The 144,179-nt window shown below is 41.0% G+C and overlaps 1 protein-coding gene and 1 pseudogene across 3 annotated transcripts; both read right to left on the minus strand.

The window, feature by feature from the left end:
- Positions 1-6,413: 6,413 nt before the first annotated feature.
- Positions 6,414-61,256, minus strand: FERMT1 (FERM domain containing kindlin 1). 2 transcript variants are annotated; one of them, XM_081255320.1, is made up of 15 exons: positions 61,159-61,256; positions 55,966-56,134; positions 53,650-53,883; positions 43,066-43,212; positions 41,416-41,629; positions 39,295-39,397; positions 31,101-31,208; positions 30,552-30,683; positions 28,394-28,443; positions 16,723-16,847; positions 15,856-15,962; positions 14,168-14,389; positions 13,437-13,561; positions 12,236-12,377; positions 6,414-8,843 (listed from the first exon to the last, which is right to left on the minus strand). In XM_081255320.1, the coding sequence occupies exons 2-15, from the start codon at positions 56,114-56,116 to the stop codon at positions 8,670-8,672; spliced, it is 2,034 nt and encodes a 677-aa protein (XP_081111446.1). In that variant the 5' UTR covers positions 56,117-56,134; positions 61,159-61,256; the 3' UTR covers positions 6,414-8,669. The 2 variants fall into 2 exon arrangements, with proteins under 2 accessions (XP_081111446.1, XP_081111445.1); XM_081255319.1 differs by lacking the exon at positions 61,159-61,256 and adding an exon at positions 60,417-60,427.
- A 23,088-nt stretch (positions 61,257-84,344) lies between these two features.
- On the minus strand, positions 84,345-89,681 carry LOC308628363 (pyridoxal kinase-like; annotated as a pseudogene). The gene is made up of 3 exons: positions 89,567-89,681; positions 88,720-88,891; positions 84,345-85,400 (listed from the first exon to the last, which is right to left on the minus strand). The product of its transcript is annotated as a pyridoxal kinase-like (transcript).
- Between the last annotated feature and the right edge of the window lie 54,498 nt (positions 89,682-144,179).

Genomic DNA, 144,179 nt, shown 5'->3' on the forward strand with positions numbered 1-144,179 from the left:
CTTGCCCATGGAGTTATTAAAAATTTACCAGGACTCCACTGCACTTTCCAGATCTGTACAATGGAGCTGATAATACCTATCTCACCGAGAGGATGAATTGAAAGACCTGGGGGAAGCACAAGTGATAGCCCTTAATACGTGTTAGCTTCCTAAGTCTTTTAGCTGTGGCCTGTTAGCTATATTATTGTTGAGACTGTTCTTTGGGGAGCCAGGAGCTGACTTCAGCGGCTTTAAAATGGCACAACCATTTAACCCCTCGGTATCCCTTTTGCCCCTGGGGCATATTTGACTGCCATGGCAGGCTGTCTACCTGTCCTGATATTTGAGTCATCTATGTGGCCTGACACAGACAACAGGGTCCTGTTGGCAGAGTGATGCCAGAGTTTTGAGAGAAAAGCAAATGAGTGATAGAAAGGCCTGGAGTATTACAGCAGAGTAGGGGACGCAACTTGGCCTGATTTGGGGGCGGAGGGGGAGGAATGGACTGTAGTCACTGAATGCTGGGACGTAAGGGGCTACAAGAAACCACACAGTGCCAAACCCTTGCCTTACAGCTGAGGAGACAGACACTCTCAGACTGAGGCTTGATCTTCCTTTACTGTTGTTTTTCCAGTTTCATTTTTGACCAGGCTGATGCTCTTAGCTTTTGATTATGGTGAAAACCAGATCAAGTTCAGAATCTGTAAGAGAATTTTCTGAATGGGATCAGAAAAGCAAGCGAGAAAATATCTTAAAATGGGAATGTAAATTGGTGCAGCCACTGTGGAAAACAGTATGGAGGTTCCTCAAAAAATTAAAAATAGAGTTACCATATATGATCCAGCAATTCCACTTCTGGGTATTTATCTGAAGGAAATGAAATCACTATCTTGAAGAGGTATCTGTACCCCCATGTTCACTGCAGCATTATTCACAATAGCCAAGATGTGGAAAAAACTCAAGTGTCCATTGACAGATGAATGGGTAAAAAAAAATGTCGTACATCCACACAATGGAGTATTATTTAATCATAGAAAAGAAGGAAATGCTGCCATTTGTAACAACATGGATGGACCTGGAGGGTTTTATGCTAAGTGAAGTAAGTCAGACAGAAAAAGACAAATACTGTATAATCTCACTTATATGTGGATCTAAAAAAACTGAACTCACAGAAGCAGAGAACAAATTGGTGGCTGCCAGAGGTGGGGAGTGGAAGGTGGGAGAAATTGGTGAAGGTGGGAAAAAAAAACAAAAAACAAAGATAATGTCTTAAAAGATGAAGCATTATGTTTCCACATCAGAAGTTGTAAGCTGCCTTAGGAAAGGATCATAGCCCCACAATGTGCATTCAGACAGCACTCAAATAGCTACATTTTTTCCCCTAATGAATTTCTTATCAGTTAATTAACCAATTTCCATGAGTCTGTAATACCTTAACAGATACTATATTGAAATACAAAAAAACAAAAACAAAAGCAAAAACAAACCAGGGTACAGGATAGTATAAAGACTGGAAAGACACTCAAAAATGCCAACAGAGTATGTCTTTGGATAGTGTTAGTGTGGATAGATAGAGGGTGGATTGATTTCTTTCTTTTTTTTTTGGGGGGGGGTGGGTACGGGGGCCTCTTACTGTTGTGGCCTCTCCCATTGTGGAGCACAGGCTCCGGACGCGCAGGCTCAGCGACCATGGCTCACGGGCCCAGCTGCTCCATGGCATGTGGGATCTTCCCAGACCGGGGCACGAACCCGCATCCCCTGCATCGGCAGGCAGACTCTCAACCACTGCACCACCAGGGAAGCCCTGGATCGATTTCTTTTTCTACTCTTCGTGAGACTTTATTCTGTGTTAGCTATTCCACAATAATGCTGCTTAACACATGACCCCAAAACTCAGTTTCAATAGCAAGAATTGATTCCTGTACTAATAGTCTGAGGGTCAGCTGATCTAGCCAGGCTTGGGTCCAACTTGTGGATTAGGTTCTGACCTGCTGCATGTGTCTCATTCTGTGGCCCAGGTGATTACCTAGGGAGCCTGTTCTCACAGCGGGTGACAGGAGTGCAAGAGGCCAGTCAGATTGTACAAGCACATGGAGGCCTGTACTCACATCAACCACTAATATCCCATTGGCCAGAGGAAGTGATATGGCCAAGCCCATACAATGGGGTAGGAGGTATGCACGACCCACACTGGGAGGGGGGCAAGTATCCAAATTATCACGTGAACTTCTTTGAAAATAAGTACGTAAATACTTTTATAACTGAAAGTATGTCCTCATTAAAAATAACAATACTTTACCTTTGTATTGCATTTTATAGTTTTTAAAACAGCTTTGCCATCATCCTGTCCTATATTCTTTCCAGTAGCCCAGTGATATGAGGGGGAAAGCAGCAACCCCATTTTTAAAGATGTGAAAATTCTGGCTACGTTATTTTCCTTGAGCTGCCATAAAAAATTATCATAGGCCTGGTGGCTTCAAACAGAAATTTGTTCTCTCACAGTTCTGGAATATAAAAATCTAAAACTAAGTTGTCAGCTGGACTGTGATCTCTCTGAAGATTCTTGGGAAGAGCACTTCCTTGCTCTGGTGGTTGCCAGCATTCCTTGGCTTGCAGCTACGCCACTCTAACGTCTGCCTCTGTCATCACATGGCCTTCTTTCTCCTTGTCTCTGTGTGACTCTTTTTATAAGGACACTGGATTTAGGGTCCACCCTAATTTAGTACACCTCATCCTAACTTGATGACATCTGCAAAGACTATTTCCAATCCAGGTCACATTCACGGGCTCTGGGTGAACATGAAGTTTTGGGAGACACTAGTCAACCCACACACTGGCATGCAGAGTTTATGGCATTTATGCTCGTAATTCCTCCAGTGTTTGGTGTCCTCCCCACCAAATCCACACCACGTGTCTTGGGCCAGAGCTTCTCAAACTTAATTGTGTACACAAAGCACCTGAGTGTCTTGTTAAAATGCAGAGTCTGATTCAGAAGGTTGGGTGGGCCTCGGAGCTGGGACTAGGGTGAAGTAAGGAGGCCCTGACGGTGGGATCTCCTTAAATGTTGTGCCCTGGGTAACTTGCTGGTCCCGGCCCTGTGAGATTCGGCATTTCTGACCAATGCTGTTCATTCAAGCAACACACTTAGAGTAGCAAGGTCTCAAACTGCAGTCTATGTGGGTTTAATGCTCGGTATCCGACCCTCAGTAGTGAAGAGGATGCTTTCCATTTTGAAGCTGGGTGCGTGGGCTTTGTAAGTCCTAGAAAAGAACACTGGTTCTGCTATGTTTTTAATGCTGGGTCTTGTGGGCTGACCTGGCTGCCAATATTGGTGCTTTGGGAACATTGCAGGGAGTTAAGTGGTAGCATGGATATCTAGGGCCCCTTTGGAAGCCCCTCATCAGACCTCCATCCCAAAGCCTGACCGGTTCCTGAGATACCTGACTATTCCAGAACTGGCTACCCCATTTTCCATCGTGTTGCCTGCAAGAGCATCCTTGTTCTCTCCCAATAGCCACAGTGGGCACAAGTGGGGGCTTCCTTTACCAGCCAGGTGGTGAGCTCAAACCAGCCATCCCATCACCAACCCCTACTGTTGAGCCCGGGCCCCCCAGGCTCTGTTGCATTCCCCACCCCCTCTTTTCTCAAGGAGATATATGTGTGTGTGTATATATATATATATATATATATATATATATATATATATATATATATATATATATACATACATAATTTTTTTCCCTTCTGGAACCTCATTTGCCTTCCCTGCTTCCCTGTCATGGGCCCTGCTTGGGGTCAACAAGGACCCTGATGACACATCCTTTGAGTCAGAGGACACAGGCTTGGGCTTTCGACCCTCCTCTCCCCTGAGGCCCTGGGTCACCTCACAAAGGGCTCCGCCTCTTCCCTGGGCAGTTCCCGCATCCCAGGGGTCTCAGAGAGCAGCCAGGGGCCCCACCTCCCAACTCACTGGCCCAAGAAGAGACACAACATCCTGCTGGGTTCCCGGACAGGAAATCACCATCAGTGGGGGTCCCCTGAGAAGGAGAGGCTGTGGGATTTTTCCTCTGTAATGACTGGAGAAACTGAGGCCTGCTGGGGAATTATGGGTCTTCAAGGTCTCATGACGAGTCAGAAGGAAGTAAATTCATTTAGTTGAAAATCTCTTCAACAGTTGTTAGTGAGGAGCATTCGTGAGCCTGAAGAGAAACCTCACATTCCCATTCTGCTTACGTGCGTTCATAGGGGCTCTTCTGAGGGAACTGGGTCTTCATGCAACACGGATGTTTGGGCAGATGTCGGGAGGCTCCGGAGGCTGTTTCTAAATCGTCCGATCTGTTGTTATGTGAACTGGCTTCCATGGAACTCTGCGCTCACGGGTGGCTTAATTCATTGGGATCTGACCTTTTACTCAGCAAAAGGGTTCAGCTCTGAAGAAGTCTGAGAACACATCACCCCAAGGCCGGTGGGAGCTCCAGGGGAGCGCAGGCATTTGTGAAGAGGGAGAATGCGCAGGCTGGTTTTGTTCTCTTTGATGGAGCTCAGTAACTCCACTCGGCTTCGGGAAGGTACCTGCTGTTGAGAAAGGGGACAGGGAAACTTGAACACAAGGAAGGACCACGTGCTGACCTTCAGATTTTCCAGGGTTCAATGGCTCTTGAAGGAAGGGGAAAAAAGGGGTGAAACAGAAAAGGAGGCGGCTCCCTCCCATCCCTGCCATCCAGAGAGATTCTCGGGTGGTAGTGGGGCGGCGGGGAGAGGAGGAAGCAGGAAAACCACATGTTTGTGTGGGAAAATAATGAAAAAAATTAATATATATATAGCATTATTTCACATGGTCATATCCCCTGTGATTTCATAAAAATCATGTGTTCCTGTGGGAAAATCATGAAAGAATATAGTTCGAATGTATTTCATTATCTCACATGATTTTCCTGCCTTTTTCTCTTCCTCCTGTCACCTCAGAATCTCTCAGGGAGGTTGGAGGCGTGGAAGGGAGCCTCCCTTTCTATTTTACTCTTTGCTGAATGTACTGAAGTGAAAAAGAAGTCTTTACTTACAAGTGAATTACATTTTTTTTTTTAGCAATTTCAGAAAATAAATATTGCAGGATGTCTTGGCTTCAAATACCTACAACTCAAAGATGAGTTTTGAAATGAAAGACTCATTTGTTTACTTTTTCGACCGTGGGACTGAAAATGAAACTTTCCCGGAATCAAAATACTCACTTCTCTGTCTCCCAGACCTTTTTTTTTAAATTAATTAATTCATTTTTGGCTGCGTTGTGTCTTCATTGCTGCAAGTGGGCTTTCTCTAGTTGTGGCAAGCAGGCGCTACTCTTCGTTGCAGAGCACGGGCTCTAGGCACGTGGGCATCAGTAGTTGTGGCTCACGGGCTCAGTAGTTGTGGCTCACGGGCTCTAGAGTGCAGGCTCAGTAGTTGTGGCGCACAGACTTGGTTGCTCCACGGCATGTGGGATCTTCCCGGACCAGGGCTTGGACCCGTGTCCCCTGCATTGGCAGGCGGATTCTTAACCACTGTGCCACAAGGGAAGTCCCTCCCAGACCTTTTTGATCCACCTGAACCTCCCCAGCTCCTCTGGGGCAGCCAATCCTCTGACTTCCCTGGCCCTCCCCCATTGGTGTGTGACATGGGGACACTGAGCTCAGGAGAGGCCTGCCTTGGTGCTGGGGGTGGGGCAGGCAGTTCAAGGCTGAGCAGGGCTAGAAATGGAGGGGTGGGTTTTGCTGGGTTAAGCTCAGGGGTCTCTGGAGTTAAGACCTGGCTCTGAATCTTGGTTCTACTGCTTACTCTTGGTGTGACCTTGGGCAAGTTACTTCACCTTCGGAGCCTGGTTTCTCCTTTGTGAAATGAGAAGGCAAGCCGTTTCTGCTCCCTGTGGGTTGATGTGAGAATTGCACAAAGGGTTATATAGCACATGGAACTATATTCAATGTCTTGTACTAACCTATAATGGATAAGAATCTGTATACCTGAAACTAATACAATATTGTAAATCAACTGCAGTTAAATTAAAAAAAAAGAATTGCATGAAGGGATATCTAAAAACTACACATTCCTAACCCTTTTGGACCATCTATCACTAAATCAAAGATGTGCCCGTGACATTTGGTCATCAAATCAGAGGCCCTCTGATGCCCCTCTGCCTCTGGCTATTTTTTTGCTTTTTCCAAAAGGTAGACCCGGATAAAAAGAGCTCACGATATGTAAGGAAATCTAGTGACAGTCAGTGAGAAAAGAGTTGAAACCAATGGTTAAATGAGGTTTCTAAGTCAGTCTCACTGCAGAGAATAGCTCAGATATTGGAATTGTGAGGAAAAGCACATGCTAAACCTGAAAGTTGCACTCTTTTTTCATAATGGAGAAAATATTCACCTTTTTAGAGGCAACAGACTGGAGGGGACGCAATTAGACCATATTCAAATCCATATAAACCTTTTAATTTAAAAAGTCATATAAAATAACACACACAAAAAATGCAGACTTCCCCAGGTACTGTAGATAAGAAATCAAACAGGGATGAAAGGCACACATTAATTTCAAATTTCATCATAGGAAGTCAGGTGACCTTTGCACCCAATGTAAAAAAGAGTCCTTAAGTTGCTCTTTGGAATAGCAGTGTTTAAGGTTTTCCTACCATGCTTGTTTATTCCTCTGGGATGTGGCTGTGGAGTTGTGGAAGAAATGCTCCCCTGAAAGTCTGGTTAAACTGGTCAACTCTTTTGAGTGTTTTCATGGAAATGTCAGACAACAAGGAAAAGCTAAGGAAGAAGGTTGAACCAAAGGTTTCTCTTTGGTAAATTAGGCAGAGCTGCGTTTGACAGCAGACAGGGAAACTGTGACATCAAGGAGCATTACTTTAATGTTGGGCCCAGCTAGGCTCTAAAATAATGGAGCCCAGGACTATGGAGAAATGACCACCAAGTTCAACGCAGTTCACTTGGCACTGGTTTCTGTACAAAACGTTTCAAACTCAGTTCTTTTTGACATGGACCAGATTTTCCAAGTGCCGGAGCCACATCTAGGCTTTAAGCTAGGCCTCAGAAGTTCAGGTGTTGCCTGAAGATTCGTCACTAACATTCACCTCTAAGGAGAGGCTGAAAGAGGAATTTCCAGTGACAGCTTCTGGCTCAGGGCCCAAGGGTCCCCAGCCAAGGATGTCTCGGGGTGGCCCCCAGAATTGCAGAGATCTCTCTTCTCAAACAGTTTTGTTAGAAAATAAAGCAACAGTCAATGTTTTTGGGCATCTGAAGTCCAGCCAGGCCCCCTGAGGTTTGCATCCTAAAAGAACTTCAAAATGGAAACAGAGTCTCAGTCTTACCCTTGCAACCCACATCCCTGTGTGACAGGAGAATATTTATAAAAACATAATAAAATACATCTGATATTTCCCTCTAACCCCAGTACTGCTTTTTACCTTCTTAAAACTCACTCCTCCCAACACTGATGAACCCAAACAGAAAATGACAATTGAGGCAGCTGTTAATTGGCCCACATTCATGTCTCAAGGTAGAGACAACAGAGCAAAAAGTAGAGAAAAAAAAAAAGTCCATTATCAGCTTTTGATTTACAAAGCCAAAGGCCTTCAGGGGAAAGGCCGTGAGTCATATAAACAGACACAAATCCAGAACACTGGGTAGTGATAAGAGCAAGGCTTCCCTACCCCACAGACCAGCCAGAGGCCCTAAGTAGACAGAAGCCCCTGGGGAAGCTGAGAGCCATTAAGTTGGTGGTCTTTGGGTACGGGGCTCCCCTGTGTCCTATTCTTCTCTCCCTGACTGGCTGGGGTGGAGACCTCACTGGAAGCCTTGATGCTGGGAGGTGGTTTTTATGAAGAGAGAACTGAGCCCATCTTCCTGAGCCCCAACCCAGAGTAGAAGCTGTTGAGACATGGAGTGGGTTTGAGGAATGGGTTTCCCTGAACCCTTGTGTCACTGTGTCTTTAGAAGGACTTAAGGGATCCCCTTTAATCCTGGCTGAAGGCTCCCCAGGAATGGAATGGGACTTGCAGGTGGGGCAGTAACCAATGTCCAAGACCAGATGGGTCAATGGTCACCTTGGCAGATGTCACTCGGGACTGATGACACTGAGGGCCACTACTCTGACCCCTTGTCACTAACTGGTACCAGGTAACCCCACCTTTCCCCAGACCTTCACCCCCAGACTTTGACCTACGGGACAAAGGTGTATGCGGGGGCTCCCTCTGCCATTTTCACAAGATGGTAGTTAAAGGCACTTCTGTTAGGGAAAGACATATTTCTTTTCATACCTGAGTTTGGGGAATAAGATTTGTCCTTGCTACATGTGCTTTTAACCTGTCTTTCCTTTGACTTAGCAACAAAGCAGAGAAGCACACGGACAGCTTCTAGCCATGCACTTGCAGGTTCTGCAGGTCATAGCTACACGTGGAGCCTTAGAGTAAGGCCGAGCAGTGTCCTCTCTCCTGCCCCACATTACAGAACAGGTTAACTGAGGCCCCTTCCACAGCGGGTAGCAGAGGGCAGCGTGAGGAGAGGGATGTGCTAGGCAGGGTGCTGGAAATGAGGCGAGGGTCCGGGTGTCCGGTGGTGAATATATGCTGTCAGTCTGGAATGTACACATGGTGCAGGCTGTTGACCCAACGTCCGGGTAGGCCCGCCCTCTGTGTAGGCCCAGCAGGCCTGCTTTGCTCACTCCTGGCCGCCGGTCAACTTGTGGAACAGGTCCTCGTCGAGCGTTTCATTCTGGTCCTTGGAGCGGGTGGACAGGAAAATGTAGCCCCCGATGTACTCATGCACGACTTTGCAATCTGCACTCAGGCAGGTGAATGCGATGGAGACGTTCTGGTCAAATTCGATCGCCACCTGGAAGAGGAAGGCACAGGTATGCTTAAGCTCTGACAAGGACGAATGAGAAGGAAGCCGCTTGGCTGGAGATGGTCCCAGAGCTGAGGACTGCGGAGGTGCTGACAGATGGGTTTCCCCAAACCCTGCAAAACCCACCGCTTGCATCAAAGCTTACAGAAAACGTCTCTGCTCTCTGGCGCCCTCTTGTGGTGTCAGTTTTGCTGCACACCTGGCAAAACATTCTAACGCTCAACACAAAAGATATTTCCTGTCTGGCTCTTGTTTAGATGAAAGAACTGTCTAAGCACTCCCTGTGTGGAGGGGCAGAGCGCTCTGCAGATGTTTTAGTGGAGAGGAAAAGGCCCACGTGAATTTTCCTGCAGCCACGGCCCTCACTCCTTCCCAGCTGGAAGTCATAAACTCTAACACTGGAGGAAACTGAAGCTTCACCCATTCTCAACCTTGGCTGCCCACTGGAATCAGCTGGGGACCTTTAAGAATCACTGATCTACACAGAAACATTCTAGTCTAGAACCCTTCATTTCTCCCAATGACTTTTTTCCATCATCCAACAGTGGGTGAGTACAGGCATATGTGTCCCTTCGATGTGATTTACAATTTCATTTCCAAAGGTCCTTTTCAAAAGACGGCCTTTCAATGAATTTTAACACAAAGGTACAAAATGTGTTAGTTTACTAACTCTACTTTTGTCCTACATTGGCAACCCCTTTAATATCTAGAGACTAGATATTATAAAATTAGGATCCATTTGTCCAGTATGTACATAATATATACAGTAAAGTTAAACCAAAGGCATGTAACATATAGAGCAATGGATAAGTTGAAATGTTCACTAGTACACACCAGCAAAAGTCTTTTGCAGGGCTCATTCTTTATTTTGCAACATCTAAGCTTTTAGATATCCTGAGGTGACAATGTATGATTAAAAGTAGAGCTAGTGAATTAACCAATTGGTAAATATCTTTGTGACAACTGATAAAAAAGCAGCATCTTGGATATGGTATTGTTAAACCGTCTCTGAGAAATGTACGTCAGGACTAGTTCATTAGGTTAGCAGCAGAGGGCAGAAGGAAGTATAAAGGGAGGCATGTATGTGGATGTGTTCGTATTTATATTTTGCTTTCTGTCTCAGTTTTAATGGAACATTAAGGAAATGTAGTATTTTAACCATAACTCTACCAATATCTTTATCTAGAGGCCTATTGCCATTTTTGTCTTTTATGAAATTTTTGTTGCCAAGAAAGGCAGGATTACATTTTCTTCCTTGTAGATTGAGTTGGTGTAGCGTATTCTTGGTTATCAAAATACTCAAATAGCTTTGGGACGTTGAAATGGTAAATATTCCTGATGTCTGAAAAAGCACAGTACATAACTGTATGATCTTACTTATATGAAAATGGATGCTTAGTTGTATAGATACACAAATGAGACCTAGAAGGACACATCAAACGGTAAACTGCTTATGATTATGGGTGACTATGTTTTTTGCTTCTTGTGTTTTTCGGTTTCCTATTATGCACATGTTAACTTTTAAAAAATAAATGTTATTTTAAAAACAAAAAAACAAAAAAAGAATCACTGATCTCAGTAATTCCCAGAATCAGATTTTTTTTTCCAAACAGCGTTATTGAGGTATAACAGATGTATAATAAACAGACCTATTTAAGGTGCACAGTTGGATGATTTTTTAAAAAAAATTGTAGTTGATTTACAATGTTGTGTTAACTTCTGCTGTACAGCAAAGTGATTCAGTTATACATACATACATTCTTTTTAAAATATTCTTTTCCATTATGGTTTACCATAAGATATTGAATATAGTTCTCTATATCCTATACAGTAGGACCTTGTTTATCCATTCTCTATATAAAAGCTTACATCTGCTAACCCCAACCTCCCACTCCATCCCTCCCCCAATCCTCTCCCTCTTGGCAACCACCAGTCTGTTCTCTATGTTCGTGAGTCTGTTTCTGTTTTGTAGATAGGTTCATTTGTGTCATATTTTAGATTCCTCATATAAGTGATATCATATGGTATTTGTTTTTCTCTTTCTGACTTACTTCACTTAGTATGATAATCTCAGGCTGCATCCATGTTGCTGCAAAAGGCATTATTTTGTTCTTTTTTATAGCTGAGTAGTATTCCATTGTACCTATGTACCACATCTTCTTTGTGCATTCAGCTGTTGATGGACATTTAGGTTGTTTCCATGTCTTGGCTATTGTGAATAGTGCTGCTATGAACATAGGGGTGCATATATCTTTTTGAATTAAGAGTTTTGTCAGGATATATGCTCAGGAGTGGGATTGCTGGATCATATGGTAATTCTATTTTTAGTTTTCTGAGGAACCTCCATACTGTTTTCCATAGTGGCTGTATCAACTTACATTCCCACTAACAGTGTAGGAGGGTTCCCTTTTCTCCACATCCTCTCCTGCATTTGTTATTTATAGAGTTTTTAATGATGGCCATTCTGACTGGTGTGAGGTGGTACCTCATTGTAGTTTTGATTTGCATTTCCAGAGTCAGATTTACACGACCTTGAGGGTACAACAAGGTTTTCGAGTCACTGCCTTAGAGGCCACCTAATCTCAGAACATTGTTCTGCAAATGAGTCCAGATGGTCAACAGCCCTGCTGAGAGGAATCCATGGTTATTAAAAAAAGAAAAATGTGAGTCTCTTATTCTCGCTCTACATTGACAGCTTTATACTGGAAAAATGGGAATGCCAAAGGAATGCAGTAAAGATCCTATATCAGCAACAGCAGAATGTTTTAAATCATCAGGACACTCAGGTGTGTCTGACTTGGTCTAGCACGTCCTGTGATGCAGGCATAGCCTGACCTGGTTCCTAGGGTGGAGATGATGGGGGCTGAGGGCTCCCGAACTCAGAGGCTAAGTTTCTTCCATGACCCCTGTGTACCTGGCTGGCTTCTCTGATATTTTTCCCCTTTGGGACTCCAGCTGGGCCGTTGAGACTCTGAGTTCTCAACCAGTTACACCTCTTGGCAGCCAGTCAGATGACGCCTGTTTTGTATTTATTTTGTATGATATTTACATCTCAGGTAGTTTCAGCTAAGTAATTATCAGCCTAAATCTTACATAATCATACATTGAGTTGAAGGAAATTAATCAAACTGCTCAGCAATTTTAGAGTCTGTCTGTATGGAGACTAAGCCAACTTGTGTTAATTCAAAAGCATCTGGTCTGTGCTTGCTAGGAAACTGCCCAGAACTGCATGTGATTATTTTAGCAGACAATTACCACATATGTGTGGTTTCTGAGTTCTAAGTATAATAACACCTTCTTAAAATCAAAATACGCTGCAGTTCTGAGGGAACACATATTTATAGGCTCAGTGCTGAATGTACCAAAAACCTTCACTTTACCTGCCGGATTTCCCAGTTTACATTCCACTGTTTCATATTTGTAAATCTCCATGTTGTAACTGGAATCCCAGTGGCTGCATCGATTCTAATCAACCTATTATATGAAACTCCCAGAATGTCATCTTTCTTGCTTCCTTTAAATCTGAAAAAAATAATTAAAATATGTAACGGCTTTCTGTAACATGATGTTCATTCACATACAACTTCTTAAAGATAATACCAACATTTCCAATCATTTCTGAAGAACAGACAATGAGGGATGAACTTTCTATAGAAGGGTGTTTTTATTAGGATAGAATATGAAGGCTGAAGAGTAGGTTGTCCTGCAGACATTATTTAAGTGAAATTGACATCAGAGGAAAGCAAAATAAGAGGCAGTCAAGTCAATTAATTCAAATTAGCACCACCTGTGTATGCTAGGTACCCTTCCAGGCACTGGGAATACAGCAGTGACCTAAACAGACAGAAGATTCCTGACCTCATGCAGCTTGTGTTCTAGTTGGGGGAGAGGGTCATGAAGAAGTGAAATATACATGCCAGATAAGGTCATAAAGGAGGATAAGGCACAGAGGTGGGACAGGGAATACTGGCAATGAGGTTGTTACAATTTTAAATCGAGAGGGAAGATCTCAGTGAGAAGGGAGATTTGATCAAAGAACTAATGTCTGTGAGGGAGTGAACCATGTGGATATCTGGGGAAAAAGTATCTTAGGCAGAGGGCACAGCCAGTGCGAAAGCCAGAGGTTTTTTTTTTTCCTCAGGCTCAAGGCCCTGCTAGGAGGCCAGTGTGGCTGGGCACAGTGAAGGAGAGGAGAGGATGTGAAATTCCAGCACTAAGGTCTTGTAGGGCCACTGTAAGGATTTGGCTCTTACTCTGAATGTGACACAATGCCTTCAGATGGTGGTGAGCAGAGGCCTGACGTGGTTTGACTGAGATCTTAAAAGGATCACTCTTGCTGCTAAGTTGAAAACTTAGGGGACCCAGGAGAAGCAGAGAGATCTGGTAGGCACTGTGAACAGAGGTATGGAAGACTGTCACGAGCAGTCAAAAGTGTTTGGGCCATTTGTGAAAGGACAGTATTCTAAAATTAAAAAAAAAAAAAGAGATCTACCTTCTAGACCAAATGAGAATAAACTGGGCTCCATGAAACCACTTAAAATTGAACAGAAAGTGAGAGAGGCAAGTGAGCATTGTAATCACCTGACAAGGTAGTAGGTGAGGCCGAATTCAGGTAGAGACTGCCATGCCTGAATGAACTGCATCTTGGCTTCGACCAGGGGCATCTGGGCCACGTTCTGATGGGCCTCCAGGATGCGGGCTGCCAGCTAAGCAGAAGTGGGAGATGTCAAATTCTCCTTAGCAGGCACTGACCCTCTACAGCAATCATCCCATTAGCCCCGGGTCCGCAATGAGAAGAATGAATGCAAGGCCAAACTACAGCTCCACAAAGACAATTCCTCCCATTCATTCATTCACTCTCTCTCTCTCTTTCTATAATACATGCAAATCACTGTGGAGAAACAGGAAGATGGACCAACACATAAGTATCTAAGCTTTATGTAGATGAAGAGTCCTGAGTTCTTCTTTCTGGGGTCTGTGGTCTCCATGGACAATGATTCTACTTGAATCAGTTTATCTGTGTAACTTTCAACCCACTCTTATGGAAGCATAACTTACAATTTTAACTTGTGGGGACTAAATCATTATTTTAAAATTAGGTTTATTCTGAGAATATTGCCATGTTCCGTTAGCAGTATAGTCACTGCTAACAAAATTCACAATAACTTCTTAATATCATCTAATACCCAGTTCATAGTCAAATTTCCCCATCAGCTGATTTTTCATGATGATGATCTCAGTCATTTTAATTATTTATTTTATTTCAGAAAATACAGAATTTTCTGCAATCACCCCAACCAGATTAGCAGTACCTGTTTAGACTTGTGCTTTTTTGCACACCTAGGTGACACAAAACATTCCGGGTTCATATCCATGTTTTCGAGACTGGAAGCCACCTGAGATGCTGAGCTCCGGTTTTTCATCCTCAGAAATGAAAGGATGTTAAGGACCTCTGGCTGGTAGGAGCTGTCCGCCATGGTTTTGCCCTTTGATGCCAAGATGCAGGCAGCCATCCACTGGGCATACTGACTCTCCTGCAGCAAACACCAGAGAGCTGAGAAGTAAGTTCAAATGCAAAGCAGCCATGCTGGGAACAGAGCAGGACCTGGGCTTTCATCTCTATGATACAAAACCGTCACCTTCCCAGCAAGGGAAGGTACGAAGTGGCACACATTCAGACTGGCTGTTAACCACATAATTTAAAGTCCAATGAGAGCTTCTGAGTCCTGTGTTGAATTTCTAGGTACCACGGGGCTAGAGAATACGAATGTCAACTTTAAGAAATTCCGTGTGGAGAACTTTGCATTTAAAGACGAACCAAGGAGGGACTTCCCTGGTGGTGCAGTGGATAAAACTCCATGCTCCCTATGCAGGGACCCAGGTTCGAACCCTGGTCAGGGAACTAGATCCCACATGCATGCTGCAACTAAGAGTTTGCATGCTGCAACTTAGGAGCCTGCGAGCCACAGCTAAAAAGCCCGTGTGCTGTAACTAAGGAGCTGATGAGCTGCAACTAAGGAGCCCGCCTGCCGCAACTAAGACCTGATGCAACCAAATAAATTAAAAAAAAAAAAAGATGAACCAAGGACACAAAGGAGCTCCATGGGGCACAGACAGGTGAAAACCCAAACTATCCGATAGCGTCCTTGACACATATTTCCATTTTCATATCACATCTTATCTCTATGACAGAAAAAAATGAGGAAAAATCATTAACGGACTTCTCATATTATTTCTCCCCTGGCCTATCCTTAGTAAAGATTCTAATCCCATGGTAGGAATCAGGTCCATTGGTGGTGCTGAACCAGTTAGTGGTAGCCTCTATTGTTCTTTAATGTCTGTGCTCATTTGTTACCTCAGGGAGCTAAGGAGAGTGGTCCCAGAAGCCGAGGGGATGCAGGTGAAGAATTGAATTAATTCTCCAGGACAACGGTAGGTGTGGTTCACTGAATCACTGGCCTCAATCTTCACCCTCCTAGCATCCACACCTCTTGCCACGTAATTTTACATTCCCTCCCACCAGAGTCAGAGTGTAATTTCCCATTTCTTGACTTTGGGCCTGGCCATGGATGTGCTTTAGTCAATGGAGCATGGGTGGAAATGACAGTGTACCTACCGATTGACTGCAAGCTTAAGATTTAGGAGGTCTCACACATTCCCAGTTCCCCTCTGGCACTTCTGCCATCCCTATGAGAAGAGCCTCCTCCCCAGGCAGTCTGGGACGCAGAATAAATCCCATGAGCTCAGCCTGCAATAAGGAGCCAGCCGAGCCAGGTGGATGGCTTGAAGAAGATCTGCCCAGATGCCCTCAGCCTGGATCACTCAATCTCCAGCCCACCTGCAGAACGTTTATTGGTATGTGTCTTTGTGAGTTTTGTGATTGTTTGTTACACAGCAATAGCTGACTGATGAGTGCTCTCATTTGAGAAAACACCTGAGATGGTTTGTCCTGAGGCTTAATAAAAGTGAAGTGACTTACCATTTTTGTGGTTTTACTTACGTGGTCACATCTCAGATATACTTCATTCATACCATCAGCAACTGGGATTAATAACTTGATTCCAAATTTTCTCCCTGCTACATTTACATCTGGCACAACTTCACAGCCTGAATGATAAAAGTCAAGGACAGAACTGAGTTCTGAGAGATCGCTTAGACAAATATCAGATGTGCATCTAAAATAAAGACTTTGAACATAAGCTCCTCAGATTTGGTTCTCTTCTGAAAAACTGAGGAGCAGGCTGGTAACATTAATTAAAGGATAACTAGATAAGTTATGAACATAACATGGATAAATAAAAATATTTCTCTTATGGATTTCTTAAATAATCATCAGTTGAATTCATTTTTCAGGTTGGTTTGGCCATTCTAACTCATATAATCAATGATTGAATATAAGCTTTGAAATGAATTAAAGCAGAGGGAATCCTCTGATTGTCACAATGATAAGGGAATTGAGTGAACTAGTTAATTAAATTTTTAGTTAATGGAGTTACAGTACACTCACAGCCACTTTCAGAAATCAGACACAAAAGTGATACTGAATTAGACATAACTGTTTTGGAATTCAGAGCGCTTTTCAGGATCCAACAGTGTCTCCTGTACTATGTTTATGACACCAATTACCACCACTTCCGAGACTTGGGCACACTGGGAAAGAAGGGACAGCATAACATAAATAACCATTCACTGGTTTGCATTTCAGGTCCATGTTTCACAGGGAGGAGGAGCTGCAGGCAGGCGGTCACTGACAACCTGTGACATAAGAGATTCCTCTGGGAGTGAACCTGCTTCACTGGTGGGAGTCTTGGCTTTCATCCACTTGCTGGGCCATGACAAGCCATACCAAGATATTGGACCCTCTTACCTCTAAGATTTAGTTTTTCTACTGGTTCTCCTTGTTCAAGTTCCTTATTTTTAAAGTAGGTCATAGACGTGTCTTTAAAGACGAACCAATATTGTTTGAAAGCTTTTAATATTAGCTTCTTGGGCCTGCAAATTAAAGTACAGTAAGCATTTGAAAAAGCATCCAGAAATGTAGGACACATTGCAAATTCAAGTGAATCAAGATGCTCTAGGGACCCTTTGCAACAGCATCCTCTGTATTTTTTAAAAATAATTTTCAAATTGCTAACTCATTTCTAAAAACTGAAAATGGGGTTTTGATATGAGATGCAGAAGTTAATGCAAAATCTCAGGAGCTAGACCACCTAGGGCTACAATCTGGCTGTGCTACTGTATAAATTTGTGACCCTGGGAAAGACACTTCATCTGTCTGGGCCACATGTACTGCTTCTGTGTGATGGGAGAGTATCAGCCTCCAGTTCACAGGGCTTTTGTGAGGATGGAAAGAGGTAATCTCTATAAGGTACCTGGCAAACTGAAGTGCTCAACAAATTATTATTATTATTACTATGATGATGATGATGATGTGAGAAACATCCATGAATCTGGTGACATCTAAAATTTCAGTTTACTTCTTGAATCTGAAAAAGCTGTCTATACGGACAACACAATCTTCAGATTATCGGACATAAAAATCAGATATAAAAGTACTTTTCTGTACTTTCGTCTTAACCCTTAAGAGAAACCATGAAAAAATTCCTAGTGAGCCATGGAAATCACCAAAATCTACAGTTAATCTACATAGACTCTACTCTTATTAAAAAATATTTTGGCACAACATTGTAAATCAACTATACTTCAATTAAAAAAATATTTTGGGGGAAGATCTCCAACCATGATATCCATTGGGGCCAGAAAACTTTGTACTCTGGGCTAGACAAGGTTGGTGGTGCCAATGGCAGGCCTCAGCTGGATCATTCGAAATAGAAAACAAGAGATCGAGCTGGGGAGTAGGGAAGGGGTTACAGATGGACAGAGAAAAGGTAATAGGAATTGTATGTGGTTCAGTGGAGAAATCCTAGCCTTGGGGGTGCATCAGCATATCTCATGTTTGAGGGGTAGATCTCTGCATTCAAGAACAGAGGAAGAGAGGAAGCTTGGGTTTAACTACACTCATATATAATTTGGGGTAAGTCTTTTAACATGTTAGTACTAGTTTTTCATTAGCTAAAAATGTGCTATCCTTAACACCAGGATAAGGGAGAAGATGTTCATTTAAAAAACAATGTATTACAGGAGATTATTATCTAACAATCACACAATAAAACTGGAAAACCTTATACGGAGTTAATATCTCTAGGATTTAGAAAATCACTACATTAAAATAGTATTTATCATGTTGAGAGTTGTAGGTAGTATAATTCTAAGGAACATATTTAAAAGATTACTTGTCTAAGAATCAGATTCTCCAAAGTTAATATTTTCAAAATAAAATCTAAAGACACAGCCTACAACCAAAAGACAGTGAAGTCTCAGTTTAGTCCTAGGCATCTAAATATTTCTATTCAGAATTAAGAATGAAACTCTGTTTCTCTATTTTAACTGGACTTTAAGAGTATGAAAAGATCTTAAATTCCCTCTACTATTTTCTTCCAGGTTGGCTCACCCTCCATCTGCTTTTGCATATCCCCAAAACTAATGATGTTCCAGAGGCTGAGGCAGGGCAGGGAAGGAGGAGTGGAGAAGGTGGCTGGGTGGGGAATGGTGCACACAAGAATGAGATAGCTTTTTTGTACACTGAAAACTAGATGACACTGTTGAAAGAAATTGGAGAAGACACAAATAAATGGAAAGATATTCCATGCTCATGAATTGGAAGAATTAACATTGTTAAAATGTCCATATTACTTAAAGCAATCTACAGATTATATGCAATCCCTGACAAAATCCCAAAGACATTTTTCACAGAAATAGAATAAAAAATTCTAAAGTCTATATGGAACCACAAAAGACTCTGAATAGCAAAAGCAATCTTAAAGGGGAAAACAAAACAAAATGAAACAAAATGAAACAAAACAAAAAACAAATAAATGAAAAACAAAGCTGGAGGTATCACACGCCCTGATTTTAAACTAAATCACAGAGCCATAGTAATCAAAATAGCATGGTATTGGTAGAAAAACCCATGCGGTTATGGACAATTAATTTATGACAAACGTGCAAAGTACATACAATGGAGAAAGAATAGTCTCTTCAATAAATGGTGTTGGAAAAACTGGACTGCTACAGGCAAAAAATAAAACAAGATCACCATCTCACACCATACACAAAAAACAACTCAAAATGGATTAAAGACTTGAATGTAAGTCTTAACCATACCTAAAACCATAAACTACTAGAAGAAAACATAGGCAGTATGCCTATGTTTGCTAACATTGCTAAGATATTGGTCTTAGCAATATCTTTCTAGATAAATCTCCTCAGGCAAGGGAAACAAAAGCAAACATTTAAAAATTGGATAACATAAAACTGAGAAGCTTCTGCACAGCAAAGTAAACCATCAACAAAATGAACTGATAACCTACTGAATGGGAGAAGATATTTCCAAATGGTATATCCAATAAGGCATTAATATCCAAAATATATAAAGAGCTCATACAACTCAACAACAACAAAAAACAAACAACCCAATTAAAAACCGGGCAGAGTAGCTGAATAGACATTTTTCCAAAGACATACAGGTGGACAACAGGTACATGAAAAGATGTTCAACATCACGAATTATTAGGTAAATGCAAATCAAAACTACAAGGTTAAAATCATCTCATGCCTGTTAGATTGGCTATTATAAAAAATACAAGAAATAAAAAGTATTGGTGAGGTTGTGGAGAAAAGGGAACCCTCATACGCTGTTGGTAGGAATGCAAACCAGTGTAGCCACCATGGAAAACAATATAGAGATTCCTCAAAAAATTAAGAATAGAACCACCATATAACCCAGAAATGAAATTTCTGGGTATTTATCCATAGAATATGAGAACACTAATTTGAAAAGATATATACGCCTTTATGTTCACTGTGGCGTTATTTACTGCCAAGATATGGAAACAAACAAAGCGTCCATCGATAAATGAACAGATAAAGAAGATGTGGTATGTATATGTATATGAATATATACATATATATTCACAATGGAATATTAGTCACAAAATAGAATGAAATCTTGCCATTTGTGGCCACATGGATGGACTTTGAGGGTATTATGTTAAGTGAAATAAGTCAGATAGAGAAAGACAAATACCATATGATTTCACTCATGTGTGGAAACAAAGAACTAATAAAAAAACAAAAGACAAAATAAATGAACAAACCAAAACAAACCAAAACAAACATCTAGATAACAGAGATCAGAGTAGTAGTTACTAGAGGGGGAGGGGTGGGGCAGGGATGGCGAAATGGGTAAAGGGGATCAGCTGTATGGTGATGGATAGAAACTAAATTTTTGGTGGTGAGCACACTGTAGGGTATACAGGAGTAGAAATATAATGTTGTACATATGAAACATATAATGTTATAAATCAATGTTATCTCAATAAAAATAAATTTCAGAAAAGCAAAAAGCAAAACAAGCAATCAATAAATGTTACCTGAAGAATGACCAAAAAAAAAAAAAGAAAAGAGACAGTGTCAAATACTCATGGAGCTTGTAATTAAAAGAGGGAAATGTATAAGTAAATAAATATAATAAAATGAGGTAAGTCATACAACAAGGACATAGGAGTGGTGAGTAACAGAGTACACAACATTTAAACATAGAATGAAGGATCAATAAGAATTTGATGGGAGGAACAGGGAGAAGAAATTTCAAAAAGAAAAGTTGAGGGACTTCCCTGGTGGTGCAGTGGTTAAGAATCTGCCTGCCAATGCAGGGGACATGGGTTTGATCCCTGGTCTGGGAAGATCCCACATATCATGGAGCAACTAAGCCCACGTGCCACAACTACTGAGCCTGCATGCTGCAACTACTGAAGCCCATGTGCCTAGAACCCATGTTCCACAACAAGAGAAGCCACTGCAATGAGAAGCCCACATACTGCAATGAAGTGTAGCCCCTGCTCACCACACCTAGAGAAAGCTCACATGCAGCAACAAAAATCCAACACAGCCAAAAATAAATAAAATTAAAAAAAAAAAAAAAGAGTTCATGCAACTGCATGTGTGAAATGCAGAGACGTGTCAGAGCCTGGCACCTTGCTTGTAGGAGTTGGGTCAACACTTCTTGATCTGCCTCATGCTGGGTGCCGGGCTGAGCCATGGAAATGGGCAAAGAGGCAGTTTCTGAGGCTACAGCATTTCCATGTGTGGGGCTGATGGAGACCAGAACAGCAAGCAGACCACGGCCATGGTGGGACTCTGAATGTCCACCTAAGGAGCTGGGCTTTATTTTCTAGAAAAATGGTTCTCAAATTCTGGTGTTCATCAGAATTGGAAGGGAACTTGTTGAAGATATACAAGCCTGGGCCCAGTCCTAGAGAGTCCTTCCTATTCAGCAGGTCCAGGTTAGGGCCCAGGCATCTTCATTTTAAGTAACCTTTCCTAAACTGGTTACCTCGTTTGAGAAACACAACTCCAGACCAGTGATCTCCAAACTTAAACGTGGCACACCCAATCCTTAAAATATTTTGAGTACATACCCCCTAACATACTTATGATTATTTATTTGTAATATTTGTAATATATTACAATATATACATTACAAAACTTATATAAACCAAAATTAAAAATAAATATATATGAAAAGTTTTGTTTGTTTCAAGAAGGGAGGTTATTGCTCAGTTATACAAACCTCAGTGGAGGAAGCACACAGTTGGCCGTGTTTACTAAATCACACTATTCATATTTTAATGCCGTCTACCTGTTTGAAGGTTTTTGTTGAAACAAGGCTGCTAATTTCCATCTTCCCTGATGTCAATCACTCACTTATGCAAATTGATCAGGATATGTGGCACTTTAATATTTTTAATAAGTGGGTTTAAAATACACTATCACTCTTAATTTGGATGCTTTAACACAGAAAAATTCTGTTTCCAGGTTTTAAAGGTGAGCAGATAATATTGTTTTAATAGGCAGTATCATTATTGGCAACACTGTTGCAATGGAAACATTTCCAAATAATTGTTTCAAAATGTTCTCTTCATCAGTGTCTTATAATTTTCTGCGTACAGGTCTTTTGTCTCCTTAGGTAGGTTTATTCCTAGATATTTTATTCTTTCTGTTGCAATGGTAAATGGGAGTGTTTTCTTAATTTCACTTTCAGATTTTTCATCATTAGTGTATAGGAATGCCAGAGATTTCTGTGCATTAATTTTGTATCCTGCTACTTTACCAAATTCACTGATTATCTCTAGTAGTTTTCTGGCAACATCTTTAGGATTCTCTATGTAGAGTATCATGTCATCTGCAAACAGTGACAGCTTTACTTCTTCTTTTCTGATTTGGATTCCTTTTATTTCTTTTTCTTCTCTGATTGCTGTGGCTAAAACTTCCAGAACTATGTTGAATAATAGTGGTGACGCTGGGCAACCTTGTCTTGTTCCTGATCATAGTGGAAATGGTTTCAGTTTTTCACCATTGAGGACAATGTTGGCTGTGGGTTTGTCATATATGACCTTCATTATGTTGAGGAAAGTTCCCTCTGTGCCTACTTTCTACAGGGTTTTCATCATAAATGCGTGTTGGATTTTGTGGGAAGATTTCTCTGCATCTATTGAGATGATCATGTGGTTTTTCTCCTTCAATTTGTTAATATGGTGTATCACGTTGACTGATTTGTGTATATTGAAGAATCCTTGCATTCCTGGAATAAACCCCACTTGATCATGGTGTATGATCCTTTTAATGTGCTTTTGGGTTCTGTGTGCTAGTATTTTGTTGAGGATTTTTGCATCTATGTTCATCAGTGATATTGGCCTGTAGTTTTCTTTCTTTGTGACATCTTTGTCTGGTTTTGGTATCAAGGTGATGGTGGCCTTGTGGAATGAGTTTGGGAGTATTCCTCCCTCTGCTATATTTTGGAAGAGTTTGAGAAGGATAGGTGTTAGCTCTTCTCTAAATGTTTGATAGAATTCGCCTGTGAAGCCATCTGGTCCTGGGCTTTTGTTTGTTGGAAGATTTTTAATCACAGTTTCAATTTCAGTGCTTGCGATTGGTCTGTTCATATTTTCCATTTCTTCCTGGTTCAGTCTCGGCAGGTTGTGCATTTCTAAGAATTTGTCCATTTCTTCCAGGTTGTCCATTTTATTGGCATAGAGTTGCTTGTAGTAATCTCTCATGATCCTTTGTATTTCTGCAGTGTCAGTTGTTACTTCTCCTTTTTCATTTCTAAATCTATTGATTTGAATCTTCTCCCTTTTTTTCTTGATGAGTCTGGCTAATGGTTTATCAACTTTGTTTACCTTCTCAAAGAACCAGCTTTTAGTTTTATTGATCTTTGCTATCGTTTCCTTCATTTCCTTTTCATTTATTTCTGATCTGATTTTTATGATTTCTTTCCTTCTGCTAACTTTTGGGGTTTTTTGTTCTTCTTTCTCTAATTGCTTTAGGTGCAAGGTTAGGTTGTTGATGTGAGATGTTTCCTGTTTCTTAAGGTAGGATTGTATTGCTATAAACTTCCCTCTTAGAACTGCCTTTGCTGCTTCCCATATGTTTTGGGTTGTGGTGTCTCCATTGTCATTTGTTTCTAGGTATTTTTTGATTTCCTCTTTGATTTCTTCAGTGATCACTTCGTTATTAAATAGTGTATTGTTTAGCCTCCATGTGTTTCTAGTTTTTACAGATCTTTTCCTGTAATTGATATCTAGTCTCACAGTGTTGTGGTTGGAAAACATACTTGATACGATTTCAATTTTCTTAAATTTACAAAGGCTTGATTTGTGATACAAGATATGATCTATCATGGAGAATGTTCTATGAGCACTTCAGAAAAATGTGTATTCTGTTGTTTTTGGATGGAATGTCCTATAAATATCAATTAAGTCCATCTTGTTTAATGTATCAGTTAAAGCTTGTGTTTCCTTATTTATTTTCATTTTGGATGATCTGTCCATTGGTGAAAGTGAGGTGTTAAAGTCCCCTACTATGAATGTGTTACTGTCGATTTCCCATTTTATGGCTGTTGGTTTTTGCCTTATGTATTGAGGTGCTCCTATGTTGGGTGCATAAATATTTACAATTTTTATATCTTCTTGTTGGATCGATCCCTTGATCATTATGTAGTGTTCTTCTTTGTCTCTTGTAATAGTCTTTATTTTAAAGTCTATTTTGTCTGATATGAGAATTGCTACTCCACCTTTCTTTTGATTTCCATTTGCATGGAATATCTTTTTCCATCCCCTCACTTTCAGTCTCTATGTGTCCCTAGGTCTGAAGTGGGTCGCTTGTAGACAGCACCTGCCGAGACTGAACCAGGGAGATATAGAAAATATGAACAGACCAATCGCAAGCACTGAAATTGAAACTGTGATTAAAAATCTTCCAACAAACAAAAGCCCAGGACCAGATGGCTTCACAGGCGAATTCTATCAAACATTTAGAGAAGAGCTAACACCTATCCTTCTCAAACTCTTCCAAAATATAGCAGAGGGAGGAATACTCCCAAACTCACTCTACAAGGCCACCATCACCCTGATACCAAAACCAGACAAAGATGTCACAAAGAAAGAAAACTACAGGCCAATATCACTGATGAACATAGATGCAAAAATCCTCAACAAAATACTAGCACACAGAATCCAACAGCACATTAAAAGGATCATACACCATGATCAAGTGGGGTTTATTCCAGGAATGCAAGGATTCTTCAATATACACAAATCAGTCAACGTGATACACCATATTAACAAATTGAAGGAGAAAAACCACATGATCATCTCAATAGATGCAGAGAAATCTTTCCACAAAATCCAACACGCATTTATGATAAAAACCCTGTAGAAAGTAGGCACAGAGGGAACTTCCCTCAACATAATGAAGGCCATATAAGACAAACGCACAGCCAACACTGTCCTCAATGGTGAAAACCTGAAACCATTTCCACTATGATCAGGAACAAGACAAGGTTGCCCAGGGTCACCACTATTATTCAACATAGTTCCGGAAGTTTTAGCCACAGCAATCAGAGAAGAAAAAGTAATAAAAGGAATCCAAATCAGAAAAGAGGAAGTAAAGCTGTCAATGTTTGCAGATGATATGATACTATACATAGAGAATCCCAAAGATGCCACCAGATAACTACTAGAGCTAATCAATGAATTTGGTAAAGTAGCAGGATACAAAATTAATGCACAGAAATCTCTGGCATTCTTATACACTAATGATGAAAAATCTGAAAGTGAAATTAAGAAAACACTCCCATTTACCATTGCAACAAAAAGAATAAAATATCTAGAAATAAACCTTCCTAAGGAGACAAAAGACCTGTATGCAGAAAATTATAAGACACTGATGAAAGAAATTAAAGATAATAAAAATAGATGGAAAGATATACCATGTTCTTGCATTGGAAGAATCAATGTTATGAAAATGACTCTACTACGTAAAGCAATCTACAGATTCAATGCAATTCCTATCAAACTACCACTGACATTTTTCACAGAACTAGAACCAAAAATTTCACAATTTGTGTGGAAATACAAAAGACCCCGAATAGCAAAAGCAACCTTGAGAACGTAAAATGGAACTGGAGGAATCAGGTTCCCTGACTTCAGACTATACTACAAAGCTACAGTAATCAAGACAGTATGGTACTGGCACAAAAACAGAAATATAGATCAGTGGAACAGGAGAGAAAGCCCAGAGATATACCCACGCATATATGGTCACCTTATCCTTGATAAAGGAGGCAAGAATATACAGTGGAGAAAAGACAGCCTCTTCAAATAAGTGGTGCTGGGAAAACTGGACAGGTACAAGTAAAAGTATGAGATTAGAACACTCCCAAACACCATACACAAAAATAATCTCAAAATGGATTAAAGACATAAATGTAAGGCCAGAAACTATCAAACTCTTAGAGGAAAACATAGGCACAACACTCTATGACATAAATCACAGAAAGATGCTTTTTGACCCACCTCCTAGAGAAATGGAAATAAAAACAAAAATAAACAATTGGGACCTAATGAATCTTAAAAGCTTTTGCACAGCAAAGGAAACCATAAACAAGATGAAAAGACAACCCTCAGAATGGGAGAAAATATTTGCAAATGAAGCAACTGACAAAGGATTAATCTCCAAAATTTACAAGCAGCTCATGCAGCTCAATAACAAAAATACAAACAACCCAATCCAAAAATGGGCAGAAGACCTAAATAGACATTTCTCCAAAGAAGATATACAGACTGCAAACAAACACATGAAAGAATGCTCAACATCATTAATCATTAGAGAAATGCAAATCAAAAGTACGAGATGGGCTTCCCTGGTGGCACAGTAGTTGAGGGTCCGCCTGCCGATTCAGGGGACATGGGTTCGTGCCCCAGTCTGGGAAAACCCCACATGCCACAGAGCGGCTGGACCCGTGAGCCATGGCCGCTGAGGCTGTGCGTCTGGATTCTGTGCTCCACAATGGGAGAGGCCACAGCAGTGAGAGGCCTGTGTACCAAAAAACAAAACAAAACAAAACAAACAACAACAACAACAACAAAACACTACAAGATATCATCTCACACTGGTCAGAATGGCCATCACCAAAAAATCTAGAAACAATAAATGCTGGAGAGGGTGTGGAGAAAAGGGAACACTCTTGCACTGCTGGTGGGAATGTAAATTGATACAGTCACTATGGAGAACAGTATGGAGGTTCCTTTAACAACTACAAATAGAACTACCATACAACCCAGCAATCCCACTACTGGGCATATACCCTGAGAAAATCATAATTCAAAAATAGTCATGTACCAAAATATTCATTGCAGCTCTATTTACAATAGCCAGGACATGGAAGCAACCTAAGTGTCCATCAACAGATGAATGGATAAAGAAGATGTGGCACGTATATACAATGGAATATTACTCAGCCATAAAAAGAAACGAAATTGAGTTATTTGTAGTGAGGTGCATGGGCCTAGAGTCTGTCATACAGAGTGAAGTAAGTCAGAAAGAAAAACAAATACCATATGCTAACACATATATATGGAATCTAAGAAGGAGAAAAAAAAAAGGTCATGAAAAACCTAGGGGTAAGACGGGAATAAAGACACAGACCTCTTAGAGAATGGACTTGAAGATATGGGAGGGAGAAGAGTAAGCTGTGACAAAGTGAGAGAGTGGCATGGACATATATACACTACCAAACGTAAGGTAGATAGCTAGTGGGAAGCAGCCACATAGCACAGGGAGATCAGCTAGGTGGTTTGTGACCACCTAGAGGGGTGGGATAGGGAGGATGGGAGGGAGGGAGATTCAAAAGGAAGAGATATGGGAACATATGTATATTTATAACCGATTCACTTTGTTATAAAGCAGAGACTAACACACCATTGTAAAGCAATTATACTCCAATAAAGATGTTAAAAAAATATATTAAAAAAATCTATAGGAAGAATATTGTCATCATTTGGTTTGTGAAGAGCTCAATCTGCTCTATATAGAGAAAACGGCCACTGAATTTCTTTTAAGAACAGTTATTAATAATTTATTAAGATATATTTTTGGATTCAAATTACTTTTTTCTGTAGCTCTGACTATAACAATATGCGTGGTTGCAACTATTCATGCCACAGAAGTTAAATGAATGACCCTATTGTTTGGAACCATCTGCTAAAATCACACTAAAAAAAAAAACCTTGTAGAAACCCAGTGACAAATGTTCCCTTCCTTGTTTCTCATTTATAGCTGATTCATTGTTCATTCTTTCCAAGTCTTTCTTTGCATCATATGTTAAAAAAAGCGACTTTTGTTTCTTTTCAAGCCAACTGACTCAGTGAAGTGTCAGCTTGTTAAGAAAAGTCAACAAACCATAAAGTAACTGATAGAACTTCAAAGGGACCCTACTCCTCTCATCCTAACCCACCTTGGCACCATCACAAATGTGGCAGCCCTTTCTTTCCATGAAGAAGGTAAAAAACTTCTGTGCCTTTTTATCAGTTTCAGATTGACCTGAGGTGACTGGGGAGTTTATCAGAAATACTTTAACAGGTGAAGGTAGATAAACTAAGGTGACTACTGTGTATAAGCCCAGGATCAAAGTTCTAGAGATAACTGATTTTTAAACCATGAAAGAGCTTTCAAATAGTGTGAGAGTCCTGAGCAGGTGGACCATAGAAGGAATTCCAGTCTGGCATATGTGTTCAGTATCACTGACACCAGCCGTGTTTACACCACCATTTAATGAGTCAGGCACCATGCTCAATACTTCATATGCATCATTTAACTTAATTCTCCCAACAAGCCTAAGGGGAGGTATATCACCACTTTATAGATCAGGAAACTGAGGCTCAGGGACATAAGGACAATGCCTGAGGTCACCCGGCTGGTGTGCATAGTGGAGCTAGGACTCCATCCATTGCCTGATGCCAAAGCTCATGCTCTTACCTTTGAACCATGAACCTGCCTAATGGATGTTCAATTTAAACTCCTAGACTCTTTACCTGCAAGATTTTGCATAACTTCTTTCCTCTTCAAGGGTGACTTACCTAAATAATCTGAGATTATCTGCAAGTTTAGGGATATCAGTAATGTCCTCCTGAGGAAAAGCAGATAACATTTGACAAGCAGTAATTAGATAGGTGGTGCTGATACTCTATACCTGCAGTGTCCCACACTGTAGCCACCTGCCATGTATAGCTATTTACATTAGAATTAATTAAAATTAAATAAATTGAAAAACTCAGTTCCTCAGTCACACCAGCTACATTTCCAGTTGTTACCTTGGGGGTGAGGTGGGGGAGGGTTAGGACTGGGATCAGGCACATGTGGGGCTTCTGGGGTGATTGGTAAAGTTCTAGTTCTTTTTTTTTTTTTGCGGTATGCGGGCCTCTCACTGTTGTGGCCTCTCCCGTTGCAGAGCACAGGCTCCAGATGCCCAGGCCCAGTGGCCATGGCTGATGGGCCCAGCCGCTCCACAGCATGTGGGATCTTCCCGGACCGGGGCACGAACCCGTGTCCCCTGCGTCCGCAGGTGGACTCTCAACCACTGGGCCACCAGGGAAGCCCAAAGTTCTAGTTCTTGATTTGGGTGGGGACTCGGGTGATAAATTAATACTAATTTGTTAAGCTGTATGTTTTTGTATTTTTTACTTTTCTGTGTCATATATTACACAAATGAAAAAAGATTTAAAAAACTACCACACACTATCATTCAAGTTAAAAATTTGAGTTAGAAACTACTAATTTGGGGCTTCCCTGGTGGTGCAGTGGTTAAGAATCCACCTGCCAATGCAGGGGACACGAGTTTGAGCTCTGGCTCGGGAAGATCCCACATGCCGCAGAGCAACTAAGCCCATGCACCACAACTACTGAGCCCACGTGCCATAACTACTGAAGCCCGTGCGCCTAGAGCCTGTGCTACTCAACAAGAGAAGCCACCACAATGAGAAGCCTGCATACCGCAATGAAGAGTAACCCGTGCTAGCTGCAGCTAGAGAAAGCCCGTGTGCAGCAACGAAGACCCAACACAGCCAAAAATAAATAAATAAAATAAATAAATTTATTTAAAAAATGACTACTTTTATGTATAAAAAATATTTTACAATGTTTATATCAGAGTGGATAAGTCTTGCTATATCTAGTTCACTGATTAAACTCTCAGAAGGAATCTCATTCAAAGTTCATTCTGCAGTGTAGGTTGGTGCCTTTTTTCAAACTGAAAAGACTATTGTTTGGCATCAAATAAAAATACTGAGAGATCTGAGAAGGAAATTTTTTATTTATTCTAAGAAGGATGACTTTTCCATTGTAAGTATTTAGTGGAGGATGTAGACAAAAGAGAAGTCCAATTTCATGGGGCCCATGTCTCTTATAAATGTGATTCAGGGCCTGAATCTCTACAGAATCTGGGAATTCAGTTTGTATGAAGTATTTGCTTTGGCATGATACCAATTTCCTATTTTAAGGAATTTAACCATAATAGAACACACATTAAATAGAAAACTATATAATGGCTCATTTTTATCTATTACTATTTATAGCCTATTACAATGACTCTACCTCTCTGATTCAATGTGATTAAACTAATGACTGAAGAAGTTAAACAAAAGAGTGGTTCCCAACGAATGAATCAAACAAGGAAGGGCATTGCAATTATAAAGGTGACATTCAGCCACATTTCTTGGATAAGGAGCAATAAAGATGATAAAACAGTGTTATTTCTTTATGTTTTACTGGAGAGTTTTTCTTTATTTACTAAAGTCAAAAGGTTCAGGAATTTTTACAATGTCCAACCTTGCCCAGTTGAAATGTACGACTAAGTCAACAGATCATATGGTTTCTCTACTTTCACAGCTACTTCATTCTTCTAGACTTAAGTTAAAGGGCCAATTCATGTCCCACACTAGTGAAATGGAGCCCTCAGCAGTCTTTCCCTCATACAAGCTAGCCTATCTTTAAGAAGAAATACAATACGAAAGAATTGTCATTGAGAGTGATGAAAATACCTTACTGTCTCTTACAGAGCGACCTGAGAAAAGCTAGTCAGTTCTTGCTAGGTTTAAGTTTGTCAGATGAAGAGAGTATTTTCTTTTTTTCAAAATCAGACAAAATATTCCCTTATTTATAATAATAAAAAAAACTCATCTATGTTTGTCAATCAGTCAGAGCAAAGCCACAATTCTGAGTTATCAGAAAAATTCATACCAAAGTGTTGTCTGCTTTTCCACCTTCCAGGGTCACTTCCAAATTAGAAAGTGCTGCTTCTACTTCGTCAACCTCAGACTCATTTGTAAAATCCTGTATTTCAGTAGACAACGACAGTTTGCTAATGTGATACTACAACAAAAACAGAGGTTTTAGGAATGTTATAAACACAAGGGAATCCATCGGCCATTTCTTCTTTGAAGACAATTCCCCTGTAATATTGAACATCTCCTGGAAGGAGATCTCCCAGCTATGTAGGGAAAATGAAATATAATTTAAATTATTTTGAGATTTATAGTTAGTCATGTTCCAACTCAATTATTTTCCATCACTGGTTGACCTTGTAGTGCAGAAGAGATAAGGATTGTAAGACTGATGCCTTATAAGATGTGCATGTGGACGGGTTATGAGGAATATTTTAAATTTAAATTTACTACCCTCATTTTCAGCTCTTTTTCAAAGAAAAAAATCAGTATGAAGAAAATGAAACTTTAAGGAGAAAAAATTTGCTTTGTCTCCTTTCAGAGAAAGGTACCGAGGTTCCCATACCTGTAGTGCTGCAAAGATCAACATTTCTTCCTCTGTGCAGTCAATTTCTTCTAAGAGAATGGCCCACCTGGCTTGTTCATAGAGTTGGTTTATTCGGACAGCATCGTACTAGAGAAAGAAATAGATATATGCGTGTGTATGTATGAGGGGGCATATTTACATTCCACAATACAAAAGATCTCAAATAACTGAGGCCAATCCTTGTTAATCAGATGCAATCAACTTTAGTTCAGGTAACTGAAAGAAACCCCTCTATCTTTCCACTGCCCCAGCTCATTTTACTTCTGAATTAAGAACTTTCTTTCTCAAAATATTTTCCAGAGCTTCTTCAAGGGGCCAAACTGACCCATCTTAGATTCCAGTATTTTCCCTTTCTTATCACACTTTTATTGTTCGGAAACACAGGTAATGAAATGGTTTATGTGATAAGTAGTATAAGGAGAAGGGGTCCGCAGGCTGATCTGTAGACTCTGTAAATCTAATCAGAATCTGACAGGGGTTTTTAGTGGAACTTCATGCAAGCTGATCAAGTTGAGCTGGAAGAGACAACGTTCAAATATCTCCAAGAACATTTTGAAAAAGAACAATGCTGGGGAGACACTTGTCCTCCCAGATATTAAACTATATAATAAAGTGGCAGCAACTAAAATAGTGTGGTATTGGTATAACAATGCACAAAATGTCAATAAAGCAATATCTAGCAACAGACCTATGTATGTATATAATTTAATATAAAATAAAATGGCATTTTATCAGCAGGGGAAGAAAGAATTCAGCACTATAACAGTGTTAAAAATGCCAAGCATTTGGAGAACAAAAATCGAAAATCTCAATACAATCTTACACATCCAAAATACATAAATTACAGATAGATTAAAGAATCTAAACATGCAAAACCACAATGAGATACCACTTCACATCCACTAGGATGAATCTAATCTAAAGGTCAGATAATAACAAATATTGGTGAGAATGTGGACAAATTGGAACCCCTGTGCATTGCTGGTGGGAATGTAAAATGGTGTATCCTCCATGGGAAACAGTTTGGCGGTTCCTGAAAAAGCTGAACATAGAATATGACCCAGCAATTCCACTCATAAGTATATACTGAAAAAAATGGAAAACCGGGACTCAAACAAATACTATTACACCAGTGTTCATAGTAGCACTATTCACAATTGCCAAAAGCTAGAAACAACCAAAATATCTATCAATAGATGATTGAATAAACAAAATGTAATATATATCCAATACATACAATGGAATACAATGGAGTATTATTCAGCCTTGAAAAGGAAAGGAATTCTGATACATGCTACAACATAAATGAACCTTGAAGACATTACTCTCAGTGAAATCAGACAGACACAAAAGGACAATTATTGTATGATTCCACTTACATGAAGTACCTAGACTAGGCAAATTCATACAGATGGGAGGTTACTAGGGGCTGGAGAGAGGGGAGAATGGGGAGATTTGTTTAATGGGTACAGCGTTTCTGTACAGGATGATGAAATAGTTCTGAAAATAGTGGTGATAGTTGCCCAACACTGTGAATGTACTTAGTGCCACTGAATTGTAGACCTAAAAATGGTTAAAATGGCAAATGTTATGTTTTGTATATTTTACCATAATTTTAAAAAGTCAAAAAAAAAAAAAAACGAACAACAACTCAGACTTGTACATGAATGTTCAAAGCAGTATTTTTCATAATAGCCAAAAAGTAGAAACAATCTAGATGTCCATCAGCTGACAAATGCATAAATACATATATATATATATATATATATATATATATATATATATATATATATATATATATATATATATATATATATATATAATGGAATATTATTTGGCAATGAAAAGAAATGAAATACTGATACATGCTACAATATGAATAGACCTTGAAAATACTATGCTAAGTGAAAGAAACTGTTACAAAGTACCACATAGTTTGTATATTGTATAACTCCATTTACATGAAATGTCCAGAATAAGCAAATCCATAGAGACAGAAAGTAGACTGATGGTTGCTTAGGATTAGGAGGGTTGGAAGGAAATGGGAAGAGACTCCTAACGGGTGATGGACTTCTTGGTGGGATGATGAAAATGCTCTGAAATTAGATAGTGGTGTTGGTTGCACAACTCTGTGAATATACCAAAAACCACTGATTTGTACATATTAAATGGGTGAAATGTTGGTATGTGAAATGCATGGTATTATGTGAATTATATATCTAAAAGCAGTTATAAAAAATCTAAAGATAACAATCAAAACTATTAGAAGGAAACATGAGAGAAAACTTTTTCTAATTTTTCAGCAAGGAAGCCCTTTCTAAGCAAGACAGGAAAACTTTAGGTTATGCTGCATAAGGCTGACTTGACAATCAATAACTGAACATTTTTAAGTGAAAAATACCCTGAAGAAGATGATATGTTTATAAGGTATAGATTGAAAGAAAATATCTGCAATAAGAAAGGTAATATCCATTACACACAAAGTGCTCCTATAAATAAATATGAAAAATATAAAGAGTTCAATAGAAGATGGGGCAAATATGTATATCAACAGGCAATTCACAGAAGAAACCAAAATGGCCACATAAACATTAGAAAAGATTCTCAACCTCACTAGTAATCAGAGAATTCAAATTAAAACAAGAAGACATAGGGCTTCCCTGGTGGTGCAGTGGTTAAGGATCCACCTGCCAATGCAGGGGACACAGGTTTGAGCCCTGGTCCGGGAAGATCCCACACGCTGTGGAGCAACTAAGCCTGTGCGCCACAACTACTGAGCCTACATGCTGCAGTTACTGAAGCCCGTGCGCCTAGAGCCTGTGCTCCACAACAAGAGAAGCCACTGCAATGGGAATCCTGCACACCACAACGAAGAGTAGCCCCCGCTCACCACAACTAGAGAAAGCCTGTGCACAGCAACGAAGACCCAACACAACCAAAAAAATAAAATAAAATAAATTTATTAGAAAAAACTCCAAAAACCAAGATGACATAACTTCTATTTTCTTATCAGATTTACCCAGGCTGTAAGTATTGATAATGACTGGTATTGCTGAGGATGTGGTGCAAACGGGCACTTACACATATGAGATCAGTAGGAAGAACTTTGGTGGGATATTTAAATTTTTTTTTTTTTGCCCTTTCATGAGCATGTCCACAGTTACTATTCTAAAGAAATGCAAAGCACTCATCAAAGACACTTGTACAAGAATGTTCACAGTTTTTGAAAGAGGAAAAATTTCAAGCAGGTCCTGATAAACTATAGCCTTTCCCCTGATGATTTTGTACTGGTTAAAAAAAGTGAGCCAGACACATATGCTGACATGAAAAGGTGGCCGTGATATATTATGAAGTAAAAAGAAGCGAGCTACACAGCAAATACATGATCCTATTTATGTAGGAAGAAAAGATCCTGCAAATCTGTTCAAAAATACGTTTATAAATGTATGTGAAAAAATCTGCATGCATGATTAATCATTAAGCTCTTAACTGTGGCTAGTTCTCAGGAGAAAGGTCATGGTAAAGGACTATTTTCCATTTTTACTCTAAATTATTCCTTTTTAGTTTTAGCCATTTTTTTTTTTTCGGTACGCGGGCCTCTCACTGTTGTGGCCTCTCCCGTTGCGGAGCACAGGCTCCGGAGGTGCAGGCTCAGCAGCCATAGCTCACGGGCCCAGCCGCTCCACGGCATGCGGGATCCTCCCGGACCAGGGCACGAACCCGTGTCCCCTGCATCGGCAGGTGGACTCTCAACCACTGCGCCACCAGGGAAGCCCTAGTTTTAGCCATTTTTAAGTGTATGGTTCAGTGGCATTAAGTACACTCACATTGCTGTGTAACCATTACCACCATCTGTCTCCAGAACTCATTTCATCTTGCAAAACTGGAATTCTGTACCGATTAAACAATAACTCCTATGTTTGATTTTCTTTCTTTTTTTTTTTTCATATTGAGGCCATACTTTAATGTATACTTTAAAAAAGATAAAATGTTGAAGATAACATGGGAGAGAAATAGAGAGTCAGAGTACTTAAACAGGTTTATCACGGGTTGGTTGGCATGAGTTTGTTTTTCGTTTTGCATTAACTTTGTGCGCACTAGGGAAAAAGGTGACAGGGAAGGTCAAAATCTGCAGTGAGCCAAGCCTGGCAAGTGATGCTGCTCTTGGGCCAGTGGGACCGTGACCTGTCCACAGGCTCCCTCCTTCTCAGCATTTCTAAAGCTGCTTGGAAATGAGGGCAAATGCAGATCCAGGGGTGTGGTTTTCAGGAGGCTGGAATAATAAGAATCTTAAGGAAGTGTGTCCTTGTTTTGTGAACTTTGACAGGTGTCATGGAGACCCTCAGGAGTTTGCCTCAGAATCCTCCAAAAACAAACCAAAACATGACACGCATAAAGACATTCATGGGGCTTCCCTGGTGGCGCAGTGGTTGAGAGTCCGCCTGCCGATGAAGGGGACACGGGTTCGTGCCCCGGTCCGGGAAGATCCCACATGCCACAGAGCGGCTGGGCCCGTGAGCCATGGTCATTAAGCCTGCGTGTCCGGAGCCTGTGCTCCGCAACGGGAGAGGCCACAACAGTGAGAGGCCCACATACCGAAAAAAAAAAAAAAAAGAAGACATTCATGGTAGCATCATTCATAACAGCTCCAAACTAGAAACAACCCAATGTCCCTCAACTGGAAAATGGATAAACAAGTGTATCCAAATGTGTCCATCCACACCATAGGACACCACTCTGGCAAAAACACAGATAACCTTTGAAGTCATCATGCGGAGAGTCCAGAGACAAGACTACACACTCTATGATTCCATATGTGAAATTTCTAGAAAAGGCAAAACTCAAGACAGAAAGCAGACCAGGTGCGGGCTGGGGCTGGGCACAGGGACTGACCACAAATGGGTATGAGGAAACATTTCTGGGTGACACAAGTGTTTTAAAACTAGATTGTGGTGATGGTTGCACAACTATATAAATTCACTAAAATTCACATTGTACACTTACAATGGGTAAATTTTATGACATATCAATTATACTGTAATCCAAAGACATGACAACTAAACAAACCACACACACAGCACACACCAAAACCAGGCAAGCAACCCCCAACACACTCCCCCAAAGGCCCCTGCCTGGTGTTTTCACAGCTGAAACACGAAATCTAAATAGTATGTGTGGTTGCCGAAATCTGAATTGGACTAACAAACTGTCATATTTGTCTATCATCTATCTATCTATCTATGTATCTATCTATCATCTATCTATCTATCTATCTATCTATCTATCTATCTATCTATCTATCATCTATCTATCCCTCTCTGTCTGCTGTAGGGGTTTTAGTGAGAGTAAGTTAAATCACCCTGTAAGGCTTCTCTCTCAAATGCAGTCAGTAAAGATTTAAAAAAATTTAATAAGAGCTTCCTCACCTAAAAATACTTAACTCCCCTCCACCCCAAGCCAGATTAAAAAAAACCTCTTTGACAGAATATTGGTTAAACAAGAGTTGCCTGCATTTACAGACTAACATCAAGAGAAGAGGCCGGGCCAGCCTGGCTCCTGCTGAGGAACCTGGATTCCTCTGCAGCATCCACAGAGCTCTGGATTTTCCTCTTTGGAGGCTTGTTCACATTCCCACTGAGGCTCTGGGACAGCACAAGGTCCTGGGTCTTTACAGGTTCATTCAGTAACAGGTGTCCCAAAAGCTTTTTTCCTGAGAACTCTTTCAGTGGTTTCAGCTACTCAGAAACAAATTTTTCCCTGGTGGGAACTGGCTACTGCTGCTCTCTCCTTGGCCCTCAATTTCCTTTGTCTCCTGGTTAATTGAAAATAGAAACCACCAAAGCATGTGGTTTCTGCCAACTCCACTGCTTGAATCCCTGTTTCTCCCTATCTAGTCAATTCAGTAAACCCTTCCCTCCTTCCCCCAACCAACAGTATAAAAAATAACAAAACCTACCTCCCATAGTTTTCATGCTCTCAGGAAAGGATTACTATTTGGATCTAATCACTCTTAAGTGATTCCCTAAAAACTTGGGTAGCAAGTTTTTTAAATTAATTAATGCTGACTCTCCCAGCATCCTTGCAGCACGTAGGGGTTGAGGGTAAAGGAAGTATCAGAAGTGCTCCCTAACTCCAAGGAGTCTGCAGTTTATTTGTAGAGAAACTCCATGAATGTGGTACAATTAGAGGTGTGAGTCCTGAAATTACACTCAGTTGTGGCTCAGAGAAGAGATGGGTCAGTGTGACCAAGAGTAGAGAAAACTCCTTTCTGGAAGGAATAAGACCTGAATGTGAACTTAGGGCAGGGTTTCTGAATCTGCAATTCTTGGATTTGGGAGTCTAAATCAGGTGGTCCATAAGGCTGGATTAGGAAAAACTACACCTCCATTTGCACTGGATTTTAATGGAAGTTTAGCATTTCCTTCCATGGTGAATGTAGGCCACAAACCACAGTACTACAGAGCACTTGTGACTTCATGACGACCAGAATCACAGATTTTTCATATTGCATCACAGTTACTATTTTCAAATAATGCTCACATTCATCATCACTTTGATATCAATAAATTAAACAGATATGTTACTTATATCCATTTTGAAAAAGATTTTGGTTACTATAGTTCAATATAGTTCCATTTTGTAATCCTGTGTATTTTATTTTATAAATTTGAAAACGTTATTCTAACGTCCAGCAGTTTTGGGTCCTCAACTTCTATCTTAGTTCTCGGCACACGGTAGTTGTTCGATAAATAAATGAATAAATAAAACAACAGGGGCACACGTCTGAAGAGATAAGTTGGGGCCACATTCCTGACTTAGCAATTAGAAAATGCATAAGTATGTTTTATTTATGTGTTATCTAGTTTCAGAAAAAAATTTAAGGCAGTTTATTAGAATAGATAGCATATAACAAGGTAGATTAAGTTACCTAGGAACTAGGCAAGGAAAGAGTAAAGCTGAGTCAGGAATGAGGCTAAAAAATGAGGTTACAGAAAGTGTAAAGATTTGGTTCTAGCAGGCAATGCAAAAAGGAAAACCTGAATAATTTTATAATTCACATTGCCCTTAAGAAAATCAAAACAATTGGTTAAGAGAAGCCGTAACAGTAATTTCTCCTGAAGATTTTATCAAAGAAGAGCCAAAGTTTGCTTTCTTACCATGATTCATTGGAAGTGATGTACTCCAGATGCAAGCTAGGCCCATGGGCAGTAAGTTGGATCTCAATCAAAGACTAAGCAAGAGCTCCACAGAAACAAGGAAGAGGGTTTATTTTGAAGCAGATGACAGTTAGGTAAGCAGTGGGAGTCCAGATAGGCCTCTGGAGACCAGACAAAATGAGGACCAAGGAGAAGACAGTGACACAAGAGGCGGAAACACTGCCGTGGATGAGGAAGGGACGGGTGCAGAAAAGGCGACCTGAGGCAGGCCCCTTGAACAAGTGCCCGGTGGTAATCGAAGAAGAGCAGTCAGCTCGGAACTGGGATGGGAAGGATGCAATCATGCTGTGCACTCAGAGGACTGGTGACCCAGTGTGTGTTTTCTACTTTGGGCCATTTTAAGTGCCGATTCACAATTCTACAAAAGGGAGAATTGGGACAAGGTAGGGGCAGATGTTCAGAGGAGTTATTTCACCATTCATTGGTCCTAGGAAACTTCAGGTGGGAGATGTGCACTTAAAATGAGAGTTGGCAACCAGCTGGGGTCTTTATTTATCCAGATAATCCCTCTGTCTTATCACTCAAGACTCATTCAGCACCACAGTGGGGAGCCAAGTGTGTGCTATCATGAGGTCCTGGCTTCTTCGCCAAAACCCCTTCCCTTTTAACCTGGGCCTTGACAACTCCCTCCTTCCTAAGCATGAAGGGCTCCAACTATGTGAGCCACTCTCTTTTTGTTCCTGCTTCACCGTGAATGGAGCGGGACAGCACATGCCATGAGTGAAGACCCTGAGAGACTCCCCTAATTCAGGGGTAGCCTACCATGCTCACTAGAGACAAACAGATGAAAATCCAGAGACCAGTATACATTTATTGGTCTAACCCTACGGAGCTAAACAGAAGGTTACATAAATTAATCCTAATTTTGAAAACTAAATAACTCAATTTTACACTTTCATGCATTCACATTAAAAAAAAAAAAAAAGGAGAGACAGAATAGAGAAAATGTATCTTACTTTGGGATTCAAGTCAAAGAAAGTGTAGTATTTAAATCGTAACAGCAGCTGCTCATCCTCCTGGATGCCTTGTTCCATAAGGGAACGTGAGGAGTCTAGCCAACTAGAAAACAACAGGATGAGTTTTAAAAGTCAATCAATTTTACACACATAATTATAGTATTATATAATGTGTTTATATATACATATACATGTATATCTAAATGTATACGTGTGTATATATACACCCTTGAACAAAGTCTGGGTAAGTAATATAACCAAAACTCAGTAAGGGAGATGACTTGATAATAGCTTATATCTCCATTTTATCATACAGTTTTCCAAGTGCTTTTCTGTATGCATATATTTTCTCACTGACACTTTAAAGTAACCAACTGAAGGAGCCAGCGCAGTTCTTCTTCTTATTTTTTTTTTGAGTTAATTTTTTTACAATATAATTTTATTTATTTTGGCTGTGCCAGATCTTAGTTGCGGCACGTGGGATCTTTAGTGGTGGCATGTGGACTCAGTTGCGGCTCCCTGGATCTTTAGTTGTGGCATGCGGACTCTTAGTTGCAGCATGCGGGATCTAGTTCCCTGACCAGGGATCGAACCCGGGCCCCCTGCTTTTGGAGCACAGAGTCTCACCCACTGGACCACCAGGGAAGCCCCCCAGTGCAGTTCTTATTTTCTCAGTTTTACAGATGAGGAAAATGAGCCTCAGCAACATTAAGTGATATGTTCAAGGTCACATGCCTCGTGGTGGAGCCAGAATGAGAATCTACGCCTGCTGACTGTTGCATGTACTTGTGCTGCATGTATTTGCTGACTGCTGACCACTTCTACACCGGGTGGTCCAACCCAGAACTGGCTCTATCTTACAGAAAGTTCTATGTAGAACTTTCTGTAACGATGGAAATATTCTATATTGCCCTGCCCAATTGAGTAGCCACTAGCCACATGTGGTTACTGAAGGTTTAAGTGTGGCTAGTGCCACATTTTAATTTTAATTATATTCAAACATAAATGTAAATGTCCATATGCGGCTAGTGCCTCCTGTACTGGGTAGCACAATTCTAGAGTTTGAAAGATAAGTACTGGCAATGGTGAGGGGTGATGAAAAGTTAACACAAAACAAGGTGGAAATGAGGGGCATCCAATACCACTGAAGGAAAATGGCTTGAACTTCTATCAGGTATTTTATATATGTTTATATATATTGATTATATATACTCATATATGTAATATTCTATTACATATTATATATTCCCTTTTGGGAGAGAATAACCAAGAGGCAGTCTCCAACCTACAGGAATTGACAGCCCTGTGGGGTAACCAAGCCTCATACTAAAGGAACAAGGTAACACTGGAGCCAAAGAACAGGACTCAAGGGAAGTGACTGATTTGAATGGTGACATCTGAGAAGGAGACTGTATGTGGCTGGGCTTTAAAGGACAAACAGGGACGGGCTGGTAGAGGAGGAGGGAAGGAGAAGGTTCTGGAGCAGGGAAAAGCTGGAGGTGAGGCAGTGATAGAGGCGTGAGCATGCACGTGGGGGGATGGGGTGCACGACAGCACAGCAGGATGGACAGATGGGCATCTTCAGGGCCAGATCTCACAGGGAGTGGAACGCTGTTAACAAACTTGACTTGACTTGGTGGACAACAAGGAGTGAAATAGATGGTGGTTTGAGAAATAAATTGTGTTTTCTGAGACCACTTCCAACAAAAGCCGAAGGACTCACTTGTTGGATCGCAGAATGGAGGAGTGTTCTACAAAAGACAGTGCGGCCACCTTGGGTCTCCCCTGCTGCTCCATGGGGACCAGCCCACTCGTAAGCTGTTCTACATTCCATAAAATACACTTTTCACACGTGTACGGGCAAAGAATTAGTATTCACATATGGTAAACCGTTGAATTAACCCAGTGCGTAAACGTTGTCACACTTTAAGTGTATTGAAATGATGAAAGGCTGCATTTTTCCCTTTTGTTGCTAAAATCAGCACTGACTTTTGTGAATAGTATACAATCCCTAGGCATGCTAACTTAAAAATGAAACACCCCCCTCCCCCATCCCTGCAGCATCTCTCTTACTATATCAACATCAGTTCACAGAGAAGCAAAACGAAGTCACGTCCTTACCCTGCGTTAAGCTTGGCTTTGTCAACCAGAGACCGAGGCTGGTACATGTCAGCAAGAGCTTCTGGTGACTGAGGGGGCTGGCTGAATGCGAGGATACTGCAGTTTTGTTCAGTCAAAGGGCTGTCACTGAACCAAGTCATTGTGGATGAGGCTGGCGTTCCGTTGATGGGGTCATATGTGGGGGTCATGGTTCTACTGTATAAGCCAGGACTTACTGCAAGGCAAAGGAGAGTATGAACTAGGATATGAGATTAGGGGTGGGAATCTTTAGAAAAATAATTACCAATAGTGCTTGTACTAAAATGGATTTTGAACTTAAATGTTTGTTATCATTTAAAATAATCAGATAAGTCATGAGTGATGGGGAGAGAAGTTAAACACCGGTAAAACTCCTGTCTGAATATTTAGCTCCTGGGAAGCTTGGGAACTCATAGGCTGTAAAAACTTCCAAAATCAACCCAGACAGATGTGGGACTATCTCCTTCTCAATAATTCAAAATTCTCCTATTTCAGTAGTGAGTTCTGGCACTGTTAGAAAACTGGAGCTCTCGCAGAATGCATGCATACACTATATTTTTTGGCAAATCCCCTAAACAATTCACAGTATTTACAATTTTAAGAACCCAGCTAGTTGATGGTTTATAAATCATCTGACTCTAATTTGCATAAGGAAAACATAAATAATCCTTTTCATTCTTTTCATTGGAATATACTATGTAAGAAACCCTCAGAGTTGCAAGCAAGCTAGAGATTAATTCTTATATATAGGCATATCTTATTTTATTGTGCTTCGCAGATACTGGTTTTTTGCTTTTTTAGAAACTGAAGGTTTGTGGCAACTGTGTGTTGAGCAAGTCTATTGGCGCCATTTTTCCAATGGCATTTGCTCACTTCGTGTCTCTGTGTCACATTTTGGTAATTCTCCTAATATTTAAAACTTTCCCATTATTATTATATTTGTCATGGGGGTCAGTGATCAGTGATCTTTGATGTTACTGCTATGATTTGCTGAAGGCTCAGATGATGTTAGCAGTTTTAGAAATAAAGTATTTTTTAATTAAGGTATGTACATTTTTTAAAGACATAATGCTATTGCACACTTAATAATAGTAACAGCAGAGTGTAAACTTTTATATGAGCTGGGAAACAAAAAAAATTCGTGTGACTTGCTTTATTGCTGTGGTCTGCAATATCTCTGATGTACGACTGTAAAAATAAAAGGATGATGCCTTTACAGAATTTTTACTGCCCCTCCTGTTACACGCCCAACACAAAATTTAAACTGAGTTCAGGAAAGCGTCATATGAAGGTCGGATCAGGAAGAGAAGTATATCTGAGTGATCTAACACATTTCCTTTATCCCACAAATTCATGACCAATTCTACTAAAGTTTTACATTCATCAGCAACCTAATACATACAATTAAAATAATGAGCCATACAACATACGTTGTCAAAAATTTTCTGTTAGTTCTAAAATTAATTGGATATTCTATCCTCATCACTGGAATCCTCAATTTTAGTCCTTCTTTGTTTGGGGGAGAGAAGAAAGGTGAGCAGAGGGGAGGAGAGTTCTTGGGGCTTAAACATTTAAGAAATGCTTGGATTTAAAAATGAATTATAACAACAAAACACCTATCATAAATCTTACCTGGTGGACCTGAATTTGTTGGAGAACACTCCAGGCTTAAAATATCTTCAATTATGGGCTCCTTATTATTTTTTTCTTTTCTTTTCTTCTTTTTAAAATATTCACCAGAAGGCTTTAACAAGGAAACTTCTTCTGCTCTTCTAATATCTAAAAAATAAAAAAAATATAAAAAAGAAAGAAGACATGCAAAAAGTAAAAAGAAAATTCCTTCTAAGACTCAGAGTCATATTGGGCATCTGAAACCATTTCTCAGGAAATTCCTGAGAAATAAATGGAACTAAATCGCATTCCTTTTGAAGAAATTGAAGGGGATAAGTGACTCCCAAAATGGGTGTGTGCGGTGGTCAGATAGTGGAGGGAGATTCAGTCTAGGAAAATTTCTAGTTTGTTTTTTAATCTACTGTGAAGATATTTCAAACATATCCAATGTGAAGGGAATAGTATAATGTCTCCTTCCTGTGCTCGTCACTCTGCTTAAACTGCTCTCAGCATTTCGCTTTGCTTGTGTCATCTATGTACTACGTTTTCCCCTCCCTCCTTGCTTCTTTCCTTCCTCCCTCCCTCCCTCCTTCCTTTTCTGTTTTTAGGTTTTGAAGCAACAACCAAAGACCCCACCTTTTTTCTTTATGGACCAGCGGTCTTCAGAGCCTTTCTCTGCCCAACAGATACTTTCATCCCCGAGGCAGACATGGTAGGTGCCCTGCCCACCCCTTGGCCATCACCATTTCAGTGCGCTCTGACTCCCTTCCAATGGCAGCTAGGGTGTGTCTCTCTACCCAAGGGCTTGCTCTGGATGCCAGAGTCCACACTGCTCAGATACAGATGCAACAGGCCACATGAGTTCAGAGAATTAATGCTCCCCAAGAACAGCCCTCGATGACTCAGTGAGTGATGAGAATGGTGTATTAACACCCCAGCTCCCTTGCCCCTTGGGTGGCACAGCTCCAAGACATGTCCACACTGCCTCCCAGAGGTCCCCAGTTGCCCACAGTGTGACTTGATCAGTGATACTTGCTTATTAGTGGCCTTCTCTTCCCAGTCTCAGTTTCCCACTCCCAGACAGTGTTTCCTGGTATCACTTTCCAAATAAATAATATTTGTACTTGAATTCTTATCTCAGGTCTGCTTCTGGAGTACTCAAACTAAGAGGATAGTTCCCATTTTCCTCCATTAATCAAATATATTTATAACTGCCATTTCCAATCAGAACTGACAACTTTATAAACACACTGGGCTGCTATGATCTTAGGTAAAAGCCAAGGAATGTGGATGTTAGAGTTTCTGGGCAGGTTTCCTGGAGGTAAATGCCCTGATTCCATAGGTCCTCCTACCTCTTAGTTCAAACACTGCTTGGTGCTGAGGCTGAGGCTGGCAATTGAGCTCGATTCCCTCCCAGTAACCAAGCCTGACTGTCAGGTTGCAACACACACCTGTGACCATTCCAAATGCATAATTTATACACAAAACCTGGAAATGAATCAAAATTTCCAGTGGAAGCTGTACAAACAAAACAAAACAAAACACCGATATCTCCAAGCCCAAGATTTGTGCCTTGTCTTTTCTTCAAGGGAAAAAATCATCCTATTGCTAAATTTGATTTAGTTTCAATTGGTCACATATAAAAAGTGACTATTAGGGAATTCCTTGGTGGTCCAGTGGTTAGGACTCGGCCCTTTCACTGCTGTGGCCTGCGTTCAATCTCTGGTAGGGGAACCGAGATCCCGTAAGCCATGTGGCATAGGTCAAAAAGAAAAAAAAAAGGGGGGGGTTATTAGAAATGCCAAGTTGAGCCCTTTAGAACTACCATGAAGGTGTAATCTGGAAAAGAAAAGAATGTATGAATGTTTCTGTTTATTTCAAAACTTCAAGTTTTCGGACCCAGCTAGAATGTGTGCTTCCAGTCCACTGTGGTGTGTGAAATGTAGAATTTTATTTACTCATTTACTGTGTTTTCAAATTTTCATTAGAATATTACTGAAAGCAAGGTGCCCTGTGCTTGTCATTTGCTCACCATGCATCAGGGACAATTCTGGAACTTATGTTTTGTAATGGAAGTTTCCATTCATTTGCTCAGTCAACAACCAGTTACTAGAGTTGAGGAAGGTGGTGGAAGAGTAAGACGCAGAGATCACCTTCCTCCCCACAGATACATCAGAAATACACCTACACGTGGAACTGCTCCTATAGAACACCCACTGAACACTGACAGAAGACCGCAGACCTCCCAAAAGGCAAGAAACTGCCCACGTACCTGCGTAGGGCAAAAGAAAAAAGAAAAAACAGAGACAAAAGAATAGGGACGGGATCTGCACCAGTGGGAGGGAGCCGTGAAGGAGGAAAGGTTTCCATAAACTAGAAGCCCCTTTGTGGGTGGAGACTGTGGGGGGTGGAGGGGGGAAGCTTCGGAGCCGCGGAGGAGAGCGCAGCCACAGGGGTGTGGAGGGCAAAGCAGAGAGATTCCCTCACAGAGGATCGGTGCCGACCGGCACTCACCAGCCCGAGAGGCTTGTCTGCTCACCCGCCGGGGTGGGCGGGGCTGGGAGCTGAGGCTCGGGCTTCGGTTGGATCGCAGGGAGAGGACTGGCAGGGTGAACACAGCCTGAAGGCGTTAGTGCACCACGGCTAGCCGGGAGGGAGTCTGGGGAAAAGTCTGGACCTGCCGAAGAGGCAAGAGACTTCTTCTTCCCTCTTTGTTTCCTGGTGCGCGAGGAGAAGGGATTAAGAGAGCTGCTTAAAGGAGCTCCAGAGACGGGCACGAGCCGCGGCTGAAAGCGTGGACCACAGAGACGGGCGTGGGACGCTGGGGCTGCTGCTGCCACCGCCAAGAGGCCTGTGAGCAAGCACAGGTCACTATCTACACCTCCCCTCCCGGGAGCCTGTGCAGCCCGCCACTGCCAGGGCCCTGTGATCCAGGGACAACTTCCCTGGGAGAACGTACGGCGCACCTCAGGCTGGTGTAACGTCACGCTGGCCTTTGCCGCCGCAGGCTCGCCCCGCACTCCGTGCCCCTCCCTCTCCCTGGCCTGCATGAGCCAGAGCCCCCAAATCAGCTGCTCCTTTACCCCGTCCTGTCTGAGCGAAGAACAGACGCCTTCAGGCGACCTACACGCAGAGGTGGGGCTAAATCCAAAGCTGAACCCCGGGAGCTGTGCAAACAAAGAAGAGAAAGGGAAATCTCTCTCAGCAGCCACAGGAGCAGAGGATTAAATCTCCAGAATCAACTTGACGTACCCTGCATCTGTGGAATACCTGAATAGACAATGAATCATCCCAAATTGAGGTGGACTTTGAGAGCAAGATATATTATTTTTTCCCCTTTTCCTCTTTTTGTGAGTGTGTATGTGGATGCTTCTGTGTGAGATTTTGTCTGTAAAGCTCTGCTTTCACCATTTGTCATAGGGTTCTGTCTGTCCAGTTTTTTTTTTTTTAAGTAAATTTTTTTTCTTAATAATAATAAAAAATATTATTATTATTATTTTGCAGTATGAGGGCCTCTCGCTGTTGTGGCCTCTCCTGTTGCAGAGCACAGGCTCTGGACGCTCAGGCTCAGCAGCCATGGCTCACGGGCTTACCCGCTCCACGGCATGTGGGATTTCTCCAGACCGGGGCGCAAACCCATGTCCCCTGCATCAGCAGGCAGACTCTCAACCACTGTGCCACCAGGGAAGCCCATTAATAATTATTTTTTATTTTAATAACTTTATTTTATTTTATTTTATCCCCTTCCTTCCTCCCTCCCTCCCTCCCTTTTCTTCCTTCCTTTCTTTCTTTCTTTCTTTCTTTCTTTCTTTCTTTCTTTCTTTCTACTTTTTCTCCATTTTATTCTGAGCCGTGTGGATGAAAGGCTCTCGGTGCTCCAGCCAGGTGTCAGTGCTGTGCCTCTGAGGTGGGAGAGCCAGCTTCAGGACACTGGTCCACAAGAGACCTCCCAGCTCCATGTAATATCAAATGGCGAAAATCTCCCAGAGATCTCCATCTCAACAACAAGACCCAGCTTCACTCAACGACCAGCAAGCAACAGTGTTGGACACCCTATGCCGAACATCTAGCAAGAAGGGAACATAACCACCCCCATTAGCAGAGAGGCTGCCTAAAATCATAATAAGGCCACAGACACCCCAAAACACACCACCAGACATGGACCTGCCCACCAGAAAGACAAGATACAGCCTCATCCACCAGAACACAAGCATTAGTCCCCTCCACCAGGAAGCCTACACAACCCACTGAACAACCTTAGCCACTGGGGGTAGACACCAAAAACAACAGGAACTACGAACCAGCAGCCTGCAAAAACGAGACCCCAAACACAGTAAGTTAAGCAAAGTGAGAAGACAGAAAAACACAAAGCAGATGAAGAAGCAAGGCAAAAAACCACCAGACCTAACAAATGAAGAGGAAATAGGCAGTCTACCTGAAAAGGAATTCAGAGAAATGAGAGTAAAGATGATCCAAAATCTTAGAAATAGAATGGAGAAAATACAAGAAATGTATAACAAAGACTTAGACAAACTAAAGAGGAAACAAGCAACGATGAACAACACAATAAATGAAATTAAAAATACTCTAGAAGAGATCAATAGCAGAATAACTGAGGCAGAAGAATGGATAAGTGACCTGGAAGATAAAATAGTGGAAATAACTACTACAGAGCAGAATAAAGAAAAAAGAAGGAAAAGAACTGAAGACAGTCTCAGTGACCTCTGGGACAACATTAAACACACCAACATTCGAATTATAGGTGTCCCAGAAGAAGAAGAGAAAAAGAAAGGGACTGAGAAAATATTTGAAGAGATTATAGTTGAAAATTTCCCTAATATGGGAAAGGAAATAGTTAATCAAGTCCAGGAAGAACAGAGAGTCCCATACATGATAAATCCAAGGAGAAATCACGCCAAGACACATATTAACCAAACTATCAAAAATTAAATACAAAGAAAACATATTAAAAGCAGCAAGGGAAAAACAACCTATAACCCACAAGGGAATGCCCATAAGGTTAACAGCTGATCTTTCAGCAGAAACTCTGCAAGCCAGAAGGGAGTGGCAGGGCGTATTTAAAATGATGAAGGAGAAAAACCTACAACCAAGATTACTCTACCCAGCAAGGATCTCATTCAGATTTGATGGAGAAATTAAAACCTTTACAGACAAGCAAAAGCTGAGAGAGTTCAGCACCACCAAACCAGCTTTAGAACAAATGCTAAAGGAACTTCTCTAGGCAAGAAACACAACAGAAAGAAAAGACCTACAATAACAAACCCAAAACAGTTAAGAAAATGGGAACAGCAACATAAATATCGATAACTACCTTAAAAGTAAATGGATTAAATGCTCCCACCGAAAGAAACAGAGTGGCTGAATGGATACAAAAACAAGGCCCATATATATGCTGTCTACAAGAGACCCACTTCAGACCTAGGGACACATACAGACTGAAAGTGAGGGGATGGAAAAAGGTATTTCATGCAAATGGAAATCAAAAGAAAGCTGGAGTAGCAATTCTCATATCAGACAAAATAGACTTTAAAATAAAGACTATTACAAGAGACAAAGAAGTACACTACATAATGATCAAGGGATCGATCCAACAAGAAGATATAAAAATTGTAAATATTTATGCGCCCAACATAGGAGCACCTCAATACATAAGGAAAATACTAACAGCTATAAAAGGGGAAATTGACAGTAACAAAATCATAGTAGGGGACTTTAACACCCCACTTTCACCAAAGGACACATCATCCAAAATGAAAATAAATAAGGAAACACAAGCTTTAAATGATACATTAAAAAAGATGGACTTAATTGATATTTATGGGACATTCCATCCAAAAACAACAGAATACACATTTTTCTCAAGTGCTCATGGAACTTTCTCCAGGATAGATCATACCTTGGGTCACAAATCAAGCCTTGGTAAATTTAAGAAAAATTGAAATCGTATCAAGTATCTTTTCTGACCACAACACTATGAAACTAGATATCTATTACAAGAAAAGATCTGTAATAAATACAAACACATGGAGGTGAAACAATACATTACTTAATAACCAAGTGATCACTGAAGAAATCAAAGAGGAAATCAAAAAATACCTAGAAACAAATGACAATGGAGACACAACAACCCAAAACCTATGGGATGCAGCAAAAGCAGTTCTAAGAGGGAAGTTTATAGCAATACAATCCTACCTTAAGAAACAGGAAACATCTCGAATAAACAACCTAAACTTGCACCTAAAGCAATTAGAGAAAGAAGAACAAAAAAACCCAAAAGTTAACAGAAGGAAAGAAATCATAAAAATCAGATCAGAAATAAATGAAAAGGAAATGAAGGAAACGATAGCAAAGATCAATAAAACTAAAAGCTGGTTCTTTGAGAAGGTAAACAAAGTTGATAAACCATTAGCCAGAATCATCAAGAAAAAAAGGGAGAAGACTCAGATCAATAGATTTAGAAATGAAAAAGAGGAAGTAACAACTGACACTGCAGAAATACAAAGGATCATGAGAGATTACTACAAGCAACTCTATGCCAATAAAATGGACAACCTGGAAGAAATGGACAAATTCTTAGAAATGCACAACCTGCCGAGACTGAACCAGGAAGAAATGGAAAATATGAACAGACCAATCGCAAGCACTGAAATTGAAACTGTGATTAAAAATCTTCCAACAAACAAAACCCAGGACCAGATGGCTTCACAGCTGAATTCTATCAAATATTTAGAGAAGAGCTAACACCTATCCTTCTCAAATTCTTCCACAATATAGCAGAGGGAGGAACACACCCAAACTCATTCTACAAGGCCACCATCACCCTGATACCAAAACAAGACAAAGATGTCACAAAGAAAGAAAACTACAGGCCAATATCACTGATGAACACAGATGCAAAAATCCTCAACAACATACTAGCACACAGAATCCAACAGCACATTAAAAGGATCATACACCATGATCAAGTGGGGTTTATTCCAGGAATGCAAGGATTCTTCAATATACACAAATCAGTCAAGGTGATACACCATATTAACAAATTGAAGGAGAAAAACCATACGATCATCTCAATTGATGCAGAGAAAACTTTCAACAAAATTCAACACCCATTTATGATAAAAACCCTGTAGAAAGTAGGCACAGAGGGAACTTTCCTCAACATAATGAAGGCCATATATGACAAACCCACAGCCAACATCGTCCTCAATGGTGAAAAACTGAAACCATTTCCACTAAGATCAGGAACAAGACAAGGTTGCCCAGGGTCACCACTATTATTCAACATAGTTCTGGAAGTTTTAGCCACAGCAATCAGAGAAGAAAAAGAAATAAAAGGAATCCAAATCAGAAAAGAAGAAGTAAAGCTGTCACTGTTTGCAGATGACATGATACTCTACATAGAGAATCCTAAAGATGCTACCAGAAAACTACTAGAGCTAATCAGTGAATTCGATACAGTAGCAGGATACAAAATTAATGCACAGAAATCTCTGGCCTTCTTATACACCAATGATGAAAAATCTGAAAGTGAAATTAAGAAAACACTCCCATTTACCACTGCAACAAAAAGAATAAAATATCTAGGAGTAAACCTACCTAAGGAGACAAAAGACCTGTATACAGAAAATTATAAGACAGTGATGAAAGAAATTAAAGATGATAGAATTAGATGGAGAGATATACCATGTTCTTGGATTGGAAGAATCAATGTTGTGAAAATGACTCTACTACCAAAAGTAATCTACAGATTCAATGCAATCCCTATCAAACTACCACTGGCATTTTTCACAGAACTAGAACAAAAAATTTCACAATTTGTATGGAAACACAAAAGACCCCGAATAGCCAAAACAATCTTGAGAACATAAAATGGAGCTGGAGGAATCAGGTTCCCTGACTTCAGACTATAACACAAAGCTACAGTAATCAAGACAGTATGGTACTGGCACAAAAACAGAAAGATAGATCAATGGAACAGGATAGAAAGCCCAGAAACAAACCCACGCACATATGGTCACCTTATCTTTGATAAAGGAGGCAAGAATATACAGTGGAGAATAACAGCCTGTTCAATAAGTGGTGCTGGGAAAACTGGACAGGTACATGTAAAAGTATGAAATTAGAACACGCCCTATCACCATACACAAACATAAACTCAAAATGGATTAAAGACCTAAATGTAAGGCCGGACACTATCAAACTCTTAGAGGAAAACATAGGCCGAAGGCTCTATGACATAAATCACAGCAATATCCTTTTTGACCCAGCTCCTAGAGAAATGGAAATAAAGACAAAAATAAACAAATGGGATCTAATGAAACTTAAAAGCTTTTGCACAGCAAAGGAACCCATAAACAAGACCAAAAGACAACCCTCAGAATGGGAGAAAATATTTGCAAATGAAGCAACTGACAAAGGCTTAATCTCCATAATTTACAAGCAGCTCATGCAGCTCAATAACAAAAATACAAACAACGCAATCCAAAAATGGGCAGAAGGCCTAAATAGACATTTCTCCAAAGAAAATATACAGAGTGCCAACAAACACATGAAAGAATGCTCAACATCATTAATCATTAGAGTAATGCAAATCAAAACTATAATGTGATATCATCTCACACCGGTCAGAATGGCCATCATCAAAAATTCTAGAAACAATAAATGCTGGAGAGGATGTGGAGAAGAGGGAACCCTCTTGCACTGTTGGTGGGAATGTAAATTGATACAGCCACTATGGAGAACAGTATGGAGGTTCCTTAAAAAACTAAACATAGAACTACCATATGACCCAGCAATCCCACTACTGGGCATATACCCTGAGAAAACCATAATTCAAAAAGGGTCATTTACCAAAATGTTCATTGCAGCTCTATTTACAATAGTCAGGACATGGAAGCAACCTAAGTGTCCATCAACAAATGAATGGATAAAGAAGATGTGGCACATATATACAATGGAATATTACTCAGCCATAAAAAGAAACGAAATTGAGTTATTTGTAGTGAGGTGGATGGAACTAGAGTGTCATACAAAGAGAAGTAAGTCAGAGAGAGAAAGACAAATACTGTATGCTAACACATATATATGGAATCTAAGGGAAAAAAAAAAGAAAAAGAATAAAGGTCATGAAGTACCTAGGGGTAAGATGGGAATAAAGACACAGACCTACTAGAACATGGACTTGAGGATATGGGGAGGGGGAAGGGTAAGCTGTGACAAAGTGAGAGAGTGGCATGGACATATATACACTACTAAACATAAAATAGATAGCTAGTGGGAAGCAGCCACATAGCACAGGGAGATCAGCTAGGTCGTTTGTGACCACCTAGAGGGGTGGGATAGGGAGGGTGGGTGGGAGAGAGATGAACGACCAAAGAGATATGGGAACATATGTATATGTATAACTGATTGGCTTTGTTATAAAGCAGAAACTAACACACCATTGTAAAACAATTTTACTCCAATAAAGATGTTAAAAAACAAAACAAAAAACAAAACAAAAAAACAAACAACCAGTTACTAAGCAGTTGGTGTGTGCCAGGCATTCTCTTAGGTTTTAGGAACACAGACATGCTCAAGAAATGGTTCTGTCTTCACCTTATTTAATACTATAACAGCCTGCAGTTCCCAACATTGGCACTCTCAATCCTGTGTACACTATTATACTTTTTCCTTTTTTTCTCCACTACCTATCTCCTTGTAACATCTTATTTTTTTACATGATTTACTTTCTGTCTCTGTATGCTACAATGTAAGCTCAAGGAGGGCAGAGATTTTGGGCTATTTTTATTGCTTAATCCATCCCTAGCACTCATCCCAGTGCCTGCCAAACCAATACGTATATATTTGTTGAAGGAATGAATGAGCAGGTTACAGTTTAATGGGGAGATAGATCACTCACTCACATACTGTATATACTGTGTTCAAATACTAAATCTTTGCCTTGGAACTCGAGAATATACGTACACACTTTCAAAAAACATAAAATAAGAACACATTCCTGACCCAGGGTTTGCTCCTATTATGGAAGTCCCAGGAAGAAGAAATGGTTTGGACAGTGTTGTCTCTAATGGCTGTTAAAGTTTCTGATCCATAAGTGTACTTTTCTGCTTAAAATAAACTCCACAAATGATGTTTGTGGACAGAGTTATTTACTGGAGCCAAATGTTTGGGAAGCAATTGAGACACTGCATCACCATTATCTCAAAAACAATAAAGATGCATTGGCTCTATGGTGATAATAATTTAATGGAACTCTTTTTTTGTCTTAAATATAATGATGATTTCAGTATGGCTTAGAGAAATGAGTTTTGGGGGGAAAATCTTAATGGGGTTGTCTCTTCTGTTTACAAATCTCTTTGAAATAGTTTTAAGCTTTGGGGAAGTGAATCTGATTTATTCCAATAATGTTCCGTTTGGTTTAACTTCACTAAATGGCTAAAGTCTCCAGAACTGGGCTCGAAAAGTATGCTCCTAATAAGGGACATGTTCTGTAAAGCCAACTGCTTGTGGACAGAAGTGTTCGTATTTTCCTGTCCTCCTCTGCTGAGAGTCCAGGGGGCGCAGGTGCCTGTGGGAACTCACTTAGGGCTCTGCAGATGTCGCTGACCACTCTGAAGACCACGGCCGAGAAGCTGACTCGCAGTCGCACTGTCTTCACGTTGGGCAGGCGGAGGCGAAGCATTTTATGCTGAGGGGTGAAGAGAAGCTTTGCATCTGCCTGGACCCCACATTTGTCCAGGGTCCAGTGCGTTTTCAGAAGCCAGCAGTTCTTCTGTTCCCACCAAAGTGCAAAGTCTGACCAGTCCTGGGCTATGTCTGCAAGAACGGAGAACACAGTGCAGTAAAGTGAGAGTGAGCACTCGCACCCCAGAGTCAAGTCCCTTGTGTGCAAAACTGAAGCCAACGCTGGTCTTCAGCTCCCACCTCCTCCTACAGCCCAAAGTTTCATCATTCTTGGCTTCTTATCAAAGTCCCTAAGGCGGGGCAGGTAGAAGACAGACTGAACCTTACCTTCTTTATATTTAAATACTATGGAAGGAAGAGAAACATACAATTTTTGTTCCTGATGAAATACTAAAGTTATCTTCTCCCAAGTCCTTTGGTGCCATGGTCCTTTCTGGGAAGGCCAGGAGCATCACCTCTGTTTAATCAAGATTATTTCTCTAATAGAGATGAATCCTTCCACAAGGGAATATCAACAGCTCCCAATCAAATTCCATGCAGAAATACTGGGAAGCTGACATTTCACTCTTCTCAGGAATGTCCATCTCTTATTAGTTCCACCATATTCCCAGTTTCCAAAGTGTTTACACTGAAATCAGAGCTGAATATTTTCTCTCTTAATGGTAGCATCAACATTGAATTCTTCCCCTTCTTCAATGCCCCTTGGCATCTGGGTTGAATCTTTCCCCTTTGCCAATGTTAGAGTCAATATTCAATCTTTTATTTTGCTAAATTAAGAGCCACCGGTATTTTTATTTACTTAAAAAATAGTTTCTCCTTCTTTCTTTCTCTCTATTTAAATTAGAAAACCTTTCTCTCAGTGCTATTAGAAGTATAAATGCTATAAGTATTTTGGAAAGTCTTTTTCAGTAATTTTTCTCTGAGCTATATACCCATTAGAAATGCGTGTACTATATAGACCAAAAGACAGGTACTAGGGCTTCCCTGGTAGCATAGTGGTTGAGAGTCCACCTGCTGATGAAGCGGACACGGGTTTGTGCCCCGGTCCGGGAAGATCCCACATGCCGCGGATCGGCTGGGCCAGTGAGCCATGGCCGCTGAGCCTGCGCGTCCGGAACCTGTGCTCCTCAACGGGAGAGGCCACAACAGTGAGAGGCCCACATACCACACACACACACAAAAAAGACAGGTACTATCTGTAAAAGCCCCCAAATGGAAACAATCCAAATATCTATCAACAGGTAAATGGATAAATTGTGGCATAATCATTCAATTGAATACTATACAGCAATGAGAATCAATGAACCCAAACTATATGCAATAGCATGGTTAAATCTCACAGACATAATGTGGCAGGAAAGAAAGCAGATGCCTAAGAGTATATTATCCTGTATAATTCCACTTATATACAGTTTGCAAACAAGTAAAATTATTCCTATGGAGTAAGAATTCAGGATAGTGGTTACCCTTGGTGGGGCAGAGGCTGGGAGGGGTTAGGTGTGGGACTTGGGTGGGGGAACAGGTAATGTTCTCTTTCTTGATCTGGGTGGTGGTTATATGACTTTGTGAAAATTCACTGAACAGTACACTTATAATAAGTGCACTTTTCTATACGTATATGATACTCTAATGAAAGCTTACTTAAAAATACTTTATATCACTAGTGTAAATGATAAGCTAACATCTGCGGTCTTAAGTAGAAGACAAAAAATAAATACAAAGAAAATAGAACATTATTAAATTCTAGGTACCTCATGTTGACTCGTGATGTGAAGACTCTGACCCTGAAGACTTCTTTCCTTGTTTTAAACAGGGTGAGTAGCAAATGGTGGACAATGTTAAAGGACATATTGGCACCAGGCCGCCTGCATCATGGAGCAATCAAGCATTAACAGAGAATCACATAATAATCTAAGGTCCCAGGTGTGGTCTAAAGTCTCCATGGAAGTGGTCCCGTTCTTGTGCAAATAGGTTTTTACACCTACTGGGGAGCTTTAGTTTGCCACCAAAGACTCAAATTTTCATATTGGGGGTCAGAGGGTGGTTTGGGCCCCTTCAGGTCTTCCCATTTCTCTTCCTCTTGCAGGCAGAGGCCATTACAAGATGGATGATCAAAAAAATTTAGATGGTCAGACAATCCAGTTCAGCCATTTAGTGGTGATGCAACAGAGAGGGTTTCAAATGTAGAGAAACCATAAAGAAGCAGCAACTTACTGATCTGTTCCACTAACTTGAGCATCACTCCCCCAATGTGCAGGTCTCCAGACACTCTCAGTGTGACGTCCTTCTGCTCCTCTTCATTTGGATGGTCAACTTGGATCACGAGCTCCCAAGAAGCAGACGCAATGTCACTGGATGAGAGCATTGTAGCAAATGCAGGTGTCTTTGCGTAAAAAGGCAGACAGATCAGAAGGAGACTGGGACTCGCCAGGCAGACCTTGCAGAGCAAAACTTTTTCCCCCCCATTTTAGCCCCCTCTTCAAAAATGCCACAGGGTTCCTGATACTAAATTCAGCATCTTAACTTTAAAGACAAAAAGTCTAATAAAAATGATCTCAAGCCTTCTAAATTTATGTACTTCACTTTTCCACCCTCCCAGGTCCACCTGGCTATATTCTGTGCCTGCCCGGTCATCCATCCCTCTCTACTGACTTTTCTTGACCTTCTCTGAACTATTTTAGCAATAGGCAGCAAATCATGACAATCCTTGACACTTAAAAAAATCAACTTTATTGAAGTATAATTTGTATACAGTAAAATGCATTGAATTTAAATGTACACTTTGATGTATTTTGTTGTATGCAAATTATACCTCAATAGAACTGATTTAAAAAAAGGAAATTAAAATCTTTATCTTGGGACTTCCCTGGTGGTGCAGTGGTGAAGACTCAGTGCTCCCAATGCAGGGGGCCCGGGTTCGATCCCTGGTCAGGGAACTAGATCTCACATGCAGGCCACAATGAGTTTGTATGCTACAACTAAGGAGCCAGCAATCTGTAACTAAGGAGCCCTTGAGCCGCAACTAAGGAGCCTGCCTGTTACAACTAAGACCCAGCACAACCAAATAAATAAATATTAAAAAAATTTATCTCTAATGTATATACATATGTATTATTACATTCCTCCCATAAATACTGATGATATCTTCTGGTATGAAAATTCAAAAAATAAAAATAGAGCAAAATTGTTTCTTTTTTAGTCATATAAGGTAGTTTTATCTTAAGCACATGGAGATGCAGGTCATTAGTTATTGCCACATATTTGATTTACTTGAATAACCATTTTATATCATATAGAGGTTGATAAACAAGTGTATCAATTAAGTTTTTGGATACACCTTTAGCAACAGATTTAAAACAGGAGTGACAGACATACAAACCCACTCTTCAAAGTACAGTTAGGGGTGAGAACTTCAAACCCATAGTGTTCTCCTCATTGGAGGAGCTATGATGAAAGAAGCTAAGCAGTATCAGAACTGAGTGTTGTGGGGGTAATAGGAACACTGGGATTCCAAATTGGCAGAACTTAAAAATGTCAGCTCTCTCTTAAATAGAAAGCAAATGATACTACCTCTCCTGGCTATCTTAAGATTTAAAATAAAAATCAGTCATTTAAGTGATAACAAATGTTTTTCACTTTGCTAGGTAAAGACAGCTTATGAGAAATCTATGTTTTCATAAGGCCTGTTTTTGAGAAACATCTGTGCATGCAAACAGCCCAGGAGAGGGCTTCTCTAATGGAAAGTGCACATGAACCCTGAGAACCTTATTAATATGCAGATTCTATTCAGCAGGATCTTATTAACATGCAGGTTCTAGTCAGCAGGTCTGGGGTGGATGTGGAAACCCTGCATTCATAACAAGCTCCAGCTAATGCTGGAGCTCACCCCCTCAAATTGCAACAGCCACTTGAAAAATTAGCTCCAGAACTCATTTCCTCCCTTCAAACTAACTAGATCACTTATTAAGCCAGGACTATGGTGACCTCTGAGAAGGTCTGCAGAAAGTGGGCATAGAGGGAACGTACCTTAACATAATAAAGGCCATATATGATGAACCCACAGCTAAAATCATACTCAATGGTGAAAAGCTGAAAGTATTTCCCTCTAAGATCAGGAACAAAACAAGGATGCCCATTCTAGCCACTTTTATACAACATAGTATTGGAAGACCTAGCCACAGCAATCAGACAAGAAAAAGAAATAAAAGGAAGCTAAATTGAAAAGGATGCAGTAAAACTGTCACTGTTTGCAGATGACAATGATACTATACATAAAAAATCCTAAAGATGCCACCAGAAAACTACTAGAGCTCATCAATGAATTCAGTAATGTTGCAGACCACAAAATATATATACAGTCATCTGTTGCATTTCTATACATGAACAATGAATTATCAGAGAAATTAAGGAAACAATCATATTTACCACTACATCAAAAAGAATAAAATACCTAGTAATAAACCAACCTAAGGAGGTAAAAGATCTATACTTGGAAAACTATAAGACACTGAAGAAAGAAATTGAAGACAACACAAACAGATGGAAAGGTATACCATATTCATGGATTAGAAGAATTAATATTGTTAAAATGACCATACTACCCAAGGCAATTTACAGAGTCAATGCAATCTCTATCAAAATAGCAACAGCATTTTTCACAGAACTAGAACAAATAATTTTAAAATTTGTATGGAAACACGAAAGACCCCGAATAGCCAAAATGATCTTGAAAAAGAAGAACAGAGCTGGAGGAATCATGCTCCCATGACTTCAGACTATACTACAAAGTTACAGTAATTGAAACAGTATAGGACTGGCATAAAAACAGACACAGATCAATGGAATAGAACAGAAAGCCCCAAAATAAACCCACACACTTGTCAATTAATCCACAACAAGGGAGGCAAGAATATACAATAGAGAAAAAACAGTCTGTTTAATAAGTGGTGCTGGGAAAACTGGACAGCTACATGTAAAAGAATGAAATTAGAACACTCTCTAACAACATATACAAAAATAAACTCAAAATGGATTAAAGACTTAATATAATCAGAAACCATAAAACTCCTAGAAGAAACCATAGGCAGAACACTCCTTGACTTGAATTGTAGCAATATTTTTTTTGGATCTGTCTCCTAAAGCAAATGAAATAAAAGCAAAAATAAACAAATGGGACCTAATTAGACTTAAAAGCTTTTGTATGGCAAAGGAAACCATAAACAAAATGAAAAGACAACCTATGGAATGGGAGAAAATATTTGTAAAAGATGTGAAAGACAAGGGATTAATTTCCAAAATATACAAACAGCTTATACAGCTCAAGTAAAAAACAAAAACAAAAGCAAAAACAACACAACCCATTCAAAAAATGGGCATAAGACCTAAATAGACATTTCTCCAAAGTAGACATATAGATGGCCAACAGGCACAGGAAAAGATGCTCAACATGTTAATCATCAGGAAAATGCAAATTAAAACCACAGTGAGATATTGCCTCATACCTGTCAGAATGGCTATCATCAAAAAGACTACATATAACAAATGTTGGCAAGGATGTGGAGAAAAGGGAACCCTCCTACACTGTTGGTGGGAATGTAAATTGGTGTAGCCACCTTGGAAAACAGTATGGCGGTTTCTCAAAAAGCTAAAAATAGAACTACCACATGACCCAGCAATTACACTCCTGTGTATATATCAGAAACAAAACAAAACAAAACAAAGCAACTGAAAACACCAATTAGAAAGGTACCTACACTCCAATGTTCATAGCAGCATTATTGTTTGTTTGTTTTTTTGCGGTACACAGGCCTCTCACTGTTGTGGCCTCTCCCGTTGCGGAGCACAGGCTTCGGACGCACAGGCCCAGCGGCCATGGCTCACGGGCCCAGCAGCTCCGCGGCATGTGGGATCTTCCCGGACCGGGGCACGAACCCGTGTCCCTTGCATCGGCAGGTGGACTCTCAACCACTGCGCCACCAAGGAAGCCCCCATAGCAGCATTATTTACAACAGATATGGAAGCAACTTAAGTGTCCATCAACAGATGAGTAGATAAAGAAGATGTGGAATGGAATATTAGCCATAAAAAAATAATGAAATTTTGCCATTTGCAACAGCATGGATGGACTTGGAGGGTATTATGCTGAGTGAAATAAGTCAGACAGAGAAATACAAATACTGTACAATATCACTTATATGTGGAATCTAAAAAAATAAAACAAACTAGTGACTATAACAAAAAGAAAACAGACTCACAGGTATAGAGAACAAACTAGTGGTTACCAGCTGGGAGAGGAAAGGGGGGAGGGGCAAGATAGGGATAGGAAATTGAGGTACAAACTGTTATGTATACAATAAATAAGCAGCCAAAACTAACAACATTGTAAAGCAATTTTACTCCAATAAAAAAATTTTTTTAATAAAATAAGCTACAAGGATATATTGTACAACTCTTAAAACTCTGAGCTAGACTCTCAGTACTTTCACTAAGCATTCCTACTAACATAAATCTTTCCCAGTGAGGACACAATAAAGATAACTCTTTCATAGACAAACTCATAACACGCCATTGAAGTATTTGACTTTAAGATCCTTACAATTTCTAAAATGCTATGATTTAAGGTTTTGTTATTTAAAATGTTTTGTACATAAAGAAAATAACCTTACTTTTAAGGTGACTCCTTACTGCTTGTTTCGTGAGCAATCAGACAGAAGGTTTTTTCTTTTCCTAACCTGGGCAATCAAAACACTTCTCATTTAGGCAATAAATGGTGATTCCCTTACAACGAAATTCTGGGTAAAATTAGGCAATCTGGTTTCCCCACATTCCTCTCCTATCTTTTCTGCGCCTTTTTGAGCGAACTTCTCACGTTCAGCAAGCTGTTACTTGTTGAGGGAAGCACATCTAAGTTAAAGACCAGAACAAGAAGCAAAGCGCACCGCCAGACCTGCCTTCCTCTGGGGAGGCCCAGTTGCCCACTTCCTCGGGTCCTTTATAGAAAAATCAATCAAGAAAGACAGACAGACGCAGGCAGGCAGACAGAGAGAAAGACGGGGGGAAATAGACCCACGCTTCCCCTGGAAGATCAGAGAGTGAGTGGGTCCGAAGGCCTCTGGCCTGTCTTTTGCCAGGTCTGCAGGGTCCTGAGGACCAGGGGAGTGTGGTGGGTGGGTAGAAACCTGCCCCCTACCCTCATAAAGGCAGTACCCGCGGCTGGACGGAGAGTTTACTTTGCGCAGCCAGATACGCAAGGACGGAGAAGGTGGTCACAAGCCGAGGACGCGGTTTTTAATTCAGCAGCCATTTAAGTGCAAGGGGCTGTAGAAAGACAGGGGCGGGGGTCTCGGGAACCAGCGGTGCCCATCGCAGCCTCCCCTCCCCGCCTGGTCCCGGCCCCTCGCCACCCACCTCCTTTCCGGAGCCTGCGGCGTGCGGAGTCGCTGCCCCCTGGAGACCCGGCCAGAGGCCACTGCGGCCGAGCCAGGGGCGCGCGGTGGCGGCAGCTGCTCCGCGAGGTTCGGCTGGCGAGGGCTGCGCGCGGACCTGCCACCTAGACTGGCGCCCGCCTCCGCAGCCCAGTCTCCGCCCCGCGCGGCCCCCGGGGCCAGGCCGGTCAGCGCAGCGGGCAGGCGGCTGCACGCCCAGCCCCCGCCTGCCAGGTCCCGCTGCTCGGGGAGGAGGCGCTCCGCAGACTTTACGGGCAAAGGGTGGTCGCCCGGCTACCGCGCTGCGAGAGGGCGGGGAGACCCCGGCGGAGGCTCAGCCCCGTGCCCCTCTTGCGACCTCTCATCCTGCCCACCCTCCCTTAGACCGCCTCCAGTTTCCCGGTTCCCCGAGGCCCGCCCAGGACTAGCCCGGTGATTAAGGTCCTGCTACTTCCCCGCCCGCAGGGTGTACCAGTCACTCACACCCCGGGGTGCGTCCACGCGCCAGGAGCCCCGGCTTCAGGCGGGAACAACCGCCTCCCCTCTAGAGAGCCTGGAGGACCTGTGGTCGCCAGGTGGAAGAAACAAAAGCGGTTCATCTCTGAGTAAGAGGGTGGTGTAAACCCCTGAGAAGGGTGAGGCACTCCAAACATGCACGATGGAAGACCCTGGGGGAACCCAAGGCCACGCCCCTCGCGGAAGTCTGGGTGGCTCACCTCACATTCACCACCCAGCCCTCCGCTCACCCTCCTGTTGGATTCACATCCGAAGGGAGCAGGAAGGGTGTGTGTGACCTTGGGGAAGTTACGCAACCTCTCCAAGCCTCCTTCGCCCAAATTACACACTTTTGTTGAGTGTTTACTATGCACCTGGCCTGGGGTTGAGCTTTGAGGATACAGTGGTTATAAAATAGACAGGAAATTATAGTTTTCTCATCTGTAAAATGGGTAAAGGGATGGAATTCCCACCACCAGAATTGCATTCAGTCCATGGAGGAGTTTTATGCAGTATAACAGTCTTTAGCGATTTTTGTCAAGTACATAAAGCTTTTGATAACTTAAATTTTGATTTAAGATGTTGTAAAATTTAGAAGTGGAATCTTTGTTTTGCTTGGACTTCACCATATTCAGCCATTATTATGGTTTTGAAAGTACTTTACATTTAATTTTAAAAGGTCAGTTGAACAACCGTCAGCAAATATGGGATTTTATATTTGAAATGATTAAAAAGTTTGAAACTGAATTTCCGAATTTGGTAGTTTGTCAACTATAGGAAAGTGGTCAGCTGTCATCTGGTCTGACTTCCCTGCATGCCTAATACCAACTGAGCAAATATGCACTTATTTGGGGCAGAAGGTGTCTAAGACTTGCTTTCTAGAGACTGTGCATGGTTGATTAGACCATAGACTGTCTTCAGGATCTTGCATATGATCATGAAGCAGTAACAGCTTTCTTTCCGCCAAATTGATTTTCCATTTTAGTTGAAAATATCTGGATTGCGCTAAAGAGTTTAACTGGTTTTAAGCTTTCTGCTTGGCCTAAATTCTTTTTTAAACTTTTTAATGGAAATATTATATATTTATACGCAAGAACACAAATCATAAATATACAGCTGATGAATTTTCACATACTGAACACAACTGTGTAATGAAATTCCGATCAAGAAACAGGACATTGCCAGTCCCCAGAAGCCCCCTAATCCCACCTTTTAGTTACTACCACCCCTCACCAAGAGTAACCCTTATCCTGACTTCTAATCCTCAGATGGGTTTTGCTGATGTTTGTACCATACATAAATGGAATTGGATGATGTATGCTATTTTGTGTCTGGTTTCTTTTGTTCAACATTATATTTTTTAGTTCCATCCATATTGAATGTCCTAGGCTTTTTTTTTTTTTTACACTACCTAGTTATTATTGTGATGCAGGTCCAACTCATCCCCTAAGGTTCTAGTTTAGAAGTGTATTAAAAAGTATATTCTAGACTTCAAAATTTCATACATATATAAACAAGTAATACTCGCCTTAATCCCTCTTAAAAAACAAGCAGAATCAACACTTTGAGTCTGTTATTTAATCCATACATACTCATCAAGCAATGAACAAGCTTATTTATTCATACAGTGGCTGACACTGTATAACTGTGAGCTAGACACCAAAACTAGTGCTGAGAATGCTCAGATCAGGCACAGACTTTATCTTCGTATCATGATACAATGCGAACAAATACAGAGGAGGGATGTGTACCTCTCCCGGGTGTGTACCTCTCCCAGTTGTGTGGCGTGGTGGGGAGTATGAGAAAAGGCTTCATAGAGGAGATGGGTTTTGAGATGGAATTGGAAGATTTAGTTGCCTATAATAACCTGTAGTCTCTAGAAAAATGTTTTAAGGTATTTTTTAGTTAGCAGATAGTTATTGTACTTTAAGAGATGTATTTCCTGATCTTAAAAATTTCCATGTTTATGGTGCAAATATTGAAACAATAACTATTATCAGATACTTATATATGGCAAAGCTGACCTGAGAATCATTACCCTCAATAGGTAAGTTAGTCATGTTTGCATTATCATGTGGGATATGAGTATGTAACAGAAAAGAACAAACCTGAAATGTACATGATAGCCCATTCTCAAGGCTCTGCCTCCCTTTAAAGACATAACACTTCTCATTCATGTAGAGATCAAATGTTGTGGAACAGAGGTTTACAGGAACCTTGTTGGAGGTTTACAGGAACAAGTTGACCTGACCTACATGGATAGCTGCAAGCACAAAGGATTCCAGCACCAAGAAGTTTGAAACAACCAGCCACACTGCTCCTCTTTTACTGTAAAAGAAGCCTGAATTCTAACTCCAGGAAGATGGTTCTTTGGGACACTAGTATACCATCTTCTTAGTCTGCTGGCTTTCTAAGTAAATTCGCTATTCCTTGCACCAATAGCTTGTTTCTCGATTTATTGGCCTGTCATGTGGTGAGCAGTATGAGCTTGGTAATAAATACATTGGAGTGGATGAGAGATGTGGCCATGTTCTTAATCACTGAACAGAAAAGGGATATACAGCAGTAGAGGGCCTTTGACCATCCTGGCTACTTCAACCTGTGAAGCACAGGTGACTTTCTTCCTCTAACACCTTTCTATTTCCACCACATGAGCCCTCAAAGTTTAAAAAATTCTTTATAATTAACTTAGAGAGAATGAGAAAGCTGCTAGAAGGAGAAAAGAGGTGTTTTTTCCGGATTGATTCTTTTATTTGACAAAACACATAGGCCTTTACCCAATGTAAACTTCTGTGTTGCGCATTCAGCTTATAAGCATTCTGCAAGTCTGGCAACTAAGAAATAACAAGAGTCACCAAAAATGTATTTTTGTTTTCACTGAGTCCTTGGGACTCAGCAGTTGTGTTCATGTTTGTGGACAACGTGTTCTATTGAGTGCAAAGAAGCAGAATGTGCCTATTATAGCTACACCTTCCTTTCCAGCTGTACAAATAATGAGTACTTTCTATGCCCAGGCAAGTTCTAAAATGTTCTCCCTGACAGGGTAAAGAGGTGTGTCTTGATGTATCGACAGGCACCAGATGAAGAAGTGTGAGGGAGAGCAAAGGAGGCTTTGCTCCTTGCTGTTGAGAGTGAGAGGAGCAAGAAAGAAGGTGCCTCCCTCCCTCACTTCCCCTCCTACTTTCTTCTTCCTTCCTTAGCATCCATCTCAATCAAAGGGTACAGAAGAATATACACTGATAATAAAGTCTTGGTCCTCTTCTGATAATGAAGTTCCCTTCCCCGGAGAAAACTGTTACTATTTCCTCTTGAACCTTCCAGAGATAGTCTTTGTGCATAGACTATTTAACTTTTATATGGTAGTATTCTATACATATTTTTTTCTGTGTTTTGTTTTCTCACTTTAAAATATCTTAGTTATCGTAGTGGGCATCATTCATATTCATGGCTGCCTACCACCCTTGAAAAGTCCTCTTTACATATTTGCAGAAATTCTTATGTTATTATTTCAGTCTAGAAATCAGAGCTCAAATTCTCAACCTCCCTTACGGCTAGGGCACAGGCCTATGACCTAGACCCTTTCGCTCGGGCACACACAGACACAACTTTAATTTGGAAGTCAGTGAGATGCAAAGACAAGATGTACCTGAGGTTTCCATCTGATAATCATAGGCAAGAATCATTGATGGATTATAAAATAAGTGAGTAAGAGTATGTTGAGAAACGGGATATTTGTAGTCTCAGAATATCTCCCTACAAAGTATTTGTCAATTACATAGGGAAAGAAGCATAGTCACTTCAGAGTGGAGAAAACTGGCAGTTATCACCTTAATCAAGTGATCAAAATGAACATCATCTGTAATAATGCATATTGACCTCACACACCTGAGAAGACACAGCATCACTTCTGTAGTATTCTTGCCCAAAATATAGAACCTCAATTTAATCATGAGAAAATGTCAAACCCAAATTGGAAGATAGTTTATGAAATAAGTAGTTAATATTCTTCAGAAGTGAGAATGAGAGACAGAAAAAGTGAGAGACTGTGCCAGATCAGAGGAGACTAAAGTGACAACTAAATGCCATGTGCGATCCTGGATTTAGTCTTGGAATGGAGAGCGGACATCGGTGGGGAAGGCCTGGGAAATATGAACAGTGTGGTAGGTTAGTTAATAGTATTATTTCAGTACCAATTTCCTGGTTTCCATAAGTGTATTGTGGTTATGTACAAGGGTAGACAAGTTCTCTGTGTACCATTTTTGCAACTTTACTATAAGTCTAAAATTATTCAAAGTGAGGAAGAGGAGGAAGGTGGCGGCAGGAGCATGTTCTGACCCTGAAGCAACTCACTAAGAGGATAAGGAGGGTTCAGGGTTCTGGATTCAGCTATGACCTCCAGTGAGCAGGGGGAGAAAAGCCCATGTACAGATGGTTGTTTGTTGTAACCCAGAGTTTTCAAACTAGGTTGGGGTTTGGGGCCCATGTCTGGTATTTATACCAGACAGTGAATTTATAGCATGAATTTATAGCATGTGGTTCAGGATTTGAAAACTGACAAATTTGGGTTCACCTGTTGGTACTGCTGACACAACAGATCAGAGGGCTTGGGCATGTTTTAGGTCTGGATCTCTGATGAAACAGATCTCTCTGATCTCAGTTTCTGGTTCTGTAAAATGGGAATAATAATACCCATCTCGTAAGGTGCTGTGAAATGAGAGAATGTTCCTGAAGCACAGAGCACAGAGCCTGAAACATGGAAAATGTTCAATAACTTTATTTATTACTAGAGTAATAAGTAAATAAGAAAGAGTGGGGTATTCTCTGGGAAAGAGGAGGAATTGGAGACTCTGAGGCTGTTGCATCTCATCCCAGTGAGGTAAGACTGTGCTCACCTCTCCTCCTTTCTTGCTCACAGGTAAGGGACCAAAGAAGGGGAGGAATTGTCACTTAGGTGAACCCGTAGGAATTTATTAACTTTTTCAGACTGCACCACAGGGAAAATGTGACAGTTTACACCCAGGTTAGCAGGAAAAGGGTCACAGTGAGCTCTTTCCAAATCCCAATGCAGGTGTAAAGTGCTCTAGAAATATTGGAATGATTTCTGTCCTACTTTCTTGTAATACATGTTCAATAAACACTAGCTATTATTATAGTAGCAGGTGTGATTTTGAAAAACCCAGAATGCTGAGTGTGAGAATGGTCATGGTCCTTTATTTTTCTAAATCTAACTTCATATTTTGATTTTTGGTTAAAGATAGTTGATTGGCAACTCATACTTATCTTTCCTTCCTACTGACTCCCTGCTGAAATTATAGTATAGGAATAAAAAGGTATAAACCTACAATGACAAAGGTTAACAGGAGAAAGGCCATCAGCCAATAAGAGATTACAAGATTTCCTAGAAGATAGAAAATTGAAGAAGAAATTGTTAGTAATGAAGCAGAGTAGTGAAATCCATAGTCTAGGAGTGAAAATGGGAATGTAACTGAGGCTTTCCATAATATTCTCAGAGAAACTCAAGTCCTGGAAATGTCAGGTGTGACAGAAAGTGGATATAAAATGTGTTGTCAAAAACAAGGGAATGAATAGAAAGTCTCTATAAAGAATAGTCAGGGGCTTCCCTGGTGGCGCAGTGGTTGAGGGTCCGCCTGCCGATGCGGGGGACATGGGTTCGTGCCCCAGTCCGGGAAGATCCCACGTGCCGCGGAGCGGCTGGGCCCGTGAGCCATGGCCGCTGGGCCTGCGCGTCCGGAGCCTGTGCTCCGCAATGGGAGAGGCCACAACGGTGAGAGGCCCGCGTACAGCAAAAAAAAAAAAAAAAAAAAAAAAAAAAAAAAAAAAAAAAGAATAGTCAGTCCCTTCACTGTCACATTCAGGGTGAGTATATGGCTGCGAGATCTCCACCCTGCGGCCCCAAATCCAGAGGGCTCTGCTCCTTAGAAGTTAAATGTTTCCGAGCTTCCCTGGTGGTGCAGTGGTTAAGAATCCGCCTTCCAATGCAGGGGACACAAGTCCGAGCCCTGCTCCGGGAAGATCTCACATGAAGCGGAGCAACTAAGCCCATGCACCACACCTACTGAGCCTGCACTCTAGAGCCAGCGAGCCACAACTACTGAGCCTGAGTGCCACAACTACTGAAGCCCGCGCACCTAGAGCCTTTGCTCTGCAAAAGAGAAGCCACCCAATGAGAAGCCCTTGCACCACAACGAAGAGGAGCCCCCGCTCGCCGCAACTAGAGAAAAGCCTGCACGCAATAACAAAGACCCAAGGCAGTCAAAAATAAAATATATAAATTTATTTTAAAAAAAGTTAAATGTTTCCTTTGAAAAGGTTACTTGGTATAAAGGCCAACTCCCCACTCAATTACCCTAAAGCAAAGCGTATCAGTGAAACCTCCCAAATAGATTAAAAAAACTATATCCTCATTCTCAAATGCTATCAAACATTTAAGGAAATCCTCCAATATGAGAGAGAAACAAACTTTAAAAAATCCTTTTTTATTTTATTTTATTTTATTTATTTTTTCCAGTTTTATTGAAGTAATTTACATGAGAAAATTTAACACACAAAAAAATGAGTAAAAAGATAAGAAACCTAGAGGGTCAATACAAGAGAAGAGCAAAAATACAGTGGGGTAAACTATCACAGAAATAATGTGAGAAACTGCCCAGAAGTGAGGAACATGAACTTCCAGTTTAAAGAGTTTACTGGATACCCATCAAATAAATAAGAGATAGCTACACCAAAGTACAGCATTGTGAAATGTAAGATCACTGTGGAAATATAAAAAACCTAAAAGCTTTTAGGGAGAAAAAACAGCTTATCTACAAAAGAACCCAAATGGACACTCTATACCCAGTCTGACCATCAATCAAATATGTTTCAGACATGCTGGGACTCAGAAAATTTAATTCTCACAAAACCTGTCTTAGAAACGTTCTCAAAATGAGCTCTAGAAAACAAGGAAGTGAATCAAGAGAGAGGAAGACCTAGGATGCAGGGAACAGCAGATCCAATCCAGAAAAGCAAAAGAGAATTGACTGCCCTGGGAGGAGGTCTCTGGGGCAAAAGAAGACATCATAGAATATCTGATGTTATGAGAAATTTGGGAAAAGATTTGGGATATGGTAAAGGAAAGTAGGGCAAGAAAAAATAAACTCATTTAGAAAATTCAGGAAAGCAAATGGATGTGAAAAAGGAAATATAACTTTTTCAATTTAAAAAATTAATCTGTAAACAAAGCAAATAAGACTTAATTATAGTTATGAAACAGAATGTAAACATTGTCAGTGTGATATAATAAGAAAGATATTTGGTCTTTATCCGGTTCCTGACACACAGTTCTTAAAACCCTTGGAATTTCCTGAGTGATAAGTGTGACAGGAGTGTCTTTCATTGTAACTGGTGACTCTTGGCAGGGCCCTGGATAGCCTCAGGCTGGGGGCTGCTTGCCAGAAAGACCAGGCCTTGATTAAAATCTTGGAACTTTCAGTACTACCCTCTAATCATTAGGAGCCGGAGTTTGAGTTAATCACCAACTGCCACAATCATGCCTATGTATTGAAACCTCCATAAAAACCCTTCAGTGATGGGTTTTGGAGAGCTTCTGAATTGGTGAACACATCCACATGCTAGGAGGGTGGTGCACCCCAACTCCACAGGGACAGAGGTTCCTGCACTTGCCCCCCTTCTGGACCTCATGCTCCGTACTTCTTCATCTGCCTGTTCATTTGTATCCTTTCTTATTAACTGCAGTAGTAAGTACAGTGTTTTTTCTCAGTTCTGTGAGTCTAGTAAATTATTGGGCACTGAGGGAGGGGTATTGTGAGAACCCATGACTTTGTAACCAAGTCAGACAGAGTACAGGCAACTTGGGGATGCAATTCTTGGAACTGGCATCTGAAGTGAGGGCAGTCTTGTGGGACTGAGTTCTTAAACCTGTGGGGTCTGCCGCTACTCCAGGTGGCCAGTGTTAGAATTGCACTGACTTGAAGGACACCCAATTTATGTCCGGGAATTTAGAGAATTGCTTGGGGAAAAAGCCCTCCAGTCAACCTCAACAATGCAAAAATAAAGGCACAGGTGACAGAATTTGAGGGTGGAAGAAAGAAAGAATAGATGAAGGCAAATGTTAGAGGTGCTAAAAGCCTCATGTTACATTATGGGATGCCAAAAGATATGGTTGATAAACAAGTGATCAAGGTTTTAGTACATTACTTGAAGTAACAAAAGTAACCAAGAGAAGAACTAAAATAAAAATGAGTCTAAATGTACCTGTATTGGGAGGTGGGAGTTTTGTAAGATAACTTAATACTCATCTATTACACGTGGAATTCCACAGATGGTGTGTAAAATTGGTAAATTGAGAATTAGTAGTAGAAACATATTATATACAGTTGATTCTTATTATTCACGGGAATTATGTTCTATAAAGTTGCCACAAACACTGAATTAGCCCATAACGAACTATTGCTCCTAGGGAAAATATGTGCAGACACACACACACACACACACACACACACACATATATATCTCACATGGGTCATAATCTTAAATTTAGAAAAAACTCATCCTTGTAGATCCTATTTTTAAAAATGTTCTGAAGTTCAGAAGTGTTAAGTGACTAACCCTAGGCTGCTCCTCTAATAGATGCCAGAGTTGGGATTCATACTACATCCAAGTGACCCCAGAGCTGGAGCTTTTTGCAGGACACTGCACTGCCCACTGATCTCCATCCTCTGGTCATGTCTGTAATGGAAGAACTGTTCACATATTGAAGTATGGGGAAATCATTCTGGCTTATAAACAATTTAGCTTAAACTTTATGCTAAACTATCAATAAAACAGCCTGTTTATGGTCTATCAAACATCTGCTTTAATCATTAAAGGGTGCATTGATTAGAAGAATGTCCATATTAAAAATAAAGATTAAATGCCTCCTTTCCTGGGATGGCAGTGCTGGTATTCCTTCGATGATAAGATGCCCTTCCCAGGTGCCAAGGACTTATTGACTCGCTGTGTACATGCTGTGCTGATCTGTTTATTTTTGAAAACTTGAAAGAATGTATCCCTGACTTGTTTGATGTTCTTTCTTCTGACAAGATGTAAAAAAGTGCTGAAAATCATGCTTCTCCAGAGTGGTTCCTCAGGATTATCAGAGAGGTTATCTCCCCAACTATGGTCCTCAATTTGGGCCAAATAAAACTCTTTTCTGTTCCTATTATAGATTGTTTATTGATTATTTCCACTGACATTGCTTGGCATAGCCCGTAGTATGTCAGAGAAATCCACCTGAAATCGCCTGGAGTCTACTTTGGACCAGCACTTGGTACAAAGCATGGGCCCCGTGAGCTCCTCCAGCTTCACAGCACCTTTCAGGTGCTTCAGTGAGTTTTTCCTGATATCTGGGTCTCCTTGCATTAAGTGACAGTCCATGAATTTTACTTGAGCTGTTTGTTATCTTAAGACTTGGAGTCTTAAGATAACAAACCGGTACATTTCCTAGTGGAAGGAACCTAGGGGAAAGTTACTAAGCAGAGAACCTAGAGGGAATTTCTAGGCAGGAAAAGCCTAGAAGGAACTTTGGAGTGAACTGAGTTGGCTGACCTGTTTTTAAAAAGTGGCTTAAAATTGGAAATATTTGTCCTTTATAGTAAAATGAAACTAAAAAAGCAAAAATAAGGGTGGACATTTGTGCTTTTAATGCCTACCAGCTCCTGGACAGGCAGCCACCCACTGGAACTCCAGTTAGGTTCATGTACAATTGGTACAGAGCTAATAATTGCAGGTACTTATCTAGCCCTACAATGGCCAGGATGGGACACTTTTGACATTCCAAAACTGTTTTTTTTGTGTGTGCACATTTAGAATAATCTGCCTTGATAAAACATCTTTTTAAAATTCTGACCCTGAGAGAACTAAAGCACTCCTAGGAGAATATTTGAAATTATAACTCTTATCATGTCCTTGAAATGTAAACAGCCCACATTGCCTGAGACTACAACCCTGGCTCAATTAGTAGAACCTAAAACTTAAAAAAAAAAAAAAAAAAAAAAGGGAAAAGAGGACTTTTAAAACTCAAGCAGGAAAACTATGAGATCTCTGTGTCTAGCTGGATGTATGTATGTCTGTGTGCACATTATAAATATGATGTTTCTACCTCCAGATGATATAAAAATTAATTTGTAAAAGAGCTCTACTAGTTGACTTAAATATTAGCACTTACAGATCAATATTTCTTTCTTTTTTTGGGGGGGGCACTCCACGCAGCATGTGGGATCTTATTTCCCTAACCAGGGATCAAACCCATGCCCCCTGCAGTGGAGCATGGTGTTCTAACCACTGGACTGCCAGGGAATTCCCAAATCAAATATTTCTTTTTACTTTTTATTTTTAAAACATTTTATTGGGATATAGTTGCTTTACAATGTTGTGTTAGTTTCTGCTGTACAGCAAAATGAATCAGTTATACGTATACATATAACCCCTCTTTTTTGGATTTCCTTCCCATTTAGGTCACCAGAGAGCACTGAGTAAAGTTCCCTGTGCTATACAGTAGGTTCTCATTAGTTATCTATTTTATACTTAGTATCAATAGTGGATATATGTCAATCCCAATCTCCCAATTCATCCCACTCCCTTTTCCCCCTTGGTGTCCATACATTTATTCCATACATGTGTCTCTATTTCTGCTTTGCAAATAGGTTCATATGTACCATTTTTTCTAGATTCCACATATATGCATTAATATAGGATATTTGATTTTCTCTTTCTGACTTACTTCACTCTGTATGACAGTTTCTAGGTCCATCCATGTCTCTGCAAATGACACAATTTCTTTCATTTTTATGGTTGAGTAACATTCCATTGTATATGTACCATATCTTCCTTAGCCATTCCTCTGCTGATGGATGTTTAGGTTGCTTCCATGTCCTGGCTATTGTAAATAGTGCTGCAATGAACATTGGGGTCTGTGTATCTTTTGGAATTATGATTTTCTCTGGGTATATGCCCAGGAGTGGGATTGCTGGGTCCTACGGTAGTTCTATTTTCAGTTTTTTAAGGAACCTCCATACTGTTCTCCATAGTGGCTGTATCAATTTACATTCCCGCCAACAGTTCAGGAGGGTTCCCTTTTCTCCACACCATCTCCAGCACTTACTGTTTGTAGTTTTTTTTTTGATGATGTCCGTGCTGACTGGTGTGAGGTGATACCTCATTGTAGTTTTGATTTGCATTTCTCTAATAATTAGTGATGTTGAGCATCTTTTCACGTTTGTTGGCCATCTGTACGTCTTCTTTGGAGAAATGTCTGTTTAGGTCTTCAGCCCATTTTTGGATTGGGTTGTTTGTTTTTTTGATATTGAGCTGCATGAGCTGTTTGTATATTTTGGAGCTTAATCTGTTGTCAGTTGCTTTGTTTGCAAATATTTTCTCCCATTCCAGGGTTGTCTTTTTGTCCTGTTTGTGGTTTCCTTTGCTGTGCAAAAGCTTTTAAGTTTAATTAGGTCCCATTTGTTTATTTTTGTTTTAATTTTCATTACTCTAGGAGGTAGGACAAAAAAGATCTTACTGTGATTTATGTCATAGAGTGTTCTGCCTATAGTTTCCTCTAAGAGGTTTATAGTGTCCAGTCATATTTAGGTCTTTAATCCATTTTGAGTTTACTTTTGTGTATGGTGTTAGGGAGTGTTCTAATTCTATTCTTTTACATGTAGCTGTCCAGTTTTCCCAGCATCACTTATTGAAGAGACTGTCTTTAATCCATTGTCTATTCTTGCCTCCTTTGTTATAGATTAGGTGACCACAGGTGAGTGGATTTATCTCTAGGCTTTCTAACCTGTTCCACTGATCTATTTTTCTGTTTCTGTGCCAGTATCATATTGTCTTGATTACTGTGGCTTTGTAATATAGTCTGAAGTCAGGGAGTCTGATTCCTCCAGCTCTGTTTTTCTTTCTCAATATTGCCCCAGCTATTCGAGGCCTTTTGTGTTTCCATACAAATTGTAAAAATTTTTTTGTTCTAGTTCTGTGAAAAATGCCATTGGTAGTTTGATAGGGATTGCATTGAATCTGTAGATTGCTTTAGGTAGTATAGTCATTTTGACAATATTGATTCTTCCAATCCAAGAACATGGTATATTTCTCCGTCTGTTTGTGTTGTCTTTGATTTCTTTCAACAGTATCTTATAGTTTTCTGAGTACAGGTCTTTTGCTTCCTTTGGTAGGTTTATTCCTAGGTATTTTATTCTTTTTGTTGCAATGGTAAATGGGAGTGTTTCCTTAATTTCTCTTTCTGATCTTTCATTTTTAGTGTATATGAATGCAAGAGATTTCTGTGCATTAATTTGGTTTTCTGCAACCTTACCAAATTCACTGATTAGTTCTAGTAGCTTTCTGGAGGCATCTTTAGGATTCTCTCTGTATAGTATCATGTTATCTGCAACCAGTGACAGTTTTACTTCTTCTTTTCCAATTTGTATTCCTTTTATTTCTTTTTCTTCTCTGATTGCCATGGCTAAGACTCCCCAAACTATGTTGAATAACAGTAGTGAACATAGACATCCTTGTCTTGCTCCTGATCTTAGAGGAAATGGTTTCAGTTTTTCACCATTGAGAATGATGTTTGCTGTGGGTTTGTTGTATATGACCTTTATTATTTTGAGGTAGGTTCCCTGTATGCCCACTTTCTAGAGAGTTTTTTTTTTTATCATAAATGGGTGTTGAATTTTGTCAAAAGCTTTTCTGCATTGATTGAGATGATCATATGGGTTTTATTCTTTAATTTGTTAATATGGTGAGTCACATTGATTGATTTGTGTATTTTCAAGAATCCTTGCATCCCTGCGATTAGTCTCATTTGATCATGGTGTATGATTCTTTTAATGTGTTGCTGGAGTCTGTTTCCTAGCATTTTGTTGAGGATTTTTGTGTCTATGTTCATCAGTGATATTGGTCTGTAATGTTCTTTTTTTGTAGTACTGTTGTCTGGTTTTGGTGTCACAGTGATGGTGGCCTCGTAGGATGAGCTTGGGAGCATTCCTTCCTCTGTAATTTTTTGGAAGAGTTTGAGAAGGATGGGTGTTAGCTCTTCTCTAAATGTTTGATAGAATTCAACTGTGAAGCCACCTGGTCCTGGACTTTTGTTTGTTGGAAGATTTTTAATCCCAGTTTCAATTTCATTACTTGTGATTGATCTGTTTATATTTTCTATTTCTTCCTGGTTCAGTCTTAGAAGGTGGTACCTTTCTAAGAATTTGTTCATTTCTTTCATGTTTTCTACTTTATTGGTGTATAGTTTCTTGTAATAGTCCCTTATGATCCTTTGTATTTCTGTGGTGTCAACTGTAATTTCTCCTTTTTCATTTCTAACTTGATTGATTTGAGTCCTCCCCCTTTTTTTCTTGATGAGTCTGGCTAAAGGTTTTTCAGTTTTATCTTCTCAAAGAACCAGCTTTTAGTTTCATTGATCTTTGCTATTGTTTTCTTCATTTCTATTTCACTTATTTCTGCTCTGATTTTTATGATTTCTTTCCTTCTACTAACTTTGGGTTTTCTTTGTTCTTCTTTCTCTAGTTGCTTTAGGTGTAAGGTTAGATTGTTTATATGAGTTTCTTTTTCTTGTTTCTTGAGGTACAATTGTATGGCTATAAACTTCCCTGCTTTTGCTACATCCCATAGGTTTTGGGTCATCGTGTATTCTTTGTCATTTTTTCTAGGTATTTTTTAATTTCCTTTTTGATTTCTTCAGTGGTCTTGGTTATTTAGTAACACATTGTTTAGCCTCCATGAGTTTGTTATTTTTACAGTTTTTTTCCCCGTAATTGATTTCTAATCTCATAACGTTGTGGTCAGAAAACATGCTTGATACAATTTCAATTTTCTTAAATTTACCGAAGTTTGATTTGTGACCCAAGATGTGATGTATCCTGGAGAATGTTTTGCGTGCACTTGAGAAGAGATTGTATTCTGCCACTTTTGAGTGGAATGTTCTATAAATATCAATTAAATCTATCTAGTCTATTATGTCACTTAAAGCTTGTGTTTCCTTATTAATTTTCTGTCTGGATGATCTATCCATTGGTATAAGTGTGCTGTTAAAGTCCCCCACTATTATTGTGTTACTCTTGATTTCCTCTTTTATGGCTGTTAACATTTATCTTATGTATTGTGGTGCTTCTATGTTAGGTGTATAAATATTTATAATTGTTATGTCTTCTTCTTGGATTGATTCCTTGGTCATTATGTAGTGTCCTTCCTTGTCTCTTGTAACAGTCTTTATTTTAAAGTCTATCTTGTCTGATATGAGTATTGCTACTTCAGCTTTCTTTTGATTTCCATTTGCATGGAATATCTTTTTCCATCCCCTCACTTTCAGTCTGTATGTGTCCCTAGGTCTGAAGTGGGTCTCTTGTAGACAGCATATTTATGGGTCTTGTTTTTGTATCCATTCAGCCAGTCTGTATCTTTGGGTTGGAGCATTTAATCCATTTACATTTAAGGTAATTATCAATATGTATGTTCCTCTTACCATTTTCTTAATTGTTTTCGGTTTGTTTTTGTAGGTCTTTTTCTTCTCTTGTGTTTCTCGCCTAGAGAAATTCCTTTAGCATTTGTTGTAAAGCTGGCCTGGTGGTGCTGAATTCTCTTAGCTTTTGCTTGTCTGAAAAGCTTTTGATTTCTCTGTTGAATCTGAGTGATATCCTGCTGGGTAGATTAATGTTGCTTGTAGTTTTTCCCTTTCATCACTTTAAATATAACCGGGCACTCCCTTCTGGCCTGTGGAGTTTCTGCTGAAAAATCAGCTGATAACCTTATGGTGATTCCTTTGTATGTTAATTTTTGTTTTTTCCTTGTTGCTTTTAATATTTTTTCTTTGTATTTAATTTTTGATAGTCTGATTAATATATGTCTTGGTGTGTTTCTCCTTTATGAGACTCTCTGCGTTTCTTGGACTTGATTGACTATTTCCTTTTCCCTGTTAGGGAAGTTTTTGACTATAATCTCTTCAAATATTTTCTCAGACCATTTTTCTTTCTCTTCTTCTGGGACCCCTACAATTTGAATGTTGGTGAGCATAATGTTGTCCCAGATGTCTCTGAAACTCTCCTCATTTCTTTTCATTCCTTTTTCTTTATTCTGCTCTGTGGCAGTTATTTCCACAATTCTATCTTCCAGCTCACTTATTTGCTCTTCTGCCTCAGTTATTCTGCTATTGATTCCTTCTAGTCTATTTTTCATTTCACTTATTGTGTTGTTCATCACTGTTTGTTCTTTAGTCTTTCTAGGTCCTTGTTAAACATTTCTTGTATTTTCTCGATCTGTGCCTCCATTCTATTTCCGAGATTTTGGATCATCTTTATTATCATTACTCTGAATTCTTTTTTTAGGTAGATTACCTATTTCTTCTTCATTTATTTGGTCTTGTGGATTTTTACCTTGTTCCTTCATCTGTGACATATTTTTCTATTGTCTAGTTTTTGTTGATGGGTGGAGCTGTGTTCCTGTTTTGCTGGTAGTTCGGCCTGAGGCTTCCTGCACTGGATCTTGTAGGCTGTTGGGTGGAGTCAGGTCTTGGTGCTGAGATGAGGACCTCTGGGAGAGCTCACACCGATTTGTATTCCCAGGTGCCTGAAGTTCTCTGTTAGTCTAGTGGCTTGGACTTGGCACTCCCACCACAAGGGCTCAGACCTGACCCCTGGCCTGGGAACCAAGACCCCACAGGTTGCGTGGCATGGCAAGTAAAAATCAAACAGAAAACAGACAAAGCCCAACGTGAATAATAAAAACAAAACCGAACAAACACACACACAAAAAAGAAAAGAAAGCAGACAAATAAAACCCAAAACAAATTAGAAAAACAAATCCAAAGCAACAAGCAAACAACAAGCAAACAAACAAAAAGCAAAGCAACAAGCAAACAACAACAAGAAAAAAAATCACAAGGAAAGCATAAAACCAGAAGACACCCAAACAAACAAGAGAGTTCAAAACCCATAACAAAAACAAAACTAACCTAAACAGAAAACAAAAAATAAAAGAAAATTAAAAAAAAATAAAAGAAAAGCTAAGAGAACAAAAGACAAACACACAAAAATGACAAAAACAAATTAAAAAAAGAAATAATAAAAGAACATAAAAACAAAACAAACAAAATAAAAAACACAATGAAAGAAAACAACACAAAAATATCCAAAGAACAAACCAACAGAAAACAAAAAACAAAAGAACACCAAAAAACAACAAAAAGCAGGCAACAAAAAGAGAACAGAACAATAACAAAGAATAAAAAATAAAATAAAATTAGAAAATTTAGAAATATATTAGAAAAAATAAAAATGAAAATGAAACAACAGCAACAACGAAACAAAACACAACAAGACCAAAAAAAAATAAATAAATTAATTAAAAAAAATCCCTGGTACCTCCACTATCAGTGTCCTTGTCCCCATGGTGAAGTGCATGCAACCCTGCCCCCCCAGGTGGTCCTCCAAGACCTCTAGGTAGGTCTCTGGACCTGCTGGGTCAGCCTCACCTCTGCATGTATTCCTTTCAACCAGCATCTGCTCCTGAAGCTGGCCCAGAGCACACATGCCTGCATTAACTAGCTGGGGTGCAGACCTCCATGGGTGTGTCTGCAGGGGCTTGAGAAGCCAGAGGAGGCCTTGAAGGGGGGCGGTGCTCAGCCCGCCTGGACCCATAATGCCAGAGGAGGCCCTGTCAGTGGACACACGTGGGCCACCAGGACCCGCGCAGCCTGTGGAGGCTTTGTGGGGTGTGCGGTGCTTCGGTTGACTGGGACCTGCATGGCAGAGGAGGCTTTGGTGGTGGCAGGGCTCAGGTCCAGTACCCACGTGACCTGCAGAGGCTTTGGCTGGTGTGGGGCTCAGGCCCAGGACCCTAGCAGGCTCACCAGGGCCTGAGCAGGTGGGGGAGACCCTGGCTTGAGGGGAGGGTGAGCCCAATCAGGTGTGTACCCGTGCCACTTCCCGAGGAGGTTGGGCCAGCGGGTGGGGAAGGGTGCCACAATGGAAGCCCTGTCAATTGTGCTCCACTCAACAATGGTGCCTCACTTCCCTGGTGGCCTAGGCTTTCTCCACCAACCTTCCTTGCCATGGAGCCCTTCCATTCTGCTGCCCCACGCTGCCTCCCCACCACCAACAGTCATCCCCTCCCTACATCCACCCTCCAAATTCCACTCTCTGGCACCCAGCCCTCCTCCCTACCAGGAAACACAGCTCAGGCTGGGGTGTTCAGGGCTGTGGCATGGACCATGTGCATAGGTCCCACTCTGTCCTACCCTCCACTGACTGACTGCTGCATTCCCCTCCAAACCCCCTATCCCCCGAAGGTCCCTCTCTGTCCCCGCTGATCCCCTCTCTTCTCGCCCAGCCCCACCTCAGGGGTGCTGGTCCCATCCCACCTCCACTTTTCTTCACCCCCTCCTTCCCTCTCACATCCTACCCAGTTGTGCAGAGATTCCTCCCATCCCCTTAGGTGTCTGAGGTCCCTCATTAGTGCTCAGTAAGTGCTCTGCAAGAATTGCTCTGATGCATTCTTATTGTACTTGTGAGTAGACACAAACTCCACATCCTCCTACTTCACCATCTTAACTCCACCCCCAAATCAAATATTTCTAAATATAACAAAAACTATCCCCAAATCTTTAAAAGATCATGTGATCTAGGACTAATCTTTTTAAAAATTTAATTAATTAATTTATTTTTATTTTTGGCTGTGTTGGGTCTTCGTTTCTGTGCAAGGGCTTTCTCTAGTTGTGGCAAGTGGTGGCCACTGTTCATCACGGTGTGCGGACCTCTCAGTATCGTGGCCTCTCCTGTTGTGGAGCACAGGCTTCAGATGTGCAGGCTCAGCAGTTGTGGCTCACGGGCCTAGCTGCTCCGTGGCATGTGGGATCTTCCTAGACCAGGGCTCGAACCCATGTTCCCTGCATTAGCAGGCCGATTCTCAACCACTGCACCACCAGGGAAACCCTAGGATTAATCTTTAATGAATGAAAACAAGTTTACATTTTTGGTTTGATTAATACAGACATGTCTTTAGAGTCATAAACATTAAGTATGATACTTTTATTTTACCTAGGTTTACTAAAAGTCAATAAGCTCATATTATCTCTGTTACAAAATTTGTCAACAAGAAAATTAACTTGGTAAGAAGATATTTTTGTAAGTAAAAACTAGGGATAAGTGGGATAAAAGTTTTTAAGTGAACTCTTTAAGAATGATTGTTTTGTGGTATGTCTACCTAAAAATAGTTTCTCCAGACTTGAAACTTTAAAATTTTCCTAGATTAAGTTAAATGATAGGAGTTCATTGAATATACAGATCACTTCCAATTAAGGTAAAATACTAAAACATTAATTGCTAAGAAAGTCTAAATTTACCTACTTTTGTCTCCCTATTAGAGAAAAACTAAAGATGCTTGAGTTTGTTGGACACACGTCTTGTACCCCATTGAGGGAAGAAATTAGGTTATGAGAAAACGTATGTTTTTAGAGGTTATGGAATATGTTCACAAGTTTGCCAATCAGGAAATACTGATATTACAAACAGTTCACAGTTGCTTGCATCTTGGTTTTTGCCAGAGATTAAGGTTTTTTAAAAGGTTAAAATTGATAATATATAGGTAATTAACGATATTAGAAATAATAAGGGAAATATTTCAGTATACAATGAAAATAAGATGTGTGTTTTCAGTAAAAGAAAGTATGAAGAATGGAAATGCATTTTGTTAAGGGAAAAGAAAGTGATTTTTGTCCTGAAGCATCTCAAAGAGAGATATTAAACTAATTAGGCTTATTCAGTATGTTAAATTATGTGGGAAGCATTGTCAAATAAAAGGTAATGTTAAGTCTTCTTCATGTTATACCTACATAAGTGTATATTATGAGTTCCAGAAATTATGTGAAATTCCTGGAAGTCTTATATGTCCTGACATAAAATGTCATCAAAATTGAGGCTTATGCTAAAGGGACTGAACCCAAGTATCAGGAGAATGCCCTAAATGACTTTCATGCAAAGGCAACAACAACAGAATCTGTATAGATAAAATCCATTCTGCTTCTGCAAGAAAATTGACCCCTCATTGTCAGGATTTTGCCATCCTGATGTCCTTGTAACATGGCAAGACTCTGTTCCTAAATGAGAGATATTAAGGTGGGTAAGCAATAGCTGTGAATTAAACAGTCAGGGCTATGGGAAACCCAAGATGGCTACTGGATTCTTCCCAGGTCTCTGACGAACCCCATTTTTCTTGTGATGGGTTAAAGCCTTCTCTTTCTGCAAGACTGATGAGGTCACAATGGTAAAGAAACTGTTAGAAAATGTGTTTTCCACTTGGAGAATATCTTCCACAATCCCCAGTGATCAAGACACTCACTTCATTGGGCAAATCATATGAGTCTTAAAAAAAACCTTGCAAATTTCTTGAAATTATCACTGTTACTGTCACCTTCAATCATCAGGCAAGGTCAATAAAACTAATGGAAAAACTGGACTTGAGCAGAACAAAAATTACTTACATGGGATTGAATGAACTGGTAAATACAATTTTTATGACTTTTTGTCTGAAATATTACTGGCTTTTAATTTTTGTTTTCCAGACATAAGGGAACCTTTCCTCTTAAGCGAATTATAGCTTACAGAAATTTTGTAAATTATATCTTTTAAGCAGATTGAAGCATTTATCTTTCCTCTCTACTTGATCCCTCCAGAAATTGGAAACTCTTAGGTTCCCAGCAGCATTTCCAGGTGAATAAGGAAGGCCACTTCCTGGCAGGTGCAGGAACCTCAAGATATTTTAGACTTCAAGAAGAGAGGTATACACCTAAATCTGTAGGTATTGCAGGCAGAATCTGATGGCAAGTTCTTGGCATGGCTTTCCTGGTCTTGAGAGGACTTTTAAAAGTTCAATTTGAGATTCCTCTTGAAAAGTTCCAGCAAAGCCAAATTTAAAAGAACCTATAGGATCAATTCCACTTATGTAAATAATCAGGCCAAGTTTATTGAAATCAGACTTATTTTTGCAAATAAATCAGTCTTACTTTGACTATATTTGGTGAAAAATGAAGATAATTTAGAGAGAAAAATCATTTGTCCATAATATATCTTTGTGGATATTGAAGTTTTATATATACCAAGGTTTTCTATTTACTACCTACATCCAAGATGCCTCTTTGTTGCTATGTTACATTATTGTAAAGTCTATTGAATTACTGAAAGGATATTCTAAGCTTGCTTCTGAAGCTGATCACAGTAATCTATCTTTGGATGAAGATCAGATGCCACATGACCTGCATCCAGGAGATCATGCTTACTGGAAAAGACATCATATAAAGGACTCTCCAACCTAGATGAAAGGATCCTTATCAGGTATTCTTAAGTAGCTCATGTACAGTGAAACTTATGGGAATTGACTCTTGAATTAATATTTCTGACTTAAGAAAACCTCTGCACCTGACTGTTCTATAGAAAGGACTTCTGACCTCAGATGACATCCACACCAGGACAAAAAGATGACAGCAATGGTAGACAGCTGACCCAAGAATCTGGACTGGGCCTGTAAGACTCATCTTATTAATTCAATTGCACTGTTTACCAAATACTCATCTCCCTATCAAAATTGAAAGTTATTGTTTTACTTCTAGCTATACTTTTGCTGCAATATTCAAAATGGAAAGAAAATTCTTTAGTAAAGTTGTCACAGAGTATAGCTCCTGGGGGCAATCTAACTGACTGTTGGATTTGTCATCAAATTCCTCCATCAGTACAAGACCAGTTTGGCCCCTCCTAACACCTATATCATGACTTTTCAGATATTTCTAATGTTACCATCCACCTTGACTGACCTCCCTCTGGCCTAACCTTTCAGGTTCAAATTCTTTAACATATTAATTTGTCTATCCTTTGTCTGATACTATCCATGATCCTTAGAGACCTGACACAACTTACCCTAGGACACCTCAGTCTGTTCCTTACTTAATTAACAAATGTCTTAAAGAGAAAAACACAAGAAAATTATGCCAGCAACTCCCTTACATCAAATACCATACAGATAGCTTTTGGAAAGCCTACAAGAGAAATGACCCATGGTTTAATACGGCATTAACAAAACTTCCAACTGATGAAGCTATCAATGAGAGCACTCTAGGAGGGATCACTTGTGCACCCCCATGTTTTGTCTTCATGTGGTATTGGAATTGATCCACCTTCCTAAAGATGGTCACATAGTCTTACTAGCTGGCAAATAGAAGGTTTATTTTTACTAGGATAATATGTTACTCCCTTGTCTATACATAAGTAAGTAGATGAACTTCCTTTCTCTCTTCACTACAGAGTCAAGAGATCTATGTTAGCAAGATACCAAGATACCTCATGACAAAATCTTTTGGCAATCTTAGTTCCTAATGCAGGAGTATGTGTAAACAGAGATATGATTAGAAATCTATCACCCACTATTGGTCAAATAGTTGAGGAAACTGCAAAAAAGCATTGTAGCATAAGAGACATCCCTAAATTCCTTAGCCCATATAATATTAGATAACAGAATTGTCTCTTTTTTTTTTTTTTTTTTTGGTTTGTGGGCCTCTCACTGTTGTGGCCTCTCCAGTTGCAGAGCACAGACTCTGGACAAGCAGGCTCAGTGGCCATGGCCCACAGGCCTAGCCACTCCATGGCACATGGGATCTTCCTGAACCAGGGCATGAACCCGTGTCCCCTGCATCAGCAGATGGACTCTCAGCCACTGCGCAACCAGGGAAGCCCATTGCCTCATATTTTTGTTGGTTAAATAAGGAAGCATTTACATTATTGCTCCCACTACTTGCTGCACTTATGTCAACAGATCTGGAGAAATAGAGGCACACACACTCACAATTTCCCAAAAGGGTGAAATGGTTACAAGATCAGACAGTTTTTTCCCGTTTTGCTTACAAATGATTATCATTGTCATAGTATGTATTATTATTCTTTTCCTGGCTATGAATCTACTCAGGACATGTATCACTACTTGCTTTAAGCCTACTGTTAAAAGCAGGTCTAACATAGCCATGTCATGGAAGCAACATAAATGCCCATCAACAGATGAATGGATAAAGAAGATGTGGTACATATATACAGTGGAATATTACTCAGCCACAAAAAGGAATGAAACTGGGTCATTTGTTGAGACGTGGTTGGATCTAGAGACTGTCATACAGAGTGAAGTAAGTCAGAAAGAGAAAAACAAATATCGTATATTAACACATATATGTGGAACCTAGAAAAATGGTACAGATGAATGGGTTTGCAGGGCAGAAATAGACACAGATGTAGAGAACAAACGTATGGACACAAGGGGGGGAAAGCAGCAGGGGTGGGGTTGTGATGAATTGGGCGATTGGGATTGACATGTATACACTGATGTGTATAAAACTGATGACTAATAAGAACTTGTATAAAAATATAAACAAAATAAAATTTAAAAAAGCAGGTGTAACAATGTTTATGTGACAATTCAACATAATTGATAAAATGTATAGCCTATAAAATGTTCCCCCATTAGCATATGTCTGTGCTTGTTCACTATGTCTGATTAGAACCCCCCTCCCTCCCAACCCCCAAGTGGATAACTAGGCAAATCTCTTCTTCTTCTTTTTTTTTTTTCTCATGAATGAAAAAATGTCAAATTTTGGTCCCAGCTCTAAGGCAGATGTTACACTTTTCACAAGGATGGAAATGGAGACACCTAACGCTGGGTGTTAAGGAGGCAGGTTCACACGGCCCTCACAGCACTATGGCCTGGATGATGATCTCTGGGTTCTTGATGTCCTTCTTGCTCTGGACAGTCCTCAGCTACAGCTGGGCTGTGCTGGGCTTCAGTCCTTCCCCAGTCCTGGTTTTTGCACACTTGATGGTCTGCTGCAGAACATGGTGCATGGCCAATATGGTATTTTCACAGGCTACCTTGAGGCCGTTGAGGTGCTTGTGCATCCATGCCAAGAGCACAGCAGTGAAGAGGTCCCCGGTGCCTATGAAGACTGTGTCCACCTTGCACAGCTCCATTAAGATGCTCTGCATCATCACAGTGCCATCAGGGGTTTGGGTCCTCTGGCTCCCTGGCATGATCAGGTAGTTACTGCCCCTAGGGGATGGCAGGTCTGAGCTGGTGATGACCACCGTGTCAGGGCCCAGTAAGTGCAGCATGTCTATCACTCACTGCTAAGTCTTCTTCCTGGCTGTGGATCTTTCTCCCGCTCAGCAACTCAGCCTCAAATTTGTTGGGGTTATGATGTCTGCAACTGGCATGACCTCCTCCCTGTAAACCAGAAGAAGGTCCTCAGGGAGGTAGATGGAACCTTCTCTGTTCCACTTGTCTCCCATCATGGGGACACACATGACCAAGAGCCTGGAGTTCTGCTGCTTCAGCTCCTTCCTGGTGTCCACCACCATGGCCAGGAAGAACTTGTCTTGCATGTAACCTGTGAGAACATAGTCATATTTGTTCATGTTGTTCAGCTCCAGCCCATCATACAGCTTGTGGAGCTCATCTGAGTTCAGCACTTGGCCATTCCAGTGCGAGTAGCCTGTGTGGTTTGAAAACTGGACAGAGTTCACTATGTCAATCTTGAACCCCAAAACCTGTAGCAGGAGCGTGGCCGCCCAGTTGCCCACGTAGCTACAGATGACATGGCTTTGAATGGAGAGCACCTGGCAATCTTCCTCCTTGCCAGGTCTGCCTCAGGGGCAGGGCCGGGCAGGGTCAGTGTCTCTGCCACATGCTGAGGCTGTGCTCCACTTGGCTCCAGCTGCTCTCAGGCTCAGTCCACTGCAGCCTTACTCAGTGCAGGGACTCTGCTTGAATGATGGGCCACCTCCTTCTTAGGCAAATCTCTGTACATGTATAAACAACAAAAAAGGAAGCCTAACACTGAGGGACACGATGGACCCAGGGCAGGCAGCAACTACCCTGGCATTGAGGGACAAATATTTTGATCATCAGTGCTTTCTATTGAAAGATTTGCAATCAGAAGGGAGAAATAATGGCAGGAAAATTTCACATATTGAGGTATGGGAACGTCTGGTTTCTGGATTATACATGATTTGACTTAAATTTTATGTTAACCTAAGCAGCCTGTTTGTGGTCTATCAAACATACAGTGTACACCTGCTTTAATCATTAAAGAAAAGAGTACATTGAGTAGAAGTAAAGAATGTCCACATTAACAGTAAAGATTAAATGCCTCTCTTCCTGTGATGCCAATGCTGGTATTCCTTCAGTGATAAGACTGCCTTCCTAGGTGTCAAGGACATACTGACTTGCTGTGTATGTGCTGATCTGTTTATTTTTGAAACCTTGAAATGATGGTATCCTTGACTTATTTGATGTTCTTTGTTCTGACAAGATGTACAACTGCTGAAAACCATACTTCTCCAGAGCAGTTCCTCAGATTAATCTGAGAGGCTGTCTCCCTGACCATAGTCCTTAATTTGGGTCAAATAAAACTCTTTTATTTTCCTATTATAGAGTTTTTATTGATTATTTTTGAAGACATCTATGTGAGAGCTGAAACAAGAAGGCAGACTACTGCCTTGCTCCACCTCACCTGGGCACAAGCATGTTAGACATGACTCAAATTTTTTGTAGTCTACTACAAAAGCACCTTGAGCATTAATTTTGGAGCTACAAATAAATTTTAGCTAGTAGACAAATATGGAACCATCTATACAAGCTCCACTGTATAGAGATATGGACTTGACACCCAGGAGAATTAGAAATAGTTGCCTCTGGGAACAGGACACTGGATGGCAAGGAGTGAGGTATGGGACTGTTGCTTTTAATCAAGTATACATTTTAATTTGTTAACAAATTTAAAATGAATAATTTTTCAAAAATATTTTAAACCACTCCTTCTTCCATGACTTCTTCTCCCCTTCGTCCAGGCTGGTGGAAAATGTAATCCATCATTACTGGGTTTCACTTCCCTGACCTCCAGCACCTCAAGAAGATCCTGAGATAATTTTAAAAAGGCAGAGCTTTCTGGAAAGGCTCTCTGGACTCCAGTCTCACTGGTCTCTAAAAATTTGTCTTCTCTAAGTACTTACTTGAAAGAAATGTCTCTCTTTTTCTGAGCCCGGTTTGAGACTGGGTCTTGCCTTGTGGCTTCCAGGGCCACAATGAATACCTCTCTTGCATTTTTCCAATGCAAGTTTCCCCCAATCCTGTCAATGTCCTGCAATCAATTCCCACTAGGCTTCAAAGTCTGATTCTATAGGAATTCCTCCTCTCGTTGCCGAACCCCCAGGTTGGGAAGCCTGATGTGGGGCTCAGAACCTTCACTCCAGTAGGTGTACTTCTGTGGTATAAGTGTTCGCCAGTCTGTGAGTCACCCACCCACCAGTTATGGGAGTTGATTTTACTGTGATTGCACCCCTCGTACCATCTCATTGTGGCTTCTCCTTTGTCTTTGGATGTGGGGTATCTTTTCTGGTGAGTTCCAGTGTCTTCCTGTCGATGATTGTTCAGCAGTTAGTTGTGATTCTGGTGTTCTTACAAGAGGGAGTGAGAGCACGTCCTTCTCCTCTGCCATCTTGAACCAATCGGCAGAAGTATTCTTAACCACTGCACCATCAGGGACATCCCTTGCTGAGGGATTTTAAAGATGTATTAATTAGAGTTTCTAGCACCAAGGAGATTACAATTTAGCTAATAAGAAGACATAAAATAGGTATTGTAATAAAATAGCTAAATAATATGACAGCATTAGAAGAGTCCACACATTACAGTTTGGGGAAGATTGTTTGTTGATGGGGATATAGAATCAGAAGACTTGAAATTATCTCAACAACGTTGTTCACTAAATGAATTTGCCACACAATCATTTTCAGTCTCCTCGTCTATAAAATGGGAATAAGGATAAAAACAATAATAACTACTCTGAGAGGTTGTTTTGGGATAAAATAACAACAATAACTTTAGTAATAGTAATAGAAGGCACTTATACAGATCTTACCATGTGCTGAGTACTGTTCTAAGAATTTAACATACATTAGCCAACCAAATATCATGGCAGCCTTAAGTAAAGAACTGTAATTATCCCCATTTTATAGATGAGGAAATGGAAGCACAAAGAAGCTGAATAACTGGCCCAACACCATACAGTTTAGAAGGGGCAAAGTGGGCTTTGAACCCAGGCAGTTTAGCTTTGTGTTGACTATGTATCTGAAAGAGGCTTTGCAACTGGAAAATGCTTTATAAATGGGATTATAAATTTTACTGTAAATAAAAAGTTCTAAATGAGAGGTCCTGGGCTGTTAGAACTGTGGGTTTCTTTTTATTTGTTGACCACACTGCATGGCTTGTGGGATCTCAGTTCCCCAAACCCAGGCCGTGGCAGCGAAAGTCTGGAATCCTAATGACTAGGCTACCAGAGAACTCCCAGAACTGTGGGTTTCAATGCAGGAGGTTTCCCTGGTGGCACAGTGGTTAAGGATCTGCCTGCCAATGCAGGGGACATGGGTTTGAGCCCTGGTCCGGGAAGATCCCACATGCCGCAGAGCAACGAATCCTGTGTGCCACAATTACTGAGCCTGCGCTCTAGAGTCCACGAGCCACAACTACTGAAGCCCATGTGCCACAACTACTGAAACCCACGCACCTAGAGCCTTTGCTCTGCAACAAGAGAAGCCATGCAATGAGAAGCCCACACACTGCAACAGAGTAACCCCTGCTCTCAGCAACTAGAGAAAACCCGCATGCAGCAATAAAAACCAACATAGCCAAAAATTAAAAAAACGAATAAATAACTAAATTTTTTAAAAAAAGAGGGGTTGGGGAAGGCTTCTGGAAGGCATGGCCCTTTAAAATGGGAGCAATGTCTCTGTTTTGAAATCAGCTGCTGTCTGTATCTTTCACTAGTCTCAAGAGTGAAATCAGGAAGTGAAGAGACCATCTGAAACTAGCTCAAGGACAAAAGGAGTATGTTGGTCATAACTGAGATGTCGAGAGGCATGGCTGGACCTGGGATTTCATCAGAGCCCTGTCTCATTCTCACCTTGTCTTGGCTCTGTTTTCTTCTGCAATGGTGTTATTCTCAGGCTGACTCAACTTGGTGAAAAGGATGACCTTCTCTATGCCCTTTATGACTGCACAGTTGGAAATGCTGAAAAGTTCTGACAATGTCCTGGGAAGACTTCCCATCAGTCTGGTGGGAGCAGGTGCCCACTCTTGGGAGGGTGGAACCAGACTCAAGTGAATCACATGGACTGAGGATTCTTATGGAATGGGAGTGGGATGGGTTCTCCAAAATAATGAGATGCTGGGCAGAAAAAAATTATGCCTGCTCTCGACTTGCTACTCTGTGTTGTCCACGGATAAGCAGCATCAGCATTACCTGGGAGTTGCTGGAAATGCAGGTTCTTGTTTCCCACCGCAGAGCCACGGAATCAGAATCTGCATTCTAACAAGATCCCAGGTGATTCCTGTGTCCAGTGAAGTGTAAGTGCTGTACCACACAGTGCTGTTAGAGAGATGTGGTTGATCTCTCTCATTTCTCTTCCATGTGGACTCTGTGAATGTCTAGAGTTGCTACAGTCATGAAAACATCACAACCAGGAAATGCCGGAGAAGGGAGGACAGGTGAGGGCAGTGATACCCTTAACTCTTGGCAAGAACCCTCTCCCGTCCCTCAGCTCTCCTCTGGCCTTGTCCATCCCACTGGCTGAGAAGTCCATGGAGCTTAGAGGAGTGCCCCCTGGAGACAACTTCTAGACCCTTTTAGGGCTTCCACTGGGTACCTGAGACTCAGGAATTCCGTGCACAACTGGCCCCAAGCATGTTTCTCCCTGGGCTTATTCTCAGCCATTGCACTCTGATCACCCAGGTCCCAGTGCCTCTCCAACCTGCCCTGAGCAGTGCCTCGGGCTGTCCTTCTTTGCAGGGTGGATCCAGAAGTGCGTGCTCCTCTAGGTCTGAGCAGTGGCCCCGGGACCTCACTTTCTTGCAAATGCTGTCCATCTTACTTCTTCTTCTTTCCTTCTCTTCCTACCTCTGAGGAACTTTGGGTTTGTTGGAGGAAGGCAAGAGGAATGATTCAAGGGGGAGAGAACATGGAAGTAGTTTGTGGGGAATTGAATGACTCCACCCCAGGTCTCCAATATTATAACCTACTTCAGTGCACACATTCTTCTTTGTTTTCATGGACAAATATCCCTTGTCTGTGTTTGGTCATCTCATATCTGCCTGACTTTTTTACTTTGGCACTAAATCTTCAATCAGCCAGTCTGTGAAAGGGAAGAGTAGTCCCTGTATTTGGGACTTGGCTTAAGTGTATACCCATGAGGCCATTATTGTGTGGGACGGAGCCAGGGGAGGGAAAAGTGCATGAGTGGGCTGTTGGCCTGGGCCTAAGGAGATATTAGTCTATAATAGGTGCTCAATAAATGTTTAATGATTGTGTCTTTCTGTGCTTGTTTCTATCTGCAGCGTTTCTTGGTAGGTAGTCGAAGTGCTGTGCCACATAGCTCCCACTAGATGTCACTGTTGTCCTGTTTGCAAATCGTATCTACTTCTTTTCCTCCTGCCCCGCCCCCATCTTGGTTTGATTTCATTAGATCTAGAACACAAATATGTCCAGTTTTAAGTTAGAGGGCAGATTTTCCTTTAACAATGATCAGAATCCTTGCTTTACTTACATGTTGTCACTGACTTCCTATTACTTTTGTTGTTTTACTTGCTCACGCTGGGCATTTGAAGGTCTCTGTAGGTACTTAAAATTTGAATTGAATTGAAAAGAGGGAGTTTCTAGGGATTTCAGGAGGATAGTGTCCTCCTACTTTAACTTACTACAGTACTATTTGTTTCTAAAAATTAAGTAAATGCCTTGATTCTACCAGAATTTTTTTTTTATATTTATTTATTTTGGCTGCGCTGGGTCTTAGTTGCAACACGCAAGATCTTCATTGCAGTATGTGGAATCTTTAGTTGTGGAATGCAGGATCTTTTAGTTGTGGCACATGGGCTTCTTAGTTGCGGCACGCATGTGGGATCTAGTTCCCCGACCAGAGATCAAACCTGTGCCTGCTGCATTGGGAATGCAGAGCCTTACCCACTGGACCACCAAGGAAGTCCTTCTATCAGGGTTTTAAACCAGATCTTAAGCCAAATTCAGTGTGAATTTGAAAAGGAAGAAAAAAAATCACTAACCTCTAACACAAAAGTAGCATTTCCTTTGATTATAAATATAGACAACAAACCACAGTAGTAGTTCCTGGAACTATGCCACAAGGAAAGTTGCAAGTTTTTATATCACACTTACTGCCTCAGGGCCTTTGCATTTGCTGTTCCTCCTGCCTGGAATGCTTTTACCTCAGATATGTAGGTCTAAAATGTCACTCTGTCAGAATGGCATTCTCCAAACATCTTGTATAACATCATCCCTCCTTCTCATCATTACTTTGATTTATTTTAGCTATAGGACTTACCTGACATATTATGTCATCTGATACATTAGACATTCACTTGTTTATTGTCTGCATCCACTAGAATGTGAGCTCCAAGGGCCCATGAACTTTGTGTCTTTTTTTTTAGTCTCTAGAGCCAAGAACAGTGTCCAGCACAGAGAAGCTCTCAATAAATATTTATTGCATTAATAAATGAGATCATGAGAACCAGCTTTACATTCATATCTGTACTAGGTTCTTATTGCTGCTGTAACAAATTACTGACAAAAATTTATTATCCGAAAATTCTGGAAGTTAGAAGTCTGAAGTGGGTCTCATGGGACTTAAATCAAGGTGTTGGCAGGACTGTGTTCCTACTGGAGGCTCTAAGAGAGAATCCACTTCCTCTTTTTCTCCACTTTGTAGGGGTTGCCCACATTCCTTGCCTTGTGACCCCTTATTATTTCCATCATTATGTCTCTTTCTGTGACTCGGACCCACTAGCCTCCTTTTCATTTGGACCCTTGTAATTATATTAAGCCCACCCAGATAATCCAGGATAATCTCTCCATTTCAAGGTCCTTAACTAATCACATTTGCAAAGTCCCTTTTGCAGTTTAAGATAAAGTATTCACAGGTCTTGGGGATTAGGATGTGGACATCTTTGGGGGCCATTATTCTGCCTACCACATTATCTGTGTTATTTAAAAAATGAACTGGCTTGGATGATTTTTTCTTTAGAAGGTCTATGTGGTGGTATAATGATGGGAGGCATGGGGCTGGATTATGAAGCAAACCCTATGTGTGTTGATTCTTTTTCTTGTGTGGGGCATGACAGTATTTACTGCCTTGTCCCCTTCTCCACTCCTTCCCCACCCACTCTGTTAAGGATCTACCTGAGCCCAGTCCCAGTACCACCTTTGGCCACCTTTGATAATTTCTCCTCTTCTCCCAAATTGACCTGAGGGAAGTCAACAGAGAAAGTGGATTTGATGAGGGAAGGAACAGTAGGAAGGATCCAATAAAAGCTGGAACTGTGCCACTGTAGAAAACAAGAAAGACTGTCTTCATTTCTCCCCCCTTGAGTTGAGATCCCATCCATAGTAGACTTACATACTCACAACTTTACCCACCACCTACACTGTCCTCACCTCTCCAGCCTTCACTGGCTGCTAAGAAGCCAAATACCCTGATCACCTACCTGAGCTTATCTCCTGCTACCCTCCCACAAGTTTACTCTGATCCAGCCAACCTGGCGTCCTTGCTTTTCCTTGAGCACACCAACTTTGCCCTTGATTATGGGTCTTGCCTTGGCTGTTCCCTCTGCCTAGAATGCTCTTCCCTAGTCTCAGTCTGACTGCCCTTATGGACGTTTTTATCTTCATCTGTAAAAGACCTGCCAGATCTCAAAAGACTTTTCCAATTCCTAGGATTTTGGACCTCTAGCTGGTCATGGAACTTCTAGGGCACAAATGATAAAAGAGGGGTCTTCTCTTATTGTTGTGATTGTATTTCACAAATTTAATTAATAAGAAATACATTGGTAAGTAGCTTTTTTTTTTTTTTTTGGTAAGTAGCTTTTTATATACTTTTTCAGCTCTTGAGTATTATAGTCAGGGTTTCTTAGCTAAATGGTTTGCTTTACCATTTGGTTGGGAAATGTGAGTGCTGGTTTAATCACTTGGAGTTTTATTGAACATACTTATCTCAGCTCCACCAACTACAGACTGTGTGGTCTTGGAAAATTAATTTAACCTCAATTCTGAAAAAATTAAGAGGCTATTTAGAGTTTTTCCTTTTTTTAACCTGGACCATAATGGAGCATTAGGTGGGAATATCATAATAGCTAAAATTGTAAATCGTAGCTAAAATATTGTACATTTTCTATACATCTGTTTTTTCTGGGAGAATATCCATAGCTTTCACTGATTTCTTTAAGTAATCCATGACTCCCCAAAAGCTAAGAGCCACTAGGTTAGATGATTTCCAAGGACATTTCTCATTTTAGATGACTGTTTATTGCCTTTACCTGCTAGGCACTGTAGAATGGTGATTGAAGAAAAAAAGCAAAGTTCTGGTCCTTATGGAGGTCCATGTCTGGAAGGGGAAGCATATATAAACAGAGCAACAAATAACTATGGAATAACAGGCTGAAGAAGGTGCTCTGAAGATATCCCTCTGAAGATATTTGATAGGGTAATGGGAATATCACTTAGGAGACCATCGTAGGCATTCAAACAAGTGATGGTAGAGGCCTAGACCACTGGAGTGGCAGTGGAGTTAAGGATGGAGATGAAGTGAATGAATGCAAGGTGTCTTCTGGAGATGGCCTTGGCCAGACTCCATTATGGAATGGATGTTAGTAAGAGAAAGAGACAGAAAGAATCAGTTAAAAGGAATCTTCAGCTTTCTAGCTTGAAGAGCCAGTGGTGCCATTTCCTGAGATGGGGAAGTGCTGATGGCATTTCAGAGAGGCAGTCAAATTTCACATTTGGACAAATCATATGGGCAGATTCTAATTCGTAGAAAAAAATTCTTAAAGAACTAGTAAAGTCTATAATGGCTTCTCTGATGTGTTCTCGCTGGAAATCTCCATTAACTGGTATGATTTTAGATGTTCCTTTCAGTGACCTTCATTCAACAGTCAATGTTCGGTGAGCCTCTGTTGCATGCCTCCCATGTACTAGGTGTTGGAGGAGGTCATGGAGAGGACGTGACTGCTGGTTGACCTGTGAGCTGGACCCAGGAAATTGGAGGCTCGCCACCCCTCCCCTGTCCTCGGAATGTACATTCTGCCCACTGTTCCTACACTGGGAGCTGGTTTCAAGGACATGGCCTTGAGAGATCATGTGTTGTTGGGACCAACTAAAACAAATTAAGGCCTCTGTATAAACTTTAAGATTCTCACAGTGGGTGTGGAGATCTACTCCTCTTGAGGCTGCCCAAGATAAGCCTTGCATGTAAGTACCTTTGCTTTCTAAACCTGGCATATACTCTGGTTCTCTCTTTGGTCTCTCTTCGCCCTTCGTGTACAGGGATCAGTTTCAGATTTCACCCAGTTTCAGATTTCACCCAAGGAACTCCCAAGGTTGTGAACTAACAGTTAATGAGCCAGGCAGGAAACCCAAGAAATGGGCCTTGGGAAAGAGGCATCTGGGGGAAACCATGACCTCTATGTGGGGAGGGATGGCTCATATATTAGATGCTTGTGGACCATGTGAGTACAGGGATGCCCCTAAAACACTGGCTGGTCTAACGCATTTGCTTGAGGAGCCCTGCTGAGTGCACTGCGGTGAAGAGAAGAGATGAATGTCTGTCTCTGCTGTGGGTAGGGTCGTGGTCTCCAATGTCCAACAAGAGGCTACGGCTTGATTAGAAAGTTAGAAGAAGAGCTGAGGTTAGAGAAGGATGTGCCATATCCACTGCTCTGCTAGGTTCAGGGCTGGCAGACCAGGTGGGAGAGCAGGATGGGAAACTGAAGAACTTAGCATGTCATTTTGCAAAGCTAGTGGGACAGGGAGGGGGCAGGGCACAACCTTTAGAGGAATGGCATCGCTGTTGAGGAAAGGACATAAACTGGTTAGAACCAACTAGGCCCAAGTTGGTGGAAAGTTTGATTTCCAGTGGAACGTGAGCCTCATTTATGCTCATTGTAATACATTAACATCTAAGTGACACACCCACAAGCACGATGACAGTTCAGAGGCCGGCCATAAAAGGCCAAAAATTGGGTGGTGACCCAGTTCCTGGAAATCCCTGCTCCTTCTCCGAAATAGTTGGAATAATCCCCCCACTCGTTAGCCTATGAAATTGCCCTGCCCATAAAAACTAATCACCCATATTTCAGGACCTTTTGTCTTCTGAGATGGCCCACACTGTGTCTGTGGAGTGTGTGTCTCCCAGGGCCACTCTCACTCTCTGAGAGAGACAGACCACATTCTGTCTATGGAGTTTGTATCTCTCTCAGTAAACCTGCTTTCACTTTACTACAGCTTGCTCTTGAATTGTTTCCTGTGTTAAGCCAAGGGCCAGCATTTGGCAGCCCGTCCCAGGGACTCACTCAAGTCCTGGGATGTGACCCTCCTCTTGCACTCACTTTTTCCTGCAACATTAGGAGGTTGCAAGCTGCCACAGGTTAAGGTCCAAACGCTTTGGCAAAGCCTGATTGGGACTCTAAGAGGTGGAATCCCTGGGAAAGTGAGGAAGTGAAGAGGAGGATATTGTAGTGATTGACAGTGAAATCACCCCATGGTGTTGACCCCCAATACAAAGGAAAACAAAAGCACAGCAACGAAAACCCCAGCCAGCAGGGCAGCCCCCAGTTCATGATGAGACAATATACTCCTCTTGAGCTTATTGTTATAGCTGCCATGTTTCAGCAAAAGGCCAGATAAAGTATCCAGGCATGGTTAGTGCGGCTATGGGATACAGGAGGCGATGACATTTATCTGATCAACAGAAAGCAGAGGAAATGAGCAACATCACCACACACCCTGCCCTCCAGCAGCTCCTGCATTGTGCTTGGAATGTTCAAAGTACTCACTCGATTGTTGATTGGATTATTCTAGCCTGCAGGGAGGCTTGGCCCAATGAAGCACATGGAATCCTGGAAATCTATAGAGGAGCTGTGACAAATTCTTAGGGAGTTGGGAATGAGATGAGTCATCTATGCCCCTGTCTTTGAAGGCCTTGATCAGGCCACATTCACTACAGAGATGAGGGCCAAGATAGTCCAGCCTTCCCCCAGCACCTGGTATAGGACACTCATACCCATGCTGAGCCCAGTAGTGGGACAAGACATTTATGACTTTGGGCAATGCATTGCTGGTATGGGTGAAACCGACAAATCCTGGGGATGGGTATGGGCTGTGGGAAAGACCCAAGACAGAGAGGGAACTCTAAAAGCCAAAAGGCTATCCCAACTGGCTCTAAAGTGTCCCATAAAATTAACTTGGAGGCAAATGTGGTTTGATCTCCTGCTGCCAGGACCCCACCTGAGAAGATAGACCGCCAACCCAACTCTGGGTTGGTAGGCCTGTGCAAAGCGTTAAAACCTGAAGGACAGCTCAGACCTGTCCCACCTGCCCTTTTCTTCCCTGATGCCCTGCCTGCTCCTGCAGAGGCTTCAGGGACACAGTCCTGTTTGGAGTGGGTGTCTCCCATGCCTCAGGTATAGGATGCAGGCAAAAATCGCTTCCAGGTGAGAGCAGTTGGAGGCAATCAGAGGTCTCATGTGGTGTTCACTATTCACTGGTCCCCTAGAAATAAACAAAAGGTGATGGCTCTAGTTGATAGTGGAGCCTAATGTGCTCTAGTACATGTTCAACTGCAGAGGTTTCCTCGTCCCCTCGTCACCGTCAGTGGTTATGGTGGGAAAACGGTCACAGGTAGGAAGGTTCCTTCAACACGGCAAATCTGCATATTCCCCACAAGAATATGAGACTTTTATCTCTCCAATACCAGAGAAAATATTGGGCATTGATATCCTACAAGGTCAAACTCTCAAACCTGCATAGGTGAGTTCTGCCTCTGGGTTAGAATAATCAAACCAGTGCAACACCAGCTGGGAACGAGTAAGTCTACCACTCTTGTGAAGAGTGCTGCTGTGAAACAATGTAGATTTCCAAGGGGGTGGGGGGCATAAGGAGACAGGAGAAACTATCCCAGAACTGTACCCAATGGGTGTTGTATGCCTTGCCCACAGTGCTTTCAACAGCTGGTATTGTCAGTAAAAATGTCAGATGGCTCAGGGTGACTGGCCATGGGCCACCGAGAATTGAACAAGGTGGGGCCCTATCTGTGCAGCTGTGCCCAACTGCCCTCATCTTAGAAACCTTGGCATGGTCCTAGGAAGGTACCATGCTGTGTTGCTTTTTTATTTCACCTTGGGCCACTAAGTCACTAGATCATTTTGCCTTCACATGGGAGGGACAAAAATGCACCTTTCAAGTGCTTCCCCAAGGCTGCCACATGTCATGGGATGGGAACCCGAGACCTGTCCCTGTTCTCCTTCCCCACATCAGGAAAATGGGTCCACTACATCAATGATACTATGTTAACATGTGAAGACTTGCCTCTGTTGCAGGACACTCTGAAGACTTTACTGGAACAGCTGTGAGGGAAAGGATGGGCGATGAACCCACAGAAAATTCAAGGCCCAGGCACCGCCATAAAGTTTTTGGGAGTCATGTGGTTGGGTAAGCTTCAAATTGTCCCAGAAGCTGTGATTGATAAAGTACAAGCCTGTCCAACCCCTAAGAACACAAAAGAAGCACAAGCCTCAGTAGGGATTTGGGGTTTGGAGGATGTTTATTCCCCACCAGGCACAGTGCTCCATCCCTTATGCCACTTGGTAAAGAAAGGGCATGTGTGGGACTGGGGATCAGGGCAGCAAGCCGCCTTTGAGAAGGAAGAATACTAGTGAAGCAGATGAAAGCTCTGGGCATCTCCCAAGTAGGGCTGCCCTTTGAGTTTGGTGTTTATGTGGCTCTGCAAGGTATGGGCTGGGCACTGTGGCAACAGGAGAGAGTCCTCCTAGGATTTTGGTCCCAGCTCTGGAAGGGGGCAGAAACCCCATGTACCCCATAGAGTAACAGCTCCTGGCAGTGTACACAGCACTCCTCCAGGCAGAGCCTCTCATGAAGGCGAGAACTTCCCTTCCTATCAAGGGGTAGGTTGAGAACATTTTCCATAGACCCACCTCTGCCATGGCTCAACCTCCCACTCTAAGTGGCAGCCTCCTTACATCAGAGGAGCACCCTTCTGCCAGCCCACTGTCTCTAAATATGTGGGTGCTACTAGGCCTTGTAGGGTATGTGGATCCTCCAGATGCCCTCTCCCCTATTTCTGTGGCAGCCCCTGCAGCCTGTAGAAAGGGAATGGGGGAAATTTCCTTGCATGCCTGGTATACAGATGAATCTAGTCAGGGTAATCAGCCCATGGGACTGCAGTCACTGTTCAGCCCAACACTGACACCATCTGGATGGAAACAGGAATAAACCACAGCAGCCAGTGGGCTGAACTCAGAGCACTTTGGCTGGTTATCACTCATGAGTCCCGGTTGTTAACTCTTTACATTGACAGTTGGGATGTTCTAAAGGGATTAATCCTACAGCTTGAACAATAGGAAGCTGAGGGATGAATGACCATGAATAAGCCATGTGGGGTCAGGATATGTGGAAGGACATCTGGGTTCATCTGCAAGAGCCTGAGGCAGCCCTGCCTTCCAAAGTCCCACCTCGTAAAGCACTGACATTCCCTGGCAGTTAGGAAGCTTGGGTACAAGCTCTAGCAACTGACCCTTAGTAGATACAGAAGACTGGGTGCATAGAAAGAGCAGTCACTGCAGCGCCTGGGTGGCATATTGCCAAGTGTGCTGGATTGCCCTCAAAATATAATGACTTGTTTAATTCAGTAACAGAATGTCCTGTGTGTTCTAAACAACTCCCAAGACAACAAACTGTGAGAGGAGTCTGTGGCCATTCACCAGAGTTCCCAACCAGTGAAGGATCGCAAATTGATTATATTGGCCACTCCCTCCAAGTGAGGGTTCTAAACATGCCTTGGTTTGTGTGGTCACTGCATCTGGCCTTTCCTCTGTTGCCACTCAAACCAGGCTGCCACCATTAGGGGATTAGAGAAGCTGAGTACCATGGACAGATATCCTCATTGACTAGACAGTGAGTGGACATCACATTTCAAAGGTCATGATGTACCAGACTGGGCAAAAGAACATGACATCGAGTGGAAGTTCCATCTCCCCTAGATCCCACAAGCAGCAGCCTTGGTAAAAAGGAAGAATGAAATATTAAAGCAACAGATTAAATTACTAACAAGTAAAACACCTTTGCTGGGTAGACTAAAGTAATGTCCTAGGCCTTAATACATTTGAAGGATCAGCCAGTAGGGCCTGTTGCCCCATGTGCCAGACTGGGGACCCCTGCTGAGATAGCCAATGCCTTAAAGGTATGGAAGTCTCAGAAGATGGCCATTGCCCTGACTCTTATTGTGGATCAACGTGCTGCTGAGGACTCCAAGCCCCATCACACCTCGGAAAGGCGAATCTACTGGAATTTGCAATGGGACATACCCACAGGGATGGGAGAGTTACTTCACACTCCTGCGTGAAGGGGAACTAGTCAGCCTCCACTGGGATCCTGTCGTCCTGCTGTAAGCTGGACCTTTTGAAACACACTCTACCTGGAATGGAACATGCACCATTGAAAGAGAGGAGAGGATAGGGGTCCTGTTCTGTCTTATCCTGCCCTCCAGTCCATCTCCTCACATCTGACAGCCCTGCTTCCTCCAGTCAACATGTATGGTTTGCACAACCATGTCAAGTTCCTAAAGCTGCAGCCACATTAACATCCAAGGGTCAGGCCACGAGTGTAGTTCTTATAGAAGGGGAAGACCTTCCCATACAGAAGACCTTCTGTTCCCTAAGTTGGAACAGAAAAATTACTCCAAACAGAACCAACCCAATTGTACAAGGAATATGGGATGAATATCACTGGAACTGTGCAGTCATTCTGTCATGACCGGTTTGGCACTGACTGATCATGCTGTCTAGGTCTAAAATAATAATTTATTACTAGCCCTGAATGGGACTGAATTGTTGTATGACACAAATATTTGGCTGTGACTTTAACTTGGGTGGTTGGGCTACTTCACTCTGGGTTTTCCCTGGGTGCAGGGGAGAATGTGCCCCACAGTACCAAACTTGAAAACTTCTCTCTCCCTAAGGCCAGATGGGCACATTCTATTTTCCACTGGCATGATCATTTGGCCACTGCCTTTGCCCCTTCTGTTGGCTTGGAGGAGGCAGTGTCAGTTGTGATTTGTCCTTTTTCATTTCTAATTTTATTGATTTGTGTCCTCTCCCTTTTATTTAGGTCTTCTGGCCATTTGTGGATTGGTTTTTTAATTTTTTTGATATTGAGCTGCATGAGCTGCTTTTAAATTTTGGAGATTAATCCTTTGTCAGTTGCTTCATTTGCAAATATTTTCTCCCATTCTGAGCGTTGTCTTTTTGTCTTGCTTATGGTTTCCTTTGCTGTGCAAAAGCTTTTAACTTGCTTTATATCCCATTTGTTTATTTCTGTTTTCATTTCCATTTCCCTAGGAGGTGGGTCAAAAAGGATCTTGCTGTGATTTGTGTAGAATGTTCTGCCTATGTTTTCCTCTAAGCGTTTTATAATGTCTGGCCTTACATTTAGGTCTTTAATCCATTTTGAGAGTATTTTTCTGTATGGTGTTAGGTGTTCTAATTTCATTCTTTAGATGTGGCTGTCCAGTTTTCCCAGCACCAGTGGCTGTCCAGTTTTCCCAGCACCACTTATTGAAGAGGCTGTCTTTTCTCCACTGTATATTCTTGCCTCCTTTATCAAAAATAAGGTGACCATATGTGCGTGGGTTTATCTCTGGGTTTTCTATCCTGTTCCATTGATCTATATTTCTGTTTCTGTGCCAGTACAATACTGTCTTGATTACTGTAGCTTTGTAGTATAGTCTGAAGTCTGGGAGCCTGATTCCTCCAGCTCCATTTTTCTTTCTGAAGACTGCTTTGGCTATTCAGGGTCTTTTGTGTTTCCATACAAATTGTGCAATTTTTGGTTGTAGTTCTGTGAAAAATGCCATTGGTAATGTGATAGAGATTGTATTGAAGCTGTAGATTGCTTTGGCTAGCATAGTCATTTTCACAATGTCGATTCTTCCAGTCCAAGAACATGGTATATCTTTCCATCTGTTTGTGTCATCTTTAATTTCTTTCATCAGTGTCTTATAGTTTTCTGCATACAGGACCAGACTTTGTTTGTTGGAAAATTTTTAATCACAGTCACAATTTCAGTGCTTGTGACTGGTCTGTTTATATTTTCTATTTCTTCGTGGTTCAATCTCAGAGGTTGTGCATTTCTAAGAATTTGTCCATTTCTTCCAGGGTGTCCATTTTATTGGCATACAGTTGCTTGTACTAATCTCTCATGATCCTTTGTATTTCTGCAGTATCAGTTGTTACTTCTTTTTCATTTCTAATTCAGTTGATTTGAGTCTTCTCCATTTCTTTCTGGATGAGTCTGCCTAATGGTTTATCAATTTTGTTTATCTTCTCAGAGAACCAACTTTTAATTTTGTTCATCTTTGCTATCATTTCCTTCATTTCTTTTTCATTTATTTCTGAGCTGATTTTTATGTTTTCTTTCCTTCTGCTAGCTTTGGGGTTTTTTTGTTCTTCTTTCCCTAATTGCTTTAGGTATAAAGTTAGGTTGTTTATTTGAGATGATTCTTGTTTCTTGAGGTAGGGTTTTATTTCTATAAACTTCCCTCTTAGAACTGCTTTTGCTGCATCCCATAGGTTTTGGGTCATCTTGTTTTCATTTTCATTTTTTTCTCAGTATTTATTGATTTCCTCTTTGATTTCTTCAGTGATCTCTTGGTTATTATGTAGTGTATTGTTTAGCATCCATATGTTTGTATTCTTTACAGATTTTTTCCTGTAATTTATATCTAGTCTCATATCATTGTGGTAGGAAAAGATACTTGATTTGACTTCAATTTTCTAAAATTAACAAGGCTTGATTTGTGAGCCTAGATATGATCTATCCTGGAGAATGTTCCATGAGCACTTGAAAAGAAAGTGTATTCTGCTGTTTTTGGATGGAATGTCCTATAAATATCAATTAAGTCCATCTTATTTAATGTACCATTTAAAGCTTGTGTTTCCTTATTTATTTTCATTTTGGATGATCTGTCCATTGGTGAAAGTGGGGTGTTAAAGTCCTCTATTATGGTTGTGTTGCTGTCGATTTCCCCTTTTATGACTGTTAGCATTTACCTTATGTATTGAGGTGCTCCTATGTTGGGTGCATAAATATTTACAATTGTTATATCTTCTTCTTGGATTGATCTCTTGATCATTATGTAGTGTCCTTCTTTGTCTCTTGTAATAGTCTTTATTTTACAGTCTATTTTGTCTGATATGAGAATTGCTACTCCATCTTTCTTTTGATTTCTATTTGCAAGGAATATCTTTTTCCATCCCCTCACTTTCAGTCTGTATGTGTCCCTAGGTCTGAAGTGGGTCTTTTGTAGACAGCATATATATGGGTCTTGTTTTTGTATCCATTCATCCAGTCTGTGTTTTCGTGGGAGCATTTAATCCATTTGCGTTTAAGGTAAATATCGATATTTATGTTCCTATTACCATTTTCTTAATTGTTTTCAGTTTGTTATTGTAGGTCTTTTCTTTCTCTTTTTTTCATGCCTAGAAAAGTTCCTTTAGCATTTGTTCTAAAGCTTGTTTGGTGGTGCTGAACTCTCTCAGCTTTTGCTTGTCTGTAAAGGTTTTAATTTCTTTGTTGAATGTGAATGAGATCCTTGCTGGGTAGAGTAATCTTGGTTGTAGGTTTTTCCCTTTCATCACTTTAAATATGCCCTGCCACTCCCATCTGGGTTGCAGAGTTTCCGCTGAAAGATCAGCTGTTAACCATACGGGGATTCCCTTGTATGTTATTTGTTGTTTTTCCCTTGCTGCTTTTAATATTTTTTTCTTTGTATTTAGTTTTTGATAGTTTGATTCATATGTGTATTGCCATGCTTTTCCTTGGATTTATCCTGTATGGGACTCTCTGTGCTTCCTGGAGTTGACTGACTATTTCCTTTTCCATATTAGGGAAGTTTTCAACTATAATCTCTTCAAATATTTTCTCAGCCCCTTTCATTTTCTCTTCTTCTTCTGGGACCCCTATAATTCAAATGTTGGTGTGATTAATGTTGTCCTGGAAGTCTCTAAGACTGTCCTCAATTCTTTTCATCTTTTTTCATTATTCTGCTCTGCAGTAGTTATTTTCACTATTTTATCTTCCATGTCACATATCTGTTCCTCTGCCTCAGTTATTCTGCTATTGATTCCTTCTACAGAATTTTTAATATCACTTATTGTGTTGTTCATCATTGTTTGTTTGCTTGTTAGTTTTTCTAGGTCCTTGTTAAACGTTTATTGTATTTTCTCCATTCTATTTCCAAAATTTTGGATCATCTTTACTATCATTACTCTGAATTGTTTTTCAGGTAGACTGCATATTTCCTCTTCATTTGCTTGTTTTTTTTGGTTTTTACCTGCTTCTTCATCTGCTGTGTGTTTCTCTGTCTTCTCATTTTTCTTTCTTTTTTCTTTTTTTTTTTGCCATACGCGGGCCTCTCACTGTTGTGGCCTCTCCCGTTGCAGAGCACAGGCTCCGGACGCACAGGCTCAGCGGCCATGGCTCACGGAACCAGCTGCTCCGCGGCCTGTGGGATCTTCCTGGACCGGGGCACGAACCTGCGTCTCCTGCATTGGCAGGCAGACTCTCAACCACTGCGCCACCAGGGAAGCCCTCATTTTTCTTAACTTATTGTGTTTAGGGTCTCCTTTTTGTAGGCTGCATGTTCGTAGTTCCTGTTGATTTTGGTATCTGCCCTCAGTGGCTAAGGTTGGTTCAGTGGGTTGTATAGGCTTCCTGGTGGAGGGGACTAGTGCCTGTGTTCTGGTAGATGAGGCTGGATCTTTTCTTTCTAGTGGGCAGGTCTGCAGCCAGTGGTGTATTTTGGGGTGCCTGTGACCTTATTATGATTTTAGGCAGCATCTCTTCTAATCCATGGCATTGTGTTACTGTTTTTTTAGTTGTTTTGCATATGGTGTCCAGCACTGTAGCTTGCTTGTTGTTGAGTGGATCTGAGTCTTAGAGTTGAGATGAAGATCTCTGGGAGAGCTTTCACCATTTGATATTACATGGAGCTGGTGCACCAATGTCCTGAACTCGGCTCTCTCACCTCACAGGCACAGGCCTGGCACCCGGCCAGAGCACCAAGACCCTGTCAGCCACACAGCTGTTTCCTTAGATGACTAGTGTCAAACAGAGGCTCTGCAGATAGAAAGTGAGCCCAGACCACACTTGCAGGGCTGCACTCCAAGGGTCCAATTGGTTTACTTTTAATATTGTATCTCAGGAAATAGGGAGGCAAACTGGAGAAAAATTATACCACAGGAGACCATATACTGGAGTGAATGATCTGAGCCCCACATCAGGTTGGGGGTCTGTCAATGGGAAGAGGAATTACCAGAGAATCAGACTTTGAAGGCTAGTGGGATTTGATTGCAGGACTTTGACAAGGCTGCTAGTATTGGAGGGTCTCCTGCATAGGTTGGGGGGCATCTGTGGCTCACTACGGGGACAAGGACACTGGCAGCAGAAGTTCTGGGAAGTACTTCTTGGTGTGAGCCCTCCTGGAGTCTGCCATTAGCCCCACCAAAGAGGCTGCAGGCTCTAGTGCACTCTTTTAACATTTCTTGCAGGGAAGTTCTGTTGACAATAAATTACTTATGTTTTTTTTTTTTGTTTGTTTGTCTGAGAAAGTCTCTATTTTTCCTTACTTTGGAAGGAGAATTTCACTGGATATAGAGTTTTCGAATGGTGATGCCCCCCCCACCTGAAATTTTAAAATTTCACTCTTTTCTTGATTGTATGATTTCTGGTGAGAAGTCCATTGTAATTCTTATTCATATTTTTCTATAGGTTAGATTTTATTTTTCCTCCTCTGTCTTCCTTCAAGATTTTCTCTTTGTCTTTTTTTTTTTGGCAGCTTGAATATAATATATTATAAAATAAATTTTTGTTATTTATTCTATGTAGTGTTCTGTGAGTTTCCTAGATCTGTGGTTTAATGTCTATCATTAATTTTGGAAAATTCTTGGCCATTATTACTTCAAATATTTTTCCTGCTTCATTCTTTTTATTCTCCTTTTTGTATTCCAATTATGTGAATGTTATACCTTTCAAAATTGTCCCATAGTCCCTGGGTGTTTTGTTATTTTTTAAAAAATTTTTTTCTCTTTGCATTTCTGTTTAAGTTTCTATTGACCTATCTTCAAGTTCACCAATTCTTTCCTTGGTCTTTTTGAGTCTACTGATGATACTGTTAAAGACATTCTTCATTTCTGTTACTGTTTATTTTTATTTTTATTTTTAACATTTCCTTTTGACTTGTACTTAAAAGTTTCTATCTCTCTGCCTACATTACCCATCTAGCATGTTGTCTGCATTTCCCATTAGAGCCCTTAACATATTAATCATAGTTATTTAAAATTCCCTGTCTGACAATTCCAACATCTGTGTTTTATCTGAGTCTGGTTCTTATGATTGCTTTATCTCTTCAGACTGTGTTTTTTCTTGTCTTTTGCATGCATTGTAATTTTTTTATCAAAAGCCGGACATGTATTGAATAACAAGAAGTGAAATAGATAGGCCTTTAGCATGAGGTTTTATGTTATTCAGGCTAGGATTTGGACTGTTTTTAATGTTTGTTGTGGCTGTAGGTACTAGAGGCTTCAAATTCTTCTGGTGTCTTTGTTTCTCTTTTTTATGGCTTTGGAGCCTCTCTGTGTTCATTCAGAAAGAGTCTGTGCCTTGTAACTCTTTCAGCCACAATCCATTGTTTTTATAGTGGAGCTTTCTAGTGGATGGTTGTGTTGAGAAGGGAGTTTTCCATAATCTTGTGATGAAGTCTCCACCTTTTATTGGGCCTGTGTTTTGGGGTTGTGACCTTCACAGATGCCTCTGTTCCTCCTCCAGTGATACAGCTCTCTCACATATTCTACCCCCTGCTCCCTTCCATGGCTACACAATTCCAATCTGTTTACTTGAAGCCATGTCCCCTGTTGACTATGTTCTTTCCCACTTAGGTAAGACAGGAGCTGGAGGGACTTGGGTAGGAAGAAATGCTGTTCCCTCAGCTGGGATAATGCTCTGGCAAAGTCTTTCCCCCTGGAGAGTTGGATCTTGTTATAGAGAAGGCTCTGAGTTCATTTCTCTATCATTACTCTTCTCCTCTCCATGCCAAAGCCACGAGGAGATCCTTCTCAACATGAGAATCTCGTGGGGTTCCTGGAGGGAAACCTCATGAAAGTGTGGGGGCCTCCCATGACTGCAGCCCCAGGATTTTCTTACTCTTATGCTAGTCCACACTCAGTCTCCAGCAATTCGTCAAAATTGCCATTTAAATATTCCTACCAGTTTCTACCTCCCGTGGCTTCTGCTTCAGGAAAGCAGACCTCAGTTGTAGTATTCCTTTGGATGTGCCTGTCTCTTCATATTTTGAGTAGTGGTCTGCCTTACGGCCTCAGTTTTCTGATGAGTCCAAAGACATGATGACTTTTCAATTTGTCCAACGTCATCTTCTAAGAACAGGAGTGATGCTTTCTGTCACAGCATTAAGGTTTGAGAAGCCCATCAGGTTAGACATTTAGGTTCTAGGGTGAGGGTTGTCTAATGGATCACATTGGCATGATGCCAGAAGATTTGGGTCTGCATCAGGGACATCATTTCCTTATTTGTTAAATGGGAGCAATTCTACCTGACCCAGAATGTTGTGAGGGAACAAATGTGACAGATGAGAAGGTCTTTCTGTCATTGTTAAGATGGCCACTACCTTCTTTCCTGGAGCCAGTGGCTCTAGTATGGCAGAAGGAAGACTTCAGGTTTCTATGCCGTTTGTTTTCTCTCATGTCCTTCTACATCTTTCCTGACTTGCCCTATTGTCAAGTAATCAGCCCCACATTTATAAAACATCAACTCGGGACCTGATTTCTCTCAGGCTACACACACACACACACACACACACACACACACACACACACATCCTGCCCCAGTATTTGTTGGCCTCCAGACTTCAGAAACATGCCTTCTGTCAGTTTAAAGGGGAGTTGACATGAATCATTGGGAAAACCCATTCATTCTGGGATCTGGGCTCATGGAATCTGCTCCTGCTAGACATTTTCTGCACCCAGAGCGATGCCAACATCAGGCAGTGCCCTGAGCCTCCTCTCTTTTTAACCTGAGCTTTGCTCATCCCATGCCTGTGGGCCCTGGCAAGTGGCTGCAGAAGACTTGTTGACCTCCCAAGGCAGCTCCCGAGAGCCGGCTCCCAGGGATTTCTCTCAAATGGGGCTTTCCAAGGGATGGACACATTTCCTGGTCCTAAAGCAGAGAAATTAGAAACAGAAAGAGACATGGAAAGATGTTCTGCTGAAAATAAACCCCTTCTCTCTCCCCCAGCAGTTGAATAAAAGTTCTCTTTCATTTGGGTATATTTTATTTTTAAAAGTTCAATTTAACAGTTTTTTAAAACAAAGTGGAATAGGTCAGAGGTTTGTTTAAAAAACCCATGGAATTTTCTCTTTTTCTACAAGCCCTTCCTGGTGAGGCTGCTTGAAACCCTTCCTGGTGAGGCTGCTTCTCATAACTCTGCTTGAACATTTTCCCAAAAACAATGGCCTTTTAGGTCCCTGGGTGACCCAATCAACCCCATGTCCTTCAATCTCTGCATTTGTGTCACTTTCCCACTTCAGCCACTTCAAGGCAGAGAACGTCCCCATCTCATTCCATTTAGGTGAGCAGCAGACTCCCTCTGGGTCCCAGAGAGAACATGAGACAGCTTCTCCATGTGTTTTGGGAATAGATGTGACCTCTTTAAGACTTTCCACTTAATGGGGGACTCTTGACCAACTTCCTGGGAGGAGTTGGGATAAGAACATATCCTGTGACTGCTGTTAGGATCCATCCACGATTATGGGTCTCATTTATGGGTTTCCCAGAGAAAGCACATGGAAGGAAATATGGATCCCTTGACCATTTGCTTTATGCACATATTCTGAAAATTCTCATTGGCATCCTCCTCCTTTTCACTCACTTTGCCTGTCACAGAAACGAGTTGTCTTTATATATTTCTTTTTGTGATTATTTGTTTAAAGTCCATTTCTCTCTTGTTCTAGTCTCCAGTGAGGGCTTCTATCACTCATCATCTCTGAATTCTTAGGGCCTTGCACTGTACCTGGTACAGAGTAAACTCTCAAATGTTTGGTGGCATTATTTTAATTTAATCCTTACAACAGCCTTATGGATAAACCATATTGTTATATCCATTTTACAGATGAAGGAACTGAGACTTTAAACAACTCAGTCACAGCCCCAAATGGAAATCCAGATCTGAATTATTGATTTTTTTTTTTTTTTTTGCGGTACGTGGGCCTCACACTGCTGTGGCCTCTCCCATTGTGGAACACAGGCTCTGGACATGCAGGCTCAGTGGCCATGGCTCACGGGCCCAGCGGCTCCACGGCATGTGGGATCTTCCTGGACCAGGGCACGAACCCGCGTCCCCTGCATCGGCAGGTGGACTCTCAACCACTGCGCCACCAGGGAAGCCCTGAATTATTGATTTTTAAGCCCATGTTTTCAACTGACACACTATAAATCCTCCTGGTAGGGGAGGGAGAAAGAAAGAAAATGAACACAGTGTACAATCTTATGAGACTATAACAAGAAGAAAAAGAAGAAACATGCTTGAGGGACCTGTAAAAAGGAGAGTTTAAGAAGTATGTTTCAGGCAAGAACTCTCTGGAAGGCAATTTCTAATGGCAAGCACTGGCTCTGGAGTGCTTTTGGTGAGACCAGTCACATTACTATTTATTTTGGCAAATCAGGGTTAGAAACTTTCTCTTTTGGCAGTCATTGGAATTTTGAAAAAAAAAGTCTATAAATGGATTAAAGATTTGATTGTGTCTTTCAATTAAATGATTTTTTACATTTAAAATATGAGTTAACAGTCTATTTCAAATTTATTTGACATTGTAATTGTTAAAATGATAATTCACCAGCTAGAATTTAATATTTTACCTGGAGGAAGGGTGAACACTATCATTTGTTGAGCAAGTTTATATGCTAGGTCCTTCACATTGAATCTAAGATAACATCTTTGAAGACAGGTTGTCTCTTCACTGGCTTTACTATCTCCCATAGTGTCCAATAAATGGCTGGGGTTGGGAGGTCCAGAGTCTGCTCTGGGTTCTGCCTTTATGAGTCCCAGGCAAATCCTGGGATCTTCCAAGGGCACCATTTTCTCCTAAGTGAAGGGGGAAGGGTTAGATGGTCATTAAGGATTTTTCTGGGTAAAAAGTTCAATGAGTCCATGACTCCTGGTGGGTGTTCTGGCCTCCTTTTTACAGCCCTCTTTCTTTGGGAATAGCGGAAGGGCCGGGGAGGTAAAGCCACTGAGCAGCCAACACCTGCACAGCCTATCTGACAGGTGGGCCCTGAGAATACACAGCCTCTATGTGTGTTGGCCAAACGCTGAGCCTGCAGCCTGCAGCTGGCCTCCTGGGCTTCTGTCGACCCCTTGGCTGCCATGTCAGGCTTTGGAATGTCCGAGTCTCCGGCAACCATTCCATCGTTTGCTTTTTCTCCTCCTAAGAGACAGTCAAAGGCATTGGGGGGCTTGTTACTTTGGGAAGTCTGCCACATTTACGAATGTCTTGTAACCCCGAAAGAGTGACAGATTTATTCGACAATTTTTGATAAGTGGGTTGTTTGTGACTCGCTGACGGAAGGAATTATTTGTAATTCCCACTTGAAAGGTTGACCATCTGAGGGCGATGACTAAGTGAGTGTCCGTAGGAAAATGCCATTCGTCATTGCCTAACATCCTGTCATATATCATCTTCTGATCTTTCTGTTTTTATTGTTTTGATCTCAAAAAAAATCTTTTAAAATGTGAGAGCTGGAAACTGGGAAATGACAGAACTATTTATGGTCCCTGTAAGCAGCTGACCCATTTCACTGACACACGTTATAAACATGTTGTGTTAAAATCCTTTGCTTTTGATTTTAATGACTTGGAATTCATTGAACTTGAGGGACCAGATTCTGTTTCCTGCTCAGATTCGGTAATGGGGACATTCTGACTTGGCAGAGTGAGCGTCACTCTGCTGAGTCACGGTTCTCTTAACTTCGTCCAGGTCCCCGCAAACCTAAGAACTAGAATTTGGTCACTTTGCAGGTGTCTGGAAATGTTCCCAGTGCCTATTGCTAAATATAGGGAATGACTATAAACTTTTTGCTTTAAAGACATGCAAAGCCCTTTCTTCTTTCCTGACGGGGCCCCACCTCTGCTCACTTAGTTGTTTAATGTCCAGGACTATCTATTAAAGACTGGTTCTGTGATTAGTTCATGAGTTGGGTGATCTGTCCTGTTCTATGCATTTTACGTGAACTTTTCTCTTTTAACTCTCGCAACACCCTTTAGAGGTAACTGCTGTTACTATTTTCAGGCGTGGACTGGTTAGCTAACTTAGCTGAAACCATTTAGCAAGTAAGTGACAGAGCCAAGATGTGAGTCCAGGGAGGTCTGACGTCAGGGCTGTGCTGTTACTATCCGTGATTCATTGTAAGCTAATTGACTCTAGTTCTGCTGCCTGGGAGATATGTAAAACTGGTCATGGGAGGAGTGGAGGGGAAGGAGTGGCAGGGACCAATCAGATCAAAGAAGGGAGTTACCCTGAGCAAATTCTTCCAAGGTATTGGGAAAGAAACCAACCAACTTAAAAAATCAGGGACAAGAACCCACCAATTCATATCATAACTTTTGCAAACAAAACATAATACCTAGGCGGTCATAGATCCCCAAATAATATGAATATCTTGTTCCTAGGAAAAAAATGGACAAAGGGAAAGGAGGAGATTTCAAAGGTGGAGGCCAGAACATGGACAAAGATCAAAACCACGGAGAGTTCATTGGTATCAATGGCTGATTCTTTTCTGAAAGATACAAACGTCTACTGAAGTACATTTTAAAAGGCTTAAGGCAAACAGAGGCTGAGAAAGAAACAATGGAATGATAATGATAAAAAATAAATTAACACATCAATTCATGGGTTTACCAAAGGGAGCTAAAGGAATAATGTCTTGTGTGTATACTTGCTTAAATGTGCAATATTTAAAAGCAGGAAAATAATGACAAAAATTTTATCAGAATTCTTATATGTGTAGACACAAGGAATAATGATTTTCATAATTAAAGCAGAGTATTTTGTGGTCACAGAAAGAAAGAAAGGAGTTTTGCAGTTTATTATTTTTTCACTCTGTACTATGTCTTGAACATCTATTCTTTTTTTTTCTTTCTGTTATTAGAGAATCTGTTTATTTAATGGCAAGTGACATGTATATGACTTTTTTTTTTTTACCGAAGTATAGTTGATTTACAATGTTGTACACTCTGTTGTACAGCAAAGTGATTCAGTTATGAACACCTATTCTTGTCAGTACATAACAGTCTATCTAATCTGGTTCCTTTTAACTCATTTCATTTTCTGCAGTGTGGATATTTAGTTATTTTGTTAACTCTCTAACAATGGACCACTGAGGCTGTTTGCATTTTTTGCTGGTACAAAAGCTGTCTCAAAGAACGTTCTTTGTGTGTGCCTCATGCGTGGCTTGTCCCTCCTTCAGAGAGTGATAGTGGGGAGCAGAATTGATTGACCCTTCCAGCTGCCACAGCTCTGCATCCATCACTGCCAGACCACACTGCCGTTGGGCTGTTCCCAGGCACGGACTGAGTATGGCAGGGGTGCCATACATGCCCGAGGTGTGGTTCCAGGGCAACTGTGGCTGAGAGTCTCCCCAGTGATCTGGCTTAAGCTTTCTCCAAATTGAGTTGGGGTCTGAGGATCATCCTCCCCAATCCCTCCTCCCTTTCCTCCTTTCACAGATGGCAGATCTTGGTCATAGTCTGAATTGTCCCCCTGCCTTCCCCTGGCCTTTTCCCCTCTATTTCTCACAGACGTTTCTCCCAGTAGATCTCCTGCACATCCACTCTTGTTTTGGCATCTACTTCTCAGGAGATCCAAACTGACCCACCCCTTGAACACAGCTGTAAGCTTTTCTCTAGGAAAAATTCAGAGATATAAAAGTTGAGGGCCATGAAGTATGTATGTATTTGTATATCTGTCTGTGTATAATTTTAACTTTTTATTGGTATAAAATAAATGAGAAAGAAGTGCTCATATCATAACTAAGCAACTCAAGAAATTTCACAAACTGAGCACATCCATGAAGCCAGCACCCAGGTTAGGAAACAGAACATTATCCACCCCTCAGCAGCCCACTCCTGCCCCTTCCAGTCATCTCCCACCTCCTCCAGGTTAAGCACTCTCTGCTTTGTAACACATAGATTTGTTTAGACTGTTCTTGAGCTTTATATAAATGAAATCATACAATGTGTTCTTTAATGTTTGGCTTACTTTCTCTCACTATTATGTCTGTGAGATCAATCGTGTTCATTTATTATCACTGCTGTATAAATTCCATTATGTGACTAAGCCTCCATTTATTTGATCATTTTATTATTACCATACTTTACAGTTTTTGGCTACTAAAAGCAGTGCTGAAATGAACAGTCTTGTACAAGTTATTTGTTGTTTTTTGTACAAGTCTTTTGATGGACATATGTCTGCATTCTATTGGGCTTAGATCTAGAAGTGGAAGTGCTAGGACACAGGGTAAACATATGTTCTGCTTTAGTAAGTGGTTGTGTAAATTTATACTCCGTCCGGCAAAGTAAGGGAGTTGCTCCTCTTACTTTCCAACTCTTAGTTTTATTGATCTTCTTTACTTGAGCCATTCTTGTGAGTGTGCCTTGGTATTGCACTATGGTTTCAGTGTGCTGTGATCTGATGACTAATAAGGTTGAGCACCTTTTAATACGTTTATTTGTAATTTGAATATCCTTTTCTGTAAAGCGCTTGTTCAAGTTTTTTTCCCAGTTTCCTGTTAGAATATCTGATGGTTTTGTATTGATTTTTAGGAGTTCTTTATATTTTCCAGATATGAGGGTATGTGCATTTTAATTTTAATAGATATGACTAAAATACCTTTCAGCATGAATGAAACAATTTAAGTGCCAAAGGGACACCTTCCATTGTTCTGGAAGAAGACCATGTACCAAGTTACATTAAATTAATGTAGTTTTTAAAGGAAATTCTCACTTGCATGGTAAGCCCTACCACAGATTCTTTCTTCCCCAGTGAAGCTAGTTCTTACACCCTTCCTTCTATATTGTGAGCTTAGGATAAAAGGAATTTTTGCTAAATTGTTATCTCTGGGGTTCAGAAACCAACAATCTAAGCAGCTTACCCATACATATCCTCATAACATCTGAATAGGTATATCTGGTTCTCAGCTGGAGCAATGCCATGGTGATTTATACTCTGAGTTACCTTGCTCAGTGAGCTAACATCAGAAACTTAGGAGCCTTCCTTTTCCTAGTGTTTGCTCAATTACATTTCAATACTACTTTTAAGGCACCAAACACATGTTATCAATAATAATCTAGAAGGTGACTGGAGTGAAATGAATTGAGCTTGCAGTTATGATGTTATTCTTCCCCCTGTAAGAGGTTTCTGGAGCAGAGAGTGGCCTGAGCTGGCAGGCTTAGAAGTGCACCAGGGCAGGATGGACTGCTTCCTGCAGAGACATGCTGTAAGATGGAGACTTTCCTGTCCAGTCTTTAGTGTTAAATATTTGAAAACAAAACAAAACAAAACAAAGCAGTTTGTACCAGTCAGGGTCCAACCAGGAGACAGAAAGCACATAGTATTTGAACATGAAAAGTTTAATATGGAGAATTATTAACTATAACAGGGGACTGAGGGGTAATGAGAGGTTGGTGAGTAAGAAGTAAGGACTGTAAAGAACACAAGAATAGCAGGTGTGAGGAGCAGCCAGCACTACCAGGGCTGAGACAGTGCACCCTAGAAAGAGCCCTTCCTCATTATTGGGAGGATAAGGCTGTGGCTCCCCTGATGGTGTGTAAGTTGGCTGAAGTGCTGTGCCCATGGCAGTTTCTGGAGATCTGCCCTCCGGGGTGCTGGGGGAGTTGTCCACAGAGAGGTGCCTCAGCAGTGCTGGAGAAGCTGCTGGTTGCTGCATGCTGGAGAAGTCATCCATGTTGGAAACCAGACACCGGAGCATCCACAGGCTGCAGGAGCTGGGAGAGAGGAACACACCAGACCTGGAAGAGAAAAATCTCTTCCTCTTGCAGTGGCCCCCTGGTGCCCTCTACCTATAAATCTTAATATCATGTCAGCTGGCAAAAGGAAAAATATTTACAGGGTCCAGCTCCATTTTTGTAAAGCAGGCAAACAATGATGAATTTGTATCTGAGAGCCCCCAAACTGATGATAGCATGCTATTATTTGTGATCAAGAGACATACAATAGAAATGTTATTTCCCATTTCTGTTAAACCAAATGTTGTCCATTGTCAGTAAAAACCCTATAGTATATTTTAAGAAATAACCTCCTAATCCTATGGAAGTATCAACATTATTGTATGTGGTCCTAGTGTGGGATTTGAGATACTGGACAAATGGATATCACTACTTATTATCAAATGCCCTCTTTGCTCATTTACTTAGCAAACTTTGAATTTCTTGGCAAATCTCATTGTAAACTCATCTATATAATGGGCCTGAATCATACTCCACAAGCTTGGGTGTGCAAGACATGTTCATGTTATTTTTCAAGAACCAATTTAAATCTGTATCTGAGCCTGCATCCCTCTGAGCTGCTGGGAAATTAAATTTCAGTAATCACTGGAGTTTGCCCCCCACCCCTTCCAGAGTCAGGCATAGGTCCTAGAGACTTACACAGAACAGAACAATTTCAGAGATTCCCATGGTAACCATTAACAAGCTCATAGTTCAAATCTATACCATCCTTCAAGAGTGGACATCCTTTCTGTGGGAATGAGAATCTTTGGGAAGCTCTGGTATTCACAGTCCAGTCATCCTCAGGGCACCAAGCAGTCTTTCCTCTGGAATCCGGCCTCCAGCCCCAGGCATGGAAAGGGAACCTGACCACTTTCTCATTCCTTAGCTTAAATAATCTCACTCCTTCTGTTCTTTCTTTCTTATTTTTTTATTTAAAAAAAATTTATTTATTTATTTAGGCTGCACAGAGTCTTAGTTGTGGCAAGTGGGATCTTCGTTGCGGCATTCGGACTTCTTAGTTATGGCACATGGATTCTTAGTTGTGGCACACATGCAGAATCTAGTGCCCCCACCAGGGATCAAACCTGGGTCCCCTGCATTGGGAGCGTGGAGTCTTACTCACTGGACCATCAGGGAAGTCACTCTTTCTGTTCTTTCTGGCTCTGCCTGTAGCACTTTGTTATGGCAGCCTTAGCAAACTAATCTACCAAGCCATATAGTATATACTGTTATTATATTCCCTTTCTTTGTCTTTCATCCTGAGCTGGTTGCTTTCTAGAACTGTCACTCAGCTGATGTCCTGGGGTTTCCCTTTTTATCATCCTGAGGATTCCCTTTCTCTCTCTTGTGTTGGTTCACTTGTTTTCCTGATTCCATGTCTTTGTTTACTTGTTTCTAAGAAAAAAATGGAGCAGGGAGGCAAATTCTTTGAAGCTTTGAATATTTGAAATTGTCTTTAGTTTTACCTTACATTGGAGTGATAGTTTGGTTTTTTGTGTTCATTATCTATCGGTACATAACAAATTACCCCCCCCCCCATCTTAGAGGTTTAAAATAAAAAAACATTTATCATTTCACAATTTCTGTGGATCAGGGATCTGGCTGTGTCCTCTGGCTCAGGGTGTCTCATGGGCTGCAATCAACGTGTCAGCCAAAGCTATTCAACTTCCCTGTTTTCATTATGGGTTCTCCCTCTTTCATCTTCTCTAGAAATTAATCTGCTAATTATCTGTTGTAGTCTCTTCTCCTGATTCTTTGTGCTTGGGGGTTTATGCCTCAAAAAATCCTATTGCTATTGTATTAGTGAGTTCTGATCAGCAGCCTCAACATCATCCTCATTTTCCTTCTTGGATGTGCCTTGACCTCATGCAATCAGCTCTTCAGGGGGCCCACCTTGATTTTCCAGAATTCTTGAGGTGGGATTTCCATTTCTGTCTCCCTTATAGAAAATTTTACAGTGAGGTCTAGCTGAATTGTATTACATTCTCTCTGCCTCTTGCCAGATTAATGCCAAAACCAGGAGAAAAGTGGTTTGGGTGTCTTTGACTATTGAGTAGAGGTGACACTTGGGCCAAGTAAAACCTGCCACAACCAACCATCCATTTTGCTCAAACAAATAGATGACAAAAGTTCTTAGACAGTGTGGTTTTCAATTCATTAAATTACTCAGAAGCAACTAGGAATCTCAGGACACAAAGTCAGTGTTTCCCGAAGTTGTGTTTGTCTTCAGTTTCTTTTCTTGTTAAGTATGAGAACTCACTTTGTGAATAGCTTGTCTATTTTGCCCATTAAGATACTAAGATCTGTATAGACCTTGAAGACCCTCTTTCAACATCCAAACACATTGGAGTCTCTAGAACCAAGTCATGAGATAATGAGGAAACAGACATTAAGCATATAATCACCCAAATAAAAGTACAGTCACAAACCTGTAGGAAGCATATAGGTTGTACTGAGAAAGCAGAGATGGGTTTCACTTTGGTTGGAGATTCAGAAGAGGCTTCTCTGAGGAAGAGACATTTAATGTGAAATTGAAGGATTAGTAATGATTAGCTTGGAGGTGGGTAAGTTTAGAAGCATTCCAGGCTGAAGGAACAATATTGCAGTAGTCTCAAGGGGTAGAGATGTAAAATATTTAAGGATCTGAAGGAAATCCAGGGTGGCTGGCACACAGTGTGTGAAGGGGAGGGTGGTGAGGGGAGGCTGGTGCAATGGGTGGGGTCAGAACTTTCAAGGAACAGACCTGGCCAGCATGGCTCCCAAGTACCTAGTGACCAACTGGGTGAGTGGAGCGGTCATTATAGAGATGGGGCATATTGGCTGAGGAGAGATAAATACTTCAGTTTTGGACAGGTTTATTTTGAAATCTAAGTAGAGATGTCCAATGAGTGGTGGGACGTATGGATAGGGAGTCCATGGAGAGGTCTGGAAGTGTGATGTGTGAGTACTCAGTACATAGAAGGTCTTTAAGGCCATAGGAAGGCATGAGAGCACCTAAGTTGAGAATGAAGAGAAGCTACCAAGAGAATAGAGTCAAAGAAAGAACTCTGAGGGACCTGAACACTTAATGTTCAGTCAGAGGAGGAGGAGCCAGGAGACTAAGAAGCAATAGCCAGAGAAGTAGGAGGAAGACTGGGTATCACAGAAGCCAAGAGAAGAGTGTTTCCAGAAGGACAGAGTACAAATGTATCAAATGGTGCTGAGGGTCAAGTGAGATGAAGGTTAAGAATTGGCCATCTGAGAGGGCAACATGGAGGCCCTTGGGGACTTAGCAAGAGCTGTTGTAAAAGCAGTGGAGGCAGAGTCTGATTAAAAGGGGCTAAAGAATGAGAGATGAGGAAGTTGTGACAGCAAGTATAGATAACGCTTGATAATTGTGTCTGGCAAGGGTGTGGAGAGGGGGGGAAGATAGAGAGAGTGCACGAGAGCCGAGAGGGCACATACTAGCTGGAGGGAGTCGGGAGAGCTTGTTTTGAAGGTGTTAGACTAGAGCATATTTTACTGGAGTATGTTTTACTATGGAAGAGAAGGCCTTAGGAGGAGGGAGACTGAAGCTACAAGAAAGAAAGGGGTAACTGATGAAGTGAGAACCCCAGAAGGCAGGAGGGCTGTAGAACTCACATGGAGTGATGCCTGGTCTTTCCCACATTGTCAGAGGAGGAGAAGGTGAGAGAAAGAACTGGGCTGTGCAGAGATGATGAAAGCCCTACCTGGTTTCTATTTCTCCATGAAGCTTGACACAGAGCATCTTTTCTCAGATGAAGCCAAGAAATGAGTAAATGTTCAGAATGCAGTAAGTTGGCAAAGCATAGTAAAATTACTCAGCTTTTCATTCCTTCAGAAAGTTTTCCATTTTCCTAAGAAGTGACGACAGCTCCCTGTTGTTTTATTCTAGCTAGTTCCATTCATTTGTGCTTTTAATCTAGTCAGTATGTGGATTGATTCTCTGTCATTACGAGGGTGAGCAGATTTTCAGGAAAGCCTGGGGCTACACCCAGTTCTCTGTCCTCTCTCCTGTATGACTATACTGCTGTTTTTTTCCAGCTTTGCTTTCAGGTTCACTGCAGCTGAGCAAAAGGAGTAACAGCTAAGTACCAACAACCAACCATTGTTGTGAATACCTGGTTGTCATCTCTTAAGAACTTGGAAATAAGGAAATGCAGATTTCCCTCTGAGAGTCCAAGTCTAAAACCAGAGCAGAGATGTGCAAAGGTATTGGAGAGAAATGGGGGAACTTCCAGAAGGCAAGCCTGGGTACCTGGAATGTATTCATGACTAGCTAATGACTAAAGGGGCATTAGTCAGCTATGGAGAGTAGAAAAAGGTGAATAAAAGAGACAAATGTTGGCAGTGCTCATCCAAGAACTGTCCTATGATTGGGGGAGCTTTGGTTAATAGATTTGAATGTTTCCCATCTCACTAGCAAAGCCATTGGTAAAGTAGGGTTGGATGCAAATAGCACTAGCCCAGTGGTTCTCAAACTTTGGTTGTGTCAGGATCGCCTGGGGAATTTGGTAAATTTACAAGGGCCAGTCTTCTCCTACTTCAATAAGTGCAGACCTCTGTGTGCTGGGTGAGCTCTCCAGGTGATTCTGATGCACATCAAAGTGTGAGAACCGCTGCTCCGACCAAATGATTTGAAGCATTCTGGTTCTGTTTGTAAGACCCTCCCTCCAGTGAGGTGGACACAGCAGGCTCTGAGTACTGTTGATCCCTCTAGCTCTCCTTGTTCTGATTCCACCCTCACCAAACAACCTTCTGATTATGAATTAGCTCCCTGAACATATCTGCTGACAGGTAAAGAAGGCAATGATCCTACCCTTTCCATTCCCATGACAATGATTTCTCACGGTCAATTGAGAAGATGTCTTGAGCTTTAGTTAGTGAGTCTGCATCTCTGGGACAGTGATCCTCAACTTTTTGATCTACTAGAATCACCTGAGGAGCTTCTAAAAATCATAACAGCAGGCCACAACCTAGACCAATGAAACCAGAATCTCTGATGGTGTGACCCAAACATCACAATTTTGAAAGCTCTCCAAGTGCTTCTCTGGTGGACCCATTCTCACTGTGCTGGTGAAACCCAGTATTGAACCTGAAGAGGTTGAGCGCCAGGCTTGACCTTATTCACAGAGATAATGAATATATACTTGTGAGACCTTGGGGTAGACAGTCAGCCAGTTAGCCTTTTCTGGAAGTGGAAAATACACTATGCAGGCAATCCTATTGACCAGTTCCCAGAAAGGCTCTGTATAGTTTTGTGCAACGTTAACCTAAACTACCTTTTGCTAAAACACAATGCCTTCTCTGTGAGATCTGTAAGCATCTCTTGGCTCTGTTTTCCCAAATAACTGGCCTGCAGAGTGAGAGGTGGGTGGACTGGAGTCCAAGCATCAGCAGAGGGACAGGAGATGGGAGCAAAGGGCACACACTCCAGCCCGTGCATACAGACCCTCTTTTCTCCTAGAAGGAGAATGCCCCTGAGGCACTGCTCCCTTCCTGAGGACTGTCCGACTGTTCTTCAGTTACTTGCTCCAGTGCAAATCACAAACAGGGAGATGAGAGTTTTGCTGACTTTGGAACCTGTTCCTGAGTCAGAAACTATCCACTCCAGCCAGCTTTGATGATCAGTTACCTTCCGGGTCACAGCACTTGCTGTGGCCCCAGCCGCTCCGTACTAACTCTGCAGGTTAGTGCTGGGCTGCTGGGCTGCTATTTTTAACCTCAAGATTCAATAGGAGGAGAGAATTTGTAGAGCAGAGGGAACTGTGAAAAGCTTGGCCAAAAGAGGCCTCCAAGGAACAATTTTTTATGAGACAATAAAATATTCAAGTAGAGTAAGGAGATAGAGGAGGGGGGTGGGAGGAGGGAGAGAACACTGACTACGGGGCTGTCCACACTTTAAAACCCAATGATTAGTCAGTTTCTAAATTACTAAGATCAAGTTAGACCAGGAATTGAGCAATCCTCCTTTTAGTTGAAATGCAAAGAAAAAATATCAGAATATAATTTCTGTAGATGGGATTCAGCCAGGAGCTGGACTTATTGCTTCCGATCCTAAACTAATCTGCCAAAATCAGGCAGTTTAAGAAGAGAGAATTGATGGGATAAAACCCAGCACCTATGAAATGTTCACTGAATGCTGGGACCTTAATTCTTTTCTCTCTCAAGTTTCTCTTCCAAGATTTCTTTGCCCCGTGCTTTAGTTGAGATGATTCTATCTAAAATGAGAACGATGACATTTTAAGATTGCTTCTCAGTGTTTGCAAGCCTTTTGGCATGTTAGGATCTCAGGCTTGGCCCCGTGGCCTTTTTCTGCTTTGGTGAGAGATGTGAATGGTAGGCAAGTCAATGAAGAGAGTCTATTATTTGTGCTGAGTGGAAAAGAGTGTTTCCCAGTAGAGGGCATCCTTACGTAATGAATTTCTCTTTACTCTTAGAATTATTTGCAGATACTGATGTGCATCGGGGAACAGATTTTACCTCTTAAGGCTTTTTAAAGCTTGTTTCTGGCAAGTCATTTACACATAAGGTGTTAAAGTGTTAAGAAGATTTGTTCCAATATTTTTCTTAGTTGGTAAGTGATAAGTTGTACTATCAATGATGTTAGTAGCAGATCATTAAATGTTTTAACTAAATTTAACTAGATTTTATTTACTCATAAAGTCAACAAATATTGATTGAGTGCCTTCTCTGTGCAAGAGAGAGGGTGGGGTGGGTTTCCAAGGGTGGGCCTGAGTCAACCCTTCCTGGAAAAGAATTTACGATACATAGAGGGGCTAAGAAATAACTGTAGGAAGTTAAAATACAGGACAAAATATTTATTCTTGTTTCAACTTCTTGCTTATTAGGAAAAATGACTTCTCTAATATTAATTGTTGGTGGGTTTTAGAATTCTTTCCATTTCCTGTTGTAGATGGCATCCAGAATATTCAAGTTGTTTTCAAATCTTTTAGCTTCTGCCCAAACTGATTTGTTCAGTCCTCCTTTCTTTCTACTTTTGAAATACAGCTCCATTTTAAGAGGAAATTAATCTGCACGTTGTGATTCCACCCCTAATTTTTTAAATAGATTATTTGGAAAGACTCATTCATTGCCTTGGTTTCCTCTAAAGTCTATCCATGTCTAGTGAGAAAGGGGTATTTTTGTAACTCAGCTCTCCTTGACCCAGAGGAGATCTTGAGTGAAATTCAGACATGGAGAGTTGTTTAACCTTCTCCTATCAGAGCGCTGGCAATGGAAGGTTTGTTGAAAGCATGGGTTGAAGGGCACCCTGTGGGCTTGATACCTGGCCACAGGCTCGGGGAGGTTCATTTGATAGCTGAAGGCCAGTACCCCCAGGTGAGGAACAAGCCACTCTCCAAGTTCAGATGCTTCCTCTGACTCAAGGGTGGGGCCTCTCAGACCCACAGAACCAGAACCAGCAGTGTTGAAAGCTTGTTATACCTGATAGTACATCTTACAGCACCTTCTGGGGGGCAAAGTGGTGCAGCAGGGCAGAGCGAATATGGGAATGCTCTTCATCTCGGGTTCCATGTCCTGCAAAGGCTCTAGAAGCAGTACCTGAAACTCAGGCTGTAATTTGTGGAGCTACCTGTGGAACCTTGGAACATACTAGTTGGTTAGGGCTCCTCCGGAGGAAACACAGTGGCCTGGGGGTGACTACACTTTCTGTAATTGTCCTGCTTGGAGAGAGTGCCCTTCTGGAGGCCTCAGTCCTCAGCATCTGTGGTGGGCACTGTTAGTGACTCCTTTACTAGACCGGCACCCTCATCCTCAGGTGCTGAGTGTTGGCTGCTCACAGCTGCTCCTTTCTCTAGAGAATTGTCCCCCATTGAAGGGAATCACCCAGCCATGGAACTTATGATCTTTTCAGCAATTCACAAACAATGACTGGCTGAAAATAGGGTACAAAATATCAGCTCCCTTTCTTCAATGTAGGCATCAAATTTTTGGTGTGGCTTACACTTCTGGGCTCCCCATGGGTTCCATGGGGAATCTCCCCATGGCTGAAGATAAAGTCCAGCTGAGACTACCTCCTCCTTGCCTAACAACTTCCCTTGCACCATCTTTATTCCTCCACTCTTCTCCGGAGAGCATTCCTGCAAAAAACCACCTCCAGCTCTGCTTCTAGAAACTTTACCTGAGACAGTACCTCTTTTGACTTGGTAGGACATATAGTCTTCTTTATACAATGTGTCAATTGCGTATCAGCAGTCACCTCTTCCTCCTTCTTTTAAGATAACATTTTATTCAGTTGTTAGGTGGCTATGTGCCTCGGTCCCTTCTGGTCCCAAAGGATGAATTTGTTAAATCCAAGCCAATCATGGTAATTTCATTCTCCTTTGCAGTGAGTGGTTCAAGAACGGCATGTGGCCCAATTCCAGTCAATGGCACCTAAGGGAAGCCAGCTGAAGGGCATATGGACATATTTTCTTTGCTCTTAAAAGGGAGCAAAGGAGAAAGATATATTTGTATTCCTATTTCTAGACATTGTTGAGTAAGAATGTGATGGTGGGACTTCAGCAGTAAATTTGTAATCATGAGGAGATGTTAAGATTATCTTAACTCGGAGGGTTATAAAGTCACTAAGCCATTGAATTAACCAGTACTAGAGCCCCCCAACCAATCAGCTGCCCCACTTTTAATTACGTAAAATAACAAAAGTTCATATTTGTTTAAATAAGCTTTAGTTGAGTCTGCAGCTGTTTGTAAATGAGAGCATCCTAGACATCTACAGAGCTAGCTTGAAAAAAGTTACTTTCTAATGACCAAGTGATATTGAGAATAGAGAATAGAAAAAAGTAATTAATACTCTCCATTTTACTTTTCTCTCATAAAGAGAAGAATGGTCTGGTAATAATTTGTACAATATTTTGTTTTGGCTTATACATCTGATTTATTGAATGGGCCTAACCTAATGGAAGCAAAAACAGGAAATGGGTTAATTTTTCTTCCATTACTGACTTCAAATATTCTCTGTTGCATTTCCCTTGCCTTGTCTCTCGCCATGAGAGCTTTTTATTCACTTTCAGTTGTAAGAGCAGTCTCATTTTTGTGTTATAAAATATAGTGCAAGTTAAGTCAATGATTTCAATCTTTCATTCAGTTAAAATATGTTCTTTCCCTACAAGCTCAGGCCTGAAGACTCAAGCTTGGGGTCTGGAAAAAGGGAAGGAGTAGAGGTTTATTTCTTCGCTACCCCATTCTTGCATCCTATCTTCCTGGGTCTTTTTGTCCTCAGCCAGTGCGCAGGTGCTCATGGGTGTCTCTTGGTTGATACCTACTGGCCACCATTTCTTCGGTTACAGCCGTAACAAATGCCAGGCTCTTTTGTGGGACACTTTTTTTATGGGCTTCTTAGACAGCTTCACTGGGAACTCTTATACTTTGCATTCCTAGAGCTGCTGATTCATTCTTTGCTTGACCTTCTGGGACCCACCCCCTCAGCTCCTGCCCTTCCCTTCCAAGCTGTATACCTCACATAGCCTCTCTCTCTTCCCCAGTGTCTGATCTTTTACGGGGTACCATAAGGCACTTTGAGCCTGACCATGTTCCACATTATCCCCTTGGTTAATTTCTTCACAGATTCTCATCCACTAAAGGGAGACCTGAAGCTTGCCCAAGGCTGACCTCTTTCTCTTTGTCTTGTTCGTTGTAGCAACTTCACCAGCCCCTTACCAGCCCCACATTTGGATTTCTCTTGGCAGGAATCAGACACTGGTCACATTTGTGTGCATGCTAAACTCCTGGTGACAGGTGCCAAGTTCTCCTAAGAACTCTTTCACTGCTCTGGTGGTCACACCAAATGGACCTGCTGGGTTTTGCTCAGGAGTGAGAGTGTGCAGTCTCCCTAATCTCACCAAAACAACATTCTCTCTGAGGAATTCTACTGGGGGTCCCACTTCACATGGTCTGGGCAGGGTGGAGGAAGCAAAACCAAAGCATTTTCTACTCCAGTGAATTCCTGCCAACACTGTCCTTCAAACTTCTAATTTATTCTGGTGTAGGGTGGAAGTATGTGACAGAGAATAATAATCAAAGAGGCAGTTTGGTCACCTCTTAGATAGTCCTGAGGGATGGTTGTCCTATTAGTTTCCTATGGCTGTCCTTAAATTATCACAAGCTTGGTGGCTTAAAACAATGTAAATTTATTATCTTACAACTCTGGAGGTCAGATGTCCAAAATCAGTCTTAGTGGGCAAAAATCAGTGTTGACAGATCCTTCTGGAACCTCTAGGGGAGAATTTCTTTCCTTCTTTTTCCACATTCTTCTGGCACCTTCATTCTTTGGCTTGAGGCCTCTTCCTCCATCTTCAAAAGCAGCAGTGCAGCATCTTCAAATTTCTCTCTCTGCTTCAATCATCACATCACTTTCTATGACTCTGACCCTCCTGCCTTCCTCTTATAAGGACCCTTGTGAGGATATTGGTCCTAACCAGATAATCCAGGATAATCCAGGATAATCTCCACACCTCAGGATTCTTAACTCAATCACACAAAAGTCTCTTTTTTCACGTAAAGTAACATATTCACAGGTTCTGGGGATTAGGACATGGGCATCTTTGGGGGGCAGACATGATTCATCCCACCAGGATTATGGTGATATAACAAATGTTCTCCAATACATGGTTCATCTCCACTGTGAGGCACAGGGATAATTAAAAGTTAGATGTGGCAAGGTGACTAGATCTGGTCATGAAATGTGAGTAGTAAATGTGCTTTCATTTCTGGATGGAAGCATTTAGTTGCCAATGCTTGACTCTCAGCCTTCTTTTTCTCTTACATGGCAAGCCATGAGGACTTGATTTGAGATACTGGAATTGTAAGAGGATGCTGCTTTTGTCAGCTTGGATCCCTGAGTGACAACATGGAGAAAAGCCTCCTACAAACATGCCTTATCCATGTAGTGTAAGCCAAAAAGCAAACCTTTTTTTAAAGCACTGAAAAATATTTTTCTTTTTAAAAAATTTTAAATTCTTAATTAAAAAAGTTTTTATTGAAGTATACTTGATTTACAATATCATGTTAATTTCAGGTGTACAGCACAGTGATTCCTTTTCAGATCCTTTTCCCTTGTAGGTTATTACAAAATATTGAGTATAGTTCCCTGTGCTATATGGTAAGTCCTTGTTGGTTATCTATTTTCTACATAGTAGTGTGTATATGTTAATCCCAAACTCCTAATTTATCCCTTCCCCCACCCTCCTTTCCCCTTTGGTAACAGTAAGTTTGTTGTCTATGTCTGTGATCTCGTTCTGGTTTGTAAATAAGTTCATTTGAATCATTTTTTTTTTTAGATTCCACATATAAGTGATATCATGTGATACTTGTCTTTCTCAGACTTACTTCACTCAGTATGATAATCTCTAGGTCTGTCCATGTTGCTGCAAATGACATTATTTCATTCTTTTTATGGCTGAGTAATATTCCATTGTATATATGTACCACTTCTTTATCCATTCATCTGTTGATGGACATTTAGGTTGCTTTGCTGTCTTTGCTATTGTAAATAGAAAGCACTGATATTTTGCGGTTGTTTGTTACTGCAGGTTTACCTTGCCCATCCTGACTGATACAGTTCTCAGCTTTGGGCATTCCACAGAAATTCTAAGACAAGAGGAAGATTACCATTCAACATCCTGCCACCCTTAGAACTGAGGTTTCCTTTTGGAGTATATTTCTATGCACTTCCTGAGAGTACTCATGTGTTAATCCCATAACACTAAAACAACTTTAATAAAAAAAAAATTTGTAGCTATTCTATAAAGAAATCCCTTGAGGGCTTCCCTGGTGATGCAGTGGTTGGGAGTCCACCTGCCAATGCAGGGGACACAGGTTCGTGCCCCGGTCCTAGAGGATCCCACATGCCACAGAGCGTTAGGGCCTGTGAGCCATGGTCGCTGAGCCTGTGCTCTGCAATGGGAGAGGCCACAGCAGTGAGAGGCCTGCGTACCAAAAAAAAAAAAAAAAAAAAAAAGAAATCCCTTGAGAAAACCTTTGAAGATTTCTCAGGGAAGATCATCATGACAAAAATCTGGTCTCATCTGGCCCATGCAGCCTTGACTGCCCCCTTTCTTCCGTGAGTAACCTCCATGCCGGTAAGAGCTCTGGACCCACCTGCTCATTTTCACCCCTGAAAATTCATCCAAACATACAGTCACTTTTCCTGGAATTTCTTCTCTTTCCTTTTGGTCTCTTTTCTCCCCTGAATGTTAGCCTTTTAACAAAATACTGGTATTTACTGAGTATTATTTTATATTGGATTCTCCCAGAGGTAGGCTCTAAAACAAGGATTCTAGAGCAATTATTTAATTGAAGGTGATCCCAGGAAACATCAACAGGGAAGTGGGGAAGTGAGGATGAGATAGGAACGAAGCCAACAGGGGGTGTATTAGTGAACAGGTTGTTGCTCAGGACAACTGGGGCTCAAACCTGGGGACCTCTAGGAGACTGAGTATAGGAGGTGAGTAGGACACCCACCTCACAGTTGTTCTACCTCAGGGGTGAAGCTAAATCTGGCCCCTGTACCCCAACACTGAATTAAATCTGAGAGACAGAGTTTGGGGTGAAGTAGAAAAGAATAGCTTTATTGCTTTGCCAGACTACAGTGGGCTAATATCCTCAAAACTGTGTGTCCCAACCCAGGAGTTCCTGTGAGGAGTCTTATAGTCAAGGGGCGGGGTTGCTGATAAGGATCAGGGTGCATGCAGAGCCCACATTCCTTTAATCCAGAGATCATCTGGCATCAGGTGGTGATGGGCGAACTGTGACCTTCTCTGGAAGGAAGACTGTTTCATCAAATAGTTAACATCTTCCATTTGGTGGGGGTTTTAGTTCTGCAGAAGAACTCAAAGATCTTGTTATGTGTCCCTTGAAGGGGCATCAGGACCCTGCCCAAAGGCTGCACTATTGTTTCTTGACTGCTCCTCACTTATCTCTGCATCCCCTCCCTTCCCTGATTAGCAACGGTTTGAACCTGCCCTTTGGAACTCAGGGAAGGGGACACAGAAAGGCTTTTGTGCCCAGGAGCCCCAGAGGGTCCTGCTCAGTTTCAGGGGCACGGATGTTGCAGGTAATAATCTACCAATCCATTTGGTGGAGGACTGCTCCCAGGGGTGTTTGTTCCACAGCTCTAGTCTTTCTTCTGCAGGGCCCAGCTAATCCAGCCACTGGAAAGAGGTAGAGCAGGTTCCAGGTGCTCACAGGAAGAAGTCTGGACCTGTAGGGGAAAGGTGAGAGTGGAGAACCCAGCAGCATCTGCTCTGGTCACCTCTGTTCGGAGTGCTGGTTGGGTGCCTCAATCACAGGACTGAGGAAGGGAGTCAGGCAAACACCCATCCTCTATCCCATGAGGCAGGATGTATGTTAATAGAATGGCTAAAAGCATGCAAAAGGAGAGTGGATGAAGGAGAAATTAATTTTACTTTGGGAGAGCAGAAAGATGGATTTTGATTTGGCTTTACAGGGTGGAAAGGATTAAGTGAAGAAGAAGAACTTTTGCTTCAAGTGGAGGGATTAGAGTAGCACAGGCACGGCAGCTTCAGAATTAGATTAAGTTTTGTGAAAATTGTAAGCAGTGGGTTTGACTGGGACAAAAAGTGGTTGAGAGGAAGTAGGAGATCAAGTTAGAAGAGGATGGGGACAAATTATGGGAGACCAAGAGTTCAATATGTGATATTTTCATAATGGGGGAAGCACTACATTCTAAAAATTTATAGATGGGCTTAAATTCTGGCTTCTGAACAGGATCCTTCAGGTAATGCCTGATTCCCCCCTGTTTAACTGCATCCTCTTCCTCTTCTTTGAGCTCTGAGTTTGCTTTTCTGGTCCATCTTTCTGAATGTTTCTTTCCAGATTCTTTTAGCAGATTTCCCCTTGGCTCATTCTAGGATCAGTGTTCTGGACACCAAGCGTTTGCTGGCTTTGCTTCCTAGCGCTCAAGCAGTGGCCTTGTCTTCTGTCATGTCCACCTGGCGATGACTGTCTCCACTTCCTCCCTCATGTTCTGTCTACTTCTGGCTCCAAAATTCTCTGTTCTGACTTTTCCACTTCCTTTTCCCGTCAGATAATTCTTCCTTTTATGCCATAACATGGGAATTGCTGTGTTCTCTAAAGAACTGTGTGTCCTTCTTAGTATGTTGTAGCCACAAAATCTGCTTATACTGAAACCTAGTAGGATCCTATGGGGCTCCTGGGCACAAAAACCTTTCTGTGTCCCCTTCCCTGAGTTCCAAAGGGCAGGTTCAAGCAGTTGCTAATCAGGGAAGGGAGGGGATGCAGAGATAAGTGAGGAACAGTCAAGAAACAATAGTGCAGCCTTGGGGCTGGGTCTTGGTTCCCCCTCAAGGGATATACATAACAATATCTTTGAGCTCTTCTGAAGAACTAAAACCCCCACCGAATGTAAGACTTGATGAAGCACTCTTCATTCCAGAGAAGGCTACAGTTTGCCCATCATCACCTGATGCCAGATGATCTCTGATTAAAGGAATGAGGAGCCCTGTACACACCCTGATCCTTATCAGGAATTCTGCCCCTTGACTATAAGACTCCTCACAGCACCCCACACTCCCCGACTCCACCCCCCCACCACCACCAGCCCACCACCACCGTTAGGACACACAGTTTCAAGGGCATTATCCTGCTGTGGCCCTTTTGCCTGGCAAAGCAATAAAGCTATTCTTTTCTACTTCACCCAAAACTCTGTCTCCAAGATTTAATTTGGTGTCAGGGTGCAGAGGGTGGATTCAGCTTCAATACCTCTGGAATTTGTTCTAAGTTGCAGAAAATTATGTTATTCTCTCATTCACTGTTTCATAAATAGTATTTGAGAACAAGATTGATAATTGTATTTATAGTAAAACACGTGAATAAATAGGTAAATAAAATGTTATTTTATTTTTTTTAGCTCTACTGGTGAAGTACACATTATGCTGAGTAAAGCTAGTAGGAAAATAATTTGTTTTCCATATGCATTATACTAATAGATCATGTGGAGAGAGATTTTACAAAGTGCTAAGCACTCTTCTGAGTTGTGGCTCACAGGCTCAGTACTCGTGGCACATGGACTTTGTTGCTCCGGGGCATGTGGGTTCTTCCCGGGCCAGGGCTTGAACCCATGTCCCCTGCACTGGCAGGTGGATTCTTAACCTCTGCACCAATAGGGAAGTCTCTCTGAGCTCTTTATATGAATTAACATTTTAAGTCATTATGACAACCTGAGGAGATTGTCCTGTTGTTATGCTCAATTTACAATAGAAGTAATGGAGGCAGAGAGGAGTCAAGTAACTTGCTTAAGGCCACACACTTTGGAAGAAGCAGAGGTGGGATTTAAGCATGACACTGGCTCAGAGTTCCAGCTCCTTCCCACTAGGCTGTAGTGTTACCCACTGTGCTGCAGGGCATGGGTTCTCAATACGTGGACCTGGGACCACCAGCATCAGCATCATCTGGGGACTTGTTAGCAAGGCAAATTCTCTGGCTGTGGCCCAACCTACTAAACCAGAAACTCTGGAGATGGCGCCCAGCAATCTGTGTTGAAATAGGCCCTCCAAGTGACCCAATGCATGCCAACATCTGATAACCACTGCAGGTAATTTTGATTTACCCTTTGAGCTATGTCTCTTTTTGGATAAATAGGAGAAATTTGTACTATTTAAACATCCATGCGGAGTGGGTTCTAGTTTCCTGTCTTGAGGCAGGAAGTTGCTACCAAGAGCCTCCCTAACCCTTTGTTTTCTCATCTATCAGCTGAATCGGTGCTCTCTCCCCACGTTCCTGGTAGATGTAAAGGATGGAGGAAATGCTGTATGTGATTGACCTTTAAAATAACAGATGACATTGATCAAATTTTAAGTCTGTGGTTAGTCATAAAGCTACTCATAACTGAGTATTAGCTATAATTATACTGCTGATAAATGAATAGGGAAAAAGTAAGAAATTTTGTCCCCTTTGTTTTAAATTGTTGACTTTTACTGGCATGATATTCACTGAAGACTGATAAGGCTAGCATAAAGCAGTTTTCACATTCCTTTCACAAAACCTCCAAAGTCATACAGTGAGTGTAGTGTTACCCTTGGCCTCAAACCTATGAGAGGCCATTTTGCTGTCTCTTTCAATTTTTGTCTTTTAAGGCAGGCCCTTCTCTGACACCCGAATATTTTACTGATCACCCCCTGGAGGAGTTCTTTATTTCTCTTTGACATCAAGAGAATTATTTGTTCTCTCCTGCTTTTCCCACCTTGTCTCTTTAAGTTTTCATTCCTCCTGTCTTTTTGGGATTTTGAAGAACCACTTTCTAAAATGCTAAGCTTCGTTTTTCTCTATGCACCCAATTTCACTTCCTGCAGCAAAACCATATGTGCCCGTCCATTTGAGGTTCAGCTGCTGTCGATCACCAGGTGTGGCCCAGGGAAAGGATCAGAGCAATGCTTCTCAAACTTCAATGTTGTGCAGGCACCTGGGCAATCTTATTGAAATACAAATTTTGCTTCTCACAAGTTCCTGGGCTCACAGTTGGAATAGCCCTGCTCTGTCGGTGGCTCTTGACACTGGCTGCACGTTGGAATCACCTGGACGGCTTTAAAAACTACCAATGCTTAGATTTCACCCCATGGATCATGCCTCAGTTGATCTTGGGTGGTGGCTGGGTATTGATAAAAGTTCCCTGGGGATTCTAATATGCAACCAGAATGAGAGGAAAGCATCTTCTTCAGTGGTTCCCTGAACCTATACCTCCTGCTGCCCTCAGAGATGTGGTCTGACTAATCTGAGCTAGAGCAATGTAGTGGGAGAGAGCATGCTGTAGACTGAATCCTGACCTTCTGGATTGGAATCCTCATTCCCATGCATATTAGCTGTGTGACCAAAGACAATTTAATTAGCCTCTCTGTGCCTTGGTTTCCCAATCTGTAAAGTGAGGATAAGATGGCATGTTCTACTAAAGGGTCATTGTGAGTTAAAATGTGTAAAGTACTCAGAGCCATATATTAGTTGTCTATTACTATATAACTAATTACCCCCAAACTTAGTGGTTTAAAACAACAAGCTTTTATGATCTTGTAGTTTTTATGGATCAGGGATTTGAGAGTACTTCAGTTGGGTTGTGTTGGCACAGGGCTTTTCATGAGGTTACAGTCAAGCTGTCAACTGGAGATGCAGTGATCCTGATACGGGATGGAGGATTATCTCCTTCCAAAATAGCCAATCACATGGCTGTTTTCTTGAGCCTCAGTTTCTCACTACACAGTCATCTCCATAGGGCTGCTTAAATGTCCTTGCAACATAGCAGTTGGTTTCTGTCAGAGTCATTGAAGAGAAAGAGAGAGAAAGAGAGAGAGAGAAGGAGGAGGAGGAGAAGGGGGAGGAAGCATCAATGGTTTTTTATGACTGAGTCTCAGAAATCATACCATCACAGGGACTTCCCTGGTAGCACAGTGGTTAAGACTCCACCCTCCCAATGCAGGGGGCCTGGGTTCGTTCCCTGGTCCAGGAACTAGATCCCACAAACATGCCACAACTAAGAGTTCACATGCCACAACTAAGGAGCTGGAAAGCCACAACTAAGAAGCCAGCAAGCCACAACTAAGGAGCCTGTGAGCTTCAACTAAGGAGCCTGCCTGCCACAGTAAAGACCCGATGCAACCAAGTAAATAAATAAATATATATATATAAAAGAAATCATGCCATCACATGTCACATTTTATTCATTAGAAGTGAAGCCACACTCAAGGGAAGAAGAATGAGTTTCCACCTCTTAAAGGAAGGAGTCTTGAGGAATTTATGGACATAATTTGAAACCACCACTAACAGTTTCTGGCTCATGGTAAGCAATGTGTTAAATATTGGTTATTTTCATTAGCTTGTCTCATATCCTTGTAAAGGAAAAATATTGCCTGCCATTCCAGTTCTGTAAGGATCAAGTCATGAGGGGGGCAGAGTCAAGATGGTGTGTGGGAAGATTTGGCGTTTGTGTATCCCCAAAACGAGGGTGCCTGCTGAACGCTGGTGGGGGACCTCAACACCCAAGGAGATGGCAGTTATGCCCAAGTGAACCAGTAGGACATGGGGGCGCTGAAAGGGGGAAGGAGTAGTGGAGGCTGGACAGGACCAGCACCCCTGAGGGGTGGCTGAGAGAGGGTAGGGGTTCCCATGCCTGCAGGGACCCTTGGGGGCTTGGATCAGGGCGGGGAGCATGCCCAGTGTTTTCCCTGCCCAGTCAGCCAGGGAAGTCTTCCTGGCTCTTGGGCCTGGTCCTATGCCCTCAGAGGTCCTCACCAGACTGCATTGGTCCTGGGAGTGTAGGAGGGAGGTCGGGGGAGAAGAGGAGAGGCAGGCGGGAGGGATCCTCCAGGATGGGAGGAGCAGATGAGGAACACAGGTCTTTGGACCCGCCGGGAAACTTATGGAGCTCCCAGGCCATTCCCCCACTCTCTAAATCTCCCTGCAGTCCGCGTGGGTCCTGTGGGTGTAGGAGGGACTTCCCGGGAGAGAAGGAGAGGCAGGTAGGAGGTGCCCTCCAGTACCAGAGGAGTGGGAGAGGAGGGGAGGGTGTTGGCCCTGCCCACTCGGGCCTGGAAAGCCTGCTAGGCTCCCAGGTGGGGTCCCCCACCCTCTGAGACCAGAAGTGGGAGGCACGCCTAGGCATCTTCTGTTCTGTTGAGCCTAAGCCCCCACCACTTCCATAACCCTCAGTGCCTTTTCCAGCCCTGTGGGCCCTAAGCATAGGCCCCACCCATTGTCCAAACCACGCCCCTTCATAGGCCTCGCCCTCCACATCCAAGGTCTTTTCCATCTTTTCTTATTTTTTCTCCTCCTCTTTTTTACCATGGTGGTTCTGTTTTACATTCCAGTTGTTGTTTCATCTATATTTTTATTTTTATATTCTTTCTAACATACCTGTTAGTTTCCTAGTCTAATTTTATTTTTTACATTGTTATTGTTCTCCTTTTTTTTTTTTTTTTTTGCTGCCCCACATGGCTTGTGAGATCTTGGTTCATTAGCTGGGGGTTGGGCCGAAGCTCTTGCAGTGGGATCTCTGAGTCCGAACCACAGGACTAACAGAGAACCTCAGACCCCAAGGAATATTCATCAGAGTGAGGTCTCCTGGAGGTCCTCATCTCAGCACGAAGACCCAGCTCTACCCAACAGCCTACAAACTCCAGTGTTGGAAGCCTCAGGCCAAATAACCAGTAAGACAGGAATAGAATCCCACTCCTAAAAAAAGAAAATAAAAAAGAGAGATGGCAAAAAAAATATGTCATAGCTGAAGGAGCAAGGTAAAAACCTACAAGACCAAATAAATCAAGAGGAAGTAGGCAATCTACTTGAAAAAGAATTCAAAGTAATGATAATAAAGATCATCCAGAATCTCAGAAATAGAATGTAGGCATGGATTGAGAAAATACAAGAAATGTTTAACAAAGATCTAGAATAACCAAAGAACATACAAACAGAGGTGAACAACACAATAACTGAAATGAAAAATACACTAAAAGGAATCAATAACAGAAAAACTGAGACAGAAGAATGAATAAGTGAGCTGGAAGACAAAAGGGTGGAAATAACTGCTGAGGAGCAGAATAAAGAAAAAGAATGAAAATAATTGAAGACAATCTCAGAGACCTCTGGGACAACACTAAACACACCAACATTCGAATTATAAGGGTTCCAGAAGAAGAAGAAAAAAGAAAGTGTCTGAGAAAATATTTGAAGAGATTATAGTCAAAAACTTCCCTAACATGGGAAAGGAAATAGTCACCCAAGTAAAGGAAGCACAGAGAGTCCCATACAGGATAAACCCTAGGAGAAACACACCAAGACACATATTAATCAAACTAAAAGAATTAAATTCAAAGAAAAAATATTAAAAGCAGCAAGGGAAAAAAATAACATACAAAGGAATCCCCATAAGGTTACCAGCTGATTTTTTAGCAGAAACTCTACAGGCAAGAAAGGAGTGGCAGGATATACTTAAAGTGATGAAAGAGAAAAACCTTCAACCAAGATTACTCTATCCAGCAAGGATCTCATTCAGATTCAATGGAGAAATCAAAAGTTTTTCAGACAAGCAAAAGCTAAGATAATTCAACACCACCAAACCAGCTTTACATCAAATGCTAAAGAAATTTCTCTAGGCAAGAAACACAAGAGAAGAAAAAGACCCACAAAAACAATCTCCAAACAATTACAAAAATGGCAATAGGAACATAAATATCAATAATAACCTTGAATGTAAGTGGGTTAAATGCCCAAACCAAAAGACACAGACTGGCTGCATGGATACAAAAACAAGACCCATTAATATGCTGTCTACAAGAGACCCACTTCAGACTTAGAGGCACATACAACTGAAAGTGAAGAGATGGAAAAAAATATTCCATGCAAAGAAATCAAAAGAAAGCTGGAGTAGCAATACTCATATCAGATAAAATAGACTTTAAAATAAAGACTGTTACAAGAGATAAGGAAGGACACTACATAATGATCAAGGGATCAATCCAAGAAGAAGATATAACAATTATAAATGTTTATGCACCCAACATAGGAACACCTCAATACATAAGGCAAATGCTAACAACCATGAAAGGAGAAATTGACAGTAACATGATAATAGTAGGGGACTTTAGAACACCACTTACACCAATGGACAGATCATCCAAACAGAAAATAAAGAAGGAAGCACAAGCTTTAAATGACACAATAAACCAGATAGATTCAATTGATATTTACAGAACATTCCACCTGAAAGTGGCAGAATATAGTTTCTTCTCAAGTGCACATGAAATTTTCTCCAGGATAGATCACATCTTGGGTCAAAAATCAAGCCTTGAAAAAATTAAGAAAATTGAAATCGTCTCAAGCATCTTTTCTGACCAAAACACTATAGGACTGGAAATCAATTACAGGAAAGAAACTGAAAAAAACCCCCACAAATACATGGAGGCTAAACTGTGTGCTAGTAAATAACCAAGAGATCACTGTAGAAATCAAAGAAGAAATTAAAAAATACATAGAAACAAATGACAATGAAAACATGATTACCAAAAACCTATGGGAAGCAGCAAAAGCAGTTCTAAGAGGGAAGTTTATAGTAATATAATCTCACCTCAAGAAACAAGAAAAATCTCAAATAAACCATCTAACTCTACACCGAAAGCAACTAGAGAAAGAAGAACAAAGACAATCCAAAGTCAGTAGAAGGAAAGAAATCATAAAGGTCAGAGGAGAAATAAAAGAAATAGAAACAAAGAAAACAATAGCAAAGGTCAATAAAACTAAAAGCTGTTTTTTTTTGAGGAAATAAACAAAATTGATAAACTCTTAGTCAGACTCATCAAGGAAAAAAGGGAGAGGTCTCAAATCAATAAAATTAGAAAGGAAAAAGGAGAAATCACAATTGACACTGTAGGAATACAAAGGATTATAAGAGACTACTACAAACAACTATATGCCAAAAAAAAATGGACAACCATGAAGAAATGGACAAATTCTTGGAAAGGTACAATTTTCCAAGGCTGAAACGGGAAGAATTAGAAAATATAAACAGACTTATCACAAATAATGAAATTGAAACTGTAGTTAAAAATCTCCCAACAAACGAAAGTCCAGGACCAGAGGGCTTCACAGGCAAATTATACCAAACATTTAGAGAAGAGCTAACATCGATCCTTCTCAAACTGTTCCAAAAAATTGAAGAGGGAGGAACACTCCCAAATTCATTCTATGAAGCCACCATCACCCTGATACCAAAACCAGAAAAAGGTATCACAAAAAAAAAAGAAAATTATAGACCAATATCATTCATGAACACTGACACAAAAATCCTGAACAAAATAGTAGCAAACAGAATCCAACAACACATTAAAAGGACCATACACCATGATCAAGTGGGATTTATCCCAGGGATGCAAGGATACTTCAAAATACACAAATCAATCAATGAAATACACCACATTAACAAATTAAGGAATAAAAACCATATGATCATCTCAATAGATGCAGAAAAAGCTTTTGACAAAATTAAACACTAATTTATTATAAAAAGTCTCCAGAAAATGGGTATAGAGGGAACCTATCTCAACATAATAAATGCTATATATGCCAAACCCACAGCCAACATCATTCTCAATCGTGAAAACCTGAAAGCATTTCCACCAAGATCAGGAAGAAGACAAGGATGTCCACTCTCGATACTCTTATTCAACATAGTTTTGGAAGTCCTAGCCACAACAATCAGAGAAGCAATAGAAATAAAAGGAATACAAATTGGAAAAGGAATAAAACTGTCACTGTTTACGGATGACATGATACTATACATAGAGCATGATAAAGATGCCACCAGAAAACTACTAGAACTAATCAGTGAATTTGGTAATGTGCCAGGATACAAAATTAATGCACAGAAAACTCTGGCATTCCTATACACTAACAAGGAAAAATCAGAAAGAAAAATTAAGGAAACACTCCCATTTACCATAGCAACAAAAAAATAAAATACCTAGGGATAAACTTACCTAAAGATGGAAAAGATTTATATTCAGAAAGCTATAAAACACTGATGAAAGAAATCAAAGCTGACACAAACAAATGGAGAAATATACCATGTTCTTGGATTGGAAGAATCAATATTGTGAAAATGACTATACTACCCAAAGGAATCTACGGATTCAATGCAATCCTTATTAAACTACCAATGGCATTCTTCACAAAATTAGAACAAAAATTTTTACAATTCGTATGGGAACACAAAAGACCCCAGAGAGCCAAAGCAATCCTGAGAAAGAAAAACAGAGCTGGAGGAATCAGTTTCCTGACTTTAAACTATACTTCAAAGGTACAGTTATCAAGACAGTGTGGTACTGGCACAAAAGCAGAAATATAGATAAATGGAACAGAATAGAAAGCCCAGAGGTAAACCTATGCACATATGGTCACCTAATTTACAACAAAGGAGGCAAGAACATACAATGGAGAAAAGACAGTCTCTTCTATAAGTGGTGGTGGGAAAAGTGAACAGCTACATGTAAAAGATTGAAATTAGAACACTACTGAACACCATACACAAAAATAAACTCAAAATGGATTAAAGACCTAAATGTAAGACCAGACACTATAAAACTCTTAGAGGAAAACATAGGAAAAACACTCTTTGACATAAACCGGAGCAAGACGTGTTTTAACCCACCTCCTAGAGAAATGGAAATAAAACCAAAAATAAACAAATGGGACCTAATGAAACATAAAAGCTTTTGCACAGCAAAGGAAACCATAAACAAGACAACCCTCAGAGTGAGAGAAAATATTTGCAAATGACAAAATGGACAAAGGATTAATCTCCAAAATATACAAACAGCTCATGGAGCTCAATATCAAAAAAACAAACAATCCAATTAAAAAATGGGCAAAAGATCTATATAGACATTTCACCAGAGGAGACATACAGATGGCCAAGAGACATGAAAAGATGCTCAACATCACTAATTACTAGAGAAATGCAAATCAAAACTACAATGAGGTGTCACTTCACACCGGTCAGAATGACCATTATAAAAGAAAATCTAAAAACAATAAATGCTAGAGAGGGTGTGGAGAAAAGTGAACCCTGCTGCACTGTTGGTGGAAATGTAAATTGATACAGCCACTGTGGAGAACAATATGGAGGTTCCTTAAAAAACTAAAATTAGAACTACCATATGACCCAGTAGTGCCACTACTGGGCATATACCCTGAGAAAACCATAATTCAAAAAGATACATGTACCACAATCTTCATTGCAGCACTATTTACAATAGCCAGGACATGGAAGCAACCTAAATGTCCATCGAGAGATGAATGGATAAAGAAGATGTGGCACATATATACAGTGGAATATTATTCAGCCTTAAAAAGAAACAAAATTGAGTTATTTGTAGTGAGGTTGATGGACCTAGAGTCTGTCATACAGAGTGAAGTAAGTCAAAAAGAGAAAAACAAATACTGTATGCTAATGCATATATATGGAGTCTAAAAAAAACAATGAACCTTGTGGCAGGGCAGGAATAAAGATGTACACATAGAGAATAGACTTGAGGACTTGGGGTGGGGGAAGGGGAAGCTGGGGCAAAGTGAGAGTAGCAGCAACATATATACATTACCAAATGTAAAATAGTTAGCTAGTGGGAAGTAGCAGCATAGCACAGGGAGATCTACTCAATGCTTTGTGATGACCTAGAGGGGTGCGATAGGGAGGGTGGGTGGGAGGCTCAAGAGGGAGGGGATATGGGGATATATGTATGCATATGGCTGATTCACTTTGTTGTACAACAGAAACTAACATGGTATTGTGAAGCAATTATACTCCAATAAAGATTATTAAAAAAAAAAAAAGATCATTAGCCACTGTTGCGCCCACGGACAGTGAGCCCTATGGGGAATTCAGGATGGAGAAAACCAGGAAGCATTCTGTGCACTGGACAGACTGGCCCTTAGATAATCTAAGGACAAATTTCAATGACTCCAGATTCTTGCATCTTTCTATACATAGAAAAACACTAAAATCAACTTGAAATGTCTGTTCTTTGTGATTAGCAGTAATCTTTTTATGTTGGACTACACGTTTTTTGCAGTGAAAAATTTATCTGTATCCTGGCGACTCCTCTGCCTTTTTGGAGCAGTTCCTCAGAGCTACATGAGAGTCTGTCTCCTGGGCTATAGTCCTCAGTAAGATCCCTAAGTAAAACTGAAAATCACTGCGCTTAAGTTGTGTGTTTTTCTTTCAGTTGACATTTCTCTCTGAAAATACTTAATCATGCCATGTTTTCTTCTAGAATCAGCCCTGATCAATGGAACCCTCTGGGATGGTGGAAATGTCTGTTTCTGCACTGTCTGTTTCAATACAGTGGCCACTAGCCTCAATGGGTACTGAGTATTTGAAATGTGGTCAGTGAAACTGAGGACCTAGATTTAAACATTATTTAATTTAAAATAATTAGGGTTTAAATTTGACTAGCATGTGTGACTAGTGGCTACTGTATTGGTTAGCTCAGTTCCAGAGCCTTGCTATTTGAGTGTACTGCTCAGAGCAGCATCCTCTGGGAGCTTGTTAGAAATACACAATCTCCAGCCAGACCTCCTGAATCTGAATTTTCCAGTGATTCTTATGCACATTTATGTTTTAGAACCACTGGGTTACAGTCCAACATCTGACTTACAAAGCCCTTAAGAACCTGAAGCTCACCTCTTTCCAAGTCTGTCTCCACTACCCTTCCCCTTACATTCCATCCACTGGTGTCTCCTGAAATATGGCCTCTGGTTGGAGTGTCTCAACTTGGCAAACCTGCTCATTCTCCAAGATCTGGCTCAAATGCCACTTCTCCTTTGACTTTCTCTTTCATCTCACTTAAGAAGTAATTGCTCCCTCCTTTGAATTCCTAGAGAACTTTACATGCCTAGACAAGATTTCCATATTGCAATATGACGTGTTTTTATATGAGTTATTTGAGGCTTGGGACCACATCCTGATTCATTTTTCTATTGTTTGCACCTAGCATAATGCCTCATAATGTGTCTCTTATCTGAAACACTTGGATTTTAGAAAAACCTTATGGTAAATACATTGTATAGTTCTTAATGCTGAAGCAGCAATATGTAATAATCATTACATGACTATTTCTGTAGAGAAATCTATGACTATTCACACTAAGTGAGCCAAATAAGACTATTAATAGTTCCATATCAGCTGAGCTCAGATTTTGCTGTCAAATGAGTTATAACAAAACTTCTGTTTTCAGAACTTTATGGATTTCAGAGTGATGAAAAAGGGATTGTGAACCTGTAGTTGCTTGAGACTTTAAAAATAATTTAAATCAAATTAGATCTTTAAAGCCAACAAGAAACTCAGAAGAGAAACCAGTTTAGGTCCAGATCCATTATTACTGTTTCTGTAGTGAATGGGGACACCCAAAGGGAAGATACCCTATGGATGGTCAAGGGATTCTTCTGGATAGTTTTTCTATGGCAGCAGTTCTAGAACTTTCCTGCATATTTGAATCACGTGGACAGCTTTTAAAATTCCTAATGCAGAGGTCACAACTCATGACAATTAGATCAGAATAATTTCTGAGGGTGGGACACAGGCATCAGTATTTTTAAATCTCCCAGATGATTACAATGTGTAATCAAGTTAGAGACCAACTGTTCTAAAGAATTTTCCTTAGCAAAGCAGATATTTACTTACCTTATGATATAATAATTATACATAGGCATCAAAGATTCAATAAGAATGGAGATCATATCAAAAGTACAGATGCCCACACCCTCCATGGTGTTATTTTCAAATGCCCTGAGTAAATTGTACACACTTTCCTTTGCCCTGGGAACCTCTGGTTACCAGGAAAACAGCACTGGCTGCCCCCTTTGGAGATTACGGAATCTTGTTTATGTTTAGAGAACAGGGATTTACAGTTTGGGTCAATCTCCCTTTTTGGTAAATGGTCTTCATTTCCTAACAATTTTCTAGTGTGTTCCTAGGACTGTGTAAGGTAGCCAGGCAACAGCAGTCCATTTTCCCCTCCCTGAGGCTGCTTGAAGTTCTTAGAAGAGCAGCTGTCCTGGCCTCTTCCTGGTTGACAATGACCTCCACCATACAACTGCATTGTATGCCCAGGAACATTTGTAAACATCAACCCTCAGTTCTTCAGAATCCGTACGATTGACTCCCTCTAGAAACAGACTGGTATTTTCCAGGTCAGGAATGAGTAGCATTTGTCACTTACCAGATGAATGGCAATGCTGATTCCTTTTTCTTGCTGATCCCCACATGTAGGAAACTCACACTAGGGACGCATGTGTTTCGGGCAGAAACCAGAGAACTGGGAAGGCCTGCACAGCCAGCCAAGGAGCTGGGACCTTACTCAAGACTGACATTGTTCCTGTTGAATTAGTTTCCTTTTGAGTGGAATCCTGAATCTTCTCTTGTTTAGGAGGCAGATGGTTGGTTGGGGTTTTACTTTTGCTTTCAGTTAACTCTAAAAGGGGAAAACCGACACATGTGATCCAAAAGGGAGGTTCACTTCCAAGATTTAAAAACCAGGAAAAAGATAGGAGAGATGCTCAATGTTTGTGAACAGAATACCCTCTATTAATCCTCATGTCCATATGAATAAAATCAATTCTAATTTTATTAAATAATATCATCTTACTACCTTTTGTTCTTCAAGTGCTATCCCTACAATTCTAATATTTGCAAAAAATTCACATTGGCCTTTAAAATTTAATAATTATCTCCAGAATCTTCATGTTTTTCATCAATTTCTCTATGAAACTTTAAGATATATACCCTGAGAGTGGTTACGTCCCATTCATTAAATCTCAGTCCTGAATGCAGATCAAGTTCTCTTTCCACTACCCCTTTCTTTGTTGTATACCAGAGATCAGAACTTTAGTAAGAATGACATCAAAGTAAGAAGATTTAGCTTTCTATTCTTCATCACTAACTGATTTAACCCTGTAATCTGCAGACATTATAACACAGGCTATTTGCAAACGTCCATAAAATTCACTTAGAAAGAAATATGATGTATATAAAATCAAATGACTGAGTTTTTGATTAAGCACATGAGAATAATTAATATAAATTATAATCTATTTTCTATTATATTCTATTATATAAATTTTATGATATATAATTATAATCTGTGTTATGGAAGTATAAAATTAAAATTTCAAATTTGAGCACAGATCCATGTCTCATATCACCCACAACAGAGCTTCCAAATCAGTCCCAAGCAGATGAAGCCAGATTGTTTACAGTGTGTGTGTGTATTTGAATAGGGACTTAGCTTAGCACCTGCCTAGCTAAAATTATTGTACATGTGAAGTAAACCAATCTCAGACATTCATGGCTCACAGGGCTATATTTTACTCTCACTTCAGCCTCTGTGCTAAGGACTCTCCAATCCTTACTTGTGTTACAGACATCTTCTCTTAGTTCCAGACACACATCTACCTGCCCATTGGTGTCCTCAGCTGAATGTATCTAAAACTCAGTCTGTCCTTTACTGAACTCTCCGTCTTTCCTTCACTCTTTCCCCAACTTCCAGAAACCTGGGAATCCTTTAGATCAGCGGTCCCCAACATTTCTGGTGCCAGGAACCGGTTTCATGGTAGACAATATTTCCAAGGATGGGGGTGGGTGGGTGGGGATGGTTCAGGCGGTAATGAGAGTGATGGGGAGCAATGGGGAGTGGCAGATGAAGCTTCGCTCGCTCTACTGCTGCTCACCTCGTGTGGCCTGGTTCCTAACAGGCTGCCAACTGGTACTGGCTTGTGGCCCTGGGGGTTGGAGACCCCGCTCTACATGCCTCCACCTCTGACTCCATAATTAAGAGACCATAGAGAAGGTAGGAAAGGGTATCTATAGTACTAAATTTTGCCAAATTATTTTCAAAAAATTACCAACTTATATCATAACAGCAGTATACAAGAATTTCTATTTTTCTACATCCACTCCAATATTTGAATTGTTAGGTTTACATTTTTATCAAGTTGATGAGTGTGAAATGGTAACTCACTTTGGTTTTATTTTGAATTTCTCTGATTACCAGTGACTGAGGAATACTTCTGTATGTTTATTGTACATTCATTTTTTTCCCTTCTGTGAACTGCCTATTAATATGATTTGCTCATTTTTTCATTGGGTCACAACTTTTTTGTTGAAATACTGCATATATTCTGGGTCTAATCCTTTGTTGGTGATGTATATAAAAATTAACTTTTCCTAGATTGTGATTCATCATTTCTCTTTTTTATACTGACTTTCAACAGAGATGGATTAAAATATTTAATGTGGTAAGTACGTCAAGATTTTATTATCTGTACTGTGCTTTTGTGTGTTTTGTTTAAAAAGATCCTTCCCTACCTCAAGGTCATAAAGACATGTTCCTACTTTTTATTCTAATTCTTAAAAAGTTTTGGGTTTCATATTTACATCTTTAATTCAGCTGGAATTCATTTTTGTATGAGGTAGAAATCTAATCTGCCTAAAAAATGTGGACAACTAATTATCTCAGAAATTATTGCCTAGTCTAATCCTCTTACTACTGATCTGCAAATCCATTTCCGTCACATATTAAGTTTCTATATATGAGTGGGAACATTTCTAGGCTTTTTGTTTTGAAGAATTAGTCAAATTATCTATCTTGGTATCAAACACAATTTTGAGATTTCTAGTAATTTAAAATAGGCTGTGCAGGTGAATTCTATGAAACTTTTAGGGAAGATCTTATACCTATCCTTCTCAAACTCCTCCAAAATGTAGCAGAGGGAGGAGCACTCCCAAACTCATTATGCAAGGCCACCATCACCCTGATACCAAAACCAGACAAAGATGTCACACACAAAAAGAAAATTACAGGTTAGTATCACTGATGAACATAGTTTCAAAAATCCTCAATAAAATACTAGCAAACAGAATGCAACAGTACATTAAAAGGATCATACACCATGATCAAGTGGGGTTTATCTGAGGAAGGCAAGGATTCTTCAATATACACAAACCAATCAATGTGATATACCATATTAACAAATTGAAGAATAAAAAATATCATCACCTCAATAGATGCAGAAAAGCTTTTGAAAAAATTCGACATCAATTTATGATAAAAACTCTCCAGAAAGTGGGCATAGAGGGAACCTACCTCAACATAATAAAAGCCATATATAACAAACCCACAGCCAACATCATTCTCAGTCATGAGAAACTGAAACATTTCGTCTAAGATCAGGAACAAGACAAGGGTGCCCATTCTCACCAATCTTATTCAAAATAGTTTTGGAAGCTTTAGCCATGGCAATCAGAGAAGAAAAAGAAAAAAATAGGAAGCCAAATTGGAAAAGAAGAAGTAAAACTGTCACTGTTTGCAGATGACATGATACTACACTTAGAAAATCCTAAAGATGCCACCAGAAAACTACTAGAGCTAATCAAAGAATTCGGTAAAGTAGCAGGATACAAAATTAATGCACAGAAATCTCTTGCATTCCTATACACTAACGATGAAAAATCAGAAAGAGAAATTAAGGAAACACTCCCATTTACCACTGCAACAAAAAGAATAAAATACCTAGGAATAAACCTACCTAAGGAGGCAAAAACTTGTATGCAGAAAACTACAAGACACTGATGAAATAAACACAATACAAACAGATGGAAAGTTATACCACGTTCTTGGGTTGGAAG

The sequence above is a fragment of the Mesoplodon bidens genome, assembly GCF_964165515.1.
Source record: "Mesoplodon bidens genome assembly, chromosome: 15".
NCBI lineage: Eukaryota > Metazoa > Chordata > Mammalia > Artiodactyla > Ziphiidae > Mesoplodon > Mesoplodon bidens.

Bases quoted from the DNA above. Each gene is read 5' to 3' on its own strand.
- FERMT1 (XM_081255320.1), bottom strand. From the start codon at position 56,116: ATGCTCTCATCCAGTGACATTGCGTCTGCTTCTTGGGAGCTCGTGATC. The intron at 15,963-16,722 runs GTAAGAGGGTCC...TTTATCATTCAG, and splicing joins AGAAAAACTAAATCTTAGAG to GCTGTGAAGTTGTGCCAGAT. The intron at 8,844-12,235 runs GTAAAGTGAAGG...TTCCTCTTCCAG, and splicing joins TAAACTGGGAAATCCGGCAG to GTGGCGATCGAATTTGACCA.